The 144179-nt window shown below is 34.9% G+C and overlaps 1 protein-coding gene and 1 long non-coding RNA gene across 4 annotated transcripts; one reads left to right on the forward strand and one right to left on the reverse strand.

Moving 5' to 3' along the window:
• Positions 1–16081: 16081 nt before the first annotated feature.
• AGTR1 (angiotensin II receptor type 1) lies at positions 16082–64317 on the reverse strand. The gene is made up of 2 exons (XM_023500762.2): positions 63824–64317; positions 16082–18875 (listed from the first exon to the last, which is right to left on the reverse strand). The coding sequence occupies exon 2, from the start codon at positions 18824–18826 to the stop codon at positions 17747–17749; it is 1080 nt and encodes a 359-aa protein (XP_023356530.1). The 5' UTR covers positions 18827–18875; positions 63824–64317; the 3' UTR covers positions 16082–17746.
• On the forward strand, positions 62515–89440 carry LOC111720082. 3 transcript variants are annotated; one of them, XR_002769944.2, is made up of 4 exons: positions 62515–63103; positions 65829–65882; positions 74165–74263; positions 82734–84521. It is a non-coding gene; the product is annotated as an uncharacterized LOC111720082 (long non-coding RNA). The 3 variants fall into 3 exon arrangements; XR_002769943.2 differs by lacking the exon at positions 82734–84521 and adding an exon at positions 88872–89440 and having other exon boundaries at positions 62516–63103; XR_004232771.1 differs by lacking the exons at positions 74165–74263; positions 82734–84521 and adding an exon at positions 88872–89438 and having other exon boundaries at positions 62517–63103.
• Positions 89441–144179: the final 54739 nt, after the last annotated feature.

The raw sequence follows: 144179 nt of genomic DNA on the forward strand, positions 1-144179 counted from the left end.
CTGTAAAGTGACATGAAGTAGGAAACTTCAGTTTTTTAGCACAAATTGGGATCCCCACATTGGAATACTTCTTAGATGAATAACCATAGTCTGGCATGCCATCCTATGGGCTTGCTTTTATGGCAGTGTCCCTAGTGCTTTATGCCAGTGGGAGGACAGAGTAGCCTAGTGGATGGAGTGTTGTACTCATTCTCCAAAAGATCTGCATTAAAATCTTGCATCTGGCAAGTATGAACCAGCAAGTCATTTATTTTTCTTATTGTTTTATTTTTTATTTAATTATACATGTATATTAATTTTTAAAATACATGTTTCTTCATGAATCATACTGGGAGAAAACAATCAGAACATAGGCAAGTCATTTAAACTCTATTATCTATCTATCAAATGGGAATAATAGTTCTGTCTGCCACTTACTACCCATATTTCCTTTAACAGTTGTATTCCCAAAATTTAGCATAATGCCCAGCACGTAATAGGTGCTTAATATTTATTGTTTTGATTGGCAGGTTATTTTAATTCTCTAGGGCTTAGTTTTTTCATCTGTAAAATAAAAGGACTGGACTAGATTAGATCATCTTTTTAGGGGTTCATATACCCCCGTGACTGTCTGACAAAATCTATGGGTCCCTAAGCAAAATAATTCTTTTAAATGAATAAAATAAAATATGTATTACCAAGGAAGCCAATTCTGTTGAAATACATTTATCTATCTATCATTTGTCTGTCTGTCCATCCATCCATCTACTGTCCATCTATCTGTCTGCCTGTCCATCCATCCATCCATCTTTCGTCTATCTATTTTCTATTTAAAGAGTTCATGAGTTTTAGGTTAAGAATATCTGGATTAAATGGCCTTTTAAGCTTCCTCCCTGCTCTGAATCTATGATCATAACAAAGATATAACCCAGTACTTAAATGAAGATGTCTTTTCTGAGTAATAAAGCAGAAATCCTTAATTTACCCCAGAGTATTAAAAATTGTTATTTAAATTCACATATTTAAACAATCTTCAAAAGCTCTGAATGTTGTTCAGAAGAAAGCAAAAGCACCATGTGTATTTGCTTTGATCTGAGAAAATCACACAAAGGAGGGGTTATCTTAACCCTTTGTCTTCTCTCTTTCTTGTTTTTGTGGGAACAACAAAGGATTTGGTTAGACCAGAGAAAGAAAACTGCATCGTAGACAAACTGGAGAAATGATGGATGTTTTTCTTGATCCTTCAATTCAATTTAGTCTAGATATGGTATTATCTCTGAAGATTAAGCAAGAACATAACATCATAACACTTGAACTTTGGTCAAGTTACTCAAATGTAAGGATGTGTAAGAGAACAAGACATGGTAAATCAATCAATACACATTTACTAAACATCTGCTAGGTACCAGGCACTATGCTAAGCTCTGGAGATACAAAAAGAGGCAAAAGTCATTACCTGCCTTCAAGGGACTTACCTTTTCATCTCAGCCAAGTGCAAGGACCTATTAACAGCAATAATATCACAGTGTTTTCTAGCCTATGTACTACCCCCCCCCAAAGAAGAAAACAATAGTTACATCTATTTTAATAACTGTTACTCTTTTGAGGTATGCTGGAAAGCATGGGATTAGGTGTGGATAACCTGATCTTGGATTCTGACTCAACTACACTGGATACTGTGACTCTGGGCAAGCCATTTTCAATGTTTCAGTTTCCTCATTTGTAAAATGAAGCATAACTGTTTCATTAAGACTATCCCTTTGTATTTTGAATTCTTTTTAATCCATCCACTGACCTTCAGGTTCTTTTAGGTCTCAACTAAAATCTCATCTTTTGCTCAGTCTCCCCTAATTTCTCTTAATTTTAGCATATTATATCTGTGAATTATTTCCTATTTATCCTATACATAAATACTTTGTATATATTTGGTTGCATCTTGTTTGTTCAACTAGATTGTAAAGTCCTCAAGGACAGAGATTGTTTTTTGCCTTTTTTTGTACCCTCACCACTTAGTATAGTGCCTGACACATAGTAGCTGCTTAATAAATATTTACTGATTGTTGGATTAAATTATCTCTAGGTCCCCTTTGAGATATATTTTAGTCCAGGATTCATAATACCTCAGTTTTTCAGAAATCTTTGATGAATTCAAGAAAAATAAAGCAAATATTCCTTGAAATGGATTTTTTGTGGACAACGAGATGATCAGAACATGAAAATGACTTGAATACTGAGCTGAGGGGAAGCATCGGCTGAGAAGTCAGAGAAGGAAGTATGGTGCAGTGGCAAGTGTGCTGGCTCTGAAAACAAAGGACTTGGTTTGAAATCTCAGCTCTGCCATTTTTGATCTTTGTGAATTTGGGGATTGACCTCCCTTGGGGAAGGTGGTCTCTACCCTTGTGGATTTTGGCTTATTTATCTATAAAATGAAGGGGGTCAAAGTAGAAGCTCCCTTTCAGCGCTAAAATTATGATCCTAATAATAAGTTATGTCTTGTGTACCCAGATTAGGTAAAGAGAAAGTACATCTCTGATGGTAAGATGAAGAAAGTTCATAGTAAAGCAAAATAAGTTTATGTATAATGTCTGATATGAAGAATTGGTTAATACCGAGTTGACTAGAAATGATGTGTTAATAGGTGCTCCCTAAATTTTTCCATGCTTAATCATCATTATTAACAGTTATTATTAACAACACTTACAAATTTGGTGTCCTACAATGCATCAGAACAGTTGCTGGGAAGGAGCCTAATTAAGAAGAAAAATAAAAACTTGCCAACAGCTCAAAATACATAGTCAGAAATAGAAAGTAGTTATAGAGTCACTGCAACCCATATGTCTATCTCTTGAAAAGGGACATTAAGTCAAGGACAAAGTAGATGGTGTCCAAGATGGTATCCACAGGTACCTCTGCTCATTGACTTTTTATAATTAATTTTAAATGTCCACTAAAGTCCTCTTCTGGTAACCTCAAGTTCTAAGACCCTTCTAGCAGTACAGATCTTCCCATCTTGATGGGAATACTTCAGATGTGGCTCACTTGTATTTGTCCTTTGAGAACCTGGCTGAGTTTGGAAGAGGTTCATCACCAAGATTTCTTGGTGGGTGATGGAATTTTTCAGCCATGTCAGTTCTTAAAGTCTATTTACTAAATCATAGGGGGATTCCTTCAAAGATTCAAAAGAGATCTTAAAGAGATCAGTAAATCATTAGTCACATTTATTAAGCATCTGTTGTGCCAGACACTGTACTGAGTTTTAAAGATTTTAAAAAGGCAAGGGGGGGGGGCAGCTAGATGGTGTAGTGGATAGAGCACCAGTGCTGAAGTCAGGAGGACCTGAGTTCAAATCTGGTCTCAGATACTTAAAACTTCCTAGCTGTGTGACCCTGGGCAAGTCACTTAACCCCAATTGCCTCAGGGGAAAAAAGAGGCAAAAGACAGTCCCTGTCCTCAAGGAGCTTACAATTTAATCAGTTTACAGATTTGGAAAGAAGAAGGAAGGACATAATTAATTACTATGTGTCAGACATTGTCCTGAGCACTTTGAAAATATTGTATTTTATCTTTACAACAGCTCTGAAAGGTAGACACTATTTCATCTCCCAATTTTATAGTTGAGGAAACTGAGGCAAACAGAGCATATGTGGCTTGCCCAGAGTCATATGAGTAGTAAATTGCAGAATTGGAATTCAATATTAAATCATCTACCTGGTAATCTAGCCCTTACCATCATGCTGTGATAGTATAGTCATTAATGTATACAAATCACTCTATTGCTAATTACTATCCACATAAGAATGTATCTGTGGTAAAATGTATCAATATTTTTTAAATCATTTACCATGTAAACCAACAAGCATCAAACATAGTTTTTATAATGTGCTTTTTAAAATGAAAATGATGATTTAGCATGTGTGGTAGGACTATTTGAACTCATATGCTTTAGTTCCAGCTCCAATGGTCTTTTTTAGCAGCAAATTGCTTCTCACTCTGTTGTTGGGAGAAGCACTCATCCCAATAAAATCCCAACTTTAGGAAGTCTCAGAACATTTCAAAACGTCAGATATCACAAAGGAAATCAGGCTTCCTTCCTTCCTACCATGCCTTTGCCCTCTATCTTTAAAATCTCCTTTCTTTTTTAGGGTAATGCTTTAATGGAGCAACTTACTAAACTGTTCTCTCTGCTCCAATCACATTTTTCTTCTCAAAGACTTTTTCTGAGAGTTTTATGTTCATTTAGTTTAAACCTTTAGCCTTTAGTTTTGACTGGTTAAGGTAAAAGCATAAACAGGGATCTCACCAAAACTATCATCTCTTTGAACTTTTGTTCCAATAGAACACTATTCCATTTGGCTTCAAGAAGGTAAAAAATCTGACATTAAAAATTCATTTAGACATTTTTCCCCCTTTCGAATTTAGTAAGTGCCATCTAAATTCTTGGCCACATGATGGACTAGAGCATTTAACTAATTACTGTAACAGTTGTAGTCTTTTTTATTTGCTAGGCATAATATGAGCTCATCCAAAATCAAATTACAATAAATGTAAAATCAGTGCAATACTGCAAAGGGTCAATTAGGGGTTTCCATTAAGGACCCCAACTTTCAAGGACAGAAACAATCTGAAATTTCTATCGGGAATGCAGCCCATATGCATTTAGGATAATGTGAAAATGCCTTGTGCTGAGGTTTGAACAAAGAGCTATGGAAAACACTTTGTACATCTTCATAATATGCTGATTTTATTAGGATGTAGTCTTAGTCTTGGCAATTGGGATCTTCTAACCAAATCTAGCTTATAGCATTTATTTATAATTTATTAAAATAATGCATTCAGTGGTTATGTGTAAATTGAAACTCACTTAAGTAGAAAGAAGAAATAATTTGAGTAGATGGTACTTTGAGGTTTTCTTGTTGTACAGCTTTTTGTGCCACTGATGCTAGCTAATTTATGTGATAAGTGAAAAAAATACTATGTTTTAGCATGTATAAATCTGGAAAATAGTTAGCAAGATATATGTATGTTTACACACACATATATACATACACATGTCTATCTACATATCTATCTAGATCAAGCCTTCTTAAACTTTTTCTGCTTGTGACCCCTTTTTGTCTCAGAAATTGTTACATGACCCTATATATACTATCTATATTTATATATAGATAGTATATACTATAGCTATGTAGCATATTCCTATACAGGTATATATGTACATAAAGTAGGTTTGCAAATCAAACATTTCCTGATAATAAATTATGAAGAAATTTACATAAATATAATGGCATAAATATAATTTTGCCATTATATTTACACCAAAGAATTGTTTAAAATAAATTTCTTCATAATTTATTATTAAAGACAAAAGCAAATTTGTATACTAATGACATGGATGTACATGTTTATTTTGCAGATACTCTTTACCGTTGTGAAATTTTTTTGTGATGCCCTCATTTACTTATATAAACCTACAATTGAAAAAAATTTGATCTAGTTATATATATATCTATCTCTCTCTCTCTCTCTCTATATATATATATATCTTTATATCTCAGGTCCTTTGACTCCTAATCCAATCCTTTGTATTATACCATGATAATATTCACATATACATATGCACACTCACATGTGCACAATATATGGATGAATATACATATTTTTATCATGTGTGCATCTGGAAAATAACAATGAATAAACATATATATATTTGATAGCCATATCTACATATTTATATATGTGAATATTATCATAACATGATGAAAAAGACTGGATTAGGATTGAAAGACCTCATACTGAGTTCTGGTTCTGCCACTTAGTATTTTGTGTGATTTTAGCAAATCCCCAAACATTTCTGGGCAGAAAGTCTCAGAAGATGGAGCTATGAGATATAGAATCTACTGGGACCCCTATATTTAGTACATGGCTATAAGAAACCAAGGCTATCTAAATCTGTGGGGAAAGGTTGTTTCTTGGCAACGTCTGACATCTTCCATGAACTTCCATGAGAATTGCATATGTTTTCTTAGATCTAAAAATAACATTTTCCTTCCTCAAGGTTTAAAAATTCTGTGCTTTTGAGGAGAATTGGTGAAAACATTCAGTGGTATCCTGAAGTTTCCTGAGTTTTGGAGGGGGGGAGAGTAAGCCAGAGAACTACCTAAAATATACATGGATCTTTTTTGTCACATATATGACACATTTATTTCTGGTGGTATACTCCACAATGGGCTTAATACTTGTTTTTCAAATTTTGAGTTAATATTTAAAGTCCTTAAAACCTTTGTGATTTCATCAGAATTGAATGTTTCTTTTAGAATATACAGGATGTTTCAAAACTCTTAGAGCAATTTAAGCTATTCAGCCTCAATTATTTAGGTAAATTTAATATTTTAAAATATTGGGGTCTGTCTCTGTCCCTTTGCACAATGTGTTATTCTTATCTCAACCCCCTTACCTCCAAAGGACCGTACCTTTCATGTCACTTGCCTGGGCTTACCTTGATCGGTTTCTTCTAAGTGCATGAATTCCTGGTTATGGTCATTTGTATAAGCTTAGATAGAAGAAATGCCCACCTCCAGCATCTCTATTTTTATTTTCATTTATTATTTTTACTCTTTTATTTTATTTTTTATTTTTAATAGCTTTTTATTTACAAGTTATATGCATGGGTAATTTTACAGCATTGACAATTGCCAACCTTTTGTTCCAATTTTTCCCTTCCTTGCTCCCACTCCCTCCCCTAGATGGCAGGATGACCAATATTTGTTAAATATATTAAAGTATAAATTAAATACAAAATAAGTATACATGTCCAAACTGTTACAGCATCTCTAGCTCATAGATTTTCTGATGTGACTTTTTGCAGATATTTAGAAATCTCTTTAAATCTGCAGTAAGAGGGGGGTTGTATTGGTTTATACCTCAAGAATTGACACAGATATGCAAAGAAGTCTACTGTTTGCATAAAGCCTTAGAAGTCTCTCTCTCTGAGTGTTTAGCAGCCTGCTTTCCTATTGAATATGGAGAACAAAGCTTGATATTGGGGAAAAAAACACTGAAAGTGTCATCAGATCACAGCATTAGAGCTGCACTTTGAGGGTCATAGAGTCTGACTCCTCATTTTACAGATGTGGAAATGTGAAGACCAGGGCAACATGACTTGCCCAATGTCACATAGACAGGAAGAGTCATCCTTTAATCTCACGTCCTCTGACTTCAAGGTCTGGTATATCTCACTACTGAGGGTCAAAATGGGGGGTTTGTGTGTCATCATAAACTTTGGATGGAAAATACCATCTGCATGCAGAAAGAGAACTGTGGAGACTTAATGTAAGTCAATACATACCATTTTCAGTTTTTTTCAGTTTTTTTCCCTTGTGGTTTTTCCCTTTTGTCCCATTTTTTCTCTCCCAACATGGTTCATGTAGAAATATGTAAAAAGTAAATGTGTGTGTGTGTGTGTGTGTGTGTGTGTGTGTATAAAATCCCCTCAAATTGTTTTACATATAACTGAGGAAAATAACAACAATAAAAACAAATTACATAAAATGTACATTTCTTGTGCTCATAGATAGGTTCATATCATGCTGGATGAAAGATAAATGCCAAGATATACAAATTCTTTTAAGGTCATTATTTCTATTAAAATTCATGGATCCCCTGAAGTTTTCCAAAGGGCCCCTTCAAGTTCTGTGGTTCCTATGCTAAGAATCTCTGCAGTAGATGATCACTACAATATTTTCCAACTCCAGATTCTGGGATTTCTGTTATATATGGTAATCCACTATACTACGATGCTTCTTATTTATGTATATACACTTGTTGGAATCTTTACAAAGTGTTAAGTCATTAGAGTTGATAGAGACAATAATTATCTAATTTAGCATGGTTCAGTATGATTAATCTGATCCTATGAAGAGATGTTATGGGCCAGAACTTGAAACAAAGTACTAAGTACAACTGATAGAAACAATGCTTGTGTTCACTCCTTTAGAGAGCTCATATAAGTAAGAAGTATTTAAGTACTCATTGGAGTTCACACATTTGGGAGATTTCAGGATTTAGTATGAGATATCCAAATTCACACCTCCCTTAATCCCTTCCTCCGGAGGAGTCAACCTTTGGGAGATCATATATATAGAGAAAGCTCTTAGAGCTTGGAGGAGGTTACTTTGGAACATTGGGGTTGGAGAGGAGCACTCTGGGAGGAAGCCCACAAGCCCTCTCTCTCGAAGGCAAGAGAGATTCATTACAATTTCCACCTTGGTGCTGGCTGGAGGCTGAAGAAAGCAGAGGCAAAGGCAAAGGACAAAGCTGCAAGAGCTCTTGGAACCAAGGAAAGCTGAGGCCTCTATTAAAGCTACCCGGGCTATTTTGGAAGGAGAAAATAAACATTTGAACTTTTTATCACCTGGCTACGTTTGGGTGATTATTTACTTTTAACTGAAACTAAGGCTGCCTCCAGAAAACCTCCCCAAGAAACCTGCTCCCAGAGAGAACTCTTATATTATTTTAAAGAACAAGAACACCACATATACTTATATGTATTTGTAATATGCATGTAATAATAAATACCACATATCCATATATTGCATGGGTATATACAAATATATGTACATAGAACATATGTGCATACATGTATTGTAATATACACAGTGATTTACATAGGATTACATTGTATATATATATTTGTATATATATATATTTGTATATGTATATACATATGTATATCTATATATACATATTTGTATCTACGCATTTGCTTTATTTTATCTTTCCATTTCTGTCTATCTCTGTCTCTCCCCTCTCTCTGTCTCTCTGTCTCTCTGTCTCTCAGTCTCTCTCTGTGTCTCTCCTCTCTCTCTCTTTCTCTCTCTCTCTTTCTCTCTCTCTCTTCTTTCTCTCTCTCCTCTCTCTCTCTTCTCTCTTTCTCTCCTCTCTGTCTCTGTCTCTCTTTCTCTCTCTCTCCTCTCTCTTTCTCCCTCTGTTTTTCTGTCTGTCTCAGAGGTGGTATAGGGTAATAGAAATGTGAAGACTCCTGGATTTGGAGACAGAAAGCCTGAAAGACATCTTCCAGCTAAATTGAGGTAGTCACTGAACTCAATGAACTTTACTTATCCCAACTATAAAATGGGGTTAATAGCACTACTTAACTCATTTGTTATGAAGAAAAAGGACTGGAGCACTGGGCTTAGAGTCAAGGAGACTCATCTTCCTGAGTTCTAATCTGGCCCCAGACACTGACTATGTGAACGTGCAAGTCACTTAATCTTGTTTGTCTGTTTCCTCATCTGTAAAATGAGCTGTAAAATGGTAAACCACTCCAGTATCTTTGTCAAAAAAACCCAACCCACTCAAATGGAGTCCCAAAGAATTGTACATGACTGAACAATAACAAGAACCTTTATTTTGGGTAGAAATGTGAGTTATTATATTTGTATATATGTGCCTATTCCTTAAATATGAATTAAATAATGCTTGTGTCATAAAATAGTCTAGTCCAAATTCAGGGAAAATGGAGTTATTTAAAATGAAATAATACAATAACTCACATAGCATTTCCTTCACAATGATCCTATATGGTAGATAGTGTATTATGTCTTTTGTAGAGATAAGAAACTGAGCCTCAGAGAGGCTATATATGACTTTCCCAGCTTCTCAGCTAGCAAATCTCCAAGCTATGCTTGTAACCAAAGTGTTTTCATCCTGAGAAGGAGGTGGGGGAAAGGACTTTTTCTGCTATTACATGGACCATAGTCTTGGCAAAAAGTCCTTTAACTCTGAAATGTTTTGTAAAACATTGTTAGAAATTCCTAGGAGATTATTTCCCTCCCCTCCCCAATCTTGTTAAACCTACAGATTTGGGAAATCTGCCTTTCTTCTCTTATGTCTTTTCTGACTCTAAATTTACAATGCTATAGATTCAAAGACGGTCATTTGGTTTTATATGAGCTTTCCTTCACTAAGATCTAAAGACAAGTAAAAGAGCAGAACCAAAATCATATTTGGGCAACATTTATCTTGTCTTGTTCTCCCAAAGCAGAACCAAGAATCTTGAGGGGTGTGAAAGGCCCCCATCTTCCTAGCAGCTGGCAGACTGACTCATCTGAAGGGAGACAGGCGCTCCCTATGACAAAATTACTATATTCCTCATATCAAGCACAATGTATGCATTATTGAAAACAATGGAAGGTTAAGTCAAGAAGATATAGGTTTTATTTTACTCTTAATGTACTTTCAAAATAGTTATCTTTTGAATTTTTAAAGAATCAAAACTTTGTTTTTCATTATTAAAAAAAAAAACTTTTTCTTTGTTTATTTTGGCTGAAAACAAAATACTTCTGGGTTAAGTACAAAGCCTTTTTTGGGGAATTAATAAAAAGCTCATCTCTCATATACTCTGAAGGTTATATAGCTGTTGCGCCAACTTGAACACTTTGTTCTCCAAGCATAGAGATATTTATACAAGTTGACTTTTCTAGATAGAGTTTTTAGTGAACTGAGACTCAGAACAAGCTATTCCTGCCACCTTGACATGTATTAGCTGTGTGACTTACACTCTCTGAGTCTGTTTTCTTATCTGTCAAGTGGTCATAATTCCTGTAGTACCTAATTCACAGAGTTGTTGTGCAGTTCCAGTGAAAACATGGCAAAACACTTTGTAAACTTTAGAGCACTATATAAACTATTATTGTTATTTCATAGAATTGTCTTCATTTAATGGAGTTCAGATAGAAAGGGTCCTGGGTAATTTTGATGACATTAAATTAAAAAAAAGTTTTGCAACCAAGATAAAAAAGGAAGTAGAAAGGTAAAAAGCAATTTTTACTATTAGTGTTTTTGATAAAACCCTTATTTCTAAAATATATAGAGAACTGAGCCAAATTTATAAGAATATAATTAGCCATTCCCCAATTGGTAAGTGGTCAAAGGATATGAACAGACAGTATTCAGATGAAGAAATGAGATATGTAGTTATATGAAAAAATGATCTAAATCTCTATTGATTAAAGAAATGCAAATCAAAACCATTTTGAGGTACTACCTTATACTGTCAGATTGACTAATATTACAGAAGAGGAAAATGATCAATGTTGTAGAGGAAATGGGAAAAGTGGAACACTTGGGCATTGTTGGTAGAATTGTGAACTGATTCAACCGTTGTGGAAAACAATTTGGAACTATGCTCAAAGGGCTATAAAATTGTACATACTTTCTGATCCAATAATACCACTACCAGATCTGTATCCCAAAGAGATTATAAAAAATGGAAATGGACCTACATATACAAAAAATTTTTGTGATAACAAGGAATTAAAAATGGAGAGGATGCTCATCAATTGGGGAACGGTTGACCAAATTGTGATATATGAATGTAATGAAATACTTTTGTGCTTTAAGAAATGATGAGCAGGTGGGTGCCAGAAAAATCTGGAAAGATTTACATTAACTGATATGGAGTGAAGTGAGCAGAACCAAGAGAACACTGTATAGTAATAACAGCAACATAGTGTAACAATTAACTAGACTTAGTTCTCAGCAACACAATAACCTAAGGCAATTGCCAAAAGACTGGTAATGGAAAATGCTATTTGCATCCAGAAAAAGAACTCTGGAATGTGAATAAAGATTGAAGCATATTATTTTAATTTTTGTTATTTTTTGTATTCCTTCCCTTTTGTCCTAATTCTTTTTTCCACAACATGTCTAATGTAAAAATGTTTAATATAATTGTGCAATTGTAACCTATATCAGATTTCTTGCCGTCTTGGGGAGAGTGATGGTGAAGGAGGAAGACAAAAATTGGAACCCAAAATCTTATAAAAATGAATGCTGATAACTATATATGTGATTGGGAAAAATTAAAATACTGTTGAGTGGGAGGGGAAAGGGTCCTAAAACAATAACTGTATTGCTTTATTCCCTCTTCTATGTTCTGTGGTTTAGTGCACAGGTAGGTAAAATGATTGTCTTTATTTATTGCATAAAAGTGTAAATACAACATTTGTAGGCTCACTGAAAACTGTTGTACAGCTCTGATAACAGGCCAACAGAGGTGATGTGCACCTGGTTCTATTCCCACAAGATTTTGGGAACCTCAGCCAGGACACTCTATTCTGAAAATTTTCCACCTTGTCTAGTATGGAGATTATGAGTAAAAATGATTGTTGTCCTTAAATTTTTATGATTTGCTATTATGACAGTGGGGTCACAAAAAACCAGAGATAAATAAATGACTGAACAACAATAGCAACAACTGAGAATCGTGGGCAATAGTTCTATTTGTGTTAATCCTTTGGTTCTAAAAGTTTTCAAGACTATTTTGAAGTCTGCATTGGTAGTATGAAGATTTATTTCTCAGTCCATGAAAAATAGGAAATTTCTCACCCATATATAACTTTAGGTTCTGTCAGGTATTAGTCAGTTGCTAAATATGTGTACCTTGTGGTGATATTGTAGCCTCTGTATAACTGTTATCAATATCAACTTTGGAAATGGTATTGATTAAAATTTCTTAAGAAATTAAGAAAGAGGTTACTCTTTGAAATATTTGATAACAGCTTGCTCCTGATTTAGCATCATAAAGCCTTCCTTTTCCATAAACAAATCCATTTTCAGCTGTTTATCACTTCTCTGTCAACATTCTTTTAGTTTAATTCATGAGATTATTTCTTATTTTTCTGTTTTTCTAATTGTTACTTCTGAAAACTTAAGTCTCTGGACTGTGGTCTATGGGAGGACATGACCCTTCCTTTTGGTACTTAGCCTTTAAGTAGACAACATTCCAACAACGTTACATAGATGAAAATCTTATACTCTCTAAATTTAGATTGTTTATAATTTCATTTTTACATAGCTACTTAAAATAAACCTCTGATCTGGAATAAAATTCGAGTCTTAAGTGATGGACTATGAATATGAATTCACAGAATATTAACTGTGGAACATTTAGTGAATTCCAGAATTCCCAGTTTTTACCATGAGGAATAAATAATTCCCCAATTTTGGGGGTCCAGGAGCATTTTACACTCTTAAAAGTTCTTGAGGGCTCCCAAAGACAGGTTTTGTTAATATGTGTTATATTACTTGATATTTACTATATGAAAATTTAATGTGTTAGTATTATTTTGAAAACCCCCCTGAAAAGTCCTTAGACCACATGTTGAGAATATAACTTCTTGAAAACTGAGGTTTTAGACAAAGATTATATTTTAGAAAATTTTAGAATAAATTAATAACTAATCTAATCATTTCTTTAAAAATTCTATTACTATAAAGGAGGCCTTGACAGTAAATAATAAATCATTAAAATCAATAAAATAATAATCTATTCCTTCCAAGTTGAGAAAAACACTGAGAAAAGCATCCACACTCTTCAATTAAAGCAATTCATGTAAAAGTAGGAAGAGATGATGTCCTTCTGAAGATGATGAGATTTTTAATTAGGACCTGAAGAAAGCCACAGAATCCAGGAAGTCAAGATGAGGAGGGAAAGAACTTTAGGGAAGATGGCTAGCCAAGAACACTAATACAGAGATGGGAGATGGAGGGAGTGGGAAGACCATTAAAAAGGCCAGGGTCAATGGATTGCAGAATGTATTGGTGTTTTAAGGTGTAAGAACAAGGGAAAGACAGGAAGGGGGCAGTTTATAAAAGACTTTTGTATATTAAGTATCCATTCTGTCAATATTCACTAATCAGATGTATATGCCATGAAATTATGTATTAGTCAGTGATCTATTTTAGTGAAAACTCCAAAAAAATTCATACACTTTATATCGCTCTGGATTTTTCCATTATTAGTACACAGGGTAAATCCAAAAATGGTGACTATGCTGGTTGTTTAAAAATAAATGTATTTTTTTTACTGGTTTCACAAGTTTTGTGTGTCTTGCTTGCTGTAAAATCAGTGGTCATATTTTAAAAGTTATATGCATGGAAAATGTTAATTTTCAAAGAGGAACCACAGGAGACTCTCTCCATATACTTGAAGCAAAATCTTTTGTGTGCCTCCTGTACAACTTTATCTGTGAAACTCTCCTTGAAAACTCCATTGGACCATCTTTCCTTCATTTCCCCTGCCTTGACATTGATTACTTGTAGCATTCACAAGACAATTATCCCTATCCTGTTGTTCATTTTTCAGTTGTGTCTACCTTTTTATGACCCCATTTTAGGGTTTTCTTGGCAAAGAAGTGTTTTGTCATTTCCTTCTCCAACCCATTTTACAGATGAGGAAACTGAGACAAACTGGGTAAAATGATTCCTTCAGTGTCACACAACTAGTATCTGAGGTCATATTTGACCTCAGGAAGATGAATTTTCCTGACTCTAAGCTCTGCTTTGTGCACCTAACTGCTCCAGAATGCCTTAAATGACATTTATTTTGTCTTTGTCAGGATAACCCAAGAAGCTCCTTTGATACCCATATACTGTCAAAAATCTTCATCTTGAATTTCATTTGAGACCATAAAGTCTAATTTTTTTTTCAGTCCCATTCATGGCCACAGAAACTTTCAAGTACTCCAAGAAAACCAAGCCAAACCAGAAGGATGGTTAATAGCTAAGACAACCCAGGTTTGAGTCTGCCTCTTAACACACCTTGGCTGTCTGACCACAGGCTTTAACTTTCAGAGTTTCCCTATGAAACTTCATGATGACTGAGATACAGATGAATCTTCCTTTCTGCACTGGTGAAGTTCCACACTGGGAACTGCCCACCCACATGGATCACAGATCTTGATTCCCATTGTCCCTCACTTATCCACCAAAACCCAATAAAGAAGAAATATAAGACAATTTATTCAGTTAATTTGATTGGGGGAAAAAAGATTTTTTAAAAAGTTCATTTACATTTCAAAGCTTCCAGAAAAGGATAGATTAGAGTTCCTCATAATGACTTAATAAATCATTATGGCAAATCCAGAAGAATTTGAATATTAAGCCATTTTTGGAATTTCACTGTAAAGAAGGAATAATTAAGATTTAATCAATACAATTTCCTCCTGAGGGGTAGGAGGAAAAAGTACCAAATATGCCTTTTCACAAACTCTAATATACAATTCCTCGGCAATAGCATCAATGCTGAATAAAACCAATATTAAGCCTTATGATGTCACTGATAAAAGAAAAAATTCTAGGCAAGGAAAACTCTCTTGATGAACCTAGATTGGAATCTTTTCTGCAATTTATAATCTTATAGAGTTTTCTACAAAACGGAGAGGTTAAGTGATTTGCTCTGTCAAAGACCTAGAGACAGAGCTTGAATCTATACTTGTCTCTTTCCTGGCAAGTCAGTCAGTCACCATTTGCTTCAGTTTTTAACTGTAAAATGGGGATGATAAAAGCATTTACCTCAGGAGGTTGATGTGAAAATTAAGTGAGATAATTGTTGTAAATGCTTAGTACAGAGCTTTACAAGTAGTAGGTGCTTAATAAATGTTTATTCCTTTCCACTGTTCTTCCATTATAAGACCAGCTTTTTAGCCATAATGTTAATGTTCATTCCTTTCCTTGTTTTTCCATTCTAAGACCAACTTTATTATCACAATGCTGTCGTCTCATGCTTATGAAACTACATATAAATATATAGATTCTGAGACTCTACATACCTATAAACTTTATAAAAGTCCCTTGGTAATTTTAATAGAAAAAAGCTAAATAAGTGATTTTCTGGTCTTTAAGAGGTCTCAGATATTAAAGAATAAAGGCTAAATCTATTCCTACATAAAATATACATACTTTACACTGCCTCCCAGTCACTCACTCTGTTGTCTAAAATCAATAAGGTTATTTTTGGACTGACCTACCTTCAGAAAAAATGATGAAATACTCAAAATGAGATGTGCTAACAACAGGAAGGACATTTTAAACAGTCTACTATGATCTGAATGACTCTGTGGTAAATGACATGCCAGAAGGTACTAAAGATTAGAATTTTCTTAGACTGATATATATTAAAGTAGTAGTGTGAACAAAAATGAGAACTGTCACAAACTGATGCCATATGATTTAATGTTGATACATTTGCATTCTAAGATGGTGTTAGGTTTTTTCCATCAGTGATGACTGATTTTGGTTGACAGAAAATATGGCAACAGACTTGAGTTAGTTGATGATGTTTTTTATTAAATAAAAAGATATGTTCTGATATTTGGTCACAAAATGCTGTTTAAAAAAAAACATAAAGAAGCAACTCGAATAGAAGAGAACATTTTAACACTAAAAGATGGTTTTAAGTGTTACATGAAAACTATTTAGAATATTCGAGAAGGTATATAATATGTTGGTGCTCATATTTTCCAGTGTAGATAACCAGCTACTGTCTGATGCTTTCCAATGATGGTATGTGCATATGTGTATAATGTTCACATGAAAGCATATATATGGCAGTTGCCATAGTACTAATAAGCTATATTAATATAGATATAATTAAGTGTAAATTATATACATACTTATTCACAGTTGTGTTTAACTTTAAAGATTAATATGTTAAAATAATAAAGATAAAATACTTGAAAATGAAATTGTTCCATTTTACAATAGTTATAGCTGTGTCCTATTTTAACTGAACAATAGCAAACAGTTGGAAAAACTGGTAAAATTCAATAAACAATAGCATGCAGACAAAACACCTAGGTTTGGAAAGGGATCTGGAATTTGTACTAGAATGGACAGGTTTCTCATTTTTATTTTCAGATACAAAACAAGTATTACAGGGAACACAGCCATTTTCTGTCCAGTATCAGAATAGTACTTTAATACACAGGAGTAGTTGATCTTTTATACATGAACACTGTACCACGTTTTTACACAAAGATGTAGTTTACCTAGAATTGCATTGGTAGTGACAAATCTGCAAGACGCACTAGCTGAGCTTCACAAAAGATTTCTTACCCTTGAAAAGAAAATTTGGCGTTCCACTTACAAATCAACACTAAATGCTATTTAATCCAAACAGGAACCCAAATACCACATGTTAAAAATTGAGTGTGGCAATATTTAACCCTGCTCTCCTTTCTTGCTTGGGTCTTTTGAAGCATCACAGCCTATTCCAAGTCTCATTTACATTTTGGGGGTAGTAGTGTAGATGACAGAGTCCTATGACACAGGAACAAATCACTTCTAAGTATTTCCAGAGAGCTCTCAAACATGAGTTACAGACAAGTTGCTCATCTACATTGGTAGAGGTAATTTCCATACAAAAAGTTCCTCATAATAATAAAAGCAGAGGGGGAGGAAAACAAAAAGCATATAAGAGGAGGAAACAATAGAATTTTACTTTGCCAACAAATTCGTGAAAAGTCAATGTATGGTTGACTCATATTTTGATATCTTTCTACATACCCAGTATTCTACCTGTTGGAGAATGATGTTCAGTTTGGTTTGAAAAGATTTATTTCTTTGGATCAAAAATTTAGAGATGGAAGGGATTACATTTTATGTAATCTCATTTTTTTTGGATGAGGAATCTCAGGTTCATAAAAGGCAAGTGATTTTTGCCATGGCTATGCAGTGACTAAGATCTTTTTTTTAATACCAAGTTCAAAATTCTATCCTCCAGGACATGCTATTTCTCAAATTTCTTTCTGTTTGTTGTAGAAGTAATGAACAATTTTGTTCAGAGGTTTAGAAAGACTGTTCACATCAATCAACATGTTGCATGTTTCTGTTGGAGTTGGAGAAACTGGTAATATTCAATAAAGATGTAGAGTATTACCCCATTTTTTTTCTCATATGATCCCACCAGCACTATATTTTAAGCCTATCACTCAACCTCAAAACACGCAACTGACTTTTTAGCAGATAAACTTAAGTTATCTGATGTCCGATAGGAAAGAGAGCTCATTTTTGTCGTTAGGGTGGAATTAGATCTGAAACTGGGTGGTATGTATTTCAGGAGCTGGAGAAAATATTTTTTAAACTTCTTTCCCAAAAAGCCATAGAAGAGAGGATTCAGGCAGTTGTTAAAATATGCTATGCAGATGGTTATGGGCATTGCCGTATCCACGATATCTATGATTTTGCAGTCCTTTATGATCCCCAGCTGAATCAGTACGTCCAGAAAGGTGAATATTTGGTGTGGAATCCAGGAAAAGAAGAAGAAGAGGACTATTGCCATAATGATTTTGAAAATGTCATCATTTCTCGGCCGGTTTTTCTGAATCTCGTAAGCCTTTTTCAGGGTCTTCCAAATCAGAGTGTAGCTTGTCAGAATCACCAGAAAAGGGATCAAGAAGCCCAGAATATTTTTGCTTAGCCCCAGCCCCACCAGAAGGGTAGAATTGTGGCTTTTGTAATAAAAAGCGCAGACCGTGACATTGGTATTCTCGATGAAAAAGACATTGCGATGAATCACAACGGGCAGGCTGGCCAGGCCGGCGAGGAGCCAGATCACGATGCAGGTCACTTTGGCCATGAGCATGGTGCGCCGAAGGCGGGACTTCATGGGGTGGACAATAGCCAGGTAGCGGTCGATGCTCAGGGAGGTGAGAAGGAAGACGCTGGCGTAGAGATTGAAACTGATGCCGGCAGACGCGATCTTACACAAGCAGTTTCCAAAAGGCCAGCGGTACTCCATGGCGGTGTAGACAGCCCAGAGGGGCAAAGTCAACAAGAAGCACAAGTCAGCCAGGGCCAAATTCATTAGGAAAACGCTGGCTACCGTCTTCAGTTTCATGTAAAAGTAAATGACAATCACCACCAAACTGTTGCCAAAGATCCCCACCACAAAGATAATGCTGTACAAAGTAGGGACCATGATGAATATGTAGCTGTGCCTTCCTGATTTGGGGCAATCATCTTGGATTCTTTTAATAGTCTCTTGGGTGGAAGAATTTAGATTCATTTTGATCTTCTGGGTGGGAGATCGATTTCAGGTGCTATTCCAGCTTCATCTTTAGAAAAAGAAAAAAAAAAGAGAAAAAGAAGTGAATGACTAATATTTTATTTTTACTTAGTTTCCAACATTATTTCTTCCTTTTACTGATGAGGAAACTGAGGCAAGAATGAGTTATGCTCATGGTTACCAGCAGAAATAATTTTCCTGACTCCAAAATCAGTATTCTTTTATATATATGTGTCACACACACACACACACACACAATTTGTGAATAATGTTAACTTTAGGATCAGAAGTTCAAATCTCTTCTCTGACACTCAGCAATTGGGTGACCCAAGGCAAATCATGTAACCCTTATTTACCTGAAGTAATTCCCTGTTACTTATCTACTAACTCAGATTTGCAGCTCTCTCTCTCTCTTTCTCTCTCTCTCTCTCTCTCTCTCTCTCTCTCTCTCTCTCTCTCTCTCTCTCTCTCTCTCTCTTTTTTTTTTTTTTGCTGAGGCAATTGGGGTTAAGTGACTTGCCCAAGGTCACACTGCTAGGACATGTTAAGTGTCTGAGACAAGATTTGAATTCAGGTCCTCCTGACTTCAGGGCTGGTGCTATATCCACTGTACCACTTAGCTGCCCCCTTGCAGCTCATTCTTAATCCCATTGCTAAGAAAATAACTATGTATTGTATTAATGGAAATTGTGAATTGATATAAAGCTTTTTATGTAAAATTTTTAGTGAAATGTCATCTCTTTCTAGAAGAAAACAAATCAGCTTTAGAAGGAAAAAAGGTCTAGGAAAAGTGAGATACTATAAAAGCAAATCAAGCTGTCCCATTTCTTTGCTTTTTTTTTTTTTTTTTTTTTTTTTTTTACTGGTACATTATTGACTTCTTAGGCAATGTTCAAACTGGATATGCAGTCTCTTCTCTTGACAGTGTTAAGTATATTCATTGAAAAGTAACACAAATGGTCAAAGGATAAGAACAAATAATTCTAAAAAAATAGATAATAATTGACAAAAACCTTAAGAAGATGGTTCCAGATAGCTAATAATAAGGGAAATGCACACCAAAACAACTTCAAGGTTTCAATTGATGCCCAGCAAATTTATCAAAATATGGGACTAATTGATGCTATAGGAATTGCAGGAAGATAAGAATTGGTCCAATTATTCTGGAAAGAAAATTGGAATTGTGCTTTATTTTGTAATAACAACTAAAATGCCCAAACCCACTGTTGGTTGTATATCCTAAGGAAGCTAAGGAATAAAGTCTCATATATTCCAAATTGTTCATGTTGACACTTTATTCACAGGATTTCTGTCATGATGAAATGAGATACTATATCTCTTAAGGCAAACCTTAAAATACTATATAAATGATCAGTGTTATTACTACTAGTCCTAATACTACTACTATTACAACTATTATTGCTATTACCACCATCACCAGCACTAGTACTACTACTGCTGCAACTATTACTACCACTACCACTACTACTACTACTACTACTACTACTACTACTGCTGCTGCTGCTGCTGCTGCTGCTACTACTACTACCACTACTACTACTACTGCTGCTGCTGCTGCTGTTGCTGCTGCTGCTGCTGCTACTACTATCATTACTACTACTACTGGTGCTGCTGCTGCTGCTGCTGCTGCTACTATTACTACTACTACTACTACTACTATTACTATTACTACTACTACCACTATTATTACTACTACCATTAGTAGTGACAGCAAGGGACTAAAACCACAGTATAAGAAATTGAGATAGTTCTTATAATCTTGGAAAAAGAGATGCCAAAAAATAATCATGATATCATTGAAAACACTCTGGATTTGAAATCAGAAGTCTTAGGTTGGAGTCCCCAACTTTACTATATACTACTTTTGGGAACCTGCACAAATCATCTTTTCTTTGGGTCATAGTTTTTTTATTTTATCTCAAAAGACAAAGAGAATAGGTTAGATGACCTTTGGGTTCCTTCCAATCTAGAATCATGATCCTCATATCTCTAGGATCTTTTTTACTTCTTAATTTGTGATGCTGTGAATAAAACTCAAAAAATAACCCAGATTATTTATCTCTACTTGTGATACACCAGGAAATCAATGAGGTTCTTTTAATGAAAGAGTTCAACAGGAAATATCATGGGAAATGGTTGATATTGATGAGAAGTGACAAACTTCAGGGAAAAGGTATTCTGAAGAAGGACTGGGTATTAATCAATTGGCATTTTATTTAATACCCACTGTGGGCTAGGTCCTGGTTCATTCCAGGCCAATTCTGGGGATACGACCTAAGTAGCCTAAATCTTTTATAAATACATACATATATATATATACATATATATATATTTTTTTGACATTTTTATAATATTTTATTATATTAAAAAAAACTTAGTAGCTTGAGAACCATTGGATAGGGTAGCTAGTACTCTAAAGTAGCAGGAGTTCTCATTTTGGCTATCCTTCCCCATCATTATTAGTTGAAAGCCTTATACAAATCAAAATTTGTTTCTCTCAAATGTGTGCAGGTTTGGTAAATTTATCTTTTAGAGGCAGGGAGGGGGAGGGTGGAGAGGCAGAGGGGAAACAAAAATTGCCCATCTGTTAATGCAATATTGGTTTTTATAAATGCAACAGCAAGACCATGAATCGAGGAGACTAATTTATGTGTGGGATTAGCCTTGTCATTTCTAGTCACATCTCACTGTTTGTACTGATTCTATTGCTTCATGATGCTGTTTTAACTTGTACTTTAAAAGATCACCACTCTGAAAAAAAATCAGTGACTGTTTTTATAGCACTCTGCTAGAACTAGGGAGATACCACCAAGCTTGAAGTATTCCCTTATGAGATGTAGTATGATGTGGCAGACAGAGTGTTGAGCCTGGAGGCAGGAAGACTCATATTCCTGAGTTCAAATCTGGCCTCAGACACTTACTAGCTGTGTGACCCTGACTAAGTCACTTCACCCTGTGTGCCTCAGTTTCCTCATCTGTAAAATGAGCTGGTGAGGAAAATGGCAAAATGCTCTAGTATCTTTATCAAGAAAACATTAGATGGGTTTGAGAATTGGACATAACTGAAATGATTAAGCCAGTGGCAGATGGAGAGTTGGATTGGGAATCAAGATAACCTGGGATCAAATCTTGTCCCTGCAACATTCTGACTGTGTGACTCTGAGTGAGCCATTCAACTCCTCAATGTCCCAGACAGTTGCAATAGTCCAAAGGGTAAAGCCCCTATTCTCTGAAACATGAAGGGGGTTCAGATGGGGTGGAAGCTGAAATATGACCTAAAATTGGGGAGTAAGGTTTCAAAGTTAGAATTGCAACAAGGAAGGATTCCCTCACCCTATCCATCAATTACTACTCCTTGATCAATGGAATGCTTTCTTTCAACTCTGAATCCCTGATCCCATTGGAGAGCCCAGAAAAGTCTGTTTGTAGCCCCCTAAGATGAGTACCATCCTATTTTTTTTTCTTTCTTCTGGGACTTCTTAATACTTTTTTATTTTATGGATTCTTTTCACAATTTGGTTGAAATTTATAAATGAATGAATTTTTTAAATGCATAAAATAAAATACAAAGATCACAGAGGAAACTAATAATAGTGAAATACAGTCATCAAGTTCATGGACCCCGGTTAAGAATATTAAGCATGAACACATGGGCAGACAAAAAACAGTTATGTTTTTGTGTACTTCCATAGCTTCACAACAGCCTGCATCATCAGGGGACTGAAAAACATAGCTCTTTATTTTAGTCTCCTTTTTCCCCTATTCAAATTCTTAAATCATTATTTTTAAATAGACCATTCACCTGTCAGAATGGTCACCAGTCACAAAATAAGTGATACATAAAATAATGTTTCTGTGATTGTAGCCTCACCATCTAGCTCTTTCTGTCGTAACTAAAAGACTAAAAATATCACAGTTTTGTCCTTTCAAAGCATGGGGGCAAAGTGACTCTAAGCAGCTGAATAAATTTACAATATATCAGGTGAGAATTATCAACCTGCTGCAAACACTGGGGAGTGACTTTTAGTGACATAATTTTTCCTTAGGAGTTATCTTGCATTCTTTTAAGGCTTCCCAGGATTTAAAAAAGTAAACAAAATACATAAAAAATTTCTCATTAAAAAGATTTTTTTCCTCCAAGACTTTTGATTAGAATATTAATACCTTCTTTAGCTTATAGGCAAGTTAAAAACCAATCTAATTAAATTGTTCATTACAAGCTCCTTTTTAATGAGTTTGCCTTCCAAAGGGGGAAAACCCTATCCCACATTTTTATAATAATAAATAGAAAACTTTAAAAGTCCAAGTGAGTATATTTTATAATAATTGACTGTCAATTTTTTCCCCTATTTAGTCCTAGAACAAATATATCACAGTAGTAAGGTATTAACTTTTGAGTTGAACTTTTTATTTGGTCCATTGAAAAGCCATATAGAGCAATAAACGTGATGGAGAAAAAAAATTCCTCAATTAGAATATAAGCTTCTTGAAGGCAGTGATAGTTTATCTTTGGGTTTAGGTCCTTGCAAGCTTTTTCCTCTTGCCAGTTCCCCTTTATATGTTAGATTCCCTTATTGGGATGTAAGCTTCTTGAGGGAAGGGACTTGTGGAAGATACATTTAGTACTTAGCACAGTTCCTGGCAGGTAATAAAGGCTTACTATCTCCTAATTATGAAGAGAAAAGAACCATATGGAAGAGAGCTGGAGAGATGAACTAAGTGTAATCCTGTCATTTTATAGTGGAAAGTGAATGTCATATACTAGCCCTGGCATGGATCCAGTGTACATGATTTCTTACAGTCATTAATGCCCCACTGTTTCCATGTAATCTTGATTGAGGCAGTGTGGCCCAACGGGTATAGGGCTGGCCTTGGAATAAAAAACTCCAAGACTTACGAGCTATATGACCCTATGGGTCTATTTTATCCAGCTGCAAAATGGAAATAAAGCTCTCTGTAGCACTTCTATCATGGAGCTGTCATGAGGTTCAAATATAGGGAAGAGGAACAATGCAGCCCAAAGGAACAGATTCTGTTTTTTTTTTCCCATGGGTTCAAATCCTATACTTAACTATGTGAACCTTGGGTAGGCAGTTTGACATTTCTGGGTCTCATTTATTGAGTGATGGAGCTGGAATAAATGACCTGAGTCTGTGATCCCATGGCACAAATCTTAATAGCATCACACACATGTCAGCTCTTATTAGTTCCATGGAAGAAGACCCAGTGGCTTGTGGGCTCAACATGTGAGCGTGTCCTCCACTGGGCTCATACCCTTAGTTCAGCTTATGACTGGCATAATCGGTTGGGAGGATGAAGAGAGAGGAACTGTTTTTCTAGGCTCTCTGTTCTCTCTCCAAGCCACCTTTGGCCGTGACCCAAGAGATATCAAACAGACACAAGAACTCCCGAGCAAATCTTTTCCATGAGCAATTTTACTAAAGCCTTATTTTTCTTCAGCTTTAGAGTTATGCTGATGAATTTCAGTGAAAAGTCAACACCAAATTTCAGCTTCTTAAGAATTATATCAAGACTGGAATATCTAATTAAATGTAGTACAAAACTTTTGTCAATGACTACAATTAAATTCCTCTCAATTCCAGTAACTCCTACTTATTGTAAATTATAGTTTAAGCACCTCAATTGTTATGGATGCCTCCTCTCCTCCCCCAACCCCTACACCCACATGATATTTCCTCCCTCCTCTCATTCTCCTTACTCCTCCAAACTCTCAGTTATTTTTGTCACCATTTTTCTTTTCCTCAAAAGGAAAAATAAACTATGTCTGTATCAGGGGGTGAGGAAGGCAGATTGAGTCTAACATGTCTCAACAATATCTTTAAAGTCTTGGTTTGAGTGTGAAACATTCAGGTCATGCTAAATTGAGAAAGCAGGGGAAGGATTTTGGGGGGATGTATGTGTGTGTACATGCATGTATAAGAGTAACAGCAAAGGTGAAGCTGAGAATGGAAATCTAGGACATCCTCTTGTAAGAAATAAATCATTGGAGCTAAAAGAAATGGATAGAAATGTGATTCTTGACCTGTGAGATCCCCAAATACTTCACTGTCTTTCCTCATAGTCCCCAAATTAGAGTTATGAAAGCATTCAGGCCATTCAGCATTTCTGTCAGCCGATGAGCATCATTCCAGTGATTAATCTGACACTCAGGGCTTCCTTCCTTTACAACTTGGTGACATTCTTGGGCTTAAAAGCTCTATGGAAGAGGTGTAGTTTCAGGAAGCTCTTTTGCTTAAGGAAGTACAAAATCCTAAAATATTTAGGGGAAATCACTAAGAAATACCACCCTCTCAGAAGGTCAATTTGAAAGAAATATCGGTTCTCTTATTCCGGATTTTCCATGAAGGGATGTCTAGGACAAGTTTATTAGGCAGGCACTTGCTAATAACGTAATAAACAGCATTAACAATTGTGATAATATTATTATGATTTTATATGAGATCTTTTATATGATTATATTTATGCTTATGTTTATCTTCTCTTTGGTCCAGAGAAACAGTTGTAAAGGGAGAGACTCAGTGTTTAATCCATATGCTATTTCTAATTCCTTTTTCATTCTAACACCAAGGGAAGAGTCATTAGCATGGTTTTATTTTAGGAATGGGCATTGGGGCAGAAATGAAGCCATGTGGGTTCTGGCCTCTGCTACCAGATGGATGACACTGGCCAAGTTTCCTACCTGAAACCTTTTTCCATAGAAAAAGAACAACACAGAGATGTGCTCTTTAAACATATGGAAAAATAGACTTTCTAAAGTAAAAAAAGAAACTTGTAAAGTTCCAGGATGTAGTTTATTTTTAGAAATAAAATCTCAAGGTCGCAGAAAATATCAGAGAAGAAAATGGAGGTCTTTAGGTGGTAAGTTGCAGAGCCTGGATTCTAAACTAGGTCCTCTGAGATTCCAAATCCAAAGCCTATCTCTTTAATTATACTGTGCTTCTGAGATGAGAAGCCAGGCAACTGGTTTTGCTTTCAGTAAAAAAAAAAAAACAAAAAGCTGATTTTACTTCCTATATCATCATCCTTATTAATGGTTTTTAAGGCTAGAAGGAATTTTGTTTTAGAGCATTAAGTGCTATAATGACCTTCATTATAGGACTGAAAACATATGACATTGATAATAGGATTTTATTATCTGATTTATGTCTCCAACACCACACCTAAAAGAAGAAGAAAAAATCCCAAGCAATTCAAATATTGAGCCCCTCATGTTCAGTAAGGATAATGCTTTTTCATTTTTTTTAAATGCCTGTGTATTTTAGTCTAAATTTACTGTATAAATTGGGTCTGAGAACCAGAAAAAATGGTTTGCTGTGATTTAATAGACAGGGATCTTAAGCTTTATTCTATCTTTAAGAAATAGACAAGGATTGTCTATGCTATATCCCACATTTTCCTCCAAACTAGAAAATATTAACTAATATGGGAACATTAACACCTGTACCTACCCCTTAATTCCCTCACTGTTTCACAGAGTTGTTCTGAGGATTAAGTGAAGTTGGTAAAAGATAATAGTCACCAAAAACTGTAAAGCAGTAAAATCAAAGTATATATTGAAATAATTCTAATTCTCTGAAGGCTTGAGAACATATTTCCATGATTAAAAAACACCTGTTTGCTAAGCTGAAAGAAAATAACGTAAACTTAAATCTCATTGAGAAATATCACAAAATGATTTGAGGAATTACAAGGTGGTTTAATACTAAAATCTTATAAGTTACAACTTATACCTTTTCTGTTGAAAAAGTGAACATCTGAGTGAAACTTTGAAGAAGCCAGAAAGGCATAAGTTGGATAAGTTGGAGTATATCCAACAACACTAACTTTTATGTCAGGATGAAATAGCAACTAAAGATAGTTCTTGAGAATTTATTTTTAAAGGATCTGCTCATCCTCCTTCCTAATTCCTAATTCCTAGATCAGAAACAATTTATAGTCTGCTATCTACACAACATAATTTCAAGAATAGTGAGGAATGTCTCCCCAATTCTCCAAAAAACGTACTTACTCTAGATTCTTGATGATGCTTAAATTCCATTAAATGGAATTAATTCCAAGAATAAAGCGAAGCCTTCACACAAGTCAAATGATCTCTGGGAAAGGTCACTCCAATACTCTAACGGACTCAAACCATTTGGGTAGGGCTGTAATTCAGACAGGGCTAAGGCTTTTAACCTTGGGAGCAAACATTTCTAGCTACAGCTTTATGACTGAATGTCCTCTTCAAGAGTGCAGACCCAATCTATCTGTACTTGCCCATCCTATGTGATTTAGGTCTATATGCTCCCATTAATTCACCATTCAGCAGGAAGGCCTCTCCTCAATTTTCTTGACAATTCATGGATATCAGCGTCACACTTGACAAGTTCCTTATTCTCACCCTGAGATGAGCCCATTGTTCTTTCCAGTCACACATCTTTCTGATGATATCCTCTCTATTGCTCTTTTGATTTAACACTGAGTTAAATTCACAGCAAGGTATAAAACTGATCTATGTCAAATCATCTCTGAGAATAAGTTTTGCTATTTCTAGTCATATGAAAAGATGCTCCAAGTCATTATTAATCAGAGAAATGCAAATTAAGACAACTCTAAGATACCACTACACACCTGTCAGATTGGCTAAGATGACAGGAAAAAAATAATGATGATTGTTGGAGGGGATGTGGGAAAACTGGGACATTGATTCATTGTTGGTGGAGTTGTGAACGAATCCAACCATTTTGGAGAGTAGTTTGGAACTATGCTCAAAAAGTTATCAAACTGTGCATACCCTTTGATCCAGCAGTGTTACTACTGGGATTATATCCCAAAGAGATTATAAAGAAGGGAAAGGGACCTGTATGTGCACGAATGTTTGTGGCAGCCCTTTTTGTAGTGGCTAGAAACTGGAAACTGAATGGATGTCCATCAGTTGGAGAATGGCTGAATAAATTGTGGTATATGAAAATTATGGAATATTACTGTTCTGTAAGAAATGACCAACAGGATGATTTCAGAAAGGCCTGGAGAGACTTACACGAACTGATGCTGAGTGAAATGAGCAGGACCAGGAGATCATTATATACTTCAACAACAATACTATATGATGACCAGTTCTGATGGACCTGACCATCCTCAGCAACGAGATCAACCAAATCATTTCTAATGGAGCAGTAATGAACTGAACTAGCTATACCCAGAAAAAGAACTCTGGGAGATGACTAAAAACCATTACATTGAATTCCCAATCCCTATATTTATGCACACCTGCATTTTTGATTTCCTTCACAAGCTAATTGTACAATATTTCAGAGTCTGATTCTTTTTGTACAGCAAAATAACGTTTTGGTCATGTATACTTATTGTGTATCTAATTTATATTTTAATATATTTAACCTACTGGTCATCCTGCCATTTAGGGGAGGGGGTGGGGGGGTAAGAGGTGAAAAATTGGAACAAGAGGTTTGACAATTGTTAATGCTGTAAAGTTACCCATGTATATATCCTGTAAATAAAAGGCTATTAAATTTAAAAATAAATAAATAAATAAATAAAAATAAAAATTCTAGAACTTTGGGACAAAAAAAAAAAAAAAAAAAGAGAATAAGTTTTGACTTTTTAGGGGATGATGGGAGAATCATGATGTTGGTTGAGATAAGGAAGGGGAGAGGAATCCCAGAGGAATGGAGAAGATGGTTCAGCAGGGACAAAAGTGATTGTAAGAGTAAGACTCTCTCTAAGTCTTAAAACATAAATTACAAGTGACAATGATGATAATAAGCCATTGATTATAATGAGGGGTTCAGCCCTTTCTTTGCATTGTTATTTGCCACTCCATTCATTTCCTACGTTGGACTTGTGCGCTTTCTAATTAAACTACGTGCAGTAAGAGGCACGGATGCTGGGCCCATAAAAAGGTAAACAACACTTTGCCAACTGAAAAACATGATGAAGAATTAAGGGCTGCTGCTTCCTGTGAAAACTTCATTAGCAATAAATGAGTTACCAGATGTCACACCTCAGATTTGAAATTAAAATATATTCCTCATATTGGTCTTCTGATGAGCAGGAAAAACCAAACAGAATGGGGACCTTTCCTTTCTGGTAGCAGTATCCTCTAGTTTCCTCCTGAATATAAAAGGAGAGGAATTCCTCTCTTCCTCAAAATGGCGATGAATGCTTTTTGTACAGTGAAGCAATGGAGTTCTCCTAAAGCAACAAATCCTTGAGGACAAGCAGGGCATGTTTTTGAACATTCTGTTCTCTCTCCCAAATGCTGCTTTCTCCTGTATCTCCCTTTCCTCCCTGCACAGTTATTTTCTCTTTTCCTAATACTCTCACATTCACTGAACTATCTCTGTCTCTATCTGTCTGCCTAGGGAAACTATCGTCTATCTATCTATCTATCTGTCTAGCAATCTATCTAGCTGTCTATCTATCCATCCACCCATCTATCCATTCATCCATCTATCCGTTTATCATTTATATATTTATCTATCCACCCATCTATTTCTGTCTCTGATTCTATCTCTCTGTATCTCTCCATCTCTCTTTCTCTGTCTATATATCCAACTATTTATTCATCTATCTATCCATCCATCCATCCATCTATTAATCTATCATCTATCTACTTATCTATCCAGCATCTATTTCTCTGTCTCTGATTCTGTCTCTCTTGTATCTCTCTCACTGTCTCTTTCTTTCTCTGTCTGTCTGTATGTCCAGCTATCCATCTATTTACTTACTTATCCATCTGTCTATTTGTCTATCTATCTATCTATCTAAAATATCTTTTACTATTAGCGATAGAGCTGTTAAAATTCAGCACTCTATTTAATAATCATTTTCCCCCCTTTCTTCTATAAAAATATTAGTTTTATTCTTTTGTTATTCCAATTACTGAGTTGACTATCTTCTTGTCCTCAAAATAATAAGTCTACCTTCTTAAAGCAGACATAAGGAGGGGATCATATTCCAGAATATTCGATAGTTTTCTTTTAGCCAGCAGAAATGTCAAATGATAAAGGCTGCTGAACTGTTTTATCTAACACACTTCAGTTTTATAAACAAGTATTTTGGCACAAAGCATTCTGCAACTCTTTTCAGTTTCAAAATCTCAACTGTTGCTCTGTTCCAGCCAAGAAGGAAAATTCAGAGTGTTGCTAGGAACAGTGGGTTTTGTTTTGTTTGTTTTTTTCTCTCTTACTCATTTATGAACCTGTTCTTTCCATCTCTACACTGTGCACTGTGGTTTTAGAAAGCCTGATAAGACAAGTGGGAAGTTACCAAACTATTGAGGAAGTGAAATGTCTTCTTAAAAAAAAAAAAAAGAAAGAAAAACAAAGATTTTTATCCTGGAAAGTTGGAAGTTGGGTGGGAGTGACAGTTCGCTGAAAGCAAAGTTTGTCTCTTACTTCTTTTTGTTTCTCTGGGATTTAGTACAATGCCTGACATATAGTAGGTATTTGATAAATGTTTATTGAATTGAGTTATTGGTTTGAATTGAAAATATTTGAAGGGCTTTTATATGAAAGACTTATTCTGATTGCTCTAAGAAGAAACAATCAAGAGCTCAGAGGGGTGGAGAGAAATTGAAGAGAGACAAATTTATAATCAATTTTCTTACACTTAGAACTGGTCCAATAAAAGTTGAATGAGTTATATCAGAAGATGTTTGATTTTTCAGTGGAGTTCCTTAGATGGACTGGATGGCCACATGGAATTCCTTCTAGTTTGGAGTAGGTAATCCTTGAGGAATGTTCCAACTCTCAGAATCTTTCACTAGTTAACTGGATATTTTATGGGACTATCTAGAGCTTAGAGCTATAAGGAGATGCAGAAAGTGTGTAGCTCATTTGTCCTAGCAGATGTAGAAGGTGAAACTGGGTAGGTAGGTTAAGTGACTATGAGGGCTTAGGGAGAAAAAGGCATTGCAAATATGAAAGGAAAAAACCCTATATTTTGTATCAGAGCCCTTGACATTGCTCTTTAAATCTAAATGGCCTGACTGTAAGTTACCCCCTTTCTTCCCTACAGTTTACTTATCTATATAAAATGAAAGGGTTGAACCAGATGATCTCTAATTTGCAAAATTTAAGTTGTCAACATGTCAGACCTAACTCTGTTGTTTGTTACCTTTCTAAGTTTCAGACTCCTCATCTCTATTCCAAATCCAAAATGTCCTTTCAAATCCTTGCTCCATGGGAACCCTCTCTGACTAGGGCCTTCATGGAGCCAATTCCTACTGGTTATAATTAAATTTTCAGTGTTAACATTTACAACTGAAAAATCGACAAATGTTACAAAATGAGGCTTGATTTATCATTTTGTTGTTTTGTTTAGATTTAAGAAAGTGATGGAGAAAGTATTATATTTAAAGTTAAATTTTTTAAAAAGTGTTTTATGGGCATATTAAATTTAAAAGTGTGTTGTGGATTCATTTTTGTGAGCTGATTGTTAAACATTTACTAGCATGCCACTGATTCTAAACTTCCTTTATCCTCTCTCTTCTCTGACTTAATATGTTTATTATCAGTGTGATATAGGGAAATACTATTCCATTTGGAGTCAGAGATCTTGGGTTCCATTTCTAATTTGGTCACTTACTATGCATGTGACCATAGGTAAATCTGATCCAATTATCCCACCTGTGAAATAGAACACAAAATGATCTCTAAGGTGTCTTCCAGTTCTTTGACCTGTAGTCTTATCAGTTGTTCTCAAGAAAGTGGTCCAGAGAATCCTGAGGGGGAGGAGTCTCTGAAACTCTTTCAGAGGATCTACAAATTCAACATTAGTTTTTATTTCTAGTTTGGTAAATATCTATAAATATAACCCACATAAATAAAAACTCTTTGGACAGATTCTCAGTAATTTTTAAAAATAATATAAAGATACTGAGAACAAAAGTTTAAGAACCACTTGTGTAACTCAGGCTTTGCTGATGATTAGGATCCCAGCTCTAGCCATCGAAAAGCAGAAGAGTCCAAAATATTCGTGATTATCTTTTGGCTTTTACATGAGATTTTATTCTTGTGCTACTCAATGCACTAGATAAAAAATCCTGATTTAAATTCTATCTAGTGGGAAACTAAGAATGGAAAACTGAGACTGAATTAAGCCACTTGGAGTATGGTAGGAGCAAATAAGAGATCTAGGAAGGGATTATAAGACTTCTAATTCCCCAGGCATATTCCTTGTCTGGTTGCTTATTAGACCAAGTTGCTTCTCCAGAAGATATTGTGTATATTTGGTGTTTCTGGAGCTACTCTACTGTAGATCACAGAATCACAGAAATAGATACACTCTAGAGGATTCAAAGCTCTGGAGTTGATAGAGACCTTGGGACTCATCAAGCTGAACACTGTCATTTAACAAATAAGGAAACTAAAGCCCAGAGTGGGTAAGTCACTCAACAATTCTTCAGAGAGGAATTGTAATGGATTGTTATTTCACAGCTTAAAAATGGCTTGTTCAGGGAGTTTTATGAAGTCACTTTAGAATTCTCTCAAGGTACTGTGCTAGAATTAAAAAAAAAAGCTGATTAGGAAATGTGGGAGACCACGGAATGTATTCTGATTAAATGAGACTCAATATGAAAAACTTTAACCAAGTCTCTTTGACTTTTTCTGATATCTCTTTTTCTCTGCAGAAAATGCTTTTCCAATGTTTCATATATCCCGTTGGTGGGCAGAAATCCACTAGGAGTCTTCAGTCAGGGAATCACCTGGATTACTTCAGTATTTTAATCAATTATTCAGCATTGTCAAAATAGCTCTTGTGTACTAGGTATTATGCTAGGACAAAAATCAACAATTTTGGGGTTTCTTGGGAGGAGCTTTTTGCCATTTCCTTCTCCTGCTCATTTTAAAGATGAGGAAACTGAGGCAGACAGGGTTAAGTGACTTGCCCAGAGTCACACAACTAGTAAATGTCTGAGGCTAGATTTGGACTTAGGTCTTTTTGACTTGCTAAATGTGTAATTTTGGCTATATCATGAAACCTTTTAGTTTCATGCCAACTCTTTAATAGTATTATTATCATTATTATTATTAGTAGTAGTAATAGTAGTAGCAGTAACAATATTAGTATTAGTATTAGTAGGAGCAGTAATAACAGTAATAGTAGTAATAGCAGCAATAGTAATAGTAGTAGTAGTAGTAGTAGTAGTAGTAGCAGTAATGATAGTAGTAGTAGTAGCAGCAGTAGTAATAACAGTAATAGTAGTAATAATAATACTAGTAGTAGTAGTAATAGTAGTGGTAGTATTAATAGTAGCAGTAGTAGTAAAAGTAGGAGGAGGAGTAGGAAGAAGAATAGAAGTAGTAGGAATAGTAGTGATGAGATGATAACAATGATAAGAACAATCAGTTATAGGATATTTTAAGGTTTGCAAAACATGTTATAAATATCTCATCTGATCCTCACAACATCCTAGAAGGCATTTATTATTTTTTTCTCCATTTTATAAATGGGGAAACCGAGGTAGACAGTGGTTAAATGACTAGCCCAAAGTCACACAGCAAGCAAATCTAATGCAGGATTTGAACCCTGGTTTTCCTGATTCCAGGTCCAGAGCTCTGTCATTTCCTAGGTGCCTCTTCTCTAAGAATATAAATGGTAGAGGAAGAGATGATTTGTCAATCAGGAGAGGGAGTACTCTTAAAGGTTTGAACTTACAAAACAAAACAAAAAATGAAAAAGGGCTTAGACCAGGTGATCCCAAAGCTTGCTTCCAGCTCTAGATTCCATAAATAGGTCTCAGGACCCATTCCTTTCCAATACATCCCGTTGTCTCATCTCTAATTATTTTGCAAAACTCCCCACTGCCCTCTTTCTCAGGAGCACTACAACTAAATTTGTTTATGATGAGGACTCATGAGACACTCTTATACCTGTTTTGAGAAAATATTCTCCATTTACAAGGGTCATTAAAGAATGAAATGTTTCTTTAAATAAGATTAGGAGCTAAAATGGATACAGTGAATGTAAGTAGATATGTGCTAACACAATGATATCTTTTGTTGTGGATGGCTCGGTCAAACCCCTTTATTTTTCAGAAGAGAAAACTGAGTCCCAGTGGGAAATTGCTTTTCCCGAAATCACACACCCAATAAATAATAGGACCTGGGGCTTAAATCTTGACTTTGGAACATGCAAGACAACAGGGGTAGGAAGGCTGTAGGGATTGTGTGGAAGCTCTGATTACTGTTTATTTACCCTCCTTCTCTCCCCCCACCCAGTAATCAATAGGCAAGAACCTGTTGTGGTAGAGAAAGCAGATTGGCTGTATGAGACTGACAGAATGCGTGGGTATTTGTGATTGAGTGAAGGAGCATCTGGGCTTGTGTAGTGGAAGAGTGAGTGAGGGGGAAAGAAAGAGAGAGAGAAAGAAAGGGGGGGAAGGGAAGGAGGGAAGGAGGGAGGGACAGAAAGAGGGACAGAGAGACATAAAAGAGAGAGACAGGGACAGAGAGACAAAAAGAGACAAGAGAGTGAAGAATGGATGGAGGGAAGGAAAGGGAGAAAGGTACATACACAGACAGAGAGACAGAAACAGAAACAGAGAGAAAGACAAGAGAACGAGAAAGAGAGAAAGATACAGAGAAAAAGGGAGGGAGGGAGAAAGGGAAGAAGAGAAAGAAAGATAAAGACAGAGACAGAGACAGAGAGGGAAGGAGGATTGGAGGGAAGGAAAGAGAGAGAGACATATATCCAGAGAGACAGAGAGAGACAGAGGCAGAGACACACAGAGACAGAGGGAAAGAGAAATCGAGAGAGAAGAGAGAAATAGAGATAGAGATGGAGACAGAATTTTATACTTTTATAGAATGCTTTGATGATCCTGCTACATAGGAAGAAGTGAAATACCTTCTTTTTGAGATAGGATATTTTAGGGAAGAAATCTCAATCACAGGATCATTGATTTAGAAAGTGAAAATGAATTCTCATAATTTAGTCCAATGGCCAAATAGTTGTGTATCATTTAGTCAAATAAAAGTGGAGGTCACTAATCTAGAAATTTACAGGCACATATTGATTTAGTTTTAAAATATAATATTAACTATATTTTATTGTGTTTTTATTTATTTATTTTGTTAAATGTCCCCCCATTATATTTTCACCGGAATCAAGCCCACCCCAAAGTGTTTTGGCTCACAGCGTGGCTGACATCTCTGACCACTCCACTCCCCTTCTTTGATAGATGAGATTACAGAGGCCTCAAGATTAAGTAAATGGGGTCCAGTGGGGGCCACAAGATTTAGGGTCCGAGGCCATGGGCTCAAATCTGTTCCCTTCTATTTACCACCTGGGTGGTTTTTGCTGACAATGTTTTGGGGCTTTCATTTGTTCCTATGTAAAAGGAGGCTGGATTACATGACCTAAGAGCGAATCTATGAACCTATGATTGAGCCCAAATGTGCATTCATATCTTCCGTCTCTAAACAAATTGCTCTACTTACAGGACTTTTCCTTTCCCTCAGAAGCCTCTTTACCCTGAGAGCCTGTGGATTCTTGCCTCATTTAATAGAAAGAACACTGGTTTAGAGAAGAGACTTAGGTTTGAGCCTCAGGTATGCTGCTTGCTAGCTGGGTGAATTGGGCAAAGCTCTTTGGATCTCATTTTCCTCATCTGTAAGATTAAGAGAATCAATCATCTCTAAAGGTCTTTTCCAGGCCAAATAATAATAACAGCTCACATTTATTTAACATTTTGCTAAGCTCTTTACAAATATTATCCTATTTTATCTTCCCAACCACCCTGGGAGGTGCGTGCTATTATTACTCCCACATTACAGATGAGAGAACGGGGGCACACAGAGTCTTTCCCAGAGTCCCACAGCCAAAAAGTTTCCAGGGCAAGTTTTGAACTCCAGTTTTCCTGAGACTTTATTTCCTACTTGCATCTAACAAATGCTGCACATTTATAATTGCTTCTTTTGGTCCAGCTAATCTCATGGACCTCTAAATGCTCTGATTTCTCTTTGGCAAAGAAATACCTATATCCCTCTTACAGCCACAGACAGCTCCCATCCTGGAAGCCGAACCCAGAGTGTGATTACTGTCAATGTGCTGTATTCTCTTTCCACAAAATCTCATTTGTATTTGGAGGAGTCAAAGCATCCCACAACTATATCAGCCAATTTTCATAACATCCTTCAAAGGATAAGCACAGGAACCGGACTTGTGATTTCATTGGCAGGGGAATTTCCAGGTGAGGAAATGCCATCTATCAGCACAGAGTTCTATCTTCTCTCCTTCTCGTCTTAGAAAATTGCCTATAGCTTAGGAGGGTTAAATGATTTGCTCAGGGTGACACAGCCATTTTGTGTCAGCGATGGGACTGTGAAATTGAAAAAAAAACACATTACAAACATTAATAGAGGAAGTTTGCCCAAAGAAATAGCAAGATGGAAGCTGTTTAACAGATAATCAAATTAACATTTAAAAAGAAAAAGGAGAAACAGGTAAAAATATAGTTCTAGCTTGACATTTATTAAAGTCCCAACTTACTAGGTAACATTTTGGGGGTGTGGGGAAGAATCACATCTTAAGAGCATATATTTCTTTGAGATTGTGTGTTTAGTAAAAATCTACTTTTAGCCTGATATTCATTAAAGTCCCAACTTAGTAGGTAGCATTTTGGGGGTGTGGGGGAGAGTCACATCTTAAGAGCAAATATTTCTTTGAGATTGTGGGTTTATTTAGTCCATGTAGGCATGAGCTACTTAGACTAATTACTTGTATATCATTAAATACCATACATAATTAATTATTTCATCTAAGTCATGCCTGAACAGAGCCATTGAAATTACTGCCCATCCTGGACCATAATGATAATTTGTATACTTCTCTCTGGATACAGTTTACCAAGCTGGATTTTAAAAAAATGAAACCAAATCATCAAAGTCTGTGAGATGTCTTTATGACAACTCTATGATAGGCTTTTGGACTCTGTTTTTCAAATTTCAAACCGACAATGAGAATTTCTCTAGCTAAATGAGTTATAATAGCTTTCTCTTGAAAAATGTTTGGATATTTTTCTGCTTGATTTATTATTATGCTCTCAGTTTATTTTATTTATCTGTATATATATGCACATACATGTATATTCTGTTTCATTTTATGATGCCATTAAGCTTGGACCATAAGAAAGTTATAAACATACGGAATTCCACCAAAACCCCCCAACTAAAATAGATTCTTATCCTCTTCCCCGCCTGCCCTCCAAATTGAGTAATAAGATTGATGAGGTTACTGGGAAAATCTTCCTCATTTCAGGATAAGTAGGGACACTATTCTAAAAGGATGAAAAAGAGTCAAAGATAAAGAAAGGAATTTTCTTCCCAATACATTTATGTGGAAAAAATAATCTTTAAATGTAAAAGTTATTTCTTTTTAAAATCAGAAACTGGGAATATATAGTTTTTTTCTTTCAAATTACTATTTCAACCACTAGAGGTCTGTATTACCTATTTTAAAAACATTCCCTACCAACCAAATCCTTATTTGTGTCACCCTCAAACTGAAAATATATAATTTGATGTTTTAAATTAAAAAAAAAATCTCTTTAGGGAACAAAAGTATGGCATTCTTTAGGAACTTGATGAGAATGATATAGAAAAGTTTCCTTTAGGAGAGAGACTTAGTTACATCTCTTTTCACTTCGTTTCTTTTATTGCTGGGCATTTCTCCATTCAGACTTTTATAACCTATAAATCAATGGTCAGTGATGAAATAGATTCCAGAAATTTATTTGGTGTTTTTTGTTTTATTTTTGTTAGACTAGACTATTTTCTCTTTGAACTTTCCCAGGCAAATGAAGAAAAATGTATTTGTGCATTGATAAATGTTTTCTTTAAAATTGCAAGTGAAAAATACTGACGCCTACATATTGCAGTTTTTTAGTGTGATTTAAAGCTTCTGTGTAATTTATTAATTATAGAGATTTTTTCCTTAATGCTAACAAAAGAAAAAAAAAACTGAAAGTTAATTTTAGTTAATTCTAGGTTTACATAATACAGACATTCATTTTACTTTTTAATAGGGTTTTTGTGTGTTTGTTTAGCTTTTGTTGAGGTGCTATAAATTTTTCTCTTACAATTTATTTTAGATTGGATTAAAAATGATTCCCCTTAAAAACTTGCTTTTCAGAAGCCTGATATAATTTTAGAGACTAAACACATCACAAAACCATGAAGAAGGCTAAATTTAACAGTATAGCTTCTCATTTTAATGTATCTTTTCTACCCCTAATTGTGGTACCTAGTGTTCTCATTTTCCCTACAACTCTCCACTAAGAAATGCTCTTTGTATTGGGGACGCTTTTTAAATAGATCTCTGACTCCAGATATCGGCTCTTTCTAGCTTCTTTACATCACACCAAATATCCATATCCTTTCCATTTCCCCCCAGAATCCTATTCTTTAGTAAATTCTCCAATAGGCCTGGTTAATCTCATAGTCTGCTTTTATGCTGAGAATACTTTATGCTTGTGTTGGAGATAACTCTCAGGTCAGGGAAAACACAAATACGTGTATTTTGTTTTTTTTTAACATGGACTTGCTCAGGACATTGCCTTAGCCCAAAGGAGTGAATCATGATACACAGTTGGATACAGAGAGGACTGGTAGTCTTTGAATCAGTGTCAAATCAGTGTCTTATTTATCTACTCACTTAACAGAACCTTCTTTTAGATGTCTAAATATGTATTATTTTTTGGAGGGGAAAAAGGGATTAAAATAAATATTTAATAAAAAAATTAACCCAGTCAAATATGTGTATATCTGGGTCTGTAAATTATTAATTTGGAATACTCTAGTTCAATGGAGGCCAGGATTTGAAGCCTTTGTTTATCTCTGAATTGCTTGTGCCATTGAGTTTTAGGCCTGAGAGAATTCAAATAAAGCTATTCCTAATCCTAATTCTCCCTCTCTCTATTATCTACTTTGATTTTAAGTACTATGTTGATCTCTACTCTGTCTTTTTCTTTTTGCCTTTTAGCCAGTCTCTTTCTAGTCTTCTGGTCAATGGTCAAAATTTGAAAACAAGTAAAAGGAACTCCACAATTGCTTTAATTTTCATTTCCTTAATTATTAAGAATATGAAGGATTTACAAAATATGGCCACTACTTGTTGAGTCCATTACAGTGAGGATTCCTTTCATGTAGTGATTAGACTAGACAGGCCTTGAGGGCCCATTCAATTCTCAAATTCTGTGATGCTGATTTCCACTCCCCATCAATGAAGTTTTTAAAAAACCTTTTCTGATCTTCAAGGGTGAAGGAAGAGAAAATGGCAAAAGGTATATGAATAACATAAGATGAGGAAGAAAAATAAGAAGGAGTTCATGGTCAATGGTCTCAATTTTTTTCCTGTAAACTATGAGGCAGTTTTCTCGAGGGGATGGGGAAGGAAGAAGCATGAGATGTTTAGGGAGGGATGAAATGTTTATAAGAATCGCTGTGGAGAGTGGAACAATGAGTTGATAAAGGAGTTGTAGAAAGGAACATCAAGGTAACAAAATAGTACTATGGATAAAAAAATCAGGCCTCGAGTCAGAAAGTTTCATTTTTGTGGGTTCAAATCTGTCCTCAGACACTGCCTAGGCAAGTTACTCAGCCCTGTCTGCCTCATCTGCAAAAGGAACTGGAGAAAGAAATGCCAAATCACCCCAGTATCTTTCCCAAGAAAACCCCAAATGGGTCACAAAAAATCAGATAGGACTGCAAAACCATTGGCCAACAAATTAGGACTTAGTTTTGGATTTATAGCATAAATTTGTGGTGGATTCAGTAAGAATATGACTTTCTGTCAGCTGCATGTGGGTAGCAGTGATGGAGGGAAGAAGGTAAATTGTGGGAGTGACTCAAGCTTAGGTATAATGGACAAAATGACAAGGGATTTAAGAAAGGAAGCCAGTACCAAGATGACTGGTTCACAAAGAGATCAAGATGGGGAAAAAGAAAAGAGAATGGTTAGTGCAAAGAAGGTGGCCTGGGAAAGAACTGAAGGGTCAAAGAATTGGGAGGGGAGCCATTGTACAAAGTAGGGTTTTATAAGAGAGAGAGGGAGATGAGAAGTCAATTTAGTATCATTTCCATGGGACCCTGTCCTCCATACTGACAATGCACTTTCTCCTTCCTATTTTAGATAAGGGGATTTCAGAATTCTTGAATGTGGAAGTTGTCCATTTGGCCAGGGATAGCAAGCTCAAGGGTATGGCCATCTTTGTGACAGGTAAAGTGGAGGAGGAGGAGTAGTTTGATGAATTGACTGGTCAGGATGTTTGAGGAAGAATCAAAATGAATGACTCTGAGTATATTCTTGATGAATCGCCTTGAATGTAGAGGGCATTCTGGTGCAGATACTAGTTTTCCAAGGATAGCTTCTTCCTTTCTAGCTTTGAAATTTTATGATCCCATATTGTTAGAGTGGGACCTTAGGGATTTGGTCAAGGCAGCTTAATGTAGGGGCCACTAGAGGTCGCAGTTGACCTTTTACATAACAGCCACTTCACCAGTTAAGAATCCATCTATTTAGCCCTCAAAGGCAATCTTATCAGGGCTTATAGTCTGATTTTAATGAGTATCCTGCAATAGCTAGCTTCTGCTAGAGTAATGGAGCTAGAAGAGCCTGAATGATTTCATCCCCTGTTGGCCCAATCGGGCTCAAATTAGAATATGGTGGATCCGGTTTCCAAGATCAGAGACCAGCAGAAAGTCATAGGATATAGGAGAGTTCATCAATAGAAATGACGAATGAGGCAGTGGAAAGAGCTCTGCACTTGGGGGCTGAAGATCTAGGTTCAATCAAGTATTCGTTGGGTACTAGGGATACAGAAACCCCCCCAAATGGAATAGTGTCTAAAAATACATTGGGGGAATATCACATGTAAAAGTAAATACATGATTGATGTGAAATAAAACATGTTAAATGAGAAGGGGGACTATATATTGGGAGAACATCACATGTATAAGTAAATACATGCTATATATGAAATGAACACAAGTTAAATGGGGAGGGGGACTGACTGCTGAGGGACACAGGGAAGATTTTAGGTAACATATAGAGCTTGAATTGACTTCTCAAGGAATGAGGGCTCCTAAGAGATGCAAGTGAGGAGAGAGTGCATTTTCAGTATGGATGACAGGCTCCCATGGAAATGGGAGACTGAGGTCAGTTTGACTGGATTGTTGAGGGTAAAGGAGAAGAAAATATAATGAGGGAAAAGGCAGATTGGAGTCTGGCTGTGAGAGCACTTAAAAATCAAAGAGAAGAGCTTGTATTTGTTCTCAGAGGTCACAGGCAAATACTGGACTTTATTGAGCAAGTTCATAGATTTAGAACTAGAAAAAGTCTCACAGGCCACTCAATTCAACTTGCCAGTTTTACAGATGAAGAAACTGAGGCACAAAGGATTGATGTGACCAGCCCAGGGTGGTGCAAGTAGTAATTGTCTCAGGTCTACCTAGCTTTAGGTCCAGTGTGTATCCACATTTCCCAGGTAATGATGTAGTCAGATGTAGCTTTTGTCCAAAGCCCAGCTTTGTTACTTGAGGCAGCTAGATGGACTTGAAGTCAGGAAGCTTTAAGTTAAATTCTTTCTCCAATGCTAACTAGCGATGTAAAGCTGGGCAAGTCACTTACACTCTCTGTGCCTCAAGTTCCTATGGGATTGACCAGATGATCTTTAAGTCCACTTCTGACTTTCAATATGTTTCTATGATCAAAGAACTTCCTATAGACTAGACTTTGTTATAAATGTCTGCTTTTTTCACAAGTAAATGCAATGCTAAAAATATGAGACATTAAGGCTGTCAGAGCCCGAGTCTTATTTCAGAGCCTGTCATATGATTTCATGAATTCCCAATTACTACCATACTCCCTGTTAAGCGGCTCTAGCTACATCCGTTGCCAGGCAAGGTATAAAACTAAAAGGTTTCTTTCTGGTTAAAAGGCATTACCTGAAGTTTCTGCCATTAATACCTCTAGGAGGACAAGCAGATCCAGGGCAGTTTGCAAAGTCTGTCGCTTTTAGTAAAACAGGACAATTTACAAGTGCTCTTTAGCAAATGAGCTGGCTTCATTTCCAAGGATAATATTTCACTGGGATAGAAACCTAGCCCGTCCCGGCTCCCTTGCCATGTAATCCAAAGGAAATTGAATCTTTTTACACAGCACTCAGAGACGAGAATCTTATCCAATTTTAGAAATGTTCGAAACTGCTTTTCTGCTTGGTACAATTTAACAAATTTACAAGGGAGAGAGATCCAGGATGTCTTGATTTATATGAGATCAGCTTTCTGCTTTTTCCCTTCCCTCTTTATTTCTAACTACTTGCATTCCAATAATGCAATTATTTCTTTTTCCAAGATGGAAGAGTGGGTATGGTGCATAGCACAATATCTGGCACACAATAGGTGATTAATGAGTGTTTGTTGACTAACTCTGAAATATCACATATGGAATATCTCAGTTTATAATTTCCCTAACCTGCAGATTTCATTTATTATTATATATAACAATGGCATCAAATTCAAGTAAAGGATCCCTGCTACTGCATATTAACTCAGAAATACCACAAAATAAACTCACCAGTTTTCATTCCATTTTTATTTATTTTGCTAAGCATCTCTCAATTGATTTTAATCTCGTTTGGACTAGCTCAGAAGTTTGGCTGGGCTACAAGGGCTGAGAGTTTGATACCTTTGATATAAATAGTACTGACCCTTACTGTCATTCAATGTGCCCAAGCCCATATCATTGAGCCCGTTTGCTTATTGTTCAGGTGTCTTTATGTATATGAAGGCCAGTAGTAGAACATAATTGATCTGGGAGTCAGATGACTAAAAGTAGATTTGGAGGCTAATATAAAATGAGGAGCTTAGACTGGGCCAGATGTGCCTTTCCTTTTAGATCTAAATCCTATGTGGGATCTTAAGGAATTTTACCATAACTTCTTTCACTTAATTTTTTAAAATTAGTTTCTTACAGTGATAAAATTCCATGGTTTAATTGCTTTCCTTTTCCATTGATCTTGAGATATTTAGTTCTTTCCTTATTCCTCTGTCATGTGCAAAGGGGGAGTAAACATGGGGAAAAGATAGAAAAGGCCTGTCTGGTGATAAACCTCAGTTTATCAGAGGCTATCATCCTTTGGTCTTAGCATGAGAGAGGAAAAATGTCTTTTTTAAATATAGTAGTTGAAAATTTTGAGATTTTCTTGCAGTGCATTTCTCTCAAACTGTTGCTTTTTTGTTTTTCAGATGACCTTATTCATGACAGTGATTTGAGGGATGCTTAGAAAGACACCCTCCCCTTTCCCTCCTTGTTTTGAAAAAGCCACATTTTCCATTTAGTTCTATTTCAATGCCTGAGGTTCCACCATTAGATACATTCCTTTGGTTTAGGAAGCTGTTTGTTTTAAAATGCAAATAATCCTGGGAGGGGCAGGTCATTAAACCTCAGTAGTCATTAAGGAGTTAGTCTGAATTGGTTAATTATGAATTGGTTAATTATAGGGCTCTCCAATGTAATTGCTAGTTAAGAAACAGGCAAGTTAGACTATGGGATAGGGGGAGAAAAGAAAAGAAATGGGGGGGGGGGAGAGAAGTAAGAGAGTAGAGATTCAGAAAGGGATGGGATTGAAGGCATCGTCTACCCCCATTTCCATTTTGTCCAAAAGCTGAGACCCTCGGCACTATAATACAACTGTGCTTTCCATTGAAAATTACGTATGATTTAGATTTTCATTAAGAGTTTATTGACCTCAGTTTAGCCTGATGTGGAACATGGTTCTCCAAACTTCCAGTGGCCCCAAATATGTAGAAGAATCAAGAGTTTTCTGAGAGCTGCCTCTACCACCTTCCAAGGGCTTGAGTCTCTGCCTTGTTGGTACATGGAAAGTTGGTTGTTTTCATTGTGTTCTCAATTACTTTCTATTTCTTGCAGAGGTGGGGGCTGTCTGTAATTGAGCCCCATGAGCCAGCTGGCCTCCTTTTGGGAGGGAGACCTACCAGCCAGCAGTTCCTCTTATTCATGTCTCCATCTGCAGGAAACAGTAACTAAGGGCCCCTTGCCTAGGCTGGCACGAGAAAAGAGGCAGAAATCAAATTAGCAGGAGAGAAACGATTAGTCTTCATTTTCTGGTTTCCAACCTGCAAACACAGATTGCTAAATACGCCTGGGTTTCCTTTTCCTCATTAGAAAATCTTGAAGATTAGTAGGAAAGGAAGAGAGCATGGGGGTTTGGGGGGGTGGCAAAGACACCCAACCCGACAAAAGCTTCTCTACTCTTTCTCTAAATAATTTTATAAAAATTTATTTGCATTTGAAGTATTTTTCACCAATGAAATGTCCTTATGTCAATGAATGAACAACTTGGATTGCTTGTACATTTCAGTCAATCCAGGATCATTAGAGTTGGAAGAAACCTTAAAAGTCACCCAAATTAAAAATTAGATTTTAGAATATGAGGAAACTCATATTCAAGGAAGAAAAGCAACTTCCTTAAGATTAGAAAGAAAGAAAGAAGAAAGAAACAAAATCTTAATTTCTACCTGGGTCTTCTGAATCCAAATTCAGTGTTCCTTGCCTATAACAGAAAATTAACATCATATTCACCATACAGATTTCACTTGGATGATGGGTATATCCAAGAATCTATTCACCTTCAATGATCTTCCAAGAGGTGTTTCTCCCTTAGTAACTTAGTAGAGAAGTTTTCAGCTATGGACCATTATAGAATATAGAGCCCATCATGTCATCTCTATGAGACTCAGTATCCTTTATATATAATGTATATACAATGTATACAATTGTATAGAATGAGAATACTGGATAAGTCACTAAGTTCCCCGCTAGTTCCAATTTTCAAAATATTTGTCTAAGAAAACAACACCAACAACAATAACACTAAAACCTGGGGGGAAATAATTGAAAAGTCTCTGGTAACCATTTCATTGGTGGATCTTTTATGGATAAGGAATTCTGCTATTAAGCCCATGGAGATGGGTCTTATATTTGAGGTATAAAATATTTGTAGGGGCAGCTGAGGGTTCTAAAATTGGCAACTTGTATTGCTGTCATAAAAAACCAAGTGCCCATTTTCCTATATCCTGTTCAGATCAATAGCTATTAAATTTGAGATTCACATCTCATCTAGGGTCACCATGTTTTAAACTCAGCTAAGTGTCAAATCTTTTTCAGCTTTTTTGGGATAAATTTTCTCTTCTTTCATTTCCTAAAACTGGGTGTTTAGATGTACTATTGTAATAATTATAATAATAAAATATATTTACATGGCATTTTACAAGGGTAGAGTTTTTTTTACTTATTTGATCATTCCCTAAATCCATTAATGTCAAGTAATTTCTACATTTTAGAGACCAACTAGGTTTCACAAGGTAGCTGAGTGGTGCAATGAATAAGGAGCCAGTCCTGTCAATCTGAATTAATGTCCCATCTCTGACATGTGTCTGTGACTCTGGCCAAATACCTTAATATGCACTTTTCAGTGCCCTAGACAACTCTGAAAGTGATTCCCTAACCTGCATAGAAAGATTTTCCTCATCCAGAGCTCCCTATATCAATGAAATAACAGGAAAAAATATTCATTTTAAAGAACAACTATCTCTCAAACGTTGATGGGAAGATCAAATGAGATAATGCTTATTAAAGCACTTTGCGAGCTCATAGTTCTCTAGAAATAAAGATGTTATTTTCAATATTGGATGTAAACTAGATCATCCAATTGATCAAGGCAGAATAATCTGCATTCAAATCCTTTTGTTGCTACTTATTAGCTAAGCAACCTTGAGTAAGCCACTTGAGGCTCAGTTTACTCACCTGTAAAATAGGAATAATAGCACCTACTTCAGCAGGTGGCTTAGGTACTTTAAAATTTCAAAGTGTTCCAGAAAGGTCTCTTAAGTCTTATTTTTCTTGGGAAGAGTTGTACTACACTACACTAGAGAGTTCTTAGAGGAACACTCAGGAGGTTTCTGCACTTAAAATTTCTCTTCTATGGTTTAATTTAGACTTGAGAAAAATTTAGGATAATCTGTGTGGTACATTAGGGGCAGCTAGATGACACAGTGGATAGAAAGCCAGGTCTGAAATCAGGAAGACCTGAATTCAAATCCAGCCTCAGACATTTACAAGCTGTTTGACTTGGGCAAGTCACTTATCGTGTTTTCTCAGTTTTCTCATCTGTAAAATAAGTTGGAGAAAGAAATGGCAAAACCACTCCAGTATTTTTCTAAGAAAACCTCAAATGGAGTCATGAAGAGTTGGAGACTGAAATGGCTGAACAATAACAATTATGGTGCATTAATGATGATAATACTCTCCAAACCTTGAAAACACCTGAGACTGGGTCTGCAAAGCCAGATAGAGTTGTTCATTCAGTAAGAAATATGCCAAAAACTTACCAAAGCTTAGGCTCCAGAGAAGAAAAGCTCTGGATTTATGTAAGTATGGAGGTCTTTTTTGGATGAATGCTTATGCAGAAGTGTTAAAATTGCTAGTTCAATATGCTAGTTCAAATTGTCTTGTAAGAGCCAATTGTTAAATACTTAATATGAGCCTTTGCCCTTTGGAAAAGAAATGGGAAAATGCCATAAATCAGGTACTGATTAATTATTATTATTAATATAATTAATAAGTTATTATTATCATTTGCCTCAAGAGAATGATGCAGCAAATGTTAACAGTGAAGTTATATTTTAATTTAAATGTATACATTTTTTTCCTTGAGAGATGATTGTTAAGTATTAAATAGCACACTTCTGCTTAGGAGGTACCTCTATCTAATTCAGGATAAAATGTTTAATGTTAGAAAAGGTTTCAGAAGGTCTAATCCCCTGGCCTAACAGATAAGGAAACTGAGGACTCAGAAATTAATCCACTTGCCCCATGTTTTATAGACATTAGTGATACAGTTGAGATCTTATTCCAAGTAAACTGCCAATGATCCAGCATGCAGAATACTGGATCAGGTGTCTGTATGGAGAAGTTAACATTAGAGTGTGCTCATGGTCTAGGTCTTGAGTAGAACAAATAATTTCCCCTTCCTCAGTCCTCTTAATGAACTGAAGGATCCAACTGAGGGGAGCATTTGTTATACATTGAAGAGAGAAGTGAAAAATTTATGGGATGAAACAATTATTTTAGTTTGAAGAACATCGTTTGCAAAACATTGTAAGAAAGAAGAACAAAATTTAAATCTTTCTATTTAATGTCATCCAACTCTTCTGAGGAGTCATCCAACACTTTGACAGGGTAATGTGCCCCAGGACAGAGAGTGAGGAGTTCAGACCAGTGGAATCCCTCAGATCAAATCTAATTACATCTGCCTCTCAACTAAACGGAATTCTGTCTTTCCCTGTTGTGAGAGCTGTAACACCTCTTGGGCCCTCATCTTCTGATTATTGCAAACCTAATTGATTTGCGACATTTTATTAATAAAGTTAACTAAAACTAATTACATACATCAAATAAAAAATTTCCTCTGTGATGAATCTTTCTATGTAGCTTAAGGGTTCTTTAATATTAGAGTAAGGCTGTCAAGGAGCTGTGGAATTATCTTCCCTAGAGATTTGCAACAATAGAATATTTGAGATTTGAAAGAAAAAAAATCCTACGTCAAGTTGCTTGGTGATGATATGAAAATTTCCAATTTTTACAATATACTAAAGTTGTTTCATTTTTCTTCTATCCCTACAATGGATGAAATAAAAGAAGTTACGAAGAAAATTTTATAAGAGAGACCACCTGAGCTGAAGCTTGAAGAAAGACAGGGATTCTGAGAGGGGCACATAAAGAGGAAATCTCTGAAATGTACAAATGAATTGTGAATTTTGGGCCAGAGTTTTATAAACTGGTATGACTACAAGATGAAGGAAGCCAGATGACATTAAGGCTGTAAAAGTTGGGGAGCATCAACTTTTGGAGCATCACAAGGAAGCTTGTATTTTATCCTAAAGACAATGAGAAGTCACTGATAATGTCGAAGCAGGAGCTGGATCCAGTCAAACCTATGTTTTAGGAAGGCATTTTTCCAGATGAGTGGCTAATGGATTGGAGGAAGAATATTCTTGTTCTAACATTTAACATAATGATAGCCTGGTATAGAGTAAGCATTTAATAAATACAGAGAAAGAACTGATAAATAAAAGTATATTTAGAATTAGTTTACCCACGCATACATATGTACACACACATATTTGTGTCTAATGGTGGCCATCTCTGAGATGGAGGATGAGAGGAAAGAAAAAATGAAAAGAAAAAATGAAAAAAAGAGGGAAATTGACATGAATTTTTATTATATATTTAAAAGGATATGCCTATCAATACGATGCCCATAATAGAGACCATTTATTCCAAGCACATGAAGGGTTAATCTTTTTATTCCCATGTAAAGGAACCCAGGGCTCCTGAGCCCAACTATGACTTCCTTTCCTTTTCCTTCAAATCCCTAGAGTGGCCTATGTCCTGGCCACATTCTACTTAATTTGGAGAAAAAGTTCTGGTTTTCTACTCTTATATTCCACGCTTTAAGCTTGAGACTCCTTCATCCTTTCTTCTCCTCTCCATTCCTGGATGCCCTGCCTCAGTATCTAGAAGATCTTCCTTAAGTAACAGCTTGATTGATCCCCTGCTTTCCCATCCTACGCCTGGTGAAATGAACAGAACTCTGGAGCTGGAGTAAGGAAGGAGATCAAATCTCAGATCCTTACTAGATTATGACCCTATACTGTCCTTAGTAGAATGCTCAATTTCTTAAAGGTAGAGAGGGACTGTCTCAATTTTGAATTGGAATAGCCAGTACTTAGCATAGGATAGACATTAAGAACATCTTTGTCAAACTTAAATAGTACCCTTAGAAAAAAGTTTAGTTTTTCTCCAAATTCTACCTGGGGCTGCCTTATTTATCTTTAAAAGGGCCCAGTCAAGTACAAAAACATTTAATTTATTTTAATTCTTTATGGGGGAGAAGCTAGGTGATGCAGTGGAAAGAATATCTAGACTCATCTTTCTCAGTTCAAATGTGCCCTCAGACACTAGCTATATGATCCTGGGCAGTCACTTCACCCTGATTGCCTCAGTTTCCCCATCTGTAAAATTAGTGGAGAAGGAAATAGCAAAACACTTTAGAATCTTTGCAGAGAAAACCCAAAATGGGATCATAAAGAGTTGGACAAGACTGAACATCCACAACGTTCTTTGTGACCTATCCTCTCCTAATGTTTAGCAACATAGGTCTTGCTTCGTGTGTGAACTTGTGGGATATTTGTGACAGAAATCCCATTCAGAATCCAGTGAAGGCCTAAGAGAAGGCTTCAGAATTTTTTCAATTTCTGGGTATGAGCCAAAGGACCAGGAACATGGATTAACTTTTTACATACCCCGAAGATTAACATTATCTTCTGTTGTGACATGTGCCAGACTATCTAGCAATTAGTGGATCCAGAAGGCCAGGATGTTCTTGCAGTCAAACCTTAAAACAAATTTAGAGGAACGACCTGGCTTTTGAGAAGTAGCAATACTTATTATTTGACAGTTCTAAACTTCCCAACAGAGAACTTCTGAACTTGGAAGCTGGGAGCTCTTTGAAGATTTCTAATTGCTTAACTATGCAAAACAAACATTTATGATCAGCCCTTTGCAAAACTAGATTTATAATGACAATAGGAATAATTGTAGTTGTTGTTTGTCTAGTGTTTTAATGTCTGCAAACTTTTTACATGCATTATCTCATCTTGATAATAATAATGGTTAGATATAGCGATGAAGAGAACTCTGGGCCTAGGGTAAGGAAATGTGAGTTTAAATTCAACCAAAGAGCCTTACCAGCTGTGTGATCTTAGGCAAGTCACGTAATTTGTGAGTTCCTAATTTTTGGGTCTGATGTATTCCCTAGTAGAATGTTCAATTCCTTAAAAGCAGGGAGGGACTAGCTCATGTTTGTCTTTGAATTTCTGGTGCCTAAAATGTGATAAATGCTTTTAGGTTTACAAAGTCCTATACAAATATCTCATTTTATCCTTAATCACATTTTATCTTTATGTTAAACTGGTAAGATAGATGCTCTTACTCTCTCTCTTTTATAAATGAAGAAACTGAGGCAGACTTTGTAAGTGACTTGTCCAGGGTCACACAATTTGAAAGTTTTTGAGGTCAGAATTAAACTAGTTTCCCTGACTCAGGGTCTAGAGGTTTATGCATTATGGTGCGATCTACCTGCCTTATTAAATACTCACAACAGCTTTGTGAAGAAGGTACAAGCCATATCCTTAGTGAGTAAATTATGGAGTTGAGAAGAGTTATTACGAAAGGTGATAACTGCAAGTACGTGTCTGAGGTAGGATTCAAATGGAGGTATTCTTGACTCCAAATCTAGCACTCTATCTACCCATTAGGGTATGGATCTATTAAGTTTGGTTAAGTACTTTAATTATGTTTATAGGTTATTTAGAATGACCTTTTTATAGAACAACAACAAAAATAAGTTTTCCCATTAGGTGAATTTGCCACAATTTGCTCTGCACTCCCATCTATAGGATGCTGCAAGTCAATACAAAAATGCCCATCATTCTTCAATCTTTTTTTTTTTTCCATATCATACTTTGATACTGAAAAAGTTGCAGAGTGAACCAATAAAGAATTGTTCTAGAGCCTGGAAAGAAAGAATTCACACACATCACCCCCCCCTCCTCCTCTAATTATTTAGATATTTCAAACACTTAATGCTTCAGTGACTCAGAGATAAATTTATTTTTAATTTCTTGTCTTGAATAACACACAGCCATTAGTCCAGGAGCCAGATGTAATTGAACAACTAGGTATGAGTGACTGAAAAGTAATTGAAGTTGACATTCTATTAATGGGATCATAGTGGTGTAAATATGGTGACCAGGAACGTCAACAATGGCACATCAGGAAAAAAAGGAATTTTGTTGGTTAAAAATAGCTGATGATTAAATCAAACTACTATTATCTATGGTAGTAAAGATGATAGCAAGGACTGTTTTTTCATTGCATCATTGAGAGAGAAAATAGAGTCCTGAACAAAATGATAAAAGTGTATTTTAAATTTTGAAAAAAAAATTTTAAAGTAGAAATCTAAGATCAGAGGATTCAGAAGTGGAAAAGCCCAGAGAGATCACCTAGTCAAAGCTCATTTTACAAAGGAGGAAACCAAAGTCTGGAAAGCTGCAGTGACTTGCTTGCAATCTCACAACTAATAAATGGCAAGAATTGATTTCAAACTCAGGTCCCTTGATTCTAAATCCACTATCCCTTTCATGATGCTAAGCAATACATCAGTCAAATCAATACTAGTTGTCAGGAAGCTATCCACATATCTAATTAAAGGATAAAAGCAGAAGCCATTTTGCAAACTTTCAAGCATTATATAAATTCAAACTATTATTCAGCTATAATAATATTTGTATATTCATACTAGTTTGAAAAAAGTGAGAACCAGTGAAACAAATGAACACTTTCTCTAAATTTATGCTAAATTCTTCCTTGCTTTACTTATTAGCAATATTTGAAAATTTGTCACAAAAGACGGATCAACAGATATAAATCTATATCTTTTCCCCTTCATTATTTTACAAACCTGAATTGTTTGTAAAATTGTTTGAATTAAGAAAGAGCTGGAACCCAAAGATCATCTGCTCCAACTCTCTTGTCTCTAGATCAAACTTTTTAAATTGCTTATTACAACCATATATAGGGTTGTGTAACTAATATTGGGGGTCATAAAATTATGATTTATCAGCAGTAAACGTTTTATTTAGTAGAACTGTTTTATATACTTATAAACTTATAAACTCATGGTCATGTAACAATTTCTCAGGTGAAAAGGGTTCATGAGTAGAAAAGCATTTAAGACCTTAAGACCTTGATGGATAAAGAGATTTCATCAGGGTTACATGTAGTACTTTTCGTGATTATTTTAAAAAAACCAAGAAGCTTTAATTTGAAAAGCAAAACAAAAAAAATTCCAAATCCAAATCAGCTAATTTAATAATATACATACCATTGTATGTAATGGGAAAGACATAAACCAAAGGTTTGCTGTTGTTCAGTTATGTCTAAGTCTCCATTACCCAATTGGGATTTTCTTGGTAAAGATATTGAAGTAGTTTGCCATTTCTTTCTTTACTTCATTTTATAGATAAGGAAATTGAGACAGACTAAAATAATTTGCCCAGTTTCACACTGCCATTACAAGTAGTCTGAAGTGAGATTTGAACTCTTGATGATTAATCTTCCTAACTTTAGACCCAGTGCTCTATGAGCTATGGAGCCATATGGCAGTACCAATCCCTAGGGAGAATGTAACTGGCATTGCTATATAGTAGCTAGGGAAAAAGCCTCAGAGTAAATTCTGCCTCTGACTCATATTAATTAGCTCGGACACATATCAACTTGTTTAATTTTTCAATAACTTGAGCAGGATCAGTGGAGGGAATTTCCATGTGTCAAGAGTTCCTCAAATTAAGGAAATCAGAGATCTTAATCCTTCCTTTTCCTCCTGTCCCAATGTTCTCCCACTTCCCACCATAAAGGGAGTAGATTTGTGGGGAAAGATCAAGTTGTGAAGGAAACAAGATTCATCAAACAGGTTAGGTTTCTTGTTAAACCATGTGTGAACCTGGTACCTTTTTGAGGAAAAATGTACCTTAAACTAAAAGCAAATTTTCACATCCTTTCCTCATCTCCTAAAAACTAAGGATATATATAGATACATGTATCTATCTATCTATCTATCTATCCATCTATCTATAAACAAAATCTGTACTATCAGGGAGAACATTTCATCTTCTGTTAATTGTGCTATTTGGATCTTCCTTGTTTGCTGGAAATGAATTTCAACAGAGGTTCTTTGGCTTTATGAGCTAAATTCTCAATTGCATCACTGGATTAAATCAACAGCACTGTGGTAATCAGCTGGGGTTCAGAGTCCTCCAGTGGGTCAACAACCAAAGTCAACATTTTGGATGGCCTTACAAATCAACTTCCAGGATGTTTAAGTAAGTAAGGTCAATTCTAAAAATGCCCCAGGATTCTTTAGAAACAGCTAGTGTGCAATCTTTTTTGGAAAAAAAAAACTATTCAAAGCTTACCTTATCTATTAAAAACCCAGGTATATTGAAAGTGAAAAAGTGAAAAAAAATTCTCAAACTTATTAATTTTTTTTATCATCCTGAAAACAAAAGCATCCTAACTAACCCTGATGTTTGTTTTGATGTTTTGAATTTTGCTCTGGGCAGTAAAGTCAAAAGTTCCAAGGTTTTTTTCCATTTTTCTAGTACAAATTCCTTGAAGGCAAGAATTTGGTTTCATTTAACTTTTTGTACCCAGTTTTTGTAAATAATAACAAATGTTTTTTGTCCCATCTTATGCTATTTGTTATGTAGTGATAAAACCTTTTTGCCTCAACCTATTTCCATTTCTTGTCTATAGTGATTAATGCTTGTTGAATTGGATTGGAAGTGTCTAAAGAATATGATGAAAGGATTGATAGTGAATATATTCAATTTCCAAAGAGGAAACTCTTTGTCAACCATGTAATTTTCCCTCCACTGTGCAGATAGTTACTTTTTTTTTTTTTAATACTGACTTCTTTTATCTATTAACAATTTGGAAACAAAATTCATTGCCTCGAGTGATTCAATAAGCATTAATGAAGTCCCTCCTATTCCAGAAACTGGGATATACCTTGGGAATACAAAAGACAAAATTAAACATAAGCTTCTGTCAAAGAACTTACATTCAGTCAGGGGACACAATATGAACACAAAAAAGTAACATTAAAAGTAAATACAGAGACAATTTTTCCAACTTTTATATAATTTATTCCTGGGGTAATCTGTCAGAGTACATCTTTATGCTTCACAATCCTTAGGGACCATGGATTTTTTAAAAAGACTTTGAAAATACAAAGGTTTGTAAACATATCTGATATAGATTTAATAATGTCACACTCAAGCATTTCTATTTATCAAATGTTATGTTTGTTCTATTATGAGCAAAATAAAAACCTTGAAAAGCATCACAGAATTCACAGTTATTTTTTGTCATTATATATTTTCTCAACCAATTAGACACTGATAGTATAACTGCTCTCATGTTCAGAGTTTGGCAATTTGCTCATGGTAAAAAAAGAGCTCACATTAAGAAAATAATATACACAAAACTGTAGTGTTCACATGGAAAGAACAGAAGCCCTAAAGTGAGCAAGCTCATCACTGATGGCAAAATGACACAAAAAATGTGTCTCCTTTTTTTTTTTTTAATTTGCTGAGGCAATTGGGGTTAAGTGACTTGCCCAGGGCCACACAGCTAGGAAGAAGCATAAAGTATCTGAAACAAGATTTGAACTCAGGTGCTCCTGACTTCAGGGTTAGTGCTTTACCCATTGTGCCATCTAGCTGCTCCATGTGTCTCCATTCTTTACTAAGATAAAGCATGATGAGTATGAAACATTTCCTATACTATCATACTCAACTGGTATGTTTTTGGTTAATTTTGACGAACAATTTCTTACTTTTTTTTCTTCTTATTTTCTTTTGAGTCGTACTGATATAGAAGTAGAAGGAGCCCTTTCATTTTAGAATTTTATATCCCAATGAAATCACTGGTCTGATTCAGTCCCTCTCCCTTTCTCTGTGGCTTGCTGAATATGGAAGGGGGAAAGCATATATTTAGAAATAAAATTGTCTATAAAATAATTAAAATGAATTTTTATTTTGAATAGTTGAGAAATTTTTTTAATAATTGAGAAAACAATCGAAAATTGTTTCAAGCTTTTGAAAGACTTTTAAAAGTTGGAAAACACTTCCTTAGAATGAGTAAATTTCATTGATTGACTAAAGATTGGCTTTCATTATCTTTTATGGATAAAATCTTCAACTTAGATGGGAAAAATGCTATGAGAAGCATACTATATTTGCCACAAATAATATGGTATAATTTTAAAACACGAATCTTGTTCAGCCACAATGATTATAAGTCAAAGAAAATAATAGCAGATTGACATTTTATTTTCTAATACAACGTTTCCTCAGCCTCTTTCTTTGAAAGAGTTCTGGAGAAATTTCACAGAGAACATTTCATGTGCCTTCAAATCTATAAAGTATGAATTTCTTTAGTTTGAGCTCGTGATTTTAGTAGCATGTGGACTCTCGGTGTGGGAACTCTCTTAAGTGATACAGATTGACCACTCATCCAGAATTTAGGGTTTTAGATTGCCTGGGAAGGGGATGGAAATTTAGATTTCTTGTCTGTGGTCAATAGAAAACCGTGACAATTGTGATAGAGGCAGGATTTGAACCTTTAACTACCAGATCCCTTGATTTCCTCTGGCAAAATCCTGGAAGAATAATGATCATTTAAGTTAGTTTCTGATACTTAACTCAATTTATGATATTCAACTCTCCCTACATCATTGTTGTCCAATGATTCCTTCCAGGTTAGAAGGTAGTGATGTTATAAATTCAAGAGAGAAAAAACATGTAAAGGGATTACTGTATATTTGTCACTTGATGATCTATGTCCTTTTGTCCACTTAGGAGACTGAATCAATTTCTGAATAAGGTACAGGCTTAACTGTGCACCTTTAAATATTTACTAAATTTACTAAAGCTTCAAATACCTTTGTTTCCTCTTATAATCAAACTCTGTCTTCCAACTCCTAGGAAGACATTAGGCATCCTAAGTAGAATGTCACAGGCCATTTGACTATAAAATAGGTAGCATCTTCTAAATTTTTGTTACCAAAATATTATTTTCCACCAAGAAATTTAGGATCTAAGACAGGGACCTGGAGGATACCATAGAGGCCATCAAATTCAACCTCTACATCTTATGAATTGGATAATAAGACCCACAAATAATTAAATAATTTGCTGAAGGTCTCACAGAAAGTAAGTAGAGGATCAATAATTCAGATCTAGGTCCTCTAACTCCAGAAGATGCTAAAACTCATATATTACCATTCTATGAAATTATGTTAATTTGTTATTTATTGCATTATTATTTATTCACGACTCAAAGAACTTCATCATTTTTCAAGTTCATTTAGGAGATAGTTCTACCATTCACTCCTGCAGGTAGTTGCAAGAAGCCCTTTCTGGAATGACCTTTCTAAAGCTCTAGGAAGAACAAGGCTTACTTGGGGCATCACGAATTGTATTCAACTAGAACCTGAGGCTCTTGGTAGGGATTTCAGAGCATGATGAGTGTCTATATCTCTTTCCTATCTATTTCAATGCCTAAGTATACTAAAGGGCACTGGGTGACCAAGTAGTTATTACTTAACATGCTTTCCTATCCTCAGATAATTGTCACACCGTTTACTGCCACTATTTTAAGGGCTGGGGCAACATCACCAGATTAAGTACTCAAGGGACAAAGACATAATCTGAATCCAAAGAGGTTGGACATTAGTGAAAGGTAACTTAATAGAACATTCTAATTTTAGTTTCTCATCAATCTGAAACTATGTTTAATGCATCAGCAACAAATGACAAGTCCTTAAAGTTAAAAAAGTGTGATGATAAAATGGGTGATTTTTTCTGCAGTACATAAAGGTTCGCAAAGAGCGACATATACATCATCTTATTTTGAGTCTCAGTGTAACCTTGTGAGGTAGGTGCTAAAATTGGCTCCACTTTTACAGATGAGGCAACCGAGGCTCAGAGAGATTAGCTGACCTGCCTACCTCTGTCCCAGGATTGTTGTGAGGTTCACAATTATAAAAGGTTTAGCTTAATGCCTGACACATAATGAGCACTATATAGGAGTTAGCTATCGCTATGCTCTGCTGCCTTCAGAGAGAGCAGATTAGAGATCCAGAATCCTGGCAGAGAGGGTCACTCTGCTTTGGTCCTTATTAATCATAGTCTGTACCCACCTTCAAGATCCTCCTGTAATTGGCAGGACACAGGGTCAGAAGGGAAATGTATGTGGACCCAAACTAGCCTTCTTTTCCTCAAACACAAGACAAGCCCCCCTCCATCTCTGTCTTTGTCACGCTGTACTCCATGCTTGGTATGGGCTCCCTTCTCACCTCAACCTCATAGAATCCCTCTCATCTTTCTAAGATGAAGTCTAAGAGTCATCTTCTAAATAAAAAGTTTACTGATTCCTATTACTAGTGCCCTTTTTTCTAAACCTACCTTATATTTAACTGTTTTATAATATATATAATACATTATATATATACACATATGCATGTGTATATATACACATATAAACATATATTTGTATTTATTCACTTTACGTTTATGATGTGTATATTTACTGTACTTGTTCTCCACCTCCCATATCCAACAATTAGAATGTAAACTTCTTGTGGATAAGAATTACTTCATCTATCTCTAGGGCACAGCATACAGACAGTGCCTAATACATGCTCATTGATTGCTAAATCAATGTTTCTTTATGTACTTTATGTTTCTTTAGTACTTACTATCTGGCATACAGATAATATTCTTCAGTAATCTCCATTTATGTAAGGCTGATTTGCAGGAGCCAAGCTATAGAACAAAATCTGATCCTGCAAAATGGCTCCAGCTTGTCCATCTAAGGACAGTAGAAGCAAGCAGTAGAAAACATGAATGGTCAAGATGAGAGCTAACATTTGACTTCCCCTGAGTATTTCACTTTCTTTCCTGAGTCTATCCTGATTACCTTTTGAGACTCAGGACTATTATTTCATTAAGAACTTGAAATTCACTCCTAAAAGTTTGACTCTACACCAATGTATGCATCCAAGTCTCCTTGGATATGATTATGTTAGCCTTGGTTTAGATGGAAGCTCTTCAGAATCATAGCATGGGAGGCTCAGAAGTTCCCAAGTCTGGAAAATGTCTCTTCCCATGACCAACCTGGGGATGAGCCTTTTTTACATTTAACAAGGCTAGTGTTGGGACATCAGATATACAGTCTGCCTTCCACCCTGTACCAATGCATCCTATAAAAATCACAGGAAATCGGTGTATGGGGACATGTCTTTATGAGGAGATATAAATAGTTAAGTGCCTGACCATTCCTTAAATGGGGGCCACCATTTGCTCAGAGGACTAGTAAGAAACTGTTTCTAATTTTAAAAAATAGATTGTGTACAGAGAAAAGTCCAATAAAGAAACTTGAGAGGTATGTGTGTGTGCTTGTGTGTGTGTATATATATATATATATATATATATATATAATTGATACATATCAATATGTATATATAGCTATACATATATGATTATGTACAAGAGGGTGCAGGGAGTTAAAATTCTTGCTGAATAAAAGTCATGGAAAATAGTAACAAGTACCAAATTGATGTATATAAAAGCTTATGTCCTGTTTTGCAAACTCTCTTTTAAATTCCTTGAAGAACTTTTGGATTTTTGTGTCCACATTGCTTAGCACCACACCCAGAATTTAGAAGGAAGTTAAATGACCCTGATGGGCATATGATTCATTGGTAGAATTTTATGTTAACTGATACAATAGGGAAAATGAGGTTATTTTAAAAGGATTTAAAACAAAGGATTAAGTATCTAGAGAAAAGTTCTAAAAATCTTTTTTTTTAAACAATTATTTGTCTAATTTGAGAGAACTCATCTGGATATTGCCTATGACTTGCTTTATTCATCACCCAAGTACCTAAGACTCTCCTTTAATTGTTGAATTTGGATGGAGGGGACATTACATACACAAACCCTACAAAAAAGTTTAAATGTAATGGGGAAACAAATAATAAAGCATTATTTCCACAGGTAACATGTAGCCTTTTACCAGTCCAAGTACTTAGAGTGTTATAGAGACGTAGATTGAAGTGAATTTTCAAAGTCCTAATTTTAAAACACTATAATCTGAATTCTAGCTTTAATATTAGATTACTTTTAAGATTGTAATCAAGACCTTGAACTAAAAGTTGAGATCTATAGCTATTGAGGAAAAGAATAGAATGCCTGTCTCACACAGCTTCCAAACTATCAAGTTGGAAGAAACTAACAAAACAACTTATTACAACCTGTTTTCTTTACTGGAAAATGTTACTAGCAGAAGACCAATATATATTATGTATATAAATATATAACATATATAATTATGTGCATTTTTTCTTTTAGAAAAGGTTTCTCTCTCTTTCTTGCAAAACATTTGAGAATGTAGTTGATACATTAAAGTAAAATAAAAATCTTAAAGGGGCATGGTTACATTCTACTAAGAAATTGGCAAACATAAAGCATAAAGTTTTGATATGAAAATAAATATTATTTATTTAATAAAATATATTTCATTGTTGTCTTTTGTCTTTCTATCAGTTACTTCATCTTCTCTCCAAACAGAACTCTTCCTTGTGCCAAAAAAAAAAACAATAAGTAAAATCAACTGATACAGTAACCACATTTGATGACATTGATAATATTGATGACATTCTGTCCTAGTAGTCTCTTGACTTTCTGTTATTAATGAGAAGATATGCCATTGTCTGTTCTCTGAGACCTTCATTCCCCCCCACCTCCCGTGATTCAATTTGACTTCAAATAGGGACTATTTTGCATGAAAATCTACCATTGAGTGAAACGGACTATATATATATATATATATATATATATATATATATACATATATATATACACACACACACACACTTTGGGATGTAATTGCAATTGCAATTATAACAACTAATGGTTATGAGTTATTCCTTTAGAAAAGAAAAATACATATATGTACATATTTGTATACACACATATAGATGTAATTTTTTTAAAAAAATATGGCTATTCCCAACTGTAAAATTGGATTTGATACTGAATGGCCAACTAGCTTGTGAAGTTCCTTGCACTTTCATGATGATTTGAAAGAAAAATATTTTTAAAGATCAGTCAATAATAGCAGTGGTCCTAGAGCAGGATCCTTGGGAATCCATCTTAAATTCTGACAAGCAATTTTTATGTTGTGAAAGTCTAAATTTTAGAAACTAATCCACAGAAGTGAAAGGAAATTCAGGTTATATAGAAAAGGAAAGAACAGAAAACACCAACAAAAATTTTAAAAATGTCGGGCTGGACATAAAATTGTAAGAATATATTGTTTGTGGCCCCATACTGGAACAGAGACAAAATGATTAAAGCAAAACAGAACCCTAAAAATACATTAATACACAAAGAAGAATTTGGTCAATATTAAAGACTTTCTAGAGATTCACCTTGAGATCCTTTGAAAAAGCTGACAATCTCGCAAGTCACTGACTTTTGCTAACTTTCCTTGAAGTTAAGTTTTCCCAGGTTTTGTTCTGATGTGCTGGCAAGGCAGCATTTTCACATGGCCATGAGTTTACAGGCAAATTTATCAGAAAAGCTCTGATTGAAATAGACATGAACTGGCCTTGGAACCTTCACAGGATCTCCATGGTATTCTTGGGTATTCTTGGCCAGAGATTCTGAATCTCTGTCTCTGGCTCTCTATTTCTGTCCTTTCTGTCTCTCTCTGATTTTGTCTGTTTCTAGTTTCCGACAATCAGAAAATAAGAATTGCAATATAGAAATTGGCTAAGAACTATCAAAATATGTCTTATGCCTCATATCTATATCCTTGAGAAATAGAAAGCACAATATAGCCATCTCTGTTTTCCACATTGGTAGGGTTCAAAAAGAAAATTATGTGGACGTTTGGTCTAATCAGACTCTTCCTCTTCCAATTATCTCAGATCTATGGGGATAGGCAATGATAGAAAAAGTTTTCAGTTTTCCAGAGAAGAATGCTTTCAATATAAAGCAGTAGCATTTGTCAAGGTAGAAGGGATGGCTCAATCAGTGTAAGACCACATGGGACCAAACCAGAAATAATGTTCACTAATGTTTTGCATAGTGAAACTAAAGATGGAATAGAATCCCAGAAACAAAAATTAAAGATCTATCTAAACCAAAGTTTAGAATCATGAAATTTTAACAAGTTTATTGGCTAACTTGAGGAAATGACTGCATCAAAAAATCTCCATCCTTTTAAGCAAATAAAAAGTTAAAAGCAGTTGGATTGAAATTGATTAAAGGGTCGGGTATGGACAAGTATTTAGATCAGTACTTCTTCCTCCTTTTTTGTATCATAAATCTTTGGAACACTGGTGAAGCCTAAAGCAGAATAATACTTTTAAAATAATTTGAAGAAATGCTAGATTTTAGTTAGATGTTATGAAAAGTAAGTTCTGTTATCCAAGTTCACTGACCTTCTGAAATATCCATAGGACTTCAAGTTAAGAACACCTTAGCTAGATAGTCAAATGCATCTCAATGGGCGTGGAGAACTCAAGGAAGACCACCTACCAGTGAATTTATGGAATGATATAGACTGCAGTTACATGGGATAGACAGATATAGATGGCCTGAAAGGTAGAGTAGTGAAGGCCAAGGATTCCTGGGCCCTTTGGCTTTTGGCAATCCTCCATTTGGCATGGAATAAAATACATTTTAGGAGAGTCAATATGAAAGGAAATGTAATGTTTTTATATGTAATATATATTACATATGTGTATATTACACATAAAACCAATACATTTATATATATGTGTGTGTGTTTATATATACATAAACACACACACACATAAGAAATGAATTTCTTCTATCTTATAAATGAAGTTGACGTAGGAGGAAGTTCTGATTTAAGACCTAAGGATATAAACAACCAAAGAGATCATCTAGAAGATAAAATTTCATTACAAAGAAACTATAAAATCCATAACCAGCCCTTCCCATATAGGAAAAATAGATATATTTAACACTGAAACCATGACAATTTGTAATCATTACATTTAAGGTAAATTTGAAAGTTGTAAGTGGGAAAAATCTACTTGTCAGATAGGACAAGAATGGATTTAAATGAAACTGGGAAATACCATCAAGGTACATATGATCACTGTGTAGCAAGGGCATCTAGAGAACTGATTTACCCTGATAGGTTCAGAGAAATGTGGTCTAGAGATTCCCAACTGATTTTGTAGACCTTGAAACTTTGTTAGCGCTGTGGCTGAGAGTAATTTCGAGGGCAAACTCACAGAGGCTGTTGATCTCTTTCAGGAAGAGATAAAGCTTGTTGTTGCCAGGAAGTTGGAGAAGGGACAAAAGAAGGCAATAAACATTTATATATCACCTAATATGGCCAGTTCCTAGGCTAAGTAACATTTTTTTTAAAGCATATCTCACTTAAGACTCATGACAACATTGGGAGGTAAGTGCATTGCTATTTCCACTTTACAGATGAGGAAACTGAGGTAGATAGAGGTCACCAAGTTATGAAATGTCTGAGCCCAGATTTAAACTCTGTTGGTCCCAACTGTAGACCCAGAGCTGTACCATACCACCCCGCAGGAAATGTTTCTGAAGGAAAACAATGGAAGAAGATGTAGGTGACTCCACTGATGAGCAAATCTAGATAGGTGAGTAATGTAGGTCAAGTAAATTGAATAAGCCCCACAAATGTGGGGGAAAGAAAAGAAATTTGAGCCCCCTTTTCTTGTAAGGACCATTTGGGGACCCTATAATCCTGCTCCATTTTATTTTTGGAAAATACAGCCAAACAAGGTGACAAGACTTGTCCAAGGTTGGGTTACACAGGAAGGGTTGGGTTTTCTGTCTCCACATCCATGGTCCTTTATGCTGCATCGTATTCTTTCATTAAACAAGTGGAGGAAATTAAGAAATAGACTACAGCTCTGGTGGGTATTAAAATCTGTCCAATAAGATAAGTCGAATAGCTAACTGTCAGGAGAGTTAGGCTGAGCAAAGAAAAGGGCCGCCATATTAAAATTGGAAAATTGACTACTTATTTGATAATTATCAGCCTTGGGCTACCTATGGTAGAAGTGATCTCAGCTATTGGGGAGACTGAGGCAAGCACATCTCTTGGACTTGGAAGCTGAGCTTCATTGGGCTATTGTCAATCAGGTAGTAATTCCTTAGGGGTAAATTTTGCATCAATACCTATATAGAGCCCCTGAGCTCCACCAGTCTTGTTCAGGTCAGAAACAGAGCATGTTAAAGCTTCCAGGCTTATCAGTGCTGAGATATGACCTACAAGAATAGCCTAAGAGAGCCGGGGATGATCCAATCTTAAAAAAACAAAACAGAACAGAATCCACCCCTCCCCCATCAAATAAATAAATGCCTTAATTATGCTAATGGCCTAGTTGTAAACTGAGAGAATAAAAGACCAATCCAAGGATGGCAAAATACAGTCCAGGTAAGAATGATACAAATTAAGTTTTATTGCATAGTGTAAATTGGTATATGGAAGATGTTGAGTAACTACATGTTGACTGATGGCACCTTATCTCTCAGGGAGAAATAGAATATATCTCTTTCATATCCAACTTTGTGAAATGTTAAAAACTAGAAGCTTGTGAGGGTGAGGGGGGACTTTGAGCTACAGCTTCCCTCAGAGCAGAGATTCTTAACCATTTTCGTCTCAGATCTCTTTGGTCTTCCAGTGAAAGCTATGTAAGGACATCTCAGAATAGAGTTAGTTTTTTGTTTGTTTTAATAAAGGAAATGCTAGATTTCAGATTGAGGGTTAGTGAAAGATAAAGATTTTTTTTCTCCCTTATCCAAGCTCATGGTTCCCCCTGAAATCCACAGATCTGTCCAGATTAAGAACCCCTTCTCTGAGGTAACAAAACACGCCGAGACCGTTATTCTAAAGCACAAAATGAAGGGCTCAGAGGGAAAGTTAGGCAACAGGTATTAGCAGAGGGGTGTAGTGGTGGCGGTGAGATAAATGGCTTCAACCCTCCATGCCCAGTTTCTGCCACACTTTGTTTTTTCCTTTCAGAGTCTTACAACGTAGTTAATTTTTTTTTTTAAAGCAACTTTGTTTCTACAATCTAGAATACATTTGAGTTTTCCTCTCCTTGAGGGCAAATGGTCAAAAGAAACAAACGGTTTCACCCCACACCTTCCTTACCTGGCTCTGAGGCAGGAGACCAAGTCGGAGCCTTGGCAATGCCCGGGCCGGGGGGCTGGGCTGCGCTCGGTGCGCGGGGCGCCCGCGGCTTGCCGGGTACCGGCGCCGGAGCAGATCGAGCCTCGCAAAGTAACTCTTGGGGAGCGAAGGGACAAACTCCAGAGCTCCAGGCGTCCGGCGCGGCGGTGACAGCGGCGGCTCCCGCTGCCGAGCTGGCAGCAGGGATTGTGCAATGAGCAGCAGGGACTCTGGGCTCACCCCCTCACGCGGGCGCCGGACAGAGGGGGCTGCTCCCCTCCATAGACCGAGCCCGGGTAGGGATGGATGGCTCCGCTCCCCTCTGCTCCGCGCTGCCCAGTCCAGTCCAGCCCTGCCTAGCCTGATCCAGAAGGACTTCTGGGCAGGGGCTGTCCAGGCGGCCACGGTTGCTTGGCTTTATAGAGGGGCGTAGCTGCAGAGCGCTGCCGGCTTCCGAGGGGCGCGGCTCGGGTTCGCTTTAGGATTATTGCCTCCTCCCCTCCCCCTCCTCTCCTCCTCCGAGAGCCCCTCCAGGACTGTCCCATAAGGCGATTTTAGCCCCGAGACGCCTCGTTAATTAGCCACTTCATCTAATCACATCCGCTAACCTAGCGGGGGTCATTTAACGGGGACTGCTGGGGATGTCTACGGTACACCGTGTCTCTGTTCCCGCCTAAGGACTAGCAGAAACTTTCCGGGCTAGAGCCGGGACCTTCTGTTCCCTTCCTCTTCTTAAGCCTGAAGTCACATTGATAAATTTCTTTTCAAAGTTCCAGAAGCCAGTTACCTTTATTCCCTTGGGACATCATCAGCGTGGACACCGAAGTAATCATGAATAATTAGAACCCAGCAACACCTAGTTCCAAATCTAGCATCCATCTCACACTGGCCGAGTGTCCCTAGGGATGTCCCTCAACTTTCAGTGCTCTAGGAGAGATCAATTATGACACTAAGTTGTAGATAAGATGCCAACTTGAATTGATAGAGAGTTTCGTAGAGTAATGGGCAAAAAAGTCCACTCACTCTCCTTGATAATAGAAATTAATAAAAGCTAAACCCAGGCAAAGTGCTAATTGGTGTAGAGGGGGAAAAAGAAGAGACATTACCTCCTTCTAAGTAGTTATAAAGTAAGACCAAATTAATTTTCTAATTCCCCAAGAATAGATATTGGCATCCCTAGAGACTTGAAGCATTCAGAAACAAGGCTAAGCTATCAAATGATCTTTGAGTAGGAAGTTAAAAAAAATCAGTAACTGCCAGAAACTGAGGTAAAAGACTGTATTATGAAGGCTTATATTTTCCTTTATTCTTAGAAAAATTGAAAATGCCAGAGACTTGGATTGGAGTTTTAGCATTATTTATATTAGCCCTTTCCATAAAGAAATTCAAGACACTTTCAACATGATTATAAGATAATTCACAATATTTCCCACCCCATCTGTCTTCTGTATATGTTTCCATAGCTTTGAAGGACTGAGAGATATGGTGTGTTGGGCTTCAAGGGCAAGGAAACATTTCTCTTTTTGAGGGGTCCTGTTAAGAGACTTCTCTGTCTCTCCAAGTATTAGATCCTAAGAAGGAGTAGTGTGGGATAGAAGTCTAAAAGATTAGGTTCTACTTTTCATTCAAAGATCAGCATTTAATAAGTGACTGCTGTATGCCAGGCATTTAAAAATAAAACGTTTCTGTTCTCCAGCAACTTAGGATTTATTGAAGAAGTCAAAATGAACTTAAGTAAATATAAAGTCATAGATTTGTGACTAAGCATATCTTTCCTTTCTCTGGCTCTTTGTTTTCCTAATCTGGAAAAAGAGGGGATTTGGAATGGATCATTTCCAAGTTCCAGATCTAAAATTATATAATGCTGGATCTTTGATTTTCTTCCTACAAGGCTTTTTTTTCTAGAAAACCATGCTACTTTCCTGGTACTAAATATCCCATCTCTAAATATTATTGTAAATTTTAAACAAATAACCTTCTTCTCCAGGTCTTGCCTTTCCACCCTTCCCAGCAACCAAGAAAATTGAAGCATGATGGGAAAGTAAGTAATTTGAAAGGATTTTTCCTCCTCCCCATAAAATAATTTCCTAGCTAAATATTTGGTTTTCTCCATCAAGAATGCAACATTGGATGCCGACATTTTATTTAATTATTCTTTCAGCTTTTTTTTTTTCAGTTAAACTCATCAGATTGTTTCATGGGGTCATAGGGTTTGGTCCAGTATCACCCAACATCTTCCTGAAAACAGTTTAGTTGAGGGTATACTCCTAATGGGGTAAAGCCATTTAGCAGCAGTGTGACTGGGGAAAAGCCATATAGCAGCAATGTGACTATCAAAATAAACAGTCAAACTTGTTTACTAATCTGACACTGGCGCTATCAGCTTTTCTTTATAGGCAACCCTGGACCTCCAGTCCATCTCTGTTCCAATGATACTATTACTGCAGAAAGCTGAATTATGATGGGTGTACTCTCCCAAAAGGGTGGGGTCTCAGAGTAAATGATATTATGCTGTCAAAAATATGCAGATGAGAAGGAAATTCCAAGAAATTGATAGAAACATTAGCCAGATAAATAGGACTTTTTAAACAGTTGATTTTTTTCTATTGCATCAACACATTACGACATATTAGTAAGATGAAATATAGTGATTTCTCCCTGTTTTTCAGGGCTGGCTACCAACTTCTGTGAGTTTTCCAAATAAGCCCCATTAAAAAAACAAAAACACAAAACTTTAGGATCATCTAATTGTATCTCAGCAATTCTTATTTGAAATTTATACATGTGGAAAAGAGTTTTTTTTCCCCAAGTCAACTTCTTCCCTTCCCCCATATATTGAATTTCTACTTTGGTGCAAAGAAATATAAAGAATAATAATACATGGTTCCTATTTTCAATATTTATAGTTTTGTTGTCAAGGTAATTCAAAATAATAAACACATAACTATGATAGAAATTAGAATGTGAGAAGAATAAGAGTTGTCATTAATTTTTCTTGACAGCTGGATGATAATGAACTTTTTTCCCCTCTGAAATATTTATATTTAATGTTCCTTATTTTTATTCATTAATTTTATTTATTTATTTTTATACATTTTTTTTAAAAATTCCTAATTGCATGTAAAATTTTTTTAGCATTCATTAAAATTTTTTTGAGTTCTAAATTTTCTTTCCCTATCTCTTTCCTTATCTCTCCCTAAAATGGTAAGCAATATAATATAGGTTATATATGTGCAATCATATGAAACATATATCCATATTAGGCATTTTGTACAAGAAGCAACAGGCCAAAAGGAAACACATACACACATATAAATAAAGAAAACATTATGCTTCAAACTGCATTCAGATTCCATCAGTTCTTTCTCTGGATTTGGATAGTATTTTCCATCATGAGTTCTTTGGAATTATCTTGGATCACTGTATCACTGAGAATAGCTAAGTCATTCACATTAGTTCATCATACAATATTGTAGTTATTGTGTATAATGTTCTTCTGGTTCAGCTCACTTTACTTTGAGACAGTTCCTGTAATCCTTCTAAGTTTTTCTGAGAGCATCCTGCTTTTAGCACAATAGTATTCCATTACATTCATACATCACAACTTGTTTAGCCATTTCCCAGTTGGTAGACATCCCCCTCAATTTCCACTTCTTTGGAACCACAGAAAGAGCTGCTCTAAATTTGTTTATATGTGTAAGTCCTTTTCCCCCTTCCTCTTCTATGGGCTCTTTAAAATATAGACCTGGTGTTAGTATTGCTAGATCAAAGTTTGATGTATTCTTTGGATTTAGTTTCCAATTGCTTCTAGAATGGTTGGATCATTTCACAGGGATAATGCTTTCTTATTTTAAAAGGTAAATTCAGTAATAGTGTATAATAAAAGGGAAAAATATTCTAGTTTGTGACATTTATTCTGCATTGGTTTATGGATCTCTTTACCCGGAGAAATGGTACAGTTAAATCTCTTGTCTCTTGTTATAATCTCTTCCCTGATGATCTCATTAGCTCTCATAAGTTCAATTATCATTTCTATCCAGATAACTTACAAATCTCTATGTTGAGACTGAGTCTTTCTGTAGAGCCTCAGTTCTGCATTACCAATTTCTTGAGTGACTATAAGACTCAAAATCAACACATACAAACAGAAATTATTCTGTTTCCTCTTCAACTTCTTAAAATAGCTCTGTCAAATATACCACCATTTTTTCCAGTCACCAAGGCTTGTGACCCTAAAGATCTCCTTGACTCTGCCTTTTTCAGTATCTCCATCAAATTCTATTAGTTGATAAATCTTGTTAACTTTTATTTCTGTCATATCTTTTATTATGTGTTATGTATTATGCATACAATCTCTATAACAGTTTATTTTTTGTTGTTGTTGTTTAAGCCTCCTAATTGGTCTTCTTCCTTCTACCATTGGTCCACAGAAGGTCCTTAGTATGTGCTTCTTGATTGATTCCTGCCACATAGCGCTGACTGGTGTTCCCCTATCCCTCAAAAATTTTAGTACCTCTCTCTTCTCCTTCCTTCCTCTCTTTACCTCTAGGATAAAATGCAAAACCTTCCCCGGATTTTTAAAGTTTACTGCTATCTTGCTTCCACAGAAATTTCTAGTTTTATTTTATGTTTCTTTCTCCATGTACTCTCCATTCAAGTTAGTCAATAAATATTTATTAAGCACCTACAACATATCAGGCACTGTGCTAAACACTGGGATACAGAGAAGGGCAAAGGACAGTCCCTGCTCTTAAGGAGCTCACAATCTAATGGCTAAAAGTCAAAATGACCTAGTTGTTTGTTTATAGATATTATTATCCCTATTTTACAGATGAGGAAACTAAAGGAAACATAGGTTAAGTGACTTGACCAGGTTCATATAGCTAGTGTCTCAGGCTAGATTTGAATTTAGGTCTTTCCAACTCCAGGCCCAGTGCTCTGTCCATTATGCTACCTAATTGCCTATTTTATAAAGAATATTACCCAGGGTCCCTAGAGGTGTTCTGCAATAGAGTATGTTCCAAGCAGCTGCCTCTTCCATTATCCCTTATTCCATTGCCTGTTACTGCCTGCAAGTGCAGCTGCCGTTCATAAGCCTGAGTGGTAGATAGAGTGTGGGGGAGGCTGGCACCCTGCTTGGCAGCAGGAAACACTGACTTTTGCAGTCTGGAGTGAAGCATCATAGGCTCAACTTAGCAAACTCAGTCCTTTCATTTTGCTTTATTTATTTCTGGTGTTACTGACCTCTTACTTCACCCCTGGATTTTCATTTAGCCTGATCCCAGTCCCTAACTTTGTTTGCAATCCTATGATCAGAATTGAAAATGAATCCAATTAAAAACATCTCTCAGGCTAGGCTCTAGGCATCAAATATATAGTTTGACCCTGGGCTAAGTTCCATCAGTCTGACCTGGGGCAGATCCACCTTGGACAGTTCACTTGTTATAAAATTTGAATGACAAATTGTATCTTGCATTTTACAAGTATTCAAATGCACCAATTATTTAAAAAAATGCTTTTAAAAAATTAGGTATATTATATATTATCCAAAGGATAATCAATCAATAAACATTTATTTAGGAAGTGCTTACTATGTCCCCAGGCACTGTGCAAGATTCTAGAGATATCCACTTAAAGGTCAGATGATTTTTTTTGCCCTCTGGAAATTTACATTTTACTAGACAATAACTTTTAAACCTTGATTCACAGACAGGTAAAAAAAGGACCTGAATGCATCTGTTATACTAGATTTCTTTCTCTCTAGACATCTCTTGGGAGAGCCAACAAGAACATTCCTAAGTCCATACAAGTGCTATGCAAAGGGGACACAGCCATGGGTGGGAAAGTAAAAGTGACTGAGGGGACCAGAAGATAATGTTTGAGTTGAGTTGAAAGAAGCCAGTAATTAAAGGTGAAGATGAAAAGAGGAAAATGTTCTAGGACTGGGATTTAGCCAGTGCAGAGGCACAGGGATAGGAGATGAATGTCATGTCACGTGTGAAGAAGAATAACTGGACCAGGAAGTTCAAACAACAATGTACTTAGAAGGAATCAACCTGTCCAAAGACCAGAGAAGTATGGAGGGATCAGCTTCTGAAAAGATATTGCAAGCAGCCAGAAAGAAACAATTTAAATACTCAAGAGCCACAATTAGGATTACCCAGGACCTAGAAGCTTCCCCCTTAATGATTGAAGGTCCTGGAATCTGATATTCCAAAAAGCAAAGGAACTGGGATGACAGTCGAGAATAAGTTATGCAGCTAAAATGAGCATTATCTTTCAGGGAAGAAGATGGACATTTAATGATATAGGTGAATTTTACCAATTTCACCAGTGTTGAACAGAGGAGTTTGTATTTGATCCATATAAAAAGTGGTATGAAATAATAAATGGAGAGCAAATCAGGAAGATTTGAGTTGAAATCCTACCTTAAACACTCAGCAGCTATGTGACCTTGGGCAAATCCATTTAGCCTTGCAGGGCAGTGGAAATTGATCAATATTAATTGAGGAAAGAGTTCCCCTACCAATGAAATTACATGTCTAAAAAATCCCAAAGATAATAAAACAATATTAGAAATTATTTGAATAGGGGATGAATGCCAGATCCATTCTTTAGGAAGATCACTTTGGTGGGTGTGTGGAGGCTAGGAAGATATTGCAATACCAGGGAAGACAGAGGCAATAGCAGCATGAACTAGGGTGGTGTTTATGTGAATAGAGAGATGTATGTGAGAGATCTGCTAGAAATAGCAAGTTCTGATAACTGATCATGTGGGGATGAATGAAAGTGAAGAACTGAGGATGACTAATTATATGGACTGCAGCATCAGAGTGGCATTTAAAATAATATTTAATGAGTATATCATACTTTTTTGAACTCACAGAATATTATTAAAAGGTAATGCAGTAGAATGAGCAGCTGTCTTCCTGCTTCCTCCCAACCCCATATTTTCCCATTTGTTAATGATAACATTTTTGTAAAATTTACAATCATTGTTTAACTACAAATTGGACAGTTTGTACTGCTTCCCATCATCTTAATTTCCAGAGATGCAAGGTGATCATATCCATAAATATAGATTAGCAGAACCCTGGAATCCTTGAAGATATTCTGAAAAGTGCTGAAGATGAAAAAAATCATAAAGTATTTTCCAAAAAAGTTGAAATAGTGAGATAGACACTAGTTTCTCCTTAAAGAAGAAATTAAATTGAGGATTGTTTAAATATTAATTGTAGAGGTGAAAAGAAGATAAAATTGTAAAAGAGTAATTCAATTTAATTAAACAGAAATCAAATGTTAAAAGCAATTAAATTTTGATGTGCATTGATTTAGTGTTTACTAAATTCAGTGAAAGAGGTATAAAGATGATTGGATAGCTCCTGCCCTCTAAGATCTCTCTCTTCCAAGGGAAATTGCCATTGCCATGGCAAATGAAAAGGAGAGGCACAAGTCAAGATTTTCATAAGGATTACAAGAAAAAGAGATCTCATAGGAAAACAGAGAAAATATCTAAGGAAGGTAATAATGGATCGTTATCTAACGAAGGTAATAATGGATCATAACGATTCATTATTACCTTCCTTAGATATTTTCTCTGTTTTCTCTATTTTCTCTGTTAAATCTAAAGAGGAAATTAGATTGAGGAACTTTTGCTTTTATCCATTACCTTAAATAAAATAGTTGAAGTTAACTATTCCATATAATAAAAATATAATTTCCTTTTCTAACAAAAACTAAGGAATTAGATTTAAAATGAAGATAAAGGAAAGACTTGGGAAAGGAAGGATTATTATTATTATTATTTTTTAGAGAAAATAAAATCCCTAATAGCTTTAAAAATGACATATGCAATAATGGAATTATTCATCCTTCCAACAAAAGCTAAAAATCTAGATAATTTTTGAGAAAGTGCTGAAAATTTATTTGAAGACAATAGAATCTTTAATTGATAATTTTTCATAAGGTAATGAATATCTACATGAGCAGTGATGATAATGTCTTAATGTACCATATTCTGGAATTTACTTACAGTAACAATAAGACAAGCTCAATTTCTTACATTTTGGATTTTCAAAAAGAAAGTTGCACATAAAAAAGTTAAACATGCATGGGGAGAATAGGAGGAATTAATTTTGAGGACAAATATGAAAATTATGCACCAGGAAAAAAATATGGCAATATAGCTGTGCTTGGGAGGAAGGGAAGGAGGTAACTGCTTCTCTATTTTCAAAATGGTTTATTCAGACAACATTCTGGACTCTGCATCCATATATATATATATATATATATATATATATATATATATATGTTGCTAATACTTCTGGTCTTCCTAATTGTCTCCATTTATTACTTATTTCCTGCCATCATCCCTCCAAAAGAGAAGAAGTTCCCCTGATCAACATAGAAGTGTCCCCAACTGATGGGAGATGGGAGAAGACAATAATTATCCTCGACATCATTATATCTCTTTCATTGAATGTGAGGATTAATATTTTATGAAGCTATGCTATAGAATCCACTGTATTCTGTAATGTGAAAATAAAATCATAGGAATGTCAAAAGGGATTATTAGAGTGTCTTGTTTTAGCCCCAGAACTAGGAAAAATGATTGTAAGGTAAAAAGGAGAAGTAGATTTCCCAGATAAATAATCTTCTTAAGAATCAGATAAGAAAAAAAGCACAATGGGTATGTTTTAGAATGTGACAGCTTCTCCCTTGTTCAGCATCTTCAAGAAAAGTTTGGATGAATACTTATTGAGGAGGAGGGTATTTAAGATAGCATATGATATCCAATGCCAAGTTCTATGATTCTAGAAGTAGAGATAATTCCCAGTGATTGAAACCCAGGGGTTTATGAATGTAGTTGGACGGAATCTGATTTGTTCCATGTATTTTCAGTCTCTGATATTTAGTTAGTTTATCCCTTGTTTCTGAAGAGGACCAATGACATCTTGGGGTAATCTTGACTCTCGCATGAATCAGATTTAAGTGACACATAGTTGCACAAAGTCATCAGCTTCAGTATTCTCTTTCAGAGTCAGCAAAATCAAGATTGCTGGTGATGGCCCCGGATGTAGTGGATGATCTTGGCATCTTTAATGTTTATAACTAAGCTCTAAGAACTCTCATACCATCTGCTTCAGCAGTTGGAACAAATTGTTTTCATCCACCCATTATGCCAGGGGAAGTCTTCACATGTTTGGGGTAGACGCGCTCCAGTTCACTTACCCTCAACTTGATTTAGTGTTTCTGCTATTTACTCTCACCCATGGCTCCAAAAACTATAACATTTTCAGTGGCTACACCCTGGTTTGCTAAAGCTAGAATACTTCAGAATGCATTTTACTTTATTATCAGTAGCTGCCATGAGGGTATAAATCTGTATAATTATTCACCATCGAGAGGTATTGATAAATGGCTGGCTTAATATTAATTAATTGAGTCAAGTAAAATGTTTATTTTTATTACAGAACATAATATATTTTATAGTACGGTTTCATAAAATATTTTGTTGGGGAATATAGTTCCATGAAAAACTCACTCAGATGCCCATATAGATATCTGGGGGAGAGGAGAAGGTGGAGGGTGATTTCTGTTGCAAATTCAGTTTTTCATAAAATGGAATTTGCTTGGTGTCCAAATATAATCAGCATATTTTTCCTTTTAAGTATGTCCCTTCTATCCTGTCTCTCAACAATATACTTTCCTTAGTAAGACCATAATTAATGATCCAAAATGCTCATGTATGAGATCATCTTAGTTTTATTTTTTGGTCAAAATCTCTCAATTGACAATTCATTTATGAAATTATAAAATGGGGGCAGGCATACCTGGCTATTAAGATACTCACAGGGAAAGACAACAATTGGCAGTAGGAAATGGGATGACAATCACACTTTAATTAAATATGGAAATATTTGGGGGTGGGGAGAGAGGCCATAAAGGCAGAGATGAGCAGTGAAAGAAATACAGATGTACAGATGAAGTGGTTTAGGTATGGGGGAATGGGATAGTGAAGGAAGACAATGTGAGGGAATATCACTCATGTAAGCATGAGTTAAACTTGGGAGCACCAGTGACATGGACCCTATGGAGATGGAAAAATACTCTGGTGGTGGTGGAGAGGGATAAGAGTTTGAGGTATCCTTTTTTCTACAGTTTTTTATTTATTTATTTATTTTTTGAGAAACAGACCAATTCCTAGCAATGGCACTTCGGTGTTGGTTCATTATCGAACGAAATCATCTAAAGCTGTTGGTAAAACTTCAAAGTTATATCTCAAAGTTATCTGCACCTTTTGATGTTCTGTTGGTTTTTAAGGTGAAAATCTAGAATTTGTCTGGAATTTACATATCACAGGACCAAAAACCTTGATGGCAGTGGCTGAGATGGCTTCACTTGTTTCAGTACATATTACTGGTATGTAAATTTTGGACAATGTATGATAACAATCTGTAAATTATGCTCCTTTGATCTTTGAGATAATTTGTATGTAACTTCCAGCTTCTCCTTTACAATCTTATTTCCTGATATTGCCTCCTTATACCAGCTACTTATAAAGTTACTATTTTGACAAGAAAGTGTGTGTGTGTGTGTGTGTGTGTGTGTGTGTGTGTGTGTTGGTCAGGAGACCAAAACAAGATAAAATTATCATATACCTCTGATTTCATTAATAAAGGGAACTTTCAGGGAGGAAACTTCCTTCATAAATGCAGGTTGGCAACTCCAATGAAACTTCTCATTACATAGAGTTGCCCAGGGGCACTGGCTGTTAGCATTAAGAACCTTGTCCATGTTCTCAGAAATATTCTGTCAAAGGCAGAATGTAAGCCTTAGTCTGCCTGATTCTAAGATTGATGAACTATATATTTATATAGCCTCTTATGTGGCTATTATTCCAATATTTTGAATTAGAATACAATAGTTAAGAAACATTTCTTCATTCTGTTTGGACTTATTCTTGCAAATTCTCAGATTTGAGAGGTTTCTCTCTGAAGAAACCTTCAGTGAGGTTTCTCACTGAAACCTTGTTGCCTGTTGCTCATTAAATTGTTCTTGTTCAGATCAATTCCATCATTATTTCTTCCCCTGTTTTTCCAGTATTGATGTTAAGCTAACTGACTGATAATTTCCTGGATCTCCCCTTTGGCACATCTTGGAGATTGGAATGATTATTATAATAATTATTTCCTTGACTCTCTTTGAAGTCCATTCATCATTCTCTATTTTCTTCAGTGCTTCTGACTTAAATAGAATCTCTTGTAAACATATTATTCATAAAAGTAAACATCTTATGGTGAGGATAATATTCATAAATGGTTCCAAGAAAAGGGAAATTAACTTTTCATTTAAAATTACTTTAAATGGACTAAATATGCTAAATCAGAGGTAGCTAGTAAAAAGTAAAGCATTAACAACTATACAAGCTTTTTTCATACTCATTAGTATTCCTATGAATAAAAAAGTGGGGAAATTATTAAAATAGGTTCATTAATGAAGCACAATGGAAAAGTACAGTTTCCTTTGCTTGGTTTTCTAGGAGCAATATGCACAGTCTTATTAAACAGCTCTCTTTGTTTGCATTCTCTCAAATAAATTGTTAATTGACCTAAAGATAGCCAGGGCAGCTAGGTGGTAGTGGATAGAGCACTGAGCCTGGAGTCAGGAAGATCTGAATTCAAATACGCCCCCAGAGGGGAAGCTAGGTGCCAGTGGTTAGAGCACCAGCCCTGAAATCAGGAGGACCTGAGTTCAAATGTGGTCTCAGACACTTAATACTTCTTAGCTGTGTGACTTTAGGCTAGTCACTTAATCCCAATTGCCACATATTTACTAGCTCTTTTGCTCTGTTCAAGTCACTTAGCTACACTTTGATTCAAATCCTGCCTCTAAAACTTACCATGTGATCCAGGGCAAACCACCTAATTCTTGAGCCTCAGTTTTTTAATCTGTAAATAGAGGGAATTAGATTAGATGGCATGTGATGTCTATTCCATACAAGAATCCATGGAATCTCATGTCTCCATTTTTTATCTTCCATATGTCTCAATGTCTCCTTATTTACTACAAGGTCAGAGCCAGAAGGGACATTAGAGACCAATCCTCTTATTTTTGGAAACTGAAAATAAGAGAAAAGGGTCTTTTTCCAAGGTCACCCAGCTAAGTTCCCATTTCAAGGTGTTTTCTCTTTTGTATCTTGACATTGAAGAGAGGATTAGCAAACAGGAGGGTCCTGAAGGTGGAGGAGAGATTGGAGGAAGAAGTGAGAGGAAGGATGAAGAAAGAGACAGCAGGCAGGGTTGAAACCCACCTTGGTTGACTTCCCACTCTTCCCTAGGATCAGTCTCTGTTTATCTTCAACTGTGCCCTGGTAGAGGAAAGCTATGGACCAAGGTATTTTTGTCACCTGTCGCATAGTACCATCAAAGCAGAAACATTACTCTTAATTTCACTGCAGTACGCCCACGCTCTGTCCTGTGATTTATGAAGTTTTTTTTTTTTTTTGTTTGTTAATTTAATGTGGCCAATTTTGGAATATAAGGTGCTCTATCCCCAGGGAATTAAGTAATCAAAGTATCACTGCACTTAATTAATGTTCCTCAATTAACTGAAGCCAGATGTTATGATTGACCAAATGAGATCTTTTTGTACAGAAAAATGATAGGGGATTTTGAAAAGAAAATTACTTGACAAAAGTAGAATGTGATTAACTACTTGCCTTTTTTTTTTTTTTAAAGTTAACAACTTAGTCATTATCAGAGACTGGAGAGCTGGAAAGATTTTAGAGCTCATCCTATCCATTTAACACAAAAAGAAACCAAGACACAAAACTTAAATACTTGATCCAAGAAGACAAAGGTTTTAAATAGCTTAGCCAGACTTTGTTCCCATTTCCTTTAATTCCAATTATGATATTATTTTTACTACCCCATCCTGAAGAATTCCACAAAATACCAGAATTGGATCTTGACAGAATTTAGCTTAATTCTTTTATGTTTTTACTTTCCAGATGAAGAAGATAGAAGAAGTGTTTTGTCTAAGCTTGACCAGTTAGTTACAGAAATGGAATTAGATCCTAGATTTTGGGTTGTAACTGAGCTACCTTATAAATTATAACTTTTATTATTTCTATATATGTAGTGTAATGTCAATGGCAAATGGCACAAAGCTAACTCAATGAATGACAGAAATAGGATCCCAAAAGATCTTAATAGGCTAGAGTGTTGGGCTAAACCTATTAGGAAGAAATTACATAAAATCACATAAAAGATTAATGGATAGGCTATGGCTAGTTAGTACTTTATCTAAAAACAACAACAGTAAAATGACCTGCAAAAGCAATCGCCTGGAGATTTTAGTGGACTCTAAACTCCATTTGAGTCAACATATAATATATTAAGCCAGAAAGGCTGCTGTTTTAGGCTACATTGAGAAGAGGAAAGATGAGGAGATTATGGTCTCACTGTATTTTGCTATTTTTCTATATTTTGAATATGTTTCAAATCCTTTTTCTGTTACTTATTACCTTTGTGACTTTGGACTGAACCTTTCCAGGCTTCACCAATTTCATCTACAAAATGAAGGTTGGCTTCTCTCCAGCTCTAAAATTACGATAATATTTTGATATATTTTGGGTATTGATTTGATTTGATTTTGTAGTCACACATTTCTCATATATATTTTAAGATGTGTGTGGATGTCTATCTTGAGCATGGAAGATGAAAGGAAAGAATATATGGTATTTTATTATAAAATGATTTAACAAAGGCCCCCAAATTCAGTTTCAGCCCTGACTCCAATATTTTCAGCAATGCTAAGAAAAACAAAATGTCTTTTACTGATTTTCTTCCCCTAGAATTAGATGACCATGTTTACTTATTATTATTCCTTCAATAGAGAAGCTGTATAAAGCATTGGTGACTTGAATTAGGGGAAATCTCTTTACAACTGTGCTGTTTACAACCAAGAGTTTTCATTTGGTACTTGGAATATGGAAGTCAAATACACAGGCTTCCTAGAATTCCCTTCAGCTTCAGGATGGAGCTAGGAGAGAAGTGAGTCCTGACTATTAAGCCTTTAAGTACTAACTACTGAAATGCAAGTAGTTCAAGGATCTCTCTTGGAAATGGGCTTGAGTGAGGAAATGTTGATATGAAGTTTTGAAACTTATAAATTTTCCTGAAAACTTAAGAAACTTGCCTAGAGTCACACAGCTAGAATGGGTTAGAGAGAGGATTTGAACTTAAGTTCTGCTTGGGCCAGCAGTTGCTTCTAAGGATGTCCAGTTGCTTCTAAGAATTTATTTATTACAGATAATAAAAATCTGTCTTCTCCCAAATGCTTGAATCAATCAATCCCTATGGTCATGTTTATACCTTTTTAAGATGAAGGAGAAAGAGAAATAAATTTCATGGAGGAAGCCCATATTGTTTTTCATTGATTTCAAAGGCATACTTACTATCTTAGCAACTCAATTGATTTTCCTTGTTTTATTTTTTATACATGCCACAAAGCAGTTGTGATTTTCAATTCTAGTGATTGTAAAGAGTGGATTCTGTAGGGTAAGTTGTGGTTGGGGTGATTTCTCAACCACCAAGATGTTGTTTGCATTGCTTAATAGTGTCTGAAATCGGTATGGGACTAATGTATAGTTAATCATTTAAAGACTGTCCCCTTCTAACATAAAGCATGGGGTTTTTTAAGAGAGCAAATTTAAATACAATTTGTGCTAATAACGCATTACAGTAGACATTTGTACCTAGGGGAAAAGGGAAGGGACTTTAATGGGTTTTAAAGTATACTGCAATGCAAATTTATTTTTGGCACTACTGTATCTTGAAATTTTCTTTTGTTTTTTAATGAGCTATGTTTACTTTTATCTTAATTTTAATCTTTGGAGATGATTTATAACAATGAAAAGCTACTTTAGTCTTACTTGTTGCTTATATGGGGAAAAGAACTCTTATTCCATGTGTGATGGTTCCTTCCAATTCTGAGATCCTATGAATTAATTGCTTTAAGCAGTGTGATTCTTGGACATTTTTAGATAATGGCATCATGATGATTCTCTCAGTATGCTAGTAGGCTGTACTTGGTTCATTTATTTATTTATTTATCTACTTTATCATCTAAGTTTGGATTTTTAATTTCATTGGTGTAGGTAACTCCCAGGGTGGAAAAGTTCTTCCACTGATACATATAGGAAATTCAGAATCATAGATCAAAAGCTAGGAGGAATTGTAGAGATTTTCTAGCCTTATTCCACCAAATTTACAAACAAAACCAAGAGTTTTCATTTGGTACTTGGAATATGGAAGTCAAATACTTAGAATTCCATTCGGCTTGAGGATGGAGCTAGGAGAGAAGTGAGCCCTGACTATTAAGCCTGAATTTTTCTGACTCTTCGTCCAGCAGGGAATTTCTAGAAGCAAAGAGAGATGATGCAACAGCTTCTGCTATAGGCAGGACCTGTTTCTAGGTCTTCTTGACTTCTTTGTGTGTCTTGTCTTTCAGGGGCATGAAGATATTTTAATAATTTTCACTGACCCTCAAGAAAGAGTCATTATTTTTTAAATTAAAGTTTATTTATTTAGGTTATAGCTGTACATTCATTTCTTACATATTTCCATAAGAGTCATGTTGGGAGAGGAAAATCAGAATAAAAAGGAAAAACCAAGCGAAAAAAAAAAGAAAAGAAAAAGGTGAAAATACCATGCATTGATGGACATCCAATCTCCATAGCTCTCTCTCTGTATGTGGTTGGTGTTTTCCATCCAAAGTGTGTTGGAATTCCTTCAATCTTATGAATTGGTGAGAAGAACCAAGTTTATGATCATTGATCATCTCACAATCTTGTTCCTGTGTACAATGTTTTCCTGATTCTGCTTCATTCAGCATCAGTTCATGTAAATCTGTCTGGGTTTACTAAATCACCCTATTTATCATTTTTTATAGAACAATAGTATTCCATTTTTTCATATAATTTATTCAGCAATTTCCCAATTGATGGGCATCCACTCATTTTCCAATTCTTTGCCACCACAAAAAGAGCTGCTACAAACATTTTTGCACATGTGGGTCATTTCCCCTCGTTTCTGATTTCTTTGGGATAGAGACCCAGTAAAGACACTGCTGGGTCAAAGAGTATGCACAATTTTATAGTCATTTGGGCATGCTTCTTAATTGCTATCCAGAATGGTTGTATCAGTTCACAACTCCACTAACAATGCATTAGTGATGCATTAGTGTCCCAGTTTTCCCAAGTATTCTCCAACACTTATCATTATCTTTTCTTGTCATCTAAGCCAATCTGAGAGGTGTGAGGTGGTACCTCAGAGTTGTTTTAATTTGCCATTTCTCAAATCAATACTGATTTAGAGCATTTTTTTCATATTGACTAGAAATGTGAGCCACAATTTTTTTTTTACAGAAAGATTATCATAATTTTCTAGAAATAGTTAGGAAGGGGTGTTTGAAGAAGCTGGTCTTTGGTGAAACTCTCCTTCCTTAGAGTTATTCTCACCTGCCCATCCTCACTTCATTTGCTTTAATGATTTTTTATTTCATTCCCAGCTGTGAACTTTGTCCCATAATTATTGATGGGGGTAAAAAAAGAGCAGATTTGGCCCGACACCAGTGCTTGGAGAGAGCAATTAGACCTGGAAAGATTAACAAACCTGGTTCTGTTTTTGGAAGCGGAAGGGAGGAAATAAGGGCTAAGAAATGTTGCATCAACAATATTTTGAATGGCAAAGAAAAAGGATTCAGAAGAGAAATTATTACAAGGCTGTGATTCAACTACCCCCTAACTTAATCTTCTGCAAATAGGTCCAATCACAAAGAAGGCTAAGAATAGGGAAAAGAGAAGTAAATCACTTAAATGTTCATTTGTCTGTGGTCATCACAGCCTTTAATTATTTGTTTAATCTAATTTCCTTAATAAGAGGATCTGGATGATGGGATTGACTTTGTGGAGTGCCCTTTATTGGGAGATGTTCATGCCAATTGTATAGTCTGGATTACTTGGGTCCATATTCCACTTCAAATATTTCTTAGCTAGATGATCCTGGGCAAATCTCAACATCTTTTCATGCTTCAGCTTCTTCATCTGCAAAATGAAGGCTTGAACTCAGTTGTCTCTAAAGGACATTAGCTCTCTGTCTAAGATCCTGCCAAAATATCTTTAGTTCTTGCCTTCAAATTAGGGCTGTATATATGTAACACCACAACTTTCTCAATTTATTTATTTTTTGTTTGAAAAGTTGTACTGTTTTGTGGCATTCTAAACAGTATTAACAAACTGGTCAGATTTTTTTTTTTTTTTAAGCAGTTTTAATGTGAGAAACTTTGTTATTTTGTTTAAAAAAATTATATTTGAAGTATCTTAACCACAGTTATTTCTTTCTCTTTTTTCCTATTAATGTCAAAATTGTTAAGAGATATTTATGTAGGCATAGCTTTCTATAAAGGCTAATGGCTATTATTATTAGGTAATGAAAACTTTCAGGGTTCCATTCAGCTGATTCCTTTTAAGTCATGTATCACCTTCTAAATGTATTTTAAATCAGGTTGAATGAGGGCTTGATAACGAGAGGAACTAGACCTAAGATTTCTGTGAGATAGGGGAACTTCTGGATAAGTAAATTAATTCCCTTTACCAAAGCAGGTCAGTTCCTTTTCTGTGGCTTCCAGCCTTAGAGAATTGCCTAAAGCATTGTGAGGTTAAGGATTTGAATCCAGATCAAAAGCTAAATATACATCTTAGAGAAACTAGGACACACTATTGTCTATAGAACACTGCACCTGGAGTCAGGAAGAATCATCTTCCTGGGTTCAAATCCATTCTCAGACATTTAATAGCTATGTGCTCCTAAGCAAGTCATTTAATCCTGTTTGCCTTAGTTTGCTCATCTTTAAAATGAGCTGGAGAAGAAAATGGCTGATTGCTCCAGTATCTCTGCCAAGAAAACCATATGGAGTCATGAAGAGTCATACATGACCAAACAATACAACAAATATAAATTCTAAGATATCTCTCTATATATTTATATAAATAAATTATATATATAAGATTTATCTGATATATATATATATATAATACATATGTATGTAAAACTGCAAATTATGTGCATACATATACATCTATTAAAATCTAATTAATTCTGAATATAAAAAACAGTTAAGTGATTTTATGGCCTTTAAGAGATTTCAGATATTAAAAATATATTGAAATCCCCCCCACAAATAATGAAGTTACATTAAAATTGTTATTTTATTTGTACAGCTTAGATCAGGGCCTCAACTTGAAGTCTGTAAACTTATTTTTAATGTTTTAATATTTTAATAACTATATTTCCAACATAATTGATTTTCTTTGCAATCCTATGTATTTTATCCTCTATATTTAAAAGCATTGCTTTGAGAAGGGAAGAAATGAGTATTTTACTCAGTGACAGGCTCTGTGCTAAGTGCTTTAAAAAGGGATCTATCAATTTTACCAGGCTGCCAAAGGGGTCCATGATACAAAAAAAAAAAAAAAAAAAAGTGGTTTAGATGAATAATAGAAAAAAAATTAAACCCAAATCAAGGAGATTTAATAGTCGTATAGATACATTCCTATTTTAATGGAAAGGACTAAAGTCATTTTTACATGTATCTGATCTATTATATGTATATTAAATAGACATACGGACACACATTATATATACACATGTACGTATATATGGGTATATATAAATAAATAACCTTTCTCTTTTGGTGGTATTGTGGAGGAGGGGAATAGTTCATTAAAATAAAAACAAGTATCAACAAAATCTTAACTGTTAACATTGATCTTGCTTGAATTCAAGCCGTCATCCTGTCATCTTTCTTTTCTTCTATTTAAACTCAGGAACTGGTCAGCAACTACAAGTCAATGAATAAACAATTGCAAAAGCCCCAAGCAACAGGACTGTCAATATGGTCATCAGTGAAGCGTGAAGAATCTGAATCTTGTTTTTCATAAATTACTTAAATCATTTTTGTTCTTTGATATATTTGCTTCATACTAATTCATACCATCATATTCTCCCCATGCATGATGCATCTGTAAATTGGAAAAACCGTTTTATCTTGAAAGTAGGATGTCACCGTAAACAAGTTATCATCAGTTAAATTGAGCCACCTACTATGCCAGTAATTTCCTTAATTTATTTAGAAAATGCATTCAGCACATAAAGATCCCCAGGTTCAAATACAAAGAATTGAAAGAAGTGAATATTTAAAGCAATGATGGGACAATTTCCCAGGATACTGAATCTTTCTGAGTCATATTAATAAAGCTTTGCCTTAATAAGACAAATAAATTAAGAGGTCCAAACACAAAGACTATCCCTGAATGTCCTTCCTTTTGGATTTCTTTGAATCACAGTGGTAGTCTAGCCATTGTTAGATAATATTCAGCATTATCTACTTTTCAACTTATGTTAATGGCCTTGCATAGAAACTTGACATTTCAGTGCTTAGTTGAGAATGAATTCGTTGTGGACTGTGCTATATAGCAAAGGCAGAATTCTTGCTAGAACTAGGCTATTTGTTAAAGGCCCATGGGACTGGTGGGATTTTGAAATTTCAAAAATTCCTAATTCTCTGGGGCCAGAGGTTTATTAAATACCTTCTTATTAAATTCCTATTAAATTCCCTTCAGGGAGATTGAGTTATTTTGGAATGAGAATACAAAATAGGGACTGCAGAAAATTCTGTTTGGTAATGGGACTGATTATGCTGAGTTCTATGAAAGAGGAGAGGAAGATGTGGTTGAGAAGGAACTCTAGTCTGTGTCAGAACCTGGCAGAAACACAAGGAGAGACAAGGAGTTAATAGCCAGTAGCTTTGGTCAGAAGGATTTAGGAAGTTGCACATGTCAAAGACATCAACATCAGCTAGAGATCAGGCAGTGTAAATGAGGTGCTGGGGCTAGAGCTGGAAATAGGTAAAGACTGAAACCAAATTGAAGCCAGTTTGATTACTGAGAGATAGGATAAAATCCAACAGGATGTTAAAAAGAGGCAGAATGAATGAATGAAAAAGCTTTTCTTAAACATTTACTATATACAAAGCAAAAACCTTAAACTTAGAAGCAAGGTATAAAAAATTACTGAAATCCATGATAAAAAAGACCTCGTACTGAAGTGGGTCCCTCTTGATACAGAAAGGAGGAAACCCAGATCTGGTAAGCCTTCTCACTGTGCCCATCACCTCGAAGTCTGTGGATGTCTGTGTCTGAGGAGTCATTGTTCACCGTTTCCTTTGGAAGTATCAGGTCCCTAGCTTAACTTTATAAGAGAAACCACTATATGGAAAGTCAGAATTCTGACCTCACAGTTACTTACTGTAGGGGTAAGAAATGAGGATAAGGGAATATTTCAGGGGGGATATTACCTATTCAAAAGCCACTCAATTCAAAATAATCTGTGCCAACGAAACAATACTGGTAAAGGTTGTTGCTGCAAGTACCATCACTACTGAAGATTCACTTGTGAATGCCCTCCACAGGTGGCTGGAGGTGAGAAACTCTTCACAGTCCTAGGAAGAACATCCATCTCAGTCAAGTCCATCCTCCTCTATCATATGGATAATTATGCTCTGTCCTTCAATAAACTTGAATATGTCAGTTATACATTGAATTACTTTTTTTAGTGATAGGGTAATAATTCTTACCACTTAATTGTCCATTTAAAAATATTTGCTATTAACTTGGAGAAGAAGGAGAGGGAATAAATAGGGGGGACTGGTTCCTTCTCTCCTTAAGATCACTTCAGACCTAGGTGTTGCCAAAATTAGAATTGCAGGCATAAGTTCCAGAAGTTATAAGAGTAACTTGAAAATCAGCATATTTCAATACTAAAAAATGGAAAAGCTACTGCTAATAATATAGTCTGCCCATGAATTCAAGAGATTCATATTGTTGTTAAGCTCTGGGAAAAATTGTAAATTATTTAGAGTTTTCATTTAGGAATCCTTAATTAAAAGCATCCCACTGCATCACTAAGGAATAGTGGAAGTCAGAACAAAATATATGCTAATTCATAGAAATTCGTAGTGGGTAAAAAAAGAGTAGATAAGAAATGAGGCAACTCTTACAGACAAATGGATATAAGTCAGTCAAGCATATCCCATGGCATTTCCAAATAAGTTTTCTGTGAAGTTTGAGACTGAGATTTCCCCAGTGTCAGTCTTATTTTATAAGATTCCCAATAGATACCATTTCCAAGGAAATCCCTGGAGAAATCTTTAGGCAGTAATTGTCATTTGGCTCAAATGATCCTCCAGGGATTTCTTAAATCTAGGCTTAAACAAATTAAATTTGCTTTTATTTACAGTCTCTTTACCTAACTTTCTACAACGCTATTAATCTCTTAAATTGACTTCTCGCCCCTCTTTCTATTTCTACCTTAATTACTGCAAATGGAACCACATGTTTCTTGTTGAAAACACTTTTTTTTATTTTCCATTATCATTTTCGCAAAATGTACTTTCTGGGATTTTTCATAGAACCACTATTTCTTCATAAGGTTTTCCATCTGGGTGGGCCTCTTCTTTCTCCTCCTCCATAGAGGATTCAATCTCCTTATCTCATCCTGAATCTATTTTCTCTCAGCTTCTTCTCTGTTGCTATCCTCCACCCCAAAAGATATACTTTCAGTTTTATATTTCAATTACTGGCTGAGAAGGTTACAAAAATAATTTCCTTTTAAAAAAAAGTCTCAATAGGAACCAAGAGAAGATTCTACAATCAAACTCTAATATTAAGAAAAATATTCATAATCTCTAATGACTTACACTTAGAATTTTTTTTTTTAAATCTCTTTTATAGACAATGTGGAAGAGGCTATTAAAAAGCAATCATTAAACTGATTGTTTTATGAGGGAAAATCAGAATGAGATTGCATGCCAGAAAGAGTTTTATCAGGCTTTTTTTTTTTTTTGGTTCTTGTGATTTTGATATTTTATGTAAATGTTAAAGACATATATACATTGCTTTCACAAGTTCCTTAGGGAAAGTGGTCTTGTTCCTACTTGGATGGTTGATTTCCTTCATTCTCAAAGTTGATCAGAATGGCATCACTATGTTAGAGCCAAGTTACATTGTGTCTGACTATGACTCAGACTGCTCAGACTGAGCTCAGAATGCTCTGTCACAAATAGTCCCCATGAATATTTGGGGTGGATTTCCTAACCTTGTGCATCTCTCATTTCTTCTGGGCTAATTCAATTCTACTTTGCTCATAGAGCCCAGCACCTTCTCTGATGAGGGCACACCTTGCTGGGCTGTCCTGTATCAGTGTCTCCCATGTCATACAATTAAAGTTCTTAAGGGAGACCTTGAGAGTATCTTTGTATCACTTTTTCTGACCACCTTGCCAGTGCTTGCCCTGTGTGAGTTCTCCATAAAACAATCTTTTGGCAAGTGTACATTTGATATTTGAACAATGTACCCAGCCCACAGAGTTGTGCTTGGCAGTTTAGTTTGAAGAAAGATCTCAGTGTCTGATATTTTATCCTGCCAGGTGATCTTCAGAATTTTCCTAAGACAATCAAATGGAAGTGATTCAGTTTCCTGGCACAGTGCTGGTAGACTGTACAATAATGAAGTCAGCTCAATGGCTCCATAGATCTTCAGTTTGGTAGTCAGTCTGATACCTCTCCTTTCCCCAGCTTTCCTTCAGAGCCTCCCAAACACTGAGCTAGCTTTGGCAATAAGTGTGTTAATCTCATTATCAATGTTGACATCTCTGGAAAATATGCTGCCCAGGTAAGAGAACTTATCCATAGCATTCAAAACTTCACCATTTGCTGTCACTGATGGTTCCACATATAGATGGCATGGTGCTGACTGATGGAAATGTTTTCTTGGTGTTAATTGTTAAATCAAAATTAGCACAAGTAGCAGAGAATTGGTTTCACTCTTAAAGGATAATGTAATTATATCATGATCACAATATTTCTCTTTGCCTTTACCTCTGCCTTTATCCTTATTTCACACCTGGAAATATGCCCCCTGAAATCCCCTAGTTTCTTTGTTTATCAATTTCTCCAATTTCGATTACAATCCATTCCATTCCATTCACTCCATTTTCAGTTATATATGGACCACCACCCCAATTAGTATTCAAACAAGACTTGTCTAACATTTTACACACACTCATTTTTTATATCCTCACAAGAATCCTATGAAATGCTATAGTTATCATCCCACTTTTGCAGATGAGATTTAACAGATGTGATTTCCCAATAATTTGGCTGGAAAATATAGGTACTAACAGAGATAGGACATGGGGAAAAGAATTCAAAGGGGAAGATTGAATAGCTGAACTTGTCAACTGTAGTATAAAAAAAAATCCCAAAGTAGCAGTTTTATGGTAGTAGCAAGGAACTGGGAACAAACCAGACAATGGTTTAGCAAGTTGTGATGCATTTTCCTCCTACCTCTTCATTATCCTTATTCGTTTCCTTTGGTATATCATCATACATCTCCCACTTACTGAGGTGAATGTCTTCCGAGACTGTTCTCAAGGCACTATCCTCTTTTTTCTCTGTATTTTCTTTTAAATGTTCCTAATTTCTATGGTTTCAATTATGATTTTTGCCAACTTCTGTGTAAAGCTGGAGGCTAGAGATGGAGGCTGAGAGGTTGTGATGAAATTATTGAAGAACCTGGCAAGAAGAGACTTGCTTGTTCTAGTATCTCTGCTGAATTCTCCAGAACATGTCCTTCATTTTCCGTTGGCATTTTAAATTCATTGTATCCAAAATGGAAATGATTAACTGTCCCTCTAAATTCGCTTTTCCAAGTCTTCTTATTGCAATTGAAAAACTACCAGTCTTATAATCACTTAGTTTTTACAACCTCAGAGTTATGGTATCCTAGATTTAGAACTGAAATTCAGCATTTAAAATAATATATTTTGAGACTTTCATTTTAGGATTGAAGAACAGAGAGAAATGACTTACCTCATATCACACTGACAGTAGGTAGTGGAAGCAATATTTAAAACCGTCTATATCTTCAGAACAAGTATACTGTCCACCACATCATGCTTCTGTATCTCTGATTTTTGCTTCTTCCTCATCCTCCATATTCAGTTGTCAAGTTATTTTGATTCTACATTTCTCTCCTTCATCCCCTTCTAATCACTCATTCTGCTATTATCTTAGTCTAAATTCTCATTACTTTTCAGCTGGATTATTGGAATATCCTCTACTGATCAATCTTCCTCCTTTTATTCTCTCTCCTCTCCAATCCATCCTCAATGTAGCTGCCAACATATTCTTCCCAGGGTATGAATTTGACCATGTCCTTCTTTTTTGCTCAGACATCTTCAGTGGCTGCTTATGACTGCTGGGAAAAAGTGCTAACTTCTTATCCTGACATTTCAAGTCCTCCACAATTTGGATGCAAATTCGAGTACTCTATGTTCTGTGCCATGATCCTGACATACCTTTTCTGATCTTTTTGCCTTCACACAGGCTGTCCGCCCATCCTAGAATATATTATCTTCTTATTCCATGTCTTAGAATCTGAAAAACTTAGCTTAGTTGTCACTTCCTCCATTTGTTACTTTCCTGATCCTCTGAAGTATGAGTGCTTTCTTCTTCCTCAAATAATCTACTTATCTGTGTCCATATCGTATCTCTCAATAGAATATAAATTGCATGTAGACGTGTCCTCTTTCTGCACCCATGTGATTTGCCTTTGAAAATGCAAAATTTAATTTTTAAATGCCTAACTAAAACAATAAAACTTCTAATGCAATTAAGCTGATTAAAATTAAGTTGATTAAGTTGATTTTATTGGGTTGGACAGTGAAGTAATAAACAATGAAATTGATAAAAATAAATAGCGACCTTTTTTTTATTGAATCCCCAGAACAGTAAAACTTTCATTAACTTGGTTATTTTGGAATTCATTGTTTTTAAGCTCTATAAAAGTGTTATTTTAATCAAGTTTATTTATTTAAAATTTCTTTCCTTTATCTTCCCTGTATAGGAAAAAGTTCTGCCAATTTGCAGATAGTACAATTTTCACCTGTGTCTTAATATGTAATGAAGAAGGAAAAAAATCTCACCTCAACAACACCTCAACAACAACCTCAGTACACCTCAATAAAACACCTCAATAACTTCTGAGTGACTTCTGTTTGAGAAATATGTTCTCTGAAATTCTGAATAGTGTTGGTTTTCTTAAACTCTTTCTTTGGAGTTAGATAAGTTCCAGAGAGGAAAAAAGTCAACCATATATGGACAAAGCATGATCCTTGCCTTTCCTTGAATGTTTCTCAAATTGGACTATGTTTCTGATCCTTTTTCACATACTTCAATATTCATTCCATTCACTTAAAATACACAAACCTTCAACCTTAACACCTTTAGAAGAAAAACAATTATTTGAGGAAATAAATGAAATAAAATAACCACACCATATTTCAAGAAAAAGTCTCAGTGGCCCTTGCTTTATTGAGGCGAGTTTGTGTGTCTGCGGGTGAAACAATAAATGTTTACTGTGATTTTTTTTGTGTGTGCATCTGTTTTATGAGTGCTTCAGTGCCCATCTGCAGTATTAATGGCTTAACAAGCAAACCTCTGCATTAAGGGGAACTGTTTTCATTTAGATAAATGAAAGCAGCATCAAAGGAAAATGAGGCAAGGTTCACCTTGTAAAAGTGGCAAATTAGATCCAAAACAGTGCCACAGGCAAATCTCAATTCAATAGGATAAATCTGGCAGCCATGAGCATAAGGTAATGGGCTTTTTAAATGAGTTTTTTTTTTTAAATGTATTTTATGTACAGCACTGTATCTCTAGCCAGGAGAATAGAACACAATCTATGAGAAGAATAAAATGGAAAGATTCCACACAAGATAAATCGAATAATCACCTGTCTCCAAATTGCATCAAACAAAAGATTTGGGAAGGATCATCTAATAGGATTAGATTTCACTTTTCTTCTCCCTTCATAGCTCTTCCCCCCTCATTCATTAAGAAGGAATTAAGATGATGAAAAAAAAAATCCATGATGTACATTTAGTGCCTAAAAATAATTTCAGGCAGTTATTATTTCTTGCATTTATTTCCCATATTTTATCAGATAGCATAATAATGACTCCATTTATAATCTGTTATGACATGGATCTTTCTTTTTCTGTGTTTCTCTATGTTCTTCTGTCTCTGTCTCTCACTGTCTCTATCTCTTTCTATCTCTAGAGGAAAATCATGTCTTTTATTTCCAATTTACTTATTTCTCCTCTAATTTTCAAGATTTCCTCTTTCATGCTTGAGTTTGTTGATTTTCTAATTTAAAAATATTGCATATTCAGTCCATCATATTGTATATTTAAAATGTTTTGTTGATTTCTTTTTACATCACTATCACTTCCCAATTACTCTCTTTCCTCCATAATTTATTTCCCCACTATGTAAAAAAGAGATGTAGAGATGGATGGATTGGAACACATGTCCCATAAAAAGAGGTCAAAGTGCACACTGAAATCGTGGAAAGTATAGTTAAGCAAAACAAATCAACATATTGACCAAATCTGACAAAATATATTTCTTTACCTCTATTCTACCATCTCTCTGGGGATAAATGGGATGCTTTATCAATCCTTGGATGTCACACTAAGCCATTGTACTGATGAGGGATAACATCTTTTAAAAAATTTTTTTTGTTAGAAATATTGAGTCTTTCAGCACTGGTTTTCTTCACATTATTATGCAATGGTATGCATCCTGGAAATCCTTCTTCTAGTGACATTTACTTCACTCTGTGTTGGTTCATACAAAGTTTCCCAAGTTTCTTTGTAATCTTCATGTTCTATTTCTTATGGCATAAAAATATTCCATTACTTTTATGTATTTGTTCTAAAATTTGGTTCATATATTTAATTTTCTTTCCCTTCTCTCTTTCCTCCCCTAATTTCATTGCTTGTAGACACACTACAATGTCTCCAGTCAATATCAATTGATGTATCTTTTAATTCTATTTCAACTACTACAAAAAGTGCTAAAACAAACATTTTTATACAATTGGAATCTTTTTTGGACAGATTATGTCCTTGAATTATCAGACCTGATACTGTCCTGGTTAGAGGCTTCATTTACAATAGACCTGTTCTTCAGTATTAGTGTTATAAAGGCACTGAAAATGCAATTAACTGAATTTTCTTGGATTTGAGCTTTTTTTGTTCAGAATTTCTTTGTTATTATTCCCCCATCTTCCTTTTTTCCTCTTTTGGTGAAGTTACATGACTTCCCAAAGGTCACACAGAGAGAACCAGTGAAAATAGACAAGTATCCTCTGATTTTTGGAAGATAAGAATTAAATGCTAAGAATCTGTATGAACTGTCAACCAGTACAACCAGTTAGTACAATCCATATCCTTCCCTGTTCATCTTCTACTATCTCAAGAAAAAAAAAGTCCTCTTTTGATATATATGGGATTGAGAGCCACAATGTTAGGAAGTAGAGGAGAGAGTAAGGTAAAAGAAACCCTATGCTTTTTCCTATAAAATTGAAGCATGTTCTAGGTTAGGAGAAATGGTGACAGGCTGGAACCCTGATTTATATTTTGTGTGTTATTGAGGCAAGAATTGAGCTTGCTGTTTGAAGAAAAGAAGTAGTGTAGTGGGGTCTGGGAATGTAAGAGGCTCTCTAATTAAGTCACTTGCCTAAAGTACTGGATTAACCTTGAATGATCAAAAACTGACTCAAGCAGGAAACAACATATTTCAACCTTGGGAATCTCTAAACCAAACTAAATGGATAAAAGAGAAAGTGGAATCCTATAGTAAATTAGAGTGCTGGGGCTTAATGGATAAAAATGGTGATTTCTAAGTGCTCTGTGACCATTGTTTCAGGAAGGATTCAAGAAATGCTTCACCATCACATTTAGTTTTCTTGGCTTTTTTATCCTTCAGAAATATGTTGCTCAGATACCCTTTACTTTCAATTTTTCAATCTCTCCTTTGTATGCTAACGTAGAATACAAGTTCTTTGAAGATAGGGGCCATCTTATTTGCTTGTATCTGTATTTTCTAGAGCTTAGAAAATGCTTCACATGTAGTAAGCTTTCTTACTGATCTATTAATTTATCTGAGTATCCCCTAGGCTCCCCTGACAGATGTTCATTTCTGGGGAAGTGTTGGTCCAGTGAGGATTCAACTGTAGAATATGTAAGAGCAGTTGTGGTGAAATATTTGGAGCCTATGTTTATAATGGGTGTTCTTCTAATAGAAGCTACAATAATCAAGATTACTCTCAAGTGAACATTCAATTAATGAGTGCTTGAGGCAGTTTTCATTTTTGTTTTGGAGATTCATTTACTTGGAAATAACTTCAACATAATGGTAAAACTCTTGGATTAAAAGATATTAAATGCTAAATTTGCAATTTGAAAAAAAATGCATAAAAACCCAAAGGTAAATGTACTAATCTAAAGGAAAGGAGTCTGACTCAGGAAGAAGTTTCATGGGTTTTTATGTGTAGGTTTCAAGATTTCAGTGGACAGGAAGTCTTGTGAGTTAGAAATTCTATTGCCACCATCACTAGGTCAATATCCTAAAGATATTAAAGAAAAAGAGAAAGGACCCTCATGTATAAAAATATTTATAGCAGTTTTTTTTGTGGTGGTAAATAACTGGAAATTGAGGTGATACCCATCAATTGCGGAGTGGTTGAGTAAGTTGTGGTATAAGATGATGATGGAATACTATAAGGTTATCAGACTGATAAGCAGGATGGTTTCAGAAAAAAACAACAACACATGATACAACTTATATGAACTCATGCAAAGTGAAGTGAACAGAACTACAACACTGAACAATATTGTCTGACTATCAGCTATGAATGATTTAGTTATTCTGATCAATACTATGATCCAGAAGTTGCTGGAGGACTTATGGTCAAAAATGCTCTTCATCCCCAAAGAAAAAAATGATGAAAAATGGATATAGATTGAAGTGTGTATATATGTCTATATGTATAATTTTCTTGATTTTTTTTGTTGCTAATATGGAAATACGTTTTGAATGATTTCATATGTATATTGATATCAGATTTCTTCCTTTCTCAATGGGATTGGGAGCAAGGGACAGAATTTGGAACTCAACATTTAAAAAAATAAAAAAAATGAATGTTAAAAACAAATTAATGATAAATTAAAAAAGAAATCCCATTTCTGCAAATCACAGATTTATCTGGTAACAAAACTGAGTTTAAGTATTCAGAGACAGAAGCCTTCTTGCAGAACCAGCCTTGAAGTCAGAGTAGCTGGAAATAATGGATTACATGAAATTTTGGGAAATAATTTAATAAATGATCTTTGAAAAGTATTGATTGAAATGCCTCAAATATTTACATAATTTACAAATTAATGGAATTCTTTAATATTGCTGTTTATTAAAGAAGTTGTTCAACTGTAAAATGGAGATAAGAACAGCTCCAGCTTCACAGGGTTATTGTGAGAATCAAATGAGATAATATTTGTAATGATTAGTCTTTATTCGGCACATAGTAGGCTTATATAAAGGCTTATTCCCTTGCCCTTTCTTTCATCTTTTTATTGGTGTATATTGATGCAGGTCTTCTCTGCATCAGAGCAAATATAAAAAGCAAAGAAGAGCAAATCTTATGGGAATAGGCAAAGAACAATTTATTTATTTATTTATAACATGTAAAAACAAAAATGAGGAGCACTTTCTGAATCTTTTTTCTTGGAAGTTACATATTTACCACCACAGTTTCATATATATTATAGTTATATAACTATACTATACTATAGTTATATAATTTATATATACATATACACTATAATTATCTATATTTTTACATATCTATGCATATACCAATGTCTATCTCTTTATCCATCCAAATATCTAAGTATCCATCCATCCATCCATCCACCCATCCATCCATCCATCTATCTTTCTGCATGTGTAAATAAAACACAAAGAATCTTCTGTTCTGGTCTGCCAAGATCTTGATCACCACATGTATATAGTTATGGTTATCCCCAAGCCCACAAATCCAGCTCCAGAATCCATATTTTTGATTGAAAGGGAGGCAGGTGTCTTTGGATGTCTCATTGCAAACTCAACCACGCTATTGGGAAACAGCAAATACATCTTGCAGCATAAACTCTATTGAGGTTAGATCACTAGATATTCCACATCTTTAAGGAGATCATTTTCTTAGAAATATACATTTCCAGGAAGGGAAAAGTAGTTTTAGTAAAGTCAGAAATTCAATTCACCTTAACCATTTACTAAATGCCTTCTCTCTGCAAAGCATCATGTTATATGCTGAGGCTACAAAGACAATGCAATTAAAATGAATCTGTCTTCAGAGATATTGCCTTCTATAAAGTAAAACACATGCCCTTCAGCCTTAGCTCTGCCTTAACACTTGTACTATTTTATCAATAAGCATTTATTTAGCACCTACTATATTCAGGCAGTAGTTGCTGAGGAAACAGATTCAATGAATGAAAAAAAAAATCTTTGCTATACAAAAGCTTACAGTTTACCCTTGAAAGTGCTGAACAATCAATTTCCTCATCTGTAAACTATTTGGTTGAAGTAAATGGCATCTGATGTTCCTTCCAAGCCTGAATTTATGATCCTATGTTCCTGCGTCTAGGGATGTTACTCATTCAATGCAAAACCATATGTGCATGTAATTTTTTTCTCTTAAAATTTTTATAGATGTCTTTTTCCAGATGTCCTGGCTTCACCACACTCCCTTAAAACCCCAAATACACCTAGTAAGTCTTCCTTGGTAACAAAGGATATAATATGCATATCCTGCCTTTCTTCTTTACCATCCAAGGAAAAGAGGGGAAGATATTTTTATATGGGGGTAATTAGGTGGTACAATGATCAGAGTACTGAACCATGGAATCAGGAAGATTCATCTTTCTGAATTCAAATTTGGTCTCAGACATCTGCTAACTTTGTGATTCTGAGAAAGTCACTTGACCCTGTTTGCCTCACTTTCCTTGTCTGTAAAATGAACTGGAGAAGGAAATGAGAAACTACTCCTGTATCTTTTCCAAGAAAACTCCACATGGGGTCATGAAGAGTTGGACATGAGTGAACAACAAAAACAAATATTTCTTATCTCTCCTGGATGGTTAAGATGGATCATCACATTTATAAAAATATTTTGGCTTTGTTTCAGTGTCTTTTTGGTTTACATTGTTGTAATTATTTTTATATTATTTTCCTGTTCTGCTGACTTCATTCTGAATCATTTAAAAAATCTTCCCATTCTTCTTAATTCCTCATATTCATAATATTTTTTATAGAACTATAGTATTCAATTACATTTGCATATTTTCTAGTTGAAGGGTATTTTTTCTTGTTACCATAAAAGCACTACTTTGAATATTTTGATATTTGTGGGACATTTCTTTGTTTGACTTCCTTGAGATGTCTGTCCAGTAATGGGATATCTAAAGTATAGCTTATCTTTTCACACATAATTCCAAATTTCTTCCTAGAATGGAATAGACCAACATACAGTTTTACCAAGAGTTTATGAGTATGACCATTTCCATCATTTGATAACATTTTAAAGATAGGGCACTGTGCCTTCCCCCATCCTGAGTTACTCCTACAGTATTATATCTCAGTACAGAGCAATGGGATGTTGTCATTCAATGCTTCAATTACATTTTGGCCTTAATCACCTGAAGATACTTACAATTTAAAATATGATTTATTTTGGAATCCCAGACCACTTTTTCCTTTTTGCTGTGATGAGATAAAAATTTGGGTTGTTTTTATTTGTCTTTCTCTTCTTACTAATAGTTGAATATTTTCTGAATTTATTTTCTTACTTAAAGAATTGGAATGCTAGTGTTACTATTAACAAACAAAGAATGAGTTATTGGAAAAGCTTGGAAAAAGAAAAGTAAAGTTTAAAATGCCAGAATGGAATATGATTAAGCCGTTTCAATATATTCATTTGTATGAGTAAGTGTTGAATGAAGAGGTATAATTACAAATAAGTGTTGGGAGAGCTAACTAAATTAATGCCTGGTATCCCTAGGTCCTTTTTAAAAGCTCAGCCAGATTCTAGGATCACCAGAGGACGCTTTGTATGAAATCAAGTATTGGGCTGTTCTGAGAGTGCCACATAAAACTTCACACATTCTGTGGAAGGTGGAGTAATGACTACCACAGCAGCTCACTTTATGAAAGGGAGGAACTGCCTGTAACTTGAATTTCTATAGAAGCAAACAATGATTTGCTGCTATTATGGCTAAATATCAGTTGTCAACTTGGGTTCCACAGCATCAACAGGCTTGGAATGGTTTTCACTGCCTGTCAGTGTGGGGTCAGTTTCTGATTATGAATGAGAAGCTAGCTTTGCCCTCTATGGGAATGCAATAACACTAGAATAACCCTGATGTTTCTACTGCCTGCTTTTCCATTCTGGGATTTCAGTATGTGAAGGGTTTATTTTGGGATGTCATTCAATACAGCTAGTGATCCTTTAAATGAAATAGATTAAGTGGCTGATGGCTTTTCAATGCTGTCAGTTACATTTCAGGTTTAGTCACCTGAAAACACTCACAATTTAAAATATGATTTATTTTGGAACCCCAGCTCATCTCCCTCTATTATTTCTTGAGAAATGTTTCATTTTTGATAATGCTATGGTCTTTTCTATCTTCTTCCATTGATAGCATCTTCTGTTTGAAAACATGGAATAAATATCTCAATTCTCTTACCTCAGGACCAGAAAATGGGATGCAATGTCTTTCTCCAATGGTTTAAGTTAGAAGGGAAGAACTTGGCTTCTTTCATGACAGGAAGAGTTTCATTCGCATTTTGATAACATTTTTTCACTTCTTCCGTAATGCAGAAATTCGTTAGCAAGTATAATTGGTAAACTTCGAAGCAGCTGAATGACATCCTTTCCATCCCTCCCTTTATAGCCTAATGTTAGGGAAGCTTCTCACTGTATGGCCCTGCTTTCCTTCTCTGTAGGTGTTAACTTTCTGAATAACAACCTCCTCTGCAATTTCTCCCAGCTACCCCCTGTCCAGTTGAGTTGAGAGGATATGAGTTACTATTTGTCTTTTTGTTGAAATTTCTAGTGATAGTTCTGGGTATGGAAGAGCTGGAATAGCAGTTGTTTATGACTTCTGGTGAATTTCTTCTTTTGTTATTTCATTCATCGTGATTTCCATTCTGTGGATGTCTTTCCATAAATTGTAATAACTATTGTCTTCAGAAGATCAAAACAAACAGTATACTATTTCATCAAAGTCACACGGTTGAGGTGGAGAGGATGCTGGCTGTGGAACGAAGAGTGCTGCTGAAGTATTATCATTTACTAGGGCAGCTAGGTGGTATAACCTATGGGGCTTAGAATTAGAAGTCTCATCTTCATGAATTCAAATCTGGTCTCAGATATGTACCAGTTGTATGACCCTGAGCAAGTCACTTAGCCCTAATTGCCTCAGTTTCTCCCTCTGTAAAATGAACTGGGAAGAAAATGGCAAACTAGCATAGTATATTTGCCAAGAAAGAGCTGGATGGACATAGACTGAACAACAACACTATTACTTATTGAAGTGAATTTGGTTATGTCTCTGGGTCATATTTTCATTAATGAAAAAGGTAAGACTATATGATCCCTAAGTTTTCTTCCAATTCTAAAGCTATAATGCTGTAGTAAATAAAAAGTACTAAAAAAATCCCCACAATAATCTCAGAGTTACCTTTTCTTGCTTTTATCTTTTCATATAAAATGGTAGCTTATTCCTAGTAACCACAATTATTCACAATACCCGCATTATTGGGTTTACTGCGTATAAAAGCAGAAAGAGAGAGGAAAGTCATACTTTATTAAGAGCTCTAACTCCCTTGGGGCAGCTAGATGATGCAGTGGATTGAAGTTAGAGGACCTAAGTTCAAATACGATTTTAGAAACTAAATATTTGCTAGATGTGTGACTCTGGGCAAGTCACTTAAGACCCATTGCCTCAAAAATAAGTAAATAAAAAATGTAAGTCTCAAATATTGTGGTGTGTCATGATAATTCTAGCACAATGTCATGCAACAGGTATCTCATGGAGACAGAAAGAAGGTAGGACTTTCTTGAATGCTAGGTGTAGAGCTAGGAGTACCTGGGATTAAATCTTTCTTGTGATATTTATTGACTGGGAGATAATGGAGAGAAAGAGAGAGAGAGAAGGAATAATGATTTATTAAATGCCTAATATATATCGGATACTGTGCTAAGTACCTTACACATTTTATTTCATTTGATTCTTACAACAATCCTATAAGGTAGGTGGTGGTAATATCCTAAATGTACAGAGAAAGAAACTGATAGATAAATCAATATATTTAAGTCTCATAATCCTCATTTGCAAAAATAGAGACAAAACAAAAATTTTAAATAATAAACAATATATCATGAAAGCAATATTATAATACATATTAAATAAATAACAAATATAGCAATAAAATATATAATACAAATATAATAATAAAGATTTTATACTTCAAAAGTTCTAAGGACAAAGTATGCAAGGTACATGAGGCAATGAAAAAGGAATTGGAGCTATGCTGGACAAGAAGAACAAGGAAGAACAACCCTTCTTCTTGGAATTGGTTGGTTGGATGTTAACAGGTGTTAGACAAAACAAAATTACTCCATGTATTTGCTAACTGAATCCATCAAACATGGTCATATTAAAAAAGGTTTGGTATCTCCTAGCTGTCTGAGCAAGCTACATCTAAAATAGTGTTTTTCACTATTCGAGAGAAAACTGGTAGAAAAAGAGGGTAACCAGTAGAGTGAGGAAATTTAACATTACGCCACATGAAGATTTAAAGAACTGGCAGTGTTTATCAGGGAGGAGAATTAAGGGGGAAATAATAGTCATTTTGAAGTATTTGAAGTCTGTTACATAGAAGAGAGATTAGGGTTTGTGTGTGTGTGTGTGTGTGTGTGTGTGTGTGTGTGTGTGTAGTTCCAAAGAACAGAATGAGGGTCACTGATATTCTGGTCTACTATATTGAAGAACTTGCTAATTTTTAGAAAAATTGCCAAATGTAATCCTTGAGTTCTTTTAAGATGTTAGCTCCTTTGACGTTACTTTTTCTTGTGTCTTTCATTCATTAATTTATTAATTTCTTTATTCATTCACTTATTTATTCAACCTACAAATATTTATTAAATATCTACCATACTGGGTTCAATATAATTTATACCACTTTTTCATTTTTTTCTTTTGTGTAATAATGCAGTTTCTATAATTGAAGATGCCCAGATAGAGGCTGGATTACTACTTGTTGGGAATATTGTAAAAGCAATAAAGCCATGGTGAGGGGGTTATACTAATTAGATTGCTTCAAATATTCTTTCCTACTGTAAGAATCAATGTTCTGTTTATTCTAATTATATTAATTTTTTTGAAAAAATCAATTTCATTCAATTTAGTGAGTAATTTTTAAGCATCTCCTATGTTCTTAGTATTGGGAGGAGACAAAAGTAGAAGGCATACATTGTTTCTGACATCAAGAAACTCCTAGGAACTAAAATGGTGTATCTGAGATTGAAGCATCTTTTATTGGATTTTGCTTAGAGTTGATATCAAAAGAAGTTAAATTTCACATGTGGCATTTCACTTTGCCCAATTTTTCTTCTTCAAGTATCCCCAGCATAAAACACTCAAATCTGGAAAGATCCATGGAGAACATTTAATTTTACATTTTACAAAGAAGGAACCTGAGTCCTGGAAGCATCATAATAAGAACTCACATTTATGCAGAATTTTGAAAAATTCTTTACATTTATTTCATTAGATTCTTACAACAACCTAATCTCATAGGGATGGTAGGTATTATTACTCTCCATTTTACAATTGAGGGAACTATGGTCCAGGGAGGTCAAAATGATTTGTTCCAGATCACATATAATTAGTGTAAAAGGGTAGATTCCAATCCATGTCCCATGTGGTAATAAATATTAAAATGAATTGAGCAGATATAATCCTAAAGAGTAATTTATCTGAGAGAACTAAAACATTTGTTTCCTTCAGAAACATTTAATGATTTCTGTTTATCAATTGAGTCTGGACTAGCATAAATAAATAATTCCCTGAAATAGTTTCATCATTTGAATTCACACCACAAATTTTCATTGAAATGGGTATCATATTTTCCATATAGTAAATATTGCAAAACATTTACCATACTTTCCATATATTAAATATTATAAACTATTTATCATATTTTCCATACAATAGATATTGTATTTTATATAATTTCAACTCTAAATAGTATGAACTTGAATGCATGTATCCACTTCAGGGATTCATTTAGTCAGGACTCAGCTGTACCAAGAAATATGATCACATAAGTTAGGGCCTTAATAGTATTTCCACAGCCTTTGTGATTTATGCTAAATGGTAAAATGCTAAAAATCATATTATTTTTCTCTTTAACATCATTAGTGTCTTGCAATTTTTCTAAAAGAGTTGACTGAGTGTAAGAGAGAAACATATAATACACTTAGAAAATTGATATTATCCTACTTTGTGAATAAGTGTTAATATTAAGGGCAGTCAGCTACAACAGTTAGAATATTAGGTCTTCCTGAACTGAGTTCAAATCCAGCCTCAGATGGTTACTAGCTATGTCTTTGACTCAGTTTTCTCAAATGTACAATGTGGATAATAATAGTACCTACCTTCTAGGGTTGTTGTGAGGATCAAATAAAATAATATTTGTAAAGCACTTAGAACAGTTCCTGCTACATAATAGGTATTTAATAAATACTTGTTCTTCTTGCTGAATCATTGTTAAAATTAGTTTTTGGGGTGAGCTCTGAACTTGTGATTTTATTGATGTAATGAGGAAACTTCCTGCAGTAACAAAACTTGACATGTACTTTGTAACATACTGTTTTAGGGAATTGCTTGGTAGTACTGAGTTTTAGTGATATATTTTAACCATCCAGAAGTAGGACTTGAAAAACAGGTCTTTCTGACACTGAAGTTGCATTGCTGTCCATATCTCTGTTGCCTCTCACCAATGATCTGAAAATTCCCTCTTTAACAATAACATCTTGATATTCCTAGGTCCTATCAAAATAGTTGGATAAAGTCGGAAGAAATTGTGATTAAAGTGCTTGAAGAGACATCAGAATAGAGAAAGAGAAGTCCAAGATGGCAGCTGAAGAATAGCACTGTTTAAAGTCATGGAGAAATTAGAAGACTGTGATATTCAGAGTGTGAAAGAGAAGTTTTGGAAAGTAAAATCAAAACCCAGTGTATCTATTTCAAGGGACTAAAGAAAGTTGAATCAATGTTTAATAATTAACAATTCCCTAAACAAGCAGGTATAATGCACTTACTGTGTGCCAGACAGTATGTAAAACCTGCTAAGGAATGAAAGGAAAGGAATTTAAAAATTAAGAAAGATTTTTTTTTTCTGAATAAATTTGGAATGTGCACAGATTATCACACTTTTATATCATTAAGCTTGATTATGTAGTAGGAAACATACTCAAGTTGATAATTCAAATAATATTAAAATACTTAGAAAAATGTGATTACTAAGAACATTTTTTCAAATGAAAGATTTATAAAAATGTTGTGGAGAAATAAAAGTGTTAATACAATGAGAATCCTTCATTCACTTGGAATTCCAAAAATAATTAGATCACTGCCAAATTAAATGTGCTGGAGAATTCGAATTTGCTGTACTTGGAATTGTCTATGAAGTGAATCTTTCTCAGACTCTGGCCAAATAGCAAAAGGACTTTCTCTAACTATAAGGTAACCTTGTTGAAATAGCTCTAAAGAGGTTGTTAAACTAAGAATTGCTTTATTTGCTTGTTTGTAACCTTTGGTTGAATGATCTTTCAATGTATCGTGAGTCTATTTTCCCTACTTTAACGATACACTGTGCTGAAGAATTCACTAGAATGAAAAATATAAAAGGGAGGGCACCAAAAGGACACTTCAGACGGCCGAATCTGAAATTTGGATTTACAAAAGTTAACTTGGAGAAGCTAAGAAGCATTAATGACATTATAGAAAAGCATAAATAGAACAATCACTTGCAAAATGGAACGTGGATTGATGTAATGAAACACAGTGATGAGTTAAAATGGTGGAGGATGTTAAGCATGGAAAATGCAATAAAATTTCGAGTGAATTGGTTGACTAGACTAAGAGCACATGTAAATAAGTGGTCTATGGAACTCAATATATAGAAATGTAAGGTAATGATCCTAGAAACTAAATTCAAAAAGAATGTGTCTTCAGTAGCCATATGTTACAAAACATTTAAGAGCAAAAAAGATCTCTGGGTATTGGTGGAAAAACACATAAAAGTTTCAGCATAAGATTTTATGGTAATAAAAGACCCAACCACTTCTAAGAAGCATCTCATTTAAGCAGAGGAAATTATTAAAGCATTTTAAAAGCTGACACCGGGGTTACATGTAGACTACCATGTCTAGTTCCTCTTTGCTTTAAAAGAGGAGAGATATACTGAGAAAAACTAACAGAGAGGCAGTCAGTCAGAGAGCTACTGAAATGATATAAAAATTTAAGAATATTTGGGAAAGATAGTGTGGTATTTTCCAAAGCACCCTGAATTTGAAGTCAAAGCCTTAGGGAAGGATATTGTATCTCCTGCTTACTGCCTGGGTAACATTCAGCAAGACAGTTAACCACTGTAAACCTCAGCTTTTCCATCCATAAAATGAGGAAGTTGGGACACGATGACTTCAAATATTCCTTTTCACTTTGACTCTAGGATGCTTTTTAATAGAAGAAAGGATTCTACACATTGGAAAGACTTAAAGAAAAAATATAATTTTTATATTGACTTTTCCCCTAAAATACATACACATCTTTCTTTCTAAAATGGGAATTTAGTGCTGTAAATGAGATTTAATCTTTTTGAAAGGAGAGCACAAAAATGTTTCTGTTCTCCTGGATAATATATTACAGAATTCTTAAAGAATTAGGGTAATAATTGCACCTCCTCGGATTATTGTGAAGATTAAATATTTGTAAAATGCTTAGCATAATCCCTAGCATTTAGGAGACACTTAATAATTGTTTATTTCCTTCCTCACCCTATTGCCTCTTTGTCTTCCCTCATTTAGTAGCTGGATATAAGTTATGTAAACTGAGTTATAATTAGTGAAATGAGATGATTATAACAATCATTCCAATTTATATGGCACATTGGAGTTTGTAAAGTGCTTGACTCTTGAGAACCTTATGAAGTAGTGGTGAAAATGTTATTATCTCCATTTTACAGATGGGAAACTTGAGGCTCAAAAGTGGTAAAATCACTTGCCTGTGATCATGTAGCTAGAAAGTGAAAGGGCCAGAGCTTGAATCCAGGTATCCTGCCAAGGCCATTGATCTCTGGGTTCTATGCCCATCCCCTGGATGCTATGTGCCACAGCTATGCTATTGAGTCAAATGTTTACATTTTTTCCTTTTTCTTCCTCTTTCTTTTTTTTTTTTTTTCCTTCCTCCACCTCATCCACCCAGATCTATTCTCAGTCAGTAGCATTCAAAATAGGAACCTAGGTTTAGAATTGCAAGGAAATTCAGGGATCATTTAGAATAATCCATTAATTTTATAGACAAAATTGGGAACTGGCTGATAGAACCAACTCATGTATAGTAGGCTTTGCCTGCTGCCAGTCCACTGGTACCGGGGAACCCACTGCTAGAGAAGACCAGTAGTGGAAGGGCCCTGCTCCCAGATTCAGAGAATTCTCATGACTCACCATGGGAAGAAAAGCTTTTCCCCTGTCTGCTGAGCTAGAACTGAAAACACACTCCAAAGACATTAATTTTCCACACCTTTTCCTTTTTCTTTCCCAGCTGTGTTTGAGTGATGAGGCAAGGATTGCTATAAGCCTTTGGTGGGTGGAGAAGGCCCCTTGAAGCCCATGAGCACATGGCCCTGCTGATATTGGGGATATTTCTTACTTTTGGTGGAAGAGTTCTTAAGGTAGTTAGCTTGTTCCGTGGAGCAAGTGCCAGAAGTCTTGGCATTTGCTGGAGACTGTGTGTGGATGAAGAAGAAATTCAAACTATGATGAACTGTTTGAAACAACCCAATGGGAAGAAGTGATAGACTTGCCTGTCAATCATGTCACATTTGGAAATGAACTTGATGGATAAATGCTTTGTAGAAAGTGCTTTAAATTTGAGCCAGCTCTTCCCAGGGTCTGAGATAAAAAATAGGAGAGTATGGCATCTAAAATCCCCAGTGGGATTCGTTGTAATTTCTGAACTTTCTATAACTCCACAATAAATCCTTACTTTGTCAAAATAAGACTACATCTCCTCCTCAGAATTCTATGGGGTTAGCAATATATCCAAGTCTCCTGACTCAACCCACTGATTATTGAGCACTCTGGTATTCTCCTCAGTATCAATCAGAACTGATTAACACCCTAATATCATTGAACTAATTAATACTGATAATAGGATGCTACACAGTAAGTCAATATCTTCTTGATTGTATTTCAGCACTAAACTTTCAATTCTCCTCTAAAGATGATGCTCTTTAAGGTCTACCATCTTGTATCTAAAGCAACTTGTATGAGAAGATAGCAGATAGAGGTGAGGTTGGATCTTTATATCATACAATGGGAGATGATTGCTGATTTTTCCCTTCATGAAAGTCATGGATATGAATTCTTATCTCTTTGTGGGAGTTTATGTAACTCCCTGGATTTTTCTTTCACGGAAAACCCATCTACTCAACAGATAGGGAGTTTCCTGCTGGTAGGGATTCTTTCATTCTTTCTATCTGTATAGCCAGAATGTATGGTACATAATAGACATTCATTAATTAATTGTTGCTTAAAATTAATTAATTGAGGGTTAAATTAATAAGTTAATTGATAGTTAAAATTTGAAGGGCAGGGAGTCAGTCCTATCTCTATTTGTGTTCTGGGAGGGCACGAATCTCAAGCTGGGGATCTGTTTTGTCTCTTCTATTGTGGACAATGTGAGTCAGCCTGGGATCTGATCCAGCCTTGTCCAGTCACAGTGGCAACCAGTCTAAGATTAAATCTGGCTCCAGGCTCTTGATGATGCAGCATGCTTTTTGTTTTCCTTACCATCAAGAGTACTAGTAAGGTCAATCTTGACAGATCCTCAGGCATTAAACTGAAATTTGTCTTTTGAATAAATTTCCTAATAAGTTTTTCTTTTCTTGTTATTAAATCTCAGTTAATTGAGGGCTCTGGTTAATTGAGATGCTTATAGTATGTTGGTTTGCACTTACTCAAATTAATTTGTTGCTAAAAATTACATGTTCATTAAAATGATTACATAAAATATCAAGCCTCAAATTTTGTGTATTTCCAAGTATGAGGGAGTAACCCGACTTATAAATAAAATAATTCCTGAAATTGAAACAGATTTGATTTCTGAGAATGTGACCACTAGATTGAGCATGATTTCTATGGAAAAACATTCCAAGTTCCCAAATTATCTCAATCTTTAGAACACAACCTATTCATAATTTGAGAATTACTTTTATATAATTGCTGAAACAAAAATTAATTGGGTCCATAGTGAATAAGGTTAGAGGATTTAGTACTGGGGAGGAATTTTAGAAATAGTGTAGTATGAAAATTTCATTTTACATTTTATTAGACCAATATAGATTATAGTATAGTATATGGCAGAGTGTGATTTGAGATCTTTTGATTTTGAATTCAATTAAGTTTTATCTCTATCTCTGTCTATACTCATGAAATTATAGCTTTGGACCAAGAAACAATGTATTCACTCAATAGAACTAAGTTGTATTTCTGGAAAAAAATTTTTAAGATTGTCATATAAGAAACAGACTAGTCAAAGGAATAAGGAAAAGATTGCTATAAATATCTAGGAATTCAATTTATTCCAATTGATGATATTCTAGAAGTTAATTGTGACCTTCAAAAGTCATCCCCAGAAGCTTTCAGTTTTAATTTTTCAGTAGAGATCTCTAACCTTTTGTGAATCCTTACTAAACACACACAGGCCTATTAAAATCAATATTGAATTATAATCCCATGATAAGTAAACAGTTAGTCTAAGAAAATTGTGCCCTGTGGAATAATAAAAATGGCTTGCGTTTACATAGCACTTCCCAATTACAAAGTGCTTTATATACCTGGTCTTATTTGATCCCCACAACTGTCATTTGAGAGAAATAAGGCCATTATGATTGATAGAGAATATAATTAAGAGGTAACATGATATAGTGGATAGAATATTAGACTTGCATTTAGGAAGACTGGTGTTCTAATCCTACCTCCGATCCTTATAAGTTCTATGATCATGGGCAAATGATTTAACCTAACTGATCCTCAATTTCCAAATTTCTAAAAATGGAATTGATACTATCTATCTCATAGACTCTTTTCTTCTCTTCTTCCCTTTTCTCCCCTCTCCTTCCTTCCCTTTTACCCTCTTTCTTCTTTGTGTTTTGGTGACATCATCAGCTCCCATGGATTTATTTATCTTTATGGAGAAAATTTACAGATCTAAATATTAAACCTTAGTCTCTCCTATTAGTTTAATTGCTAATAGGACATATCAAACTAACATTTCCAAAGCAGAATTTCTCTTTCCACAAAATCTACCTCTTTTCCAAACTCCTCAAGACTGATGAACACGCCACCATTTTTTCAATCTTTTAGGTTTTCAACTACTGTCACCCTTGACCTCACATTCTCTCTCATCTCACATATCCAATCAGCCATCAGATCTTGGCTTTTTACCTTCTAGAATATTTCTAGCATCAGGTAATTCTTTGAATTCACAAAGCCATCATTTTAGTTCATTCATTACTGTATTAATTAAATTCATTGCTTTTCATTACTTTTTGTAGCCTCCTAATTGGTCTCTTTGCTTCAAGACTCTTCCCACTGTAATATATCCTTCATATATATCACTGCTCAAGTGATTTTCCTTAAGTCACATCATCCCATGTTACACTCTTCCTCAATAAACTCCATTGTCTCTCTATTGTTTTTGGGAGAAAAGAGAAATTCATCTGTTGGATTTTCAAAGACCTTCACAATCTATCCCAAACCAACCTTTCTACTTTAATTATATATTACTTTCTTTCCTATATCATCCAGCCAAACCATGTGCCTCTGTTCTCCATACACAACACTCCCCCTCTTGCCTCTTCAGTACTGAACTCTTACACCTGCAATGTTCTCACCTCCTCCTTATAATCTCCTTTTCCTTTAAGATGAAGCTCAAACATCACCACCTCCATAAAATCATTCTGGAAGTTATTTCTTGGCTTGATCTGATCACACCCTGAGGATCTTGGGAGGGTTCATATACAGGTGCAAGTTTAAATATGCACAAAAAAAAAGTCTCCCAAGGAAAATAAAAACAAGGTGCACCCAATGTTTTTCTGATTATAAAATAAAAGGGAAAAAATCTTCACAAAAAAGAAAGTGCTAAATCACTAGCTAAGGGACTATTGTCGATCATGAATCAAATTCCTGGAATTCATTGTCACATTTCCTTTAGGCAAAGAGAACCACAGCACACAAGTTTAAAAAAATATTGCAGGAACTCATACAGTGAAGGAGTACAAGCTAACATGGATGATGTTAGTAGTGCTATTAGTCAGTATGATTTCTATCATTATCAGCCATTATTCTCAGAATTGTAAGTGGCAGATAAAATGCTCAGCCAGGATTTCCATCTTTTCTTTTCTTTTTTTATTTCTTTTGGTAGACAATCTTGAAAGTGCAGTTACTCAGTCTCCAAATTGTCACCTTTTGTCATCAATTCTTCCTTACATTTGTTCAGATTTAGGATATATGAAATATTATAGTGGGAAGAAATAAATGTGAAAGAAACATGGGGTTAAAGATCTAGGAGAGTTTTTAAGTTTGTCCTGTAGAATCTTTAACAGTTGTCCTTGACTATAAAGCAGCAGAATGAAACTAAGGTTTTTCTTGGAAATACACGTTTTGTTTTTCTTTGAAGTCAACAGTGGAAGTCTGGGCTTTTATTTTTCCCCAAAAGGAACTTTTGTCAAGCTTCAGTTGAAAGCAGGCTTATAGAAATGGTAGGCAGCCTCAGTCAGCCTTTGGGATCATGCAGGTGCCATTTTCAGAGCTTAATCTTTATTATGTAAGCCTGTATTTTGATGCTGATAGGTGCATACGTGAACAAAATGCCACATGGGAAATGTAGTTAAAGGTGTTAGTTCTCACTTAAAGACTGAAACCTGCATGTCAGGTGCTCCCCATTATCTGTTATAAAGCAAGGGTTAACTACAGTGGACAGTCCCCCAAACTCATGGCTTATAGTAAATATTCTTCTAACACCTATAATAATGATAATAATAATAATAATATTACAAATCATTATAGTAAACATTTAAATAGCAATTTAAGGTTTTTTAAAAGTATTTTAAGTATTTTTTAAATATATTATCTCTTCTGAGATTCATTGTAAAATAAGTCAGGGTTCTCATACATTGACACATAAAAAATAAAGTAGATAAACAGATTTTCCCTTAAGAAAAATTTCCACCTAAGCTTCTTGAATCTCCTGGGACAATTCAGCTTTAGTATAAAGGAAAAAAGATGAAAGAGAAAAAGAGAGAAAGAGAAACATCCACATAGAGAAACACAAAACAGAGACAGAGATGACAGAGAGACAGAGAGACAGACAGACAGACACACACACAGAAACACATAGAGACAGAAAGAGAAATGAGAGGGAGGGAGGGGAGAGAGGGAGAGAGAGAGAGAGACAGAGAGAGAGAGAGAAACACACAGAGACAAAGATGACAGAAACAGACAGAAATTCACAGAGATACAGAGAGAGGTCATTTTCAGAGAGAGAGAATCAAGGCAGTATTCCTTTAGTGTTCTTTCTTAGTTTCCTTGTTTGAATTGAATAATGTTGAGTTGTCAGTGAGAGGAAGTGTGCAAAGTGGACAGTGAGCTGACCTTGTAATTGGAAAGACCTAGATTAGAATCTTGTCTCTGACACAGGCTGCCTGTGGGAACCAGACCCAATCATTTAATTTTTCGAAGTTTCCCAGGCTGATTTTCTCCTCCCACCTGCCTCCACTTGTTCCCAGCACGCTTTAATGCTATGAATTGTTATGTAGATAGAAGCCATTCTTATTTTCTTGCTCCTTTGGTGAGTCTCTGTTTTCCTTATGAAGCTATTTCTGGACATACATTATACATGAGCCATGTTAGTACTATAGGCACCTGATCCTGTCTTCTCCATTCATGGTAGAAACCAGGTTGTGATTTTCTGTTGCTTAGCAGCAATGCTTTGAAATCTTAGGTACTAAGAGATGTGCCATTATCTTTATCTTTCACGTGGAGAGGGCTCCAAGATTAACTTGCTTACAAGTTTAGGTAAATTATTTGATTTTCCTGGGCTTTGGTTTTCTCATCTTTTAAGCAAGGTGATCCCTAAGTTTCTTCTCAGAAATTAAGTTGATATTCTCTAAGGTTACTTATAAGTTTGAAAAGAATGCTGTTCCCTCACAACCAAGGGAAAAATAAAATAAAATAAAGAGTGCAGGTCCAAGGATTGGGATTCCAGTCCAGTCTCATCTTTGTCATGTACTATCTGGGGGATCTTAAGCAAGTTTTTGTTTTAATCTCTTTGAGTCTCAATTTCTATATTTATAAAAGGGGAAGGTTAGATTGGATAACTTCTAATATTCTTTAAACTCTAAAACTCTTTGATTTTATGAACAGGTTGAGGCAAGCAAGCCTAGGAGATGTTAAGAAGAATGGTGATTTGGTGGTGAAAGGACATGAATTTAAAAACCAGTTCTGATAGTTAATTCCTGGATGAATTTGGGCAAGTTGGGTCTTAGTTCCTCATTTGGTAAAATAAGGAGGTTAGATTAGAAGACAGCTGAATTTCCTTTTATTTCTATATCTCTCATCCTACGTATATCTATATCTATATCTATTGACATGGATAAAATGGGTTGAATGGTATCATGTTAAAGATCTCTGTCAGTTCAAATTTATACCCAATCAAAAATTAATCAGTTGCGCTCATCAAGTGCTCATTCTAAGTCATGTATTGTGCTAGGCACTGGAATATAAACACAAAAATGAATTTAAACTCCATAAAGTTACTTAATGTAATTTATTTCATTTTAAAAAAATTATAATGAAGGCAACTTTAATATGATTTTTATACTTCACAATGTTTTTTTTCCAATTACATATAAAGATAGTTTTCAACATTTATTTTTGTAAGATTCTCCATTCCAAAATTTTCTTCTTCTTTCCTTTCCAAAACAGCAAGCAATACAATATTGCTTAAATGTGTACGATTCTGTTAAACATATTTCCATATTAGTCATGTTGTGAAAGAAGAATCAGAACAAAAGGGAAAAACCAAGAAAAATAAAAATAAAAAATTAAAAAAAAAAGAAACTAGTATTTTTCAATCAGATTTCATTATTTTTTTCTCCGGGTGTGGATGGGATGGCATTTTCCATCACAAATCTTTTGGAATTATCTTTGGTCACTGTATTGCTGAGAAAAGCTACATCTAATCATAGTTGATGATCACAAAATGGTACTGTTTCTGTGTACAATGTTCTCCTGGTTCTGCTCACTTTACTCAGCATTAGCTCATGTCTTCCCAGGTTTTTCGTGATTTCTTTTGAAAAGCAGCTTCTGGAATCTGTAGAGGTGAAGGAAAGTATAGACTCAATTTTGTATGATTGGAATGAATGACAACTTTGAGGTATTATGAGAACTTGAGGTAGCCATCAAAAGATGATTATGTTCAGTATAGCTATGGTGAACAGTGAATTTTAATTTAATTCTTTGGACTGCTACTTGGTGATGCTACTTGGATACAGAGCTCCTGACCTGAAGTCAGGAAGACTTACCTTCATGACTTTAAATCTTTCTCAGACACTGCTTCAGTTCCTCTTCTGTAAAATAAGTTAAGAAGAAATGACAAATCACTCCAATATCCTTGCCAAGAAAATCCCAAGTAGAATCATGAAAAGTTGGGGCAGAATGAAAAGGATGAAACAACAACAATTCTTTGAGAATTTCATTTATATCATATGACGATTCTTACTTAATCCAATTACTAAATAAATGAAACAAAAATATTAAACATGTACTTTGCTAAGCAAAAGAAGTCTCTATACTCAAGGATTTCAGACTTTAATTGAGAGAAACAACAAATACAGAAGAATTCAGCTATAGGTTGCATGACAAATCTCAAGAGTCCTTAGGATTTATAGGACCAGGAGTTTGGAGTGGACTGATCCCCTACTACTGCAGATGGAGAAGTAGCCTTCTTGGTTCTTAGAATCACAAGGTCTACGATGGGCTAGAAGGGGGAAAAAGGAGTGGGAATTGGCAAGAAGGTTGGCAAAGTGTTGGTGGTAGAATGGGGGAGGGGGAGAATGAGGTAGACTTAGATTGTTCCAACAATTGGAGATATAAGAGTTTAATAAAACCAAATTCTGTAAAGAACTAGACAAGCTCATCAAACCCAAACATTTCAAATGTGCTTCATTGTTATGGAGAACCTTGAAACAAGAAGATATTTTTTTATTCACAGCTGACCTTAAGAGAAAAAAGCAATTGCTTCATCCATCATTATAAACCTCTAACACATCTAAAGTGTTACACATCCAAGATGTGCCCTTTAATTGTTTTTGTTTGTTTTTTCTTGAGCAAAAACAACTGAGTCATCAGCACTAAATGACAGAAATCACACTTTGTAATTCTGGCTGGATTCTTTTGTTAATACCCCATATTTATCAAAACTTCCCTGCTGTAGGTTCTAATGCACGCTACAATTGAAAAGCGTGAATGGTACCAGAGAGCATACGGCTTTTTAAATTTCCTTAAAAATAATAATAAAAAAGCTAGGGAATTAAATGCCTGCTAATGAAGTGTTACATTTCTTAGTTTTCTCCAACTCATTTTAATTGGAAAAAAAAAAATCCCTTAAAGTGTCTCCCATTTTCCTATTCTCAGAAGAGAAATAAGAATGATGTATAACAGAACAAGCAGAGATTAAAAAGTGAAGGAATGAAAGGCAGCCGTGTATTTTATCCCTTGCCCCCTTTTGTATGTGTGAGAAGAGGCACCGGGTTCAAATGTTCAAGGTTCATTTATAACAGATTTCCCCCCCCCCCAACATTCTAAAATCTGTTCGGGGAAAGGTTTCAGTCAAATAATTTCAGGGCTTGATGGGAATGACAAATGAACATTTTAAGCCTACCTGACCCCTGGCAACACTGCTCTAAATTACCTCTTCTCCAAACCGAGGCCCTATACATCTCTTTCTCTTTTGAAATGCCGATTAAAACAGCAAGGGACTGATGAAAAATATGTCACATTGACACAAGGATAAAACAATAATGGAAATGTGTGAAATCATAGCAAGACTTGGAGTCCAGGGACCCAGCCAGGATTGGAAGAATAAAGTTTCATGAGGCTCAATGCCATCTACGAGGAAGGTCAATTGCCTGATAACTGTGAGAAGAGTCTAGTGCTAGAAATGGCCTGAGACCACCTCATTTCTTGTCACAATTCTCTCTCTGACTCAGTATGCTAATACCTCTATGAGGGAAGGAATTGCCGTTTGTTGTCAAATCTTTGCTACCAGAATTAATTAATTTTAGAGAATTAATTAGATTTAATATCAGAGATTGAAATGGGTTCTAGTACTTCTCAAAAGAGAGAGAAGAGGCAGAAGAGAAAAGGAGTGATAAAGGATAGAAATGATAGGAGAAAAAGGAAGATTAAAAGGAAGGGGGATGAAAGAAGTGAAAGAACTAGAGGGAGTAAGAGGTGGCTGGACACTTGGGAAAAAAAAAACTTTTTTGTGGTGAATTGTGCTTTCCTTTCTATTACACATTGATGTATTACATTGCTCAATAATATAAACTTTCTGAGTGCCATTGGCACTATAACTTTGAAATTTTGAGGATCCTAACAGGACTTAGAATCTTGTAATAGGTTAAAAACAGTAGAATTTAGAACCTAGTTGAAAAGAAAATTACTTAAAATAGGAAGCTATTGGATTCTCTATTTCCTCTCCATAGTGGTCACATCCTGGGTGAGGTTCTCTATTCCATTTGATAAATTAGAAGTCATACTACTGTCCTGAGGTATCCATCATACTATTACTGGGTGGTATCTTTGGGAATCCTTCTACCATCTAAGAAGTTTGTTTTAAAAAACAATTTGGGAAGACATTTTATGCTGATTGTCATCAGGGCATTTTACAAAGCTTGCTCTTGGTGACAAAACCACTAGCTATGACTCTGATCACCACAACCTTCCCCATTCCTTGTAGAACCAGCTTCTAAAAAGTCTGCCAATACTTACCAGGCAGAGCATCAAATGCTAGCTCTATCTCAACAGATTCATCCACCGATATAATTCTAAAGAAGGAATTTGTTTCACTATGGTCCACAGCCTTTGCCCCTAGTTTATAGCTAAATCACAAGATTTCTTTTAAAGTAACTTTGATATAAGGGATCTTTGTTTTATTGATTAAAGTATCTCTTTATTTTGAAATTAAATTTCCCTTTCTCTCTCTCTCTTTATATATATGTATATGTATATATGTACACATATTTCATATATAATGTATAAACAAATAATGGGAAAGATATTTGATTTTTTGTTATTTAAAAATCTGTAATAATGAATGAGGTTCTATTTGAATAATGAAGCATTTATTTCCCCAAATAAATACTCACTATTTTCTCCCTACAGTGTGATTTGGAATAAATAATTATCAGGCAAACAGCTACAGATGTGCTTTGTTTAAAAAATTGAAGTGAGTAGAATGTATGTATATATATATATATATATATATATATATATATATACCATCTGTATCAATCTGTCACCAAGTAACTCATATTTTTTTAAATTTGTAGCATCTTCATATGCACCCTATTATCTCCTCTGATACTGTCTCCACCCTAGTGCTGGAGTTCAACACCTCATGAATAGACCATTGCAATAGTCTTTGAATTTTTCTTTCAGAATCAAGTTTTTGCCCACTTTGCTCTTTTTTTTTCAAATTATTTTTTTCAATTTATCTTTTTTTCAAGTTATTTGTCAAATTGATCTTACTAAAGAATAGATCTGAACATATTCTATCTCTCTCAGTCCTTATCAGTAACTCCCTATCACCTCTAGGATCAAATCAAAGTCCTCTATTTGACATTAGCAGCCCTTTAGAACCTAGCTACCCCTTTCCTTTGCACTTTTCTGATACCTTATTCTTCCCTATGTACTCTGTGATACAGTGACCTTGGTCTCCTTTCTGTTTCTCTAATCTGCCTTTGGAATCTCAGTGGCTATCTTAGTGCCTGGAGTTCTTTTTCCTCCTTGTATGTAAGGAGGCTTCCCTCTCTGGCTTCTCTCAAATTTTATCTAAAATCTTGGTTTTTACTGAAATCTTTCCTATTTTCCTAAATGCTAGTGTCTTCTCTCTGATTGTTCTGGACACTTCCTACATATATATGTGTGTATATATATATATATATATACATATATATGTATACACACACATACATGTATATCTATATATCTTGTTTGTACATATTTGTTCTAAAGTTGTCTTCCTCATTAGATTATGAACTCCTTGAGAGAGAGAACTCTTTTTTGCCTTTCATTAATATACAGTATTTGATTAACAAATACTTGCTAAACTATTAGAAAAAGAGGTTTCTCCAGTTTATTAAATAATTTAATTAATTGGCCTGAGGGTTGAAATTAATTAATTTTTTAGAAAGAGGATATAATTTTAGTGATTTGAAATAAAACATCAAAATTTAACACTAGGTGGTTCTTGAACTTAGGATAAAAAAATTAAATAAAAGAAGAAGGAATAGGCATAAATGTGAATATTGTTGATGACCCCTAGATGCTTTGTTCTACTTAGGGTTTCCTAACTTGCTATACTATGAGCCTATCATTCTGATCCTCCATAGGGGGTATCTCATTGTGCTGGAGGTGTTCCTCTAGATGCCTTTCAAATAGACTATCTATTTCATTCCTTGTTCTTTCTACATGAGTTACTGACCTACTTCCTGGGAAAACATAGTTTTTGTGCTACCTTTTATGCTTCTATTTGCCTGCAATTTATCATGAATAATATGTTGAAATCCATTTACTTCAACTATATACCTCTTAACTGCCCTTTGGGTTACCTGCAATTTTTGTATTTTGAAAATTATCGTATTTCATGATTCAGACTACAAAGTATCTTGGCAGAATTACTATAAAAAAGATGAGCTGTAGAATAGGAAAACTCTTGGGATCATGGAAAGCACTGTGCAGCTTCCCAAATGTGATCTATCTAGCACAATTTGTTTTTGCTATTCAATATGAAATCCAGATTATTGTACAGCTATAGGACACATACACACACATATGTATATATAGATGAACCATCCCAATGGGTTACTTACCTCACTACCTATAATAAACTGGATGATAGGCATTTTTCATCCACTTGTGTATGTGTGTATATTTGTATGTAAATTTATATGTGTATATATGTTATATATATATATAATATATATAGTTAGCCCCATTTTTTAAATGGGTGTGAATCACAGTTCAAATACTCTGCAATTTTTTTAAAGGCTTGATGCAATTAGAATATTGTCATCACTAACAGGAACATCTGAAGAACCATATCATTTATAGAGAATTCCTCTTCTCTTTTGTGTCTGTACTGGATATCCTTCATGACAGTGGCAAGTACTAGTCATAGGTCTAAATCTTCTGTTTTATTATGCCTGCATGGTAAGAAACAATATATATTTAAAGAAAAAAATAGTGTCTATTAAATAATATTAATCTATCCATGGGAAATACCTCTCCGGAGAAGATCCTTCAAGTCTGTAGTTTATTGCAACAATTGTTTTATTTATCTTTTAAATAGCTTTTTATTGAGAAAACATATGCATGGGTAATTTTTCATCATTTACCCTTGCAAAAACTTCTGTTCCAACTTTTGGCCTCCTTCCCTCCACCCCCTTCCCTAGGTGGCAGGCAATCCCATTCATGTTAAATATGTTAAAGTATATGTTAAATTCAATATATGTATACATATTTATACAGTTGTTTTGCTACACAAGAAAGATCAGATTCAGAAAGAAGGTAAAAAAAAAACTGAGAAAGAAAACAACAATGCAAGCAAACAATAACAGAAAGAGTGTAAATGCTATGTTGTGCTCCACACTCTTTTCCCAGTGTTGTTCTTCTGGGTGTAACTGGTTCTGTTCATCACTGATCAATTGGAAATAATTTGGATCCTCTCATTCTTGAAGAGAGCCACGTCCCTTAGAATTGATCTTCATACAGTATTGTTGTTGAAGTGTATAATGATCTCCTAGTTCTGCTCATTTAGCATCAGTTCGTGTAAGTCTCTCCAGGCCTCTCTGTATTCATCCTGTTGGTCATTTCTTACAGAACAATAATATTCCATAACATTCATACACCTCAATTTATTCAGCCATTCTCCAATTGATGGGCATCCACTCAGTTTCCAGTTTCTGGCCACTACAAAGAGGGCTGCCACAAACATTCGTGCACATGTGGGTCCCTTTCCCTTCTTTAAGATTTCTTCAGGATATAAGCCGAGTAGTAACACTGATGGATCAAAAGGTATGCACAGTTTGACAATTTTTTGAGCACAGTTCCAAACTGCTCTCCAGAATGGATGGATCTGTTCACAACTCCATCAACAATGCATCAATGTCCCAGTTTCCCTACATCCCCTCCAATATTAGTCACTATCTTTTTCTGTCATTTTAGTCAATCTGAGAGGTGTGTAGTGGTATTTCAGAGTTCTCTTAATTTGCATTTCTCTGATCAATAATTATTTGGAACACTCTTTCATATGGATAAAAATAGTTTCAATCTCATCATCTGAAAATTGTGTTCATATCCTTTGACCATTTATGATGATGGTGATAAACTTTTGTCATGTCTTAAGCTTTGTATAGCACTTTACATTTATATTATCTCATCTGACAACAATCATATCCTTGTTAAATATAGAGATCATTTTTATAAGGATTTTTTCCTTGAAAAAGGAGTTGATTGTTGTTTATTTTTCCATTTTAATTTACTTATTTATTCATTGCACACTCAAAATATTTTATTTATTTATTTACCCCAACTCCAAATTATTTATTAATTTAGTTTTATCTGTATTTATTTATTTATTATTTTTTAAGAGTAAGTCTACCTGTCATTTCTCTTCCCTTTCCCAATAATCCAATATCTATCTTTTAAATATCTTGAGAATTGATCTCTCAATTCCCTTAAAAGTACATTGTCTTCATCATGAATCTTCTCTGTATACATTTATTCTGATATAGTTCTCATTTAGTATGAGTTATCTCATTTAATATTTTTGTTTTCATTTTCTCTTGAAGCTTGTTAGAGAGCTGTGATGCTGATTTTAAATATGGTGATTCCACTATCACTAATAAAAACAGTGGTAATATAAATATTAATGAATCCTAACCATTTTAAAACTGGTCTACTTCCAGTTTTACTGTTAAGTGTTTTGGGGATTATCTGGTTTCATTGAATTTATTGCCAAACTGTTTATAAATTGATTTCCTTCTAGCTTTTCTTGCTCTTGTCTGAGCCAATATTATTCATGATATTTTCTCACACTGTGTAATAAAATTTAATATGGCCACTCCTTATACCTGGCTAAGACTCTGCTTATCCTGGTTCTTGTGGATAAGGTCTTTGAAGAATGAAATGAAGCATTCTGATGTTGCCTTTGGCAGTTGTATCTCTTCAGCTGGCAAAGGCATCAAATGTTTTCTTCAGGAGGAAGCTTCTTAGCTCTTTTGACTTTCTTATTGTGATAATTGCTTTATATTATTAAACTCCCATGTGAAGTAGTGATAGTGTAGCTCAATGTCTATTCTTTTATAATAGCATGGGCCTATAATTTATTTAAGTAGGTCAGAATAAAGCTTTTAAAAATTATTGGGTATTTTTTTTATATATCACAGTAACCTCCTAATAGAGCAAATATAGAACACTGAGCTTGGACTCAGGAAGACCCATACTCATGACTTCAAATCTCACCTCAGACATTTTCTAGATGTGTCACCCCCAGTAAGTCACTTCACCATGCATGCCTCAGTTCCTCATCTATAATATGAGCTGGAAAAGGAAATGGCAAACTATTCCAGGATCTTTGTGAAGATAGGGGGCCAAGATTCCAAATGGGGTCTTGGAGAGTCAGATTCTGTTGAAACAATGCAGCAGTGATCCTTTTAATATATTTCTCCTTCTCTCATCAAATTGTTCTTTAACATGAAAACAATTAAACAAAACCAATAAGTAACTTGACTTAAATGAATCCTTTGTGAAATATTGTTCAGAATTGCTTTCTTGAATATCGTGACATATTTTCATTTTTATTATTTTCTTCTAATGTCTCATAGATTTTGTTCCAAGACAATGGTCAACTGTTTTCTGACCACTCAGAAATGATTCTCATATCAATTATTAGTCATTTTATTTCAAGATCTAGATAATCGTGTTTGTGTTAAAACGAGGTAACAGTGACTTCTAAATCCACTTGAAATGAATTATTCATGATATAAAGGCATGGTGCTTAAAAAAGCAGCCCACAAACCTGTGGTTTCCCAAAGCCAAATCATATTTTAGAATATATTTTCCCCTTATTTATGGTTAGTTTTGTACCAAAGTCAAAATGTATGAAAATATACATTGATTAATTTCAGTATTGTTATTCTTTATAGGATTTTTCTGACTGTTCATCCTCTGTGACAGGTAGTAGATAAGTTGTAATTTCTTTCCTTTGTGGTCTATGTGCTTATATTTATCTTGAATTCTAAAAGGAGACATGGTCAACGGTATTATTAAATGATATTTTTTATTACCTTTGGACAAACAATAGAACCAATTCCACCAATTACTTAATTTGCATCTCCAAAAAAATTTGTGAACTCTCCTTTTTCTATTTAGTCACACTTTAAGAAAAAGTTTTTGGGTTCATTTGTGATAGAAAATATGGTAGAAAAATTTTATTATGGAGTTCCTTAGGTAATATGTTGATTTGTTTGTTATTAGCCACAATTATTACATTTAGAATAAAAGCAAAATTAATGTTTATTAGTGGTTTAATATCTGAAAAATTCTTAGTAAAATAGGTTTTTGGAGAGATCAATCACTCTGCATATAAATGAATAAGGTAAACTGGAAATTGTAACCTAGTCTGACAGTGTAGTTTCTTCTTGCCTAGAAGGGAAATGAAACATTATGGGGAATTTGCATAGAAAGTTTTGTTTTTTGTTGAAAATGAAATAAGAGAGATATACATTAGAGAGACAGTAAATTAAAAGGCAGATATAACTAGTATTAAGCGTACTGGGACTCCTCAGTTGCCACTGTTTGACAGTGAGAATTTCAGTACTGATACTGAACTCCCCACCCTCTATTAGAGCATTAATATTTTTGGTGATGTGCTACTTATAACCTTGTCCCTTGTCTTTTCATCCAAAAGGATGAATATTTAAATGCAGAACTTTCTGTCCTTCAAAGTTGTTTACTTGATATTTTAATTAGTATCATAGGAGGCTCATTTGATATAAAAGATCAATCCTAATCATTCTTGTTTGTGTCATTCATTAGTGCTAAAAACAGAGACAGAAGGAAGTAAATGAATTGCTTTTATTACACAGAGTTAAAGAGACAGAGAGGATGAATCAGTTATGTTTGAAGGCTGGTGATGAAAAAGATTCTCTTCCAATCTTCCCATTCATGGACTAAGCCATACAAGAGGGAATCTTACTGTTTTTTGCTTCATCAACTTTTACAAGTGTCTCAAAGGAAGTCTAAGTATCTTTTGCCACTCTTCCCACTGCTCAGTAAAGTGACCTGATAGCCATTGTGATGTGATGAGAAGGATGGGTACTGTTCCTCCACCTTGTTCTTTCCATCCCATAGATGTTCACTGGAACAAAAGCAGTGACTAAGAAGAAGTTTGTTCTTTGAAGTCTCTATCCCTTAAGGACTAGGAAGACTGGAGTCATTGGCAGGTTCATGGGATGGACATGTTAAATGAGTCCTAGGCTTCCAGAATCTTAAGCTTTCCTTAGCAAGTACTTGTTATTACATTAAGAGGAACACAAAATAATTGTTTATCTATTATTGGGCCTTAGTTGACATTGAACAGATGAATTTCATCATGACATGGGTGATAGAAAATTGCTTTTCTAATAGGATGAACAGGGTGCAAGATTCTTCCATCATTAAATGGATATTGCACATTTAAGATCTTGACCCTAAGTGTTAGCACCTTTCATGAGCAGGTTATGATTTTGCCTTTGGATATTTGGTGTCTACAGTTTAGCAGAATTATTAATATTTATGAAAAAGGGGACACTTTTTTTTTACCTAACATGATTAGTTATTGTCATCAATTTGGAGGCAGAGAATAGCAGTATTTTTTCATTAGCATCTTTTTAAACTCTAGGAATTGCATCTTTTTTGATCTCATCTAGTTCAAGTTGTCTTTGTTATATTTTGTGGTCCATGAGTGTTTCATTGAATTATAATTCTGAAGCTGAATCACTAGAATGGCCTAAGCTCAACCTGGTCCAGAAAATTTGCCAATTCTCAATATTACATGATATGTTAGCAGTTGTTACCATTATTTTTATCTTTGCATATCATGTTAGTTCAAACTATGAATCTTCTAGGAATGAAACTCCTTTGTCATTAGCCAATCAAGCATTGTTCATCTTTTTTTAAATGTAGATTTGCTCCTAGGTCCATAGCCTTCTCTTCCTACACACTGTAAGTAACTAATCCCAGATATAATCCCTATTCTAGGGAGAGAGATGACTTGAGGCTTCACTTTGAGTGGAGAGAAAGGATTAGTGCATCAAGTTTGTGAAAAAAGTCCAAAACCGAGAACACTAGCCATTACTAGAGGGAGAAGTGAAGAAAGGAATTAAAGGCAAATTAAAGAAAAGAGGGAACAGAGAAAGAAAAGGTGAATTGGTCAGGGATGAGACAGGGCAGTGGGAGGGAGAAGAAGAATAGATAATGAGGACAAAGAGAAGAGATTTTTGTGGGCAATATATGATGCATAAAACTGTTATTATGTTGTCATATTTGTTTTTGAATAAGTGGATAAGTTCAAATTAAAATATGAACAAATAGAAGAATTTTGCACCATTATCCATAAGAAAATATTCTTCTAATCATGAAGAAATATTGGAGACAGAAAGATAATAGTTAATGGCAAGGAAGAAAGAAGGGGAGATTAAAAAAGGGAAGGAAAGGAGAGAGGAAGAAATAATAGTGAGAAAAAGGGAGAGAATAGAGGGAATTGAATGGAAAGGAGAGATGTGAGAAAAGAGGAGGAAGTGAAAAGGGAGAGCCAGGAAAGGAATTTCTGTCAACAGTTGAACTGTATGACATATAAGTACCCCTTTCTGACAAGCCAGACAGGTGGCAATTATGAAATGTTCACACAAGGACAAATTATACCTATTCTCGTTTTAGAAAGAATGCTAACTTATGTAGCAGTTTTTTTAAACCAAACTTGTCTTATATAGTCATCATCAACACTGATATTTTAACTTTTTTAGTATATGGATATATTTTAAAAATACTATACATAGTCTTTCTTAATTTTAACAGAAGCAAACTGATTGGAACAATTATCCAGAGTCATACAGGAACTCCTCCTTCACGTATGTATGACAGGATTGATATTTTTACAATGCCTAGAAGGAGCAGAGTAAGTCTAATTCTTCACTTGATGATTTCTGATGTCACTAAGAGACCATTTTAAAGTCAGTTCTAACATAATTTACCTCTTTGACATTCAACAGTTTGCACTGAGGTGACCAGAAAATCTCAAAGTCTTTTTTGCTTTTTAGTGAACAAATTTATTTTGATGTCAGGAAAATGTTTTCCATGGACAAAAGGCTTCACATTTATATCTCTGATATTTTTCTTTGCAAGAGCTGTCATTAAGAATGAAGGTAATAGCCATAATTGGGTGCATAAAGGTGGAGATTACCTCAGAGATTAATGCATAATAAATGTCTGTTGAATTGAAATAAATGGCATGGGACTGAGTTGAAGTTGGACATTTATCCCACCCCAAGTCAGATATTACTGTCCCTAACATTTTTAAGATTTTAACATTTAATACCTCATATACCACCAACTTTTCTCTCAACATTATTTCTTCCAACATTCTTTCTTCCTTTCATTTACTTACTTTCCTCTCCATGTCTAGAGCCTTGTAGCTTCATCTTTAGCCTGTGACATAAGATTGATCATTAAATTCTCTTTTCAGGATTCTGATTTAAAGTTACTATTAATAGCATATAGAGTTTTCAAAGTGTTTTACAAATATTACCTCATTTTATCCATACATCAATCCTGAGAGGTAAATGCTATTATCAGTCCCTGTTGAAGATGATGAAATTGAAGCATAAAGAAATTAATTGACTTGTTCAGGATTCTATTGAATCTTGTTGAGGCAGGATTTAAACTCAGGTATTTTTTATGTTAAGTCTTATACTCTGTCTACTATGTCACATAGATGTCATCAATAAGAATGAAAAACAGAGGGAAGTAGAACATGCAGAATTTACAGATTTTTTAACATTTCCTTTTGGGGTCATGAGGAATAGTGCAAATATACATTCACAGAACCTACATGTGAAAGATATGAATTATGTTTGTTAAATAACATGTGCTGCTGTATATATGTCTTTACACATCAAACAAATCAAAAAGAATGTTTCTATATAATGCCTTACAAGTAAGAACTTTTCTTTGAAAAATACTGTAATCATCATAATTTATGGGACATTATTATGATTTACTTAGATAACTACAGAGAATCAGCAAAGAAACAGAGACAACTGATAGTTTCAGTAAAATATCAGAATGCAAAATAAATTCACTAGATATTCAGCATTTAATAAAATACTAACAAAATCCTGGAGGAAATATTTGAAAAAAAATCCTATAAAATGATTAAAAATATATCAATTCAATTTTAGAATACACACTCAAGACATAAATAAAATTGTGAAATATTAATTTAAAAAGGTTTAATGAATTGATAGGATATTTGTGATTCATAGTTCAGCAGAACATGATGATACAATCTAAATTAATTAGCAGATTTAGTTATATCTCAATGAAATCACCAATGTAGTATATTATAAAACTAAGATAGTTAAATTTATTTGAAGTAAGAAATAGATAATTTCAAGATATTTCAAGATAATTTCAAGAATTTTGGAAAAATATGAATAAATTAGGAATAATGTTTCCAGATCTCAGGTTATATTATAAAGGATTAGAAATAAAAACTATTGCTACTGGTTAAAAAGTTGTTAAAATAATATTAGTAGAAGAAATTAGATAAGCAAAAAATAGATAAAATTGAGCTCAAGAGCATGTTAAATAAGCCCAGGATAGAAACTGCTTGGAGAAGAATTCCTGACTTAACAATGTTGCTGGGAAAACTGGTTAACTTTAGATTAATATCTCATATGCCATCAACAGGACTAATATCAGACCTGCAACTTCCTTGGTATATAAAACTCCTGATGAAAAAACTCCCATGATGTTTTCAGGTTAGCATTTATGACCTTAGAGACTTTCTAGAGAAATAAGAAGTTGATTAATTTATTCAGTCACACAACCAACACATTTCAGAAGTAGGTTTTCTTGACTTAGAGGACAGTCTTTTATCTAGATTTTACCAAGCTGTGTCATAGAACATAATAAGCTGACAATGGCTATTTATCCTTAATATTAAAAGCCATATTTTTAAAACTTTGAAAGAACATTAAGAATCAGTCACTTTTCACAATTATACCTAGAGGAAGAATTAACCAAGGAAAAAGAAGAAATAAAATATGTAATGCAGGATTACATGAAATGGGAAAAAAAAGCTAAAAAAATCAATGCAGTTAGGCTAACAAAAGAGACTCTGAGTATTGAGAAAAATATTTCCAATATCATACACACACACACACACACACACACACACACAATTAACAATAAGATCAAGAGGCATCCATTAATGGATATTATCAAAAATATGCACTAATAGTTCTTGAAAAATCATGAAGTATTAATATCCATATGAAAATTTTTCTGAACCAATTATATTAAATTCAAATCAAAACAACTCTGAGATTTCCTCACATCCAGCAGTTAACAAAAATGATAGAAGTAGGGTTTGTAGGAAGTCAGGACAACAAATTAATATTGTTAGTAGAGCTATGACTTGGTATGAGCATTCTAGAAAGCAATTTGGAATTAAACTAAGAAAATGACTCAATGACCAAACTGTTTGATTCATTGATGCTAGTACTAAACATACACTACAAAGACAGAAATAAAGACCCCATATATAACAAAATATTCCTAGCAACACTTTTTATGATAGCTCATTAACTGAGAAATGGCTTAACAAATTGTGGTGCATGAATAAAATAGAATAACATAAGAGAAATGAATTATGAAGTAGTTGTAGAGAACTTGGAAGAAATTTTATGAATTGGTAAAGAGTAAAGTAAGAACAAGTAGGAGAATGATAATCCAAGTCTTCCTGATGTCAAAGTGTATACTCTTCTCTATGATACACTTTAGGAACCAGAGAGAAGCTTTTAATTTTGTTATCAATCAGAGGCATCAAGGGGTTGTTCGAGACAAAGCACAAATTAACCAAATGAATTAAAACAGGGTTTTCTTGTGGTTAGAGAAAAAGGAATGGGATAGTGGACACAAACTCTCAGCAGACTGTTTTTGGCCCTATTTTTCCCACCTCTCCCCCCAACCCCAACTTAATGACTTAGGAAATTTCCGTAAAGCATCTGCCTTTCTCCTCGATGCCTGTGTGGGATTGAGTCAGCTTTAAGGAATTATAATTTAATTTTCATCTTTTCACTATTTACATTTTTTGCCCCTGGGATCCATGCTTTGCCTGGCTTAGCAGCCATGGCAGTCCTTCAATTTGGCAAAATGCCCCAGTATGAGAAGAAAAACATTTGGCTTTTCTATTTCCCTTTGGAGATTTATAGAAAGTACTAAGAGACTAAATGATGTAACTAGAGCTGCAAGGGGCTGGGGGAAGAGTCTGTTATGTCTACTATTGTCACATTTTTTGGTTTAATTGAGAGTGTGTGTGATGATGATGGTGATAATTAAATCTTATTTCTTGTATTGAGATTTAGGATTGACTTAAGAGGATAGTATTGTCCCAAAATAAAGATAACAATTCCTCGGTTGAACTATTGCCACCTCAGGAGAAGCAGGGTGTTATATTAATCAATATTTATTTATTTTAATTAATCTTTTATTTTCAAAATATATACATGGATAATTTTTGACATTCACCCCTACAAAACCCTGAGTTCTAATTTTTTCCCTCCCTTCCCCCTATCCATTCCCTCCATTGGCAAGTGATCCATTATGTTAAACATCCGCAATTCTTCTGGATATATTTCCACAAATATCATGCAGCACAAGAAAAATCAGATCAAAAAAGGAAAAAAAAAGACAAAAGAGAAAGAAAGCAAAATGCAAGCAAACAACAACAAACAGAGTGAAAATATTATATTGTGGTCCATTCTCAGTGCCCACATCTTCTCTCTGAATGCAGATGGCTCTCTTCATCACTGAACAATTGGAATTGGTTTGAATCATGTCAATGTTGAAGAGAGCCACGTCCATCAGAATTACCATTGTATAATGTTGTTGCTGTGTATAATGATCTCCTGATTCTTCTCACTTCACTCAGCATCAGTTCATGTAAGTACCTCCAGCCTCTCTGAAACCATCCTGCTGATCATTTCTTATGGAACAATAATATTCCATAACATTCGTATACCATAAGTTATTCAGCCATTCCCCAACTAATAAACATTCACTCAGTTTCCAATTCCTTGCCACTACAAAAAGAGCTGCCACAAACATCTTGGCACATGTGGGCCCTTTCCCCCTTTGTATGATCTCTTTGGGATACAGACCCAGTAGAAACACAGTAGAAACATAGTTTGATAGCCCTTTGGTCTAAATACCTATTTATTAAGCCACTTCCCACTGTGTATTAGGCAAGCATCGCAGTCTGGTTTTGGAGTTACTGGATATGGGTTTGAGATTTGACTTAACGGGTGACTTAATCACTTGATTACTCAGTTACTTACTGGCATGGTAGATAGAAGGTGACCTTAACCATCATGTAAGTTTTCTGGGGCTTAATTTCTTCCACATGTAAAATGAAGAAGGGGTTAGACTGGGTTGAAGCATTGGACTCATAGGACCTTAATTCAAATTTGTGTTCTGCCACTGAATTTTGGCCAAATTACATTTCTTCAATGGGACTCAGTTTCTTCATTAGTATAATGTGCCAGTTGGACTATGGGTCTCTTTGGCAATCTGGTGAAACTTATGTACAATTTCTCACAACAATATTTTTAAATGAATATAATTAAAATACGTGGGACTACAAAGGAAAACAACAGTATTGAAATAGTTATAAAATTTGAAAAAAAAAAAGCAAATTCATAGAATATAGGTTAAAGAGCTCTGGATTTGGTGTGAATAGTTCCTACCTAGTCCTAATCTATGATCAATGAAATGTAATATAGATGATTTTAAGCAAAAATATGAATAATTTTTTTTGCCATTTTTTTAAAATAAATTTTTTAAATTTGCCATTTTATCTGCCTTCTACTGATGATAATTTTGCAGCAGTTGCCAAGCCCTTTGCTTTTTTTAAGTTTATGGATGTAACAAAGTAAAAAGAATGAAATCTGACAAAATTTCTAATCCAAGTTTTAATTGTATTATATGATTCAGTATTGTCCTCATCTGGAAAATCGGAGAATAAAGCATTTTCCTTATATACATATACATGTACTTGTGCATGTAAATAGATATGTGCATGCAATATGTATGTGTGCACGTATGTCAGTATAGTGGGATTTATGAATTCACAAGGCATGTTTCTTGAAATTGAATGCACATGGAAAAAAGTGTATATTTAATGATCCCTAAATTCAAAGGCAGCCTAAAGATTTGATTTGATAAGAGAATGTAAAATGAACTTAAACATGTTTAGACTTATCTTGGAAGGAAATACCTGTTGAAAATTAAATCAGTCAAGGCTTAAGTAAAGAACTTTATCCAGTTTATAATTTCTAATCTTTGAGAGAGGATCCTGAGGCTAGGAAGTGAAGTTACGAGCTCCTACATATCATAAATAGTGTCAGAAAGAGTTAGGATTTGAACCTGTCTCCCTGACTACAAATCCAGTCTAGTAATCATTTCACTCTGCTAGTTCTATAATTGAATATGATAAGATTTTTCCAGACAATGATGACTTTGAATCATATTCAATTTATAACTAGATATTTCATTTTCTTTCTACTGAGGAATATGCTGTAAACAATTGCATAAGTTTGTGGAGATATATGTAGAATGATAACAGATGTGTTTTAACTTGATAATATGATTCCCCCATTTCCCCCAGGACATCCAAGTTTCCATTATAACATTTTTTTGAAGTTGGTGGTAAAGTAAATGGGTCAGGGCCAAGCGTATGCTAGTAAATGTTTAGCAACAAACTTTCTGGGAGAAAATTTATACATGTATATTTATGTACACATATATACATATGGTACTCAAGTTTAATCATCAATGTTAACATGTTCTCCATAATTTTCTCAGATTTAGGTAATAAAACTAAAGATTAAGCCTGGATTTCTAAAACTCTGCTGATTTCTGAAGTGTAAATGTTCACACTGAAAATTTAACAATAGATTTCCCCAACCTAGATTTAATACCCCTAGAGAGCCATGATTTTATCAGGGAGAAGCATTTCGAATACAGAAGTTTTTTTTACTGGTATAGATTGCGTCTTGTCTATAAGTTTCCATCTTCAGAGCATCATCTGGGAAGCTGAGAGGTTAAGTGATTTACCTATGGGTTGCTGTCAAGTATGTTTTAGCAGAACTGGAATCCAAGTCATGCTATCTACAGGGTCATATATTTTTTTCCCCATGAAGTTAGATTGCCTCTCTGTTTCAAAATATTGTGCAGGGTTAGGGGCGACACAAAAATAAATTAAAAACCAAAAACAAAAAAGCCTTGAGAAAGACCTAAAGGGATGTGGAAACTTTTTAAAGAACAATAAAGTAAAATTCCCAGCACATGCTAATGCATATATGCTAATTATAAGATCCCTTTTGTGGTATCTCTACCGTGAGATAATTGATTTTGATGCCTTCTGGCTCAGATGCAGAACTCACTTTGTAGTCAATTATTTTATGGTAGAGTCCCAAAAAAAAGAAAGGGAAAAAAAAAGAAAATAACCAACGATAAGAATTGTTGTCTTAGAACATTAGTGAATTAATTTTAAATAAAGTAAAGAAAAGCTGAATTATCTGTCTCTTTTAGTTTCTGAATTTCTTTCACCAATTCACAGGATTTTGCAATTGCTTCCCAGTTGAAGACAGTATGATCAAAAATATTCCATGGTTGGTGGACGCCAGAGCAATGCATGTAATTTTGCATCAGTGTTCATAGAAGATGAGCATCGGTTACTGTGCTATATTCTCTATTTGTTTTTGAAAAGACTTATTTTATTTGGCTCACGTACCTCACTCTGGAATATTACAATAAGCTGTTCTTACAAACCTGTTATTGTTCTGTAAAAGGCTGAAACACATTAGCAATGATCACTGGTGACAGAGGCATTATAAGACTGGAAGGCAACATATGGTCCCTTTATGTCAGAAATTGTTTGAAAAAGAGAAACACAGAGGTAAGAAATGGATGTTAGCTATACCATTAACTTTTCATTTTGTAAACAAAACATGGAAATAATTATAATGCTTCTGTGACTAGAGAAAAATCATCTTTGAGAAATCTCCTTGAGGAAATTTTTGTTTCACTAGAATATGCTTTTTTTTTTTAAAGAAAAGAAATTATTCTCAAGATCATTTTATGGTGATATTTTGTGGATATATCATCTTTATTTGAACATAAATAAAATCATGACTGGAGCTAAATTTTTAAAGGGTATTGTAATAAAATTGAGGGAGTATAGTTTAGTGGTTATAGTGCTGGACTTGGAGTTAGGAAGAATTGGGTTCAAATCTCGAACTGGGACAGATGACATAGATGGTTACAGAGTTAAAAAGATAAAATAAATTATCTTGTATTTTCAAATGCAATCATTTGAAAAACTACAAAAACAAAATAACAAAAAAATGTGACTCCAATTTTCCTTATATAGCAAGAATTAATTATTTTTTCAACACACACACATTTTACTTGTGTTGCTATATAGTATGTAGACCTGGAGTACCACTGCCTTTTGAAGGATGAAAGCTGAACACCAAAAAGACATATGGTGGGAATGCTCAGGTTGTAGCATCTTAGTTAGGGAGGAGCTCTAAAGAACTGGAGTAAAGGATGCCATCAAAGAATTGTAGGGCAGAAAGACAAGACTGCTGGTGGCAGGGGCAAGAGATGTTAGAGATGGCCAGAGTACTCCACTGGTATGCTTAAAGTTGAAATAAAAAGAGGAAAGGCTCTAGCATGTTGGGTGAACTCCATCTCATGGACTTTTGGGAGGGCACAGATCAAGGTTGTACAGGATATACAGAAGTTGGGATCTGAATCGTTAGAGGGAACTCTTTAATCAAGACCTAAGATTCATTTAAGGTATATATTTTGTATTTCCCCACCATTAGAATATCAACTTCTCATGCATGAGAGAGAGCAGTAGTAGATCCCCAGGCACAAAATTAGACAGACTAAACCTCAAATCAATGCCCTAAATTTATCTTCTGGGTCACAGATGACTTGCCCTCTGTTTGGTGAAGATAATTCCCACACTGGGGATTTTCTCAGCATGTTAAAATTATACATGATTTAGGTAATATAAAAATTGTCTGAATGATATGTAGTGGAATATAAAGGTAAGGAGGGAAAGTCCCAGAGAGTTTGCAGCCTTCCCCTTCTTTTTAATTTATAAAAGTCTAGAGGAGGGCAGGTTATGACTATAGCTTTCGCACTCTTCTCATGATTATATATACATGGCATGCTTTCTCTGGAACAGGGAGAAAAATCTTAAATCCATCCCCACAGACACAATATCCTCTTTGTGTTTTAAGGCTTTAACTTTTTCCTGGGATTCAACTTTTGGCCTTTATTTCCTCTCTCCCTACTTCTCTCCTTTCTCTTCCTTCCTTCCTTCCTTCCTTCCTTCCTTCCTTCCTTCCTTCCTTCCTTCCTTCCTTCCTTCCTTCTTATTTACCTTCCTTCCTTTCTTACCTTCCTTCCTTTCTTCCTTTCTTACCTTCCTTCCTTTCTTCCTTCCTTCCTTCCTTCCTTCCTTCCTTCCTTCCTTCCTTCCTTCCTTCCTTCCTTCCTTCCTTCCTTCCTTCCTTCCTTCTTTTCCTTCCTTCCTTCCTTCCTTCTTACCTTCCTTCTTGCCTTCCTGCCTTTCCTGCCTTCTTCTTGCCTTTTTTCCTGCCTTCCTGACTTCTTTCCTTTTCTTCCTTACTTCCTTTCCTTCTATTCTCTTTGTCAAATTCATTGTCATATAATTGGTCAGTGATAGCTTTAGTTTAATCTTGATTGTTGGTGCATTCAGCTTTTTATTTTTGATATTTATAATTTGTTTTACTCTTTTATTTCTTACATAAAATTAATCAACAATTACAATCAAATTGTAATCAACAATTACAAAATGTAGTAATTTTGTAATTACTACAAAACAGTAATGTAGTTTACTACATTTTTTTTAATTCCATAAAACCAGGTCCAGTTTTTTTTTTTGTTTATTTGTGAAGTTATGAATTGAGAAAAATCTTCTTTATTCACTCAGTTTTCTCCAAAGATCTATCATATCTAATTTTTGTAAAATTCTGTTCATTTCCTCAGCTTCTTTCTTATTTATTTTATGGTTAGATTAATCTAATTCTGGAGAAAGTTGAGATTTCTCTGCTATTATAATTTTACTGTCAATTTCCTCCTATAACTCATTTAACTTTTTCTTTACCAATTTGGATGATATGCCATTTAGTTCATATAAGTTTATTATTGATATTATTTCATTTGTCTATTGTATCTTTTCCAAAATAAGATTTTTCTGCTTATCTCTTTTAATTAGCTCTTTTTACTTTTGCTGTGCTGAGTTCATGATTGCTACCTTTTGCTTTTTTTTTTAATTTCAGCTGAAGCATATTAGATTCTGCTCTTGCCACTTGTTTTCACCCTCTGTCTCTCTGTTTCAAGTGTATTTTTTAAAATAAGCAATGTATTATAGGATTCTGGTTTTAAGTCCATTCTGTTATCTGCTTTTTTATGGATGTGTTCCTCTCAATTCCATTCACAGTTCTGATTACTAATTACACATTTTCCTTCATTTTATTTTCTAATTTCTCCCTTTCTTTTTACCTTATCCCTCCTCTAAAGTCTATTTCACTTTTCACACTCTTTTTTATCTCCTCTCCCCCCATCTCTCATTTCTTTTCTCTACTACTTCCCTGTTGGGTAGTATAGATTTCTATAAGCAACTTAGTGTATATATTATTCCCTCTTTGAGAAAATTCCACTGAAAGTAAGAGTCAGGCATTGCCTGCCACCATCCTATTTTGTCATCCATTGTAAAAGCATTTACTCTTTTATGTGAGATATTTTGCCCTATTCTTCCTTCTTTTTCTTTTCTTCCCGTGTATCCTTCTCTCTCACTCCTTAATTTTTTTCTTCATATTATCCCATTATAGTCAACTCAACCTATGCCTCTGTCTGTGTATATTTCTTCTAAATGAATAATGATAAAATATGTAGGAGTTACAAGTGTCTTATTCCTATATTGGAAAGTAAACAGTTTAAGCTTATTGAGACCTATATCATTTCTCTTTCATATTTCCCTTTTTATGCTTTTCTTGAGTCTTGATTGGAAAGTCCTTCATTTTCTTAAATTTCCATTTCCTTCCAAAGAATTATACTCAGCTATTCTTGGTTGTAATCCTGCTTCCTTTGCTTTTTGACATGTCATCTTCCAACCCTTCTGCTTTAACACAAAAGCTGCTAAGTATGTGTGATCCTGAAACACTTGAATTGCTTCTTTCTGGTTGTTTGCAATATTTTCTCATGACCTAAGAGCTCTGCCATTTGGCCATAATATTAATGAGAGTTTTAATTTTGGAATCTCTGTTTCTTTATGGCTCATGCAGTCATTAGCTTCCATTTGCCCAAATCTAATTTTGAAGGAATTATTTTCTCACTGAGCTTTTTTGTACCTCTTATTTCTGTTTGAACAATTCTGTTTTTAAACATGTTATTTTCTTCAGAGTGTTTTCTTCTTTCTTTCTTTTTCTTCTTCTTCTTCTTCCTTCTTCTTCTTCTTCTTCTTCTTCTTCTTCTTCTTCTTCTTCTTCTTCTTCTTCTTCTTCTTCTTCTTCTTCCTTCTTCTTCTTCTTCTTCTTCTTCTTCTTCTTCTTCTTCTTCTTCTTCTTCTTCTTCTTCTTCTTCTTCTTCTTCTTCTTCTTCTTCTTCTTCCTCTTCTTCCTTTTCTTCTTTGTCTTCTTCTTCTTCGTGTTCTTGTTCTTCTTTTTCTCCTTCTCCTCCTTCTCTTTCTCCTACTAGGATCCCTGTTTGCCTTGGAACCAAACATGGGCAATGTAACAAGGTCTTGTGCCCAAGGCCAGAAAAGTCTTCCACAACCTCTTTATGAGCAGTTAGTTTTCTGGTCCCTTTATATTTCTGGGCTGAGAGCTTCTGAAATTCCTCCTGCCATTGTTATAGCTACCTCTGAGACCTGCTGCTGATGTTGCCATAGCATGTTCTCTGCTCTGGGCCAACCACTCCCTCTTGTTACAGACCTCTCCTATAGACATCCTAAGCTGTTTTGGGTTGGAAAAATGTCCCTGAAATTTTGTTGACTTTTCCAATTCACAATTAGGTTTGAGGTATTATTTTTTAAATTTTATGTTTTTTTTTAGAAGCAACATTTTGTAAACATTTAATATTAAATTAGTAGAACTTCAGACACTATTTCAACATTTAATAAATGCCTTCTATGTGTAAGGAGCACTGATTTAGGCCTTCCTGTGAATCTTGCGGTCTCTAGTTTAAAGTATTATTTTAAAGTTGTTTTGAAGGGAATGTTGGGAGAATTCAGCTGAGCTGCTGCTTGTACTTCACCATCTTGATTTTGTCTCCATTTAATATTAATTAATAAATTTTATTAATTAACCATTATTTCCTTTAATATTTGTTGATTAATAATAATAATTATATACTTAATAATAATGGTAATTAATTCTGGGTATAGTGGTGTATGCCTGTAATCATTCCAATAATTCAATTACTGCTTCTAGATAAGGCTGAGGCTGGTGGATCACTTGAATTCAGGAATTCTGATATATGGTATGGTTATGGTTGATTGTATGTCTACCCAAAGTCTAGCACTAATGTGGTAAGCCTCTGAGAGTAGGGCCCACCAGGCGCCTGTGGAAAGATGAAATGAGTAAGTTAAAACTTCTGAGATGATTAATAGTGATATTTAATCTAGGTGAACTGGAAAGAGGAAGAAATAAAAGATGAAAGGAGTCAAGTAAGAAAGAATGAAGGAAGGAAACAATAGTTAAATTCCAAAGAGAGCAAGAACATTGGAAGAGTAATTTTCACGTCTCACCCATTCAAAATTCAATCTAGAATTCCAAGTGTTTGTCATGATAACTTGAAAGTTATCCTCAGAGATCTTGCAAGCATTATTCAGATTTTACAAAAAGGAAAGAGAAGCCAGAATACTGATAAACTAGGAAAATTCTTGAGCATATAAGAAACCACACCCATTTGTACATGAACAGCCAGACAACAATCCATCTGGATTGGCCAGATCAGAATTAATTCAGTAGAAATCCTAATTAGCCTACCTAATTATTCAGATGGATAACTTTAAGGCACAGAACATTTAAATGACTAGCCCAAAGCAACACAAGGAGTCAGTGGTAGAAATAGACTAAAGAATGGGAATCTTTTTTTGATACTACAATACTAGAATGAATTTTTTTTTCTTTCAACATACAAAAGGATTTTCTTTTAATATAAATCCTAAAGGATACGTTAGGTCTTGGGGATTAGGGTATGGTGGAAATGTAGCAAAAGTCTTAAATTCAATGTTTACAGGTTCATTAGCCTGGGTCGTTTGACTACAAATTATTTCCCAAGCCATGAAGAGGTATCTTTAAAATATAATCTACTGATCACTAAAGGGACTAATACAAAGAGCAGAAGGGTCAGTGTGAAGCCATCTGAACTCTAGTAAAACAAGTGTTAGTCAGTTCATCTGAGTCCATAACTGCTTTACTGCAGCTGAGAATAGAGAGGGCATATCTAGCATATTTATATCTTAAAAGGTTGTAAATTATACTTATTAGATTATCATCATCATCATCATCATAAGGACACTCCCTTGGACTAATTCTCTTAGTAAAATAAACTGACAGTTGTCAGAAAATTGGTGATTCTTTCCTCCACTCCCTTCTTTTCACCTCTGCCCCATCTCCACCATTCTTATATTTCTTAACCTTCCTTGGTGGCGATCTTCCTCTAATTCTGGACTTTTTGCCTTCAGATGAAGTTCAGGGCTTTGTATGTAGCAATCTGGATCCTTTTACTATTATGAATGAAGTCTAGGTTCTGACCATAGACAGTCTGTTTGTCTCCTGGGATCTCATTTTGGACCGTGCAGTTCCCCACCTTCCCAACTATCATTTCTGCAGCTGTTATCAGCGACCACCTGCCCTTATCTTCCCCAGCTCCCTTACTTTTCATATTTGTCTTTCAGCATAAAACTACCTGTGACCTTCAAATTCAAGGAGTCTTCAACATATTGTTCTCATTGTTCTTAGAAATGATAGAAAACACAACAGATATTCTTTTTTGTTGTTGTTGAGGCAATTAGTGTTAAGTGACTTGCCCAGGGTCACACACCTAGGAAGTGTTAAGTATCTGAGGTTGGATTTGAACTCAGGTCCCCCTGATTTCAGAGCAGGTGCTCTATCCACTGTGCCATCTAGCTGCCCCCCCTCCCCACAACAAATCATCTATAAAAGGTGGGGCTGGCTTTTTAAAATGAAGTTTGCACTATAATGCAATTATAAAGAGAATAAAAAATTAAGGAAGACATGAAAATAAAAACTGAAAAAAAAACTTGATTTTTATGTATTTGCTAGGTTAAAAAAAATCTATGTATTGTACAAGGTGGAATTTTTGCTTCCAAAGTGCTGAAGCCATGTGATTCTAAACTCTTGTTTCATTATTAAAATATACTTCTTTTTATAATTATTAATGGTCATTATTAAAATGTATTCAATCTTTTTTTTTTAAAAAGCACTTTGGTAGAGTGTACTTTTACTGCCTTATTTACTAACTGTGATCTGGGCAAGTTACTTAAATTTTACAGTCAATTCTCTTGATTTGTAAAATCAGGATATGATAATCCCTCCCTCACAAGACTATTGTGAGGATCAAATTAGTCAACATATATAAATATATAAAATATATATACATATATATTATATTTATATATATTATAAATATATGTAATAAATACATATATTTATATATAATATAAATAACATATTATATATATATATATATATATATGTATATATATATATATATATATATATAAAATGATTTGCAAATTTTGAAGCACTATCTTAATGTTCATTATTATTATTACCCAAGAATCCAAGATTGGAGCATGGGAACAAACTTGACTAACAATTTATCCCGTTTGTATGTTTAAAAAATAAAACCAACCTCTAACTTGGGCCAGAGTGTGCATCTGTTTATTTTACAGTGATTACTAATCTCTTTCTCAGACTTCTTTGGGGCTGTCTCTGGTATTCTGTACATGTATTAGAGAAAGTTTTTTTTTCCTCCCTCAGTCATTAAAATGAGTGAAAGCTGCTTCTGAATCAATCCCAAGAACTCAATGAATGAGAAAGGTCCAAAGGGCATCTATGCAAGCCATGGTACTTATATTTAATGCATTTGATGATTTTTTTCCACCAGAAGTCAAGGCAAGAAGGGAGATTTTTAGGAAGAGAAATGCCTTAAGAAAGATCTGGAAATGTTTGAAGCATCAGTGACCTACTGGGAAGCTTTCCAGTAGAAAAGATACCAACAATAGTCTGGGGAAGCCAAGGAATGTAGGAAAAGGAGGACTTGGAAGATTTTTAGGATCTGGAAACAACTACACCCTTTTATACTTTTCAATCCTGCAAATAAGTGTTTAAAATCAATGAAAAAGAGATCATATGGAATACCCCAGACCCGTAGATCTAAAGTCACCACAAAGATGTTTACATGAAAGCCACAAATAAGCTTCTTTCTGTAGTAGTTCTTCATAAAAGAGATATACAAACAAAAGAAACCAAATGTCCTTTCCAACCATTCAGCCCCTTGGATGAATAAGCTTTTAATGAACTTTAATGAAGACTGCTGTATTCCTCCTCATGATAACATAATTACCCATGTTGTTTCTTCAGATTTGTTTATTTGGACTCTATAACTTCTGATACTGAGTTTATTACACTTAATTCCCAAATAGAACAAAATTGGAGAATGAATCAATGTGGGAAATTAAAGCACCTCATGCTCAAACAATGCTGTGATATTTAAAAAGAAGGAAATGATCAACATGTAAAAGAGGGCTAGCATCTTGATTAGGACAAGATAAAACCAGGAGAACTACCCACAGGTAAGAGTCATGGATAATCCAGAAGACAGAATTCCTGAGTGGAAAGAGACCACAGTGGTCACAATCTGATCAAAGACCTAAACTTGCCTCTGGGTGAAATTGCTCCTAATTCTTCCCTTTGAGGCAAAGCAGAATGAGCCCAACCCTTTCCTACATTTTAAATACCTGAAGATAGAAGTGGTTATGTGCCAATTAGCTTTATCTAATCAAAAATTTGTGGTAACTGTTATTATTAGAAGACCTTAAAATGGCTATCTATCTGTACTTACCTATCTATCCATCCAATTATCCAACTATCTATAATCTATTTATCCATCTAGCCATTCAAGGATCTGTCATCCAACTATCCATCTCTAACCATTCATCCAACTCTATCTCTTTATCTATCTATCCCCTTATCCATCTCTCACATATATTTCTATTTCACTATATCTAAATCCAGCTATCTCTATTGTCTTTCTCTCTGTATCAATCTATGCATCCAAATCACTTTTTCTCTGTCCCTGTCTGTCTATCTCTCTGCATTTCCATCCATCTATCCATCCAGCAATATCTCTCTATCCATCTCTTTATACATCCATCTCTCTCTTTCTGTCTCTCTCTCCACACACATATATATCTATCGCCATCATCTTTCTTTTTTTCTTAATTTATAAACACAGCCAGCTATCTGTATAATCTTTCTTTATCTCTCTTTCTATGTATATCTCTATACATTCATCCATCCATCCTTCTATCTATCTATCTATGTTCTGAAACCTTAGCTCTGTGACCATCCCACATATATTTATGTTTAATCATTAAATATCATCAAAGATATCAGATATCATCAAAGTAAGAAACTCTTATAGACTTTGCTATAATGTATAGTCTTAGAAAATTATCTGGGGACAGTAGGAAGATAATGACTTGTCTAGGGCTGCTGATATATGTCACCAGCAGGTTTTGGAACCAGTTCCTACTGATTCCAAGGAGAACACTCTATCCACCAACGCTTGTCGTCCCTATGGTTATGATATAGCTTTACCTTTGTGGAACTTGGGCAATAATACAAAATAAATTTTGTGAAAATTCGTGAGAGGAAACAATTCAGTAAAAAAAAAATCCTAAATAATCTCAAGCCTCAAATATGCCTTTAATGAATGTGGTCTGTTCTCTCCCTGCCCCCCACTTCCTCTCTTCCAATTTTACTCCCTTTCCTCCATTCCATGGGAGAATGAGAATTCTCACCAATTTGTGTGTTTTTCTACAGGAAGTGTGTGAGTTGGGGTTATGGGGGAGGGGAGGCTGATTTGAGTAAAGGCAAAGTGAGGAATTATCTGACCCAGCAAGAATGAAGAGTTTTCAAAAAAGATGAATCATCAAGATTCAATATCAGTGTAGCAGAAGCAATTTGTGTGTGTGTGTGTGTGTGTGTGTGTGTATGTGTGTATGTGTGTAAGAGATGACAAGAGACAAAGAGACAAAAAGACAGACCCTGGCAGTCTGATGATAATGAGAATATGCCAATAATTTTTCTCTTTAATATTTTGTTATTTTGAACTAAAAAATATCAACAAGCAGGTGCAGTTCTGTATACACAAAGAAGAATGTAAAATAAACATTGCATATAAAACCACAAATCTCATTATGGACAACTTGTTTTTATTTTTTATTTTAATTATGCTAAGTTCAACATGTTAGTTCTAAAAACTTCCCCTCTTGTCTGTGTTTCTCTTTGACCTTTCTATGCATTAAGAATATTCCAGTGATACTTGAAATCTTTAGTGTTCAATAGAGCAATATATAATGAAAAACAAACAAACACCTTGGGATCATGAAGGAGAGATTTTTACTTGGGAGTTGAGGGGGAAAAAGGTTAATATATTATAATATTATGTCAGGAGGCAAGAATGGATATGTGAGAACAGCTTTCATTTCAACCAATATGATTATTTTCAATAGAAAAAAAAAAACAAATGAAGTCACATTAAATTAAGGAGAAAAACCAGGAAGCTCTACAAATACTTTCAAACGTTCTGTTTTCTTTTGCTCTCTTCCAGAGGACAAAGTTAGGTTGGGTTTCTGATTGGGGTAGGATCAGCCTGTCTATTAACTGTCTCGCTGGATCACTTTGCTTCAGAGTGACAGTAACTCTTGCTTTAACACATGGATTTTAGCATTGAGAACAATTAGGTCAGGGTCAAAGCTGACGTACCTCTCTTTATAGGGATGGGTGAGACAGCTGCAATTTCCTTTTAACCTAAAGATGAATCAAAAGAGAGACCATGTGGTAGAGAAAATATTTCAGGAGAACACGGGTCTTCTCTCATTTCTGCTCATTTCTGGGAAGTCCTGAGTGTGGTGGAATGTTCTGAGCTGCTATCTGGTGTAGATTTTATTGGAAGACAATTATATGGGATTATAGACTCATCAAATATTAGAGCTGATAGTGACTGATTATCTGGTCTATTGCCTGTCTTTGAGAATGAACATGAAGACCCTCTTCTCCATCCTAAAATGAGGCACTGACCCTCCTTCCTCTGATATCTGATTTGGCTCTTATGAAAACAAGAACTTCATTCCTTTAGATTTAATCTTTGCCAACTGTTAAAATACCAACTATCAAGAGAGATGGACCCAAGACACTTGGGAATTTTAGTGCCCCGAAGGTCTGACTTTCATTACCAGAAGAGTGCAGGTAAAGATTTAACAAATGGCTATCTGCAAATAAAGGAAATATCTTTAAATTTAATATATAACTAAAAAAATAAAACTTGATTTCCCCTGATTATATGTAGAAACAAATTTTTAACATTCTTTTGTTTTGGTTTTGAGTTTCAGATTCTATCCCTTTCTTTTCCCTCTTTGAGACATAAGCAATCTGATGTAGGTTATGTGTGCAATAATGCAAAATATTTAATATGCATTATTAATACCTGCTTAAGTTTAGTCGATCAATAAAATATTAAAATCAAGTCTATCAATTTCTGAGGTGTGAAATGTTCACACTGAAAGTTTTACAATTGACTCTCCTTACCAGTTCAATTGACTCTAGTACATCCCTATTTCCAGCCCAGTCTCTAAAGCCATTTTCCAGGGGAACAGTTGTTGTGGACAAATCATGGTACTTCAGCCCTCACTTTCTCAGCAACCATAATTACTAAAAATTCAGAAAAGAAAATCCTCAATGCTTAAGTTCTTTGCAAATGGTGCAACAACAGAAACACATGGGAATTTATCAATGGAAATCACACTAAAGTAAATGAGTTTTCATATGCCTTGTTCTATACCTTAAGGACCATGGAATCTTTCCATCTGACAGCTGAAACTCATAACTAGTGTACTATTTTTATTATAATGTTATTTCTCTGAGGGAAGAGACTGATTTTTCAGTATTTCAGTGAATTTAGGTAAGATTTAATCTTGTGTGAGTGGAGAGTGGAACCGGGAGGGAAAGGAAGGTATAGTTGGATATGTCAGTTTTTTATGTTTTCAGAATGGATCCTCAACACCAAAGGAGATAGACTCAAGATGTTACAGCTAACAGCTTCACATAGGATTTTCATCTATTTTTAGTTATTATTTGTTTTTTTTATTTTTCATCTTTTTGTTTTCCTTTTTGGTCTGTTTTGTACAACATGACAAATATGGAAATATATTTAAAAGAATTGCATATATTTAATCCATATCAGACTGCTTATTGTCTTGGGAGAGAGGGAGTAAGGGAGGGATGAAGAAAAATTTGAAGCACAAAGTCTTACAAAAATGAATGTTGAAAACTATCTTTATATGTATTTGGAAAAATACAATATTATTGAGGAAAAAATCTTTAAAAAGCTTCAATTCTCTACTACCAAGACTCCAAAGAAAATCACTTGAATGATTATTGGACTTCTTACCTCATTCCTCTGAATGGAAGGTTGCTGGTTTCAACTGGCAGAAGCCACCAGACTTTACATAGAAAAAAATAAATAAAATTCTTACTACTTTTGAGTATACACAGTAATTTGGGTTAGGCTGTGTTGATTATTTTAGAGTTAAAAAGAATTTTCAAAAGATTTAGGTCTAATTCAAGTCAGGTCTCTCACATAGTCTTGTGAAACAAGACAAACTCCCTATTATTGCATAGGACTTTTCTGTCTTCAAAGTGGTTCTTCATAAAAATGAAAGGACCCAGATATTATGGACACAGAAATGACAAGATGATGATTGACACGGAGGAAATTGAAAAAAAGGGTTCAGTGTTACTTTCGGGGCCTGATTCAATGATGGCAACATCAATAGACATAGAAAATTTGGTGACTTCATTCTGAAATCACCCATGTTGCCAAGGATTTTTATATTTTTGGATATTTCTAAAGATCATCTTTCTTGTATCATACCTCTTTAGGCTATAAGGTTTCTGTTATCTTCAGAATACTAATATCAAACCTTTGGGAAGTAATTTATAGCTTATAAAACTAGAATATCTCATTTAATTCTCACATGAACCCTGTAAAGGATATCTGTTGTTATTGAAAAGGAAACTGGAATGCAGACAATCTGAATAACTTGCTCAGAATCATAATAGCTAGTGAAAGAACCAGAATTCAAATCCAGTTCTTCTGACTCTACCAGCCTTTTTTCTTTTAAAAAAAAAGATACTTATTTTGCTTTGAATTTTAATTATTTTCATTGAAATTATAACTTGTATGATGATTATATTATTTATAATAACAAAATATCACTAGTTCACATTCGATTAGATAAGAAAAGGTTCTGAATCAAGACAAAGTCTGAATTATGGACAATTTAGAAAAAAATTAAATAAAATTCTTATTACTTTTGAGTATACACAGTGATTTGGATTAAGCTGTGTTGACAAGTAGAAGTCCTGGAGGGAGCTGATGGAATGAGCAAATAAAAATAATTTGTAATTAGCACATCAATTTCTCATTTGTAAATTGGTGCCTGAAAACATTATCTCTTCCTAAATAGATTACACTTGTTCCTTGAGTAAAGATAGACTTCAGCAGAGCCCTGTCCAAATGATCATAAATTCTAGATCAGTGAAATTCAAGTAATTTATGATGTAGTATATTTCTCTAATGAAGGCAATGTGGGACTGCTGTGTTAGCACAAATTTGGTCCTCATACTCCATTTGGAAGATCATAGTGTTTTAGAGTTAAAGAGAACTCAAGTCACTTAACCACTATTTGCTTTAGTTTCCTTAACTCTAAAATGTGAATAATAGGTACCTATTTTATTCTTTCTTTGTCTCTGTCTCTTCCTCTAAAACCTTTCTTCCTTCAGAATTAAATCTGGAACAGACCTCAAAGGTAATATAACATCAACCCTTCATTTTACAGAAGAGGAAACTGAGGTTTGGAGAGGCTATTTACTTAAGGCAGGGGTCCTCAAACTTTTTAAATAGGGGGCCAGTTCACTGTCCCTCAGACTGTTGGAGGGCAGGACTATAGTAAAAACAAAAACTTTGTTTTGTGGGCCTTTAAATAAAGAAACTTCATCGCCCTGGCTAAGGGGGGTAAACAATCTCAGCTGCTGCATCTGTAGTTTGAGGACCCCTGATAAGGTGTCAGACCTGTTGGCATTTGTCCCCCATTCAGTGCTTTTTTCCACAAACCACAGCACTTTAGAGATTGAAACAAAACAATAACACTTTAAATTTTTATTAAAAACTATGTTTGCTAAAATTTGATTTCTTTTCAGCCTGGAGCTCATTGGCACAGATCCCTTAACAAATGTGGACAGTTTTGATGGGAGCATGTTATTTTTGCTTTGGGAATTTTAATCTTGCATTTTCACAATTAAAAAAAAAGTCAAATGGGCAAGCTTAACATTACATTAACATATAATTTTTTTTTACATTTAACATGGAACAAAGTGAGTTAGTAAACATTAAATTGTAACAGTGATAAGCTTTTAATGTAGTTAAATACGACAAAAACAAATCAGTCCTTGGCTCTTAATTGATTTTGATTGTAGTATGTAGAAAAACTCATTGGATTATGCCTTCATTATGGAGAAGAAAACAAAAACAAAACAGACAAATCAGCCCTCTAGCATTTGCTACCCTTGCATCTATCCATATGAACCCTCCAGTGTGAATATTTGAGAAAATTAATTTGCCCCCATTGACACTAATATATATATATATATATATATATATATATATATATATATATATATATAGTTTCTTAAGAATATATTTAGGCATCCTGAAATGTAATACAGACTGGAGGACTTTTCCTCACAGCTTGAAAAATCAGCAATGCAGACCAAAGAATTATGAGCTAAAGAATTAAGATTCCTGGGTATGTTCAAATAGTAACATTTGAAGACAAGTGAATCTAGCAATAGGATCATAAACATGGAAATGGAAGGGATTTTAGAAGTCACCTACTTTAACATAATTTTTACAGATAAGAAAACTGAACTATAGAGGTTACCTGTTTTTGTCTAAGATCATGGAGGTAGCAAGTTCCATTGGATACTTAGAGGAATAAGCTAGGATTTGAACCCATTTCTCTCAGTTGAGTACTTTCCTCACTATACCATGACCAAAGCTGCAGAAGCTGCAGAAGTGAATTTCTAATTATGGAGCTATATATTAGAAAGGTATAAGGATTAACTTCTGGATAGATCCAATCCTTTAGTATCTTGAAATAAGGCTGTGATACTGATCCAAAGGAGATCAGCTCTGTCCTGAAGATAGAGGGACTACTGTTCACCCACAGATATCTCAAACCTAAGGAAGACCAAGTATTTACTTCCTTACAGTTCATTTCTTGTGTAGATGTTATCCTTCACCATACTGTGACAAGTCTATGGACTGACTTGTGTTTATGTTCATTCTGGGGAAAAGAAGGTTCTAGGAGAAACATGAGGGGATTTGTTTAAATACACGAAAGAGCATCATGTGAAGGAAGAACGAGATTTCTTCAGTCTGATCCCAGAGAGTAGAAATAGGAACAAATGGATAGAAGTTGCAACTTGAAAATTTAGGCTTTGTGTCAAGAAAAAATATTTTAACACTTAAAACTGTGCTCCTCAGAATCAACCTTGCTTCCAACCAGCTTCCACCATTTCCCTATAAGTCATCATTCAGGGGAGCAAAACCTATGGGAAAAAGGCCTGTCATCAATGATTGATTGATATCTGAGCTGGTGAGATTAATGGTATAACAATTCTGATTTTAGAGTAAGGATTGGGGAGGCTCATGTGGATTGAATGTAGAAGTCATTAACATGTACTCTGAAATAAACAGAATAACCTAGCTGGAGTAACAAGGCTCCTTGAGGGAGCCAAAGAAGGTGTCAGATGCCAGATGGATGTTCCTATTGCCAGTGCTTCATGGAGATAACCCAAGTATCTATCCCAAGTTCTGTATACATTCTGGCTTCTGAAAATATCATTCAAGAGAGCAAACCCATGGGGA

This window comes from Sarcophilus harrisii, chromosome 3, assembly GCF_902635505.1.
Source record: "Sarcophilus harrisii chromosome 3, mSarHar1.11, whole genome shotgun sequence".
NCBI lineage: Eukaryota > Metazoa > Chordata > Mammalia > Dasyuromorphia > Dasyuridae > Sarcophilus > Sarcophilus harrisii.

Coding starts and splice junctions, on each gene's coding strand:
- AGTR1 (XM_023500762.2), bottom strand. CDS start 18,826: ATGAATCTAAATTCTTCCACCCAAGAGACTATTAAAAGAATCCAAGAT.